This window comes from Ochlerotatus camptorhynchus, unplaced genomic scaffold (assembly GCF_037179485.1).
Source record: "Ochlerotatus camptorhynchus isolate MF236.1 unplaced genomic scaffold, CSIRO-AGI_Acam_v1.1 ptg000696l, whole genome shotgun sequence".
In the NCBI taxonomy this organism is placed as follows: domain Eukaryota; kingdom Metazoa; phylum Arthropoda; class Insecta; order Diptera; family Culicidae; genus Ochlerotatus; species Ochlerotatus camptorhynchus.
Genome location: NW_027041172.1, coordinates 466,082 through 573,684, shown reverse-complemented (window position 1 = coordinate 573,684; position 107,603 = coordinate 466,082). Strand labels below are relative to the sequence as shown.

General features: G+C 39.5%; 5 protein-coding genes across 5 annotated transcripts; 2 read left to right on the top strand and 3 right to left on the bottom strand.

Moving 5' to 3' along the window:
* The first annotated feature begins 17,180 nt into the window (after window positions 1–17,180).
* On the top strand, window positions 17,181–77,298 carry LOC135714693 (C2 domain-containing protein 5). Its single transcript, XM_065238079.1, has 15 exons — window positions 17,181–17,406; window positions 18,315–18,430; window positions 18,488–18,585; window positions 18,638–18,724; window positions 18,785–18,945; window positions 19,005–19,189; window positions 44,103–44,305; window positions 50,102–50,260; window positions 50,490–50,658; window positions 58,778–59,182; window positions 59,690–59,747; window positions 61,065–61,618; window positions 61,688–62,201; window positions 76,810–77,082; window positions 77,149–77,298. Exons 1-15 carry the CDS (start codon window positions 17,230–17,232, stop codon window positions 77,209–77,211), a joined length of 3,222 nt encoding a protein of 1,073 aa, XP_065094151.1. The 5' UTR covers window positions 17,181–17,229; the 3' UTR covers window positions 77,212–77,298.
* Window positions 77,299–81,008: 3,710 nt separating this feature from the next.
* Window positions 81,009–81,372, bottom strand: LOC135714702 (histone H4). Its single transcript, XM_065238093.1, has one exon. It carries the CDS (start codon window positions 81,370–81,372, stop codon window positions 81,061–81,063), a length of 312 nt encoding a protein of 103 aa, XP_065094165.1. The 3' UTR covers window positions 81,009–81,060.
* An 8-nt stretch (window positions 81,373–81,380) lies between these two features.
* On the top strand, window positions 81,381–82,009 carry LOC135714690 (histone H3-like). The gene is made up of 2 exons (XM_065238076.1): window positions 81,381–81,475; window positions 81,580–82,009. The coding sequence occupies exons 1-2, from the start codon at window positions 81,381–81,383 to the stop codon at window positions 82,007–82,009; spliced, it is 525 nt and encodes a 174-aa protein (XP_065094148.1).
* A 10,893-nt stretch (window positions 82,010–92,902) lies between these two features.
* LOC135714689 (uncharacterized) lies at window positions 92,903–99,298 on the bottom strand. The gene is made up of 3 exons (XM_065238075.1): window positions 98,529–99,298; window positions 98,408–98,475; window positions 92,903–98,331 (listed from the first exon to the last, which is right to left on the bottom strand). The coding sequence occupies exons 1-3, from the start codon at window positions 99,296–99,298 to the stop codon at window positions 92,903–92,905; spliced, it is 6,267 nt and encodes a 2,088-aa protein (XP_065094147.1).
* Window positions 99,299–102,454: 3,156 nt separating this feature from the next.
* On the bottom strand, window positions 102,455–106,487 carry Ms (Myosuppressin). Its single transcript, XM_065238074.1, is given in 4 exon segments — window positions 102,455–102,651; window positions 103,902–104,097; window positions 104,099–104,117; window positions 106,195–106,487. Coding segments are annotated over 4 exon segments (606 nt in total). The 3' UTR covers window positions 102,455–102,553.
* Window positions 106,488–107,603: the final 1,116 nt, after the last annotated feature.

The window sequence follows — 107,603 nt, the reverse complement described above, 5'->3', positions numbered from 1 at the left end:
CAAGCTGATGTATGGAATAATGATGTAATAGCAAAAAGCAGATACAATATTACATCAATGGATGTAATTTTGTTCGCAAAATCGATGTACATCGTACAACGTGGTACAACGTTAAACCACAGACAAACAGACGTAACTCTTTGAAAAAGTTTTTCATGAAAACATAGTATCTCAAAACATAGGACCTCAGTAGCGACATCTTTTAGGCTTCTCGTGGAAAACAAGCTTGCTCGGTAACTCGCAAACAATATTGCATAAAAGTTCTATAGAATGGATAGAAACGACAAAGCTGCGGCGAGTAGTTCGCGGAACTGATAATATTCAAATCAACCGTTAAATGCGTGAACGAAGATACACAATGAAGAGTTACGTCTGTTTGTCTGTGGTTAAACGCTGTCCAGACTGGAGAGTTATAGCAACAATCAATATAAATCATGGTTGGCGTAGTGCCCACCACAGTGTACTCAACAGATGGCGGTAATGTTTTAGCGACGATGTTGTACAGTGAGAAATATTCAATGTGTTATGTCTGTTTGTCTATGGATTAAGCACCGACTAACCGACATGAAACTTAAACTTAACTCTTGATCGAGAATCCATAATGGTGGATTCAAATATGCAGCGATCCCATGTGTCAAAACCATAGAAATTTGTTATCTAGATAAACATAATTTGCTCGGAATAGATTAGACACGAACCAACTCATACATTTCGTACACACAAACAACGAAAATTGTATTAATAAAAGAAAGGCATTTTCAAATTAAAAGTTTCCCAAAATTAGCAGTTTCAACCTCGGTTTCAACAGCAAAAATATTGAAAATAAAAGTTAGCTTTTTAAATTGAAAGTTTTTCTTTTACTTTTGACTCGTGGTTCTAAAAGTACAAATTATTATGGCCTTCAGCGATGTTTTTACCGAGGTTTTTACTGGCTGCACTGACGTCTCATATGCCGCCTTTTCTGCTAATCTAGCCGCAAATCAGAAGTTACAAAAAGAGTCATGATTCTTTTGTGGGATACCAGAAACTGAACTGTTGCTACGTAGAGACACACTTGGAATTGGCATTCCAAATCGAATTCCAAATGGTAAATACATTATTTTCATTGTTATTGTTGTTGAATTTTTAGATTCTTTTTTATATCATACTATGAAATCAACCTGCACGACGACAAGACAGTTTTCGGTATCGACCGTATCAAATTCCTTTCGGAGAAGGATCTTTTATTTATTTATTTATTTATTTATTTATTTGTCGTCAATCAGTGTAGACCGTTTTACAATTGTTGTCTTAAGTGCTATTTTTACAATTTTGTCTTTGTTTATAGTTTTTTATAATATGTCTTAAGAAAAAGTTAAAACATTACTTCTAGTTGACGTTATGCGACGAATTAAAATATTGCTTTAATTTAGTTTTTGTCATTGTAAAGTCAATGTTATCGCAGTGCTTATTATATGTATCCATCATTTGGTTCAAGGGTCCAAATTTGGCATAATTCGTACGATGACGATTTGTAGCAAATATATTTCTGTTTCGTAAATGCCTAGATGGTGTATATAAATTTAAGGATGACAATAGTTCTATTGAATCAATTCGATGTGATACGATATCGTTTACGAAAGAAATCATAGCAAATTCACGACGTTCTTTTAATGTTTGGATATTTATGAGCATACACCGAGCTGTGTAAGATGGCAGAGGAAATACAGTCCAACCTAACTTGCAGTTGTCCCACAGCTGTCTACAGCAGCAGTCGATTTTTTATTTCGTTGTGAACCACACGATAGCCTGTTTTCGAGACTCGCTATTATATAGTTGCTCTTTGTTCGTTGCTAGCAGTTCGGTGCCTTTTGTTGCTACGGTGCAAGATGTGTGAAGTAAAAAACACCATCAAGTTTAGCTTCAGCCATTGTGATGCCAAACCAAACATCGGAGAGATAGTAAATTTCGCCAAAGCACTCGACGCGGATCCGGCTGAAATGGAAGCTGTTTATCGCATTGGTGAGGAAAGGGGAGTCTTCATGAAGTTCAAATCAGAGGAAGCGATGCTCCATGCTCTGACATTCAATTCGGAGGATTTAATCTTCCATTATGCGAATGGAACGACGGCAAAGGTACGCATGTCGCATGCTGGTGAATTCATTCAGTATGTGCGTGTGTATGACTTGCCACCAGAGGTACCCGACAACGAGCTGGATAAAGTGCTGGGGAAATATGGGAAAATTAAACGCATCATCCGGGAGAAATTTCCAACTGATCTGTGTTTTGAGGTATATACAGGGATACGCGGTGTATATATGGATGTGAAGAAGGAAATCCCCACGTCATTACATTTCTTCAATCGCAAAGGAAATATTTTTTATGATGGCAACAAAGACAAATGTTTTCTGTGCAAGGCGGACGGACACCGGAAGCTTTCCTGTCCCAAGCGGAAGGCTCGGAAGGAACCGGAGAAGCAACTGAAGGAAAAAGGAAAGCAAAGCGAAAGAAAACAAAACAGCAGCAGTACGTATGCTGGTGTAGTGGTGGAAGGTGCGTCGTTTGTCATTAGCGACCAGGAAACGGATACGGGGTTGGAGATGTTGAATGCAGATAACGAAATGGACGTGACTACCCCGACGACCGACGAGAGTAGCGGAGAGCATGCAACGGGAAACGATGTCCAGAAACAGCAGCAGCGATCACGATTCGGGTTCAATGAAAATGAGGAACAAATTCGGGAAAGAAAGAAGTTGCGTGCACGGGAGAAGATCGCTCTGTCGCCGCTTCGATCGCCACCCAGAAAAATCATATGATAAAATATATTTGTACATATTTTTTTTTGTATTTTGAGTACCATAATTGGTATTCTATGTTACTCGGCTCCGTTAAGTTATTTTTATAACATTTGAGCCTGCCAAATAAACGCAATGAAAAAAAAAAAAAAAACCTAACTTGCGGAGTGCATACAATAGAAACTGCTTTTGAACGGACTCTATTCTTTCTTCGTGTGTGATTGAAAAAGGTGACCAAACTATGCTGCAATATTCTAATATCGATCTTACATAAGCAATGTACAATGTTTTTATCGTATACGGATCGTGAAAGTTATAGCAGAAACGTTTTATGAAACCAAGCATGTTGTTAGCTCTGTTAATAATTGTGTTATAATGATCGGTGAAAGTAAGTTTTGAGTCCAAAATAACACCTAGATCCCTGACTCTATCACATTTTTCTACGATCTGGTTTCCTAAAGTGACTGTTATATCAGGTAGCTTTTGTTTTCTACTAATGGTAATGGAGTTACATTTTTTTATATTTAATTGTAGCAGGCTTTTTTGACACCAAGTATGGAATATTTGAATTTCCTCTTTGAATGTGATGATGTCTTTGGCATCTTTTATTTCCAAAAAAAGTTTAATGTCGTCAGCATATATTAAAACTTTCAATTTCTTAATAATGAAAGATATGTCATTGACGAAGAGAATAAATAAAAGTGGTCCTAAATGGGAGCCTTGAGGAACTCCTGAAGTGACATCAACGGGATTTGATATCTTTCCTTTGTATTTTACTATTTGATGACGGTCAGTTAAATATGATTCAAGCCACTTGAGGAGTGCGTAATGAATTCCCATTTTTTGAAGTTTAAAAAGAAGCATGGGTATGTCAATTCGATCAAACGCTTTGCTGAAATCTGTATACAACCACCCCTATTCTGTATTTCGTTTCGAACGAAATTCTCATACAAAAAAATATTTTTTTGGAAGGAGAATTTCGTTCGAAACGAAATACAGAATAGGGGTGAACACTTCTACATGGTTTCCGTTATCCATTGCATTCAAGGAATAATTAATTAATTCGAGCAAATTCGTAGTTGTTGAACGGCCTTTAAAGAAGCCATGTTGCATAGTAGTTATTCTGTTTTTAATTTGAAGAAAGAGTTTTTCATTTACAATCGCCTCGAAAAGTTTCGGAATGCAAGAGATAATAGCTATACCACGATAATTACGTATGTCGAATTTTTTACCCGATTTAAAGATAGGCACTAAAAACGAGTTTTTCCATATTTTAGGGAAGTTTCCGGATTCCAGTGACATATTGAAAATCCAAAATAATGGAGCAGTAAGTTCAATTGCTAAAGTTTTCATAAAAACTGGCGGAACACCGTCAGGGCCAGGACCTTTAGATGCATCTAAATTGTTTAAACCCTTTAAGATATCATGAACCTTGATTTGACTTACGCTGATGTCACTTGAAAATTCTGGATATGATTCAAAATAGTATATATAGTATATATTTCTTGGAAGAAATTTGCAAACAAATTGCATATATCATCCGAGTTCTCACCTATCCTATCGTCCAAATGCATCTTTGAGGGAAAATTATCAGATTTTAATTTGGTTTTCACATAATTGAAGAAGTTTCTAGGACAAGATTTTATTTCAAGTTCAGTTTTTAAATTATACTCCTCAAATGCCATATTCACGGCCAAATTTAACTGATCGCAAATGTCTAAATAGTATGCCAAAGTTTCTTCACTATTATATTTTTTATAAAATTTGTGCGCTTTTTGCTTTCGATTTTTTAAATTTTTCAGTTCCCTGTTGTACCAAACTGGATGTTTTGCATGACTCTGACGTCTCCTTCTTTTAGTTGGCACTTCTTCAAGAATTATTTCAAGCAACACATTGTAGAATACGTCAACTGCACATTCAACATTTCCTGCAGTTCTTAATATTGCTTGCCAATCGACAATGTTCAATCTATTTCTAATGTTATCATAATTTGCTGAATTGTAATCAAAGATTTCATCAAATTCGCAGTCGTTGGTTCTTTCATTTATGTGAACGAATAGAGAATACTCTATTGCTGTGTGAAACATTTCATTTCTCCATATGGGACTTAACGATTCAGTCACACAGAAATCTTCATAAGTATTTGTTAATAAAAGGTCTAAATAACAATTTTGTTGATTTTTCACATGGTTAATTTGATAGAGTCCTAAATTTGCAATTTTGTCAAAAATGAAATGGAGTGTTTCATTTTCCCCAACGACTGGAAGTAAGATGCTTTCATTGTCCATATCAGAAATAAAGTCAACATTGCGTTGGTTAAAGTCCCCATATATATGAACTTTTGCTTCAGGGGGTAAACTAGACAAAATTTCTTCCGCTTTTCCAAAAAACTTATCATACGTGTCCTTATGAGCATTGTTCGGAGGAAAGTATACCGAAGCAAAGACATGTGTTTCGTCTGCTACTTGCGCTTTTACCCATACATGTTCGAATTCTTTAAATTTAGTAGCCATAATAATTTCTGAATTCAATTGGGTCGAAATCGCTATTAATACTCCACCTCCCGATTTTTTTCCAGACCATTGAAAATTGCGGTCGTCTCTATAAACGTTATAATTGTTACCAAAAACTTCTTCACTTCTCACACTATCATCCCAACTTGTTTCATTAGCCATTATGACAGAGTAAGTAGAACTTAATATATTTTTGTTAATTTCATTCATTTTACCGGCGCTTCTCATGCGGTTAACATTTTGGCAATATACCAAAATTTCTGTACTGGTCTGAAGGTTAGGTGAAGAAGTTGATGGTAACCATAAAACTATTATCAAAATTATTTACCCCTGATCCATGTTCCGAATTTGTTTCGTTCTGCAAAGTGTCGTGATCTTCGTTATTTTCTTCCTCTATGGAGTGTGTCAGTTTTGTAGAAAAAACGAGTGCCTCTCCTTGATGTAGAGAAGTCGTCAAGTCCTGGATAATGTCGGGGTCTGCCGGATCATTGTCTTCCTCCAAGGGGTGCGTCAATTTCGTACAAAACACGAATTCCTGCATACACACGCCTCGCATGATGCAGTTGCAGCCATCCCGTTATGCAAGTGCGCTGGAACGGTACGTGGGTATACATCGCACGCTGGGTAGGGGTTTAAGATTTCCCCTCGTTGGAATTGCATCGTGGGTCGATAGTCAAGCTCTACCGAGAGCCCTACAGCATAATAACGAGAATCCGTCACCAGTTGGTACATTCTGATGTTGCGGCATAGGATTTTATACGTCTGTAGCACTCAGTGCTGGATTCATCGGATTACGAATTGTAAAACAATACAAAGCTTGCCTTCCCTAATAAAAAATAACCATAAACGAACGATAACCCAAATCATTGAACTATTCCACAAATGGTTTGGATGATACCCAGAACACGTCGTTAAGCAAACTAACCATACAATTTTTATTAGGGTTGTCAGTGTCCGGATTATGCGTTCCTCGTATCGACCTTCACTTGCCGGAAAATTTATCTGTGTCGCTCCGTGAATCTCGTTGCAAAACGCTTAATTAGTTGTAAAGAAAATTAGTAATAAAAAAATATATATTTTGATTTTTTGACGTTGGATAACGTCTTTCGGCAACATACGGGGGTACAAAATTGAAAACAGTCATTTTGGATGCGTTACGAAAAATTAAAAGATTTTGAACGATAATAACTCAACCGTCTCTCGATAGATTTACGAGATAATGGCATCAATCGATTTTCAAAACTATTGATTTCATTCTGCAAACTATTGAAAAATGGTTAAAAGTAAACCATTGTCTAAAGATGGTGAAAATCGATTGATTTTTTTATATTCTTATACACTCAGGTCTTTTTTTACACGGGGGATACGTACCGTGTAAAAAAAAACCTACGAGATTTTAATTTTTCGCATGCTTAAATGTTTTTAAAAAATCGGATTTTGATGTCATTTGTAATTAAATCATGATATGGTCCATATAGACATATTTTAAAAATTTCTGTATTTACACCAAAAATTGTGATTTTTTTTAAGTATGCCATTCAATTACCTATAGCTTGAAACGGATAATGTGGTTGGAAGCAAGTCGATAGGTTGTATCGTTGTCGAGAAATCGTTAAAAACGTATCGTGTAAATCGTGGAAAACCGTGTAAAAAAACCGTGTAAAAAAAACCGCGTAAAAAAAAACCGTGTAAAAAAAGACTTCAGTGTACTTTCTCCAACCGAGACATCAGATGCGAGTATCTGACACCTCTGATATTTTATGTTCTACTATATAAGCGTCCAACAAGGTCGCCCGTTCCATCATCATTATTCGCAGCCAGCAGTTCAGTCGATTGAATTCTCTCTAGTTTCGTTCGCTCGTTCGCAAGTCGAATTAGCTCCGCGTTGTGTAGTGACGCTCTCGCTGACCCAGCCATGGGTAAGAAATCGCGCGGTAACGCGAGTGCCGGTTTACCGGGAAAACAGACTCTCCCAGGAGACGGCGCGACCACCGAGTCAGCCCAGAAGAAGCAGAAGAAAACCCCATTGCCCGTCCCGACAGGCGTTGTGGACCCGCAGCCGGGGCCTCCCGGAACTAAACGACCCAGACCTGAAGACAGCAGCGCCACCGCATCGGCAGCAAAAAAGCTGCTGAGCAACAATCCGTTCTCCGCCCTGCAGAACGGAGCCCAGCCGCAGTCGGACCCTGAGACGGTGCCGAAAAAAGTTAAGTTGCCACCCTTCTATGTGAAGGGCTTCCCTCCCGGGCTATGAGAGCAGCTGGATTTCTACATTAAGCAGGGCCTTCGCTGCACCATTCAACGGTGCACGGAAGGCTACAAACTGATGGTCCCGGCCGAAAAACACTTCGACACAGTCCAGGCCCTCTTGGACAGGATGAAGCTGGAGTACTTCTCCCACGACATCGAGGCCACCAAGCCGCTGAAAGTGGTACTGCGCGGGCTCCACGACATGGACACCACCACCTTAATGGACGAGATTAAGGCAAACGGGCTCAAGCCGGTCGAAGTCCACAAGATGACCCGCAGCAAGGCCATCAAGTATCGTGACCAGCTCTACCTGGTCCATCTGGAGAAGAACTCCACAACCGTGAAGGATCTCCAGACGACACGCACACTGTTCCACATCGTAGTGAAGTGGGAGCGGTATAAGCCGACCCACCGTGGCGTCACTCAGTGCTCGAACTGCCTATTGTTCGGGCACGGCACCAGGAATTGCCGCATGGCCAGCCGCTGCATCAAATGCGGCAAAAACCACAAGATTGACAACTGCGACAGCATCGAGGAAGCCGCTCCCACATGCGCCAACTGCGGTGCCGCCCACAATGCCACGAATAAGGCCTGTCCGAAGCGGGCCGAATACGCCAAGATCCGGAAGAAGGCCTCGTCCAACAGCCAGCCCGGTCGCAAGAAGGTTCCAGAAAACAACGCGCAGAACTTTCCTCCGTTATCCAATCACGGCCAATTCCAGTGTTGCCGCCGCTCCCGCTCAACCAACAGTTGGCTGCTGCCCAGTTGGCTGCCGCTGCAGTACCCGGTCAAGCCTCCAGGCCATCGATGGATCCCCCTGCTCCGGGATTGGCCGGTACAACCGGCAATACAGACGATTCTCCGCTGTCAACGGATGAGATCGTCACACTGTTGGCCCAGGCCATCATCATCAAGCGCACCTGCGCAACAAGAACACAACAGCTCCAAGCTATCATCTCCTTCGTCACTAATTATGGACCGTGAAACCATAAAGATCGCCAACTGGAACACTCGCTCCGTAGGGGCGAAAAACATTGAGCTTGCAGACTTCCTCCGCAAGCACGACATCGACGTGGGCCTTCTCAAGACCAGTGACAGCTTCTGGCTGCCCGACCACAGCATTGTCTGGCTTGATCGCACCAGCTCCAGGGGGGGCGGTGTCGCGGTCATCATCAAGAAAGGCATCAAGTACTGCACCCTACCCCACTACCGCACTTCCATCATCGAGGCCGTCGGCGTTGAGGTGGAAACATCGACCGGAAACGTCCGGTTCATCGCCGCCTACTGCCCCCGGCAATGTACCGTTAGCAATGGTACAGCACAGCAGTTCAAGAACGACCTTGCCATCATAACCCGCACCAATGCCCGCTTCGTAATCGGAGGGGACCTGAACGCCCGGCACGAGGCCTGGCGGAACTACCAGCAGAACCAGAACGGCCGCCTGCTATTCGACCATTCCCAGCATGGTCTCTATTCCATCTGGTTTCCGGACGAACCAACCTTCACATCACCGACGGGCAACCCATCGACGCTGGACCTGTTCTTGGCAAACACCGGATTAGCCAAGCCGGTTGCCGTCAACGACCTGAGTTCGAACCACCAACCGGTGCTGACCGAGCTGGGCTGCAACGTGGCCCCTGCACCGTGCCAGCAGAAGGACTACCATCGAGTCAACTGGGTCCAGTTTCGAAGCGTGGTCGACCGCCACATCGACGACAACCCACCGCTCGACACAGTGGAGGACATCGATCGGGCCCTGGAGGGTCTCCATCAAGCCATATCCGTGGCTGACGAAGAGTGCGTTCGACGAGTTCCTGTGAGGGGTAAGTTTCAAGCAATTGATTCCCACACCAAACTCTTGATTCGGCTCAGAAATGTTCGTAGACGCCAGTTTCAGCGGACTGGGGATCTGCAGCGTAAATACGAAATGGTCGATCTGAATCGGCAGATCGCTTACAGAATGGTCTCAATCTGGAACGAGAGTTTCGGGCGGCTCGTTCAGAACCTGGACGACCGTTCCAGACCATTCTGGAAGATTGCCAAGGTGCTGAAGTCTCACCCCAAGCCCATTCCACCACTTAGAGTCAATGACGAACGGCTTATCACCAACGAAGAGAAGGTCAATGCGATTGGGGAACACATTGCCCAGTCGCATTTGCTTGGCTCTACAATCCCAAGTCCACTCGAGAACCAGGTTGCGCAGTGCGTCCAGACGTTAGATACCTCCCCTTGTGCCGTCCCTCCAGAAGAACGGATTACAGAGGAACAAATTTGCTCAGCGCTGAAATATAATAAAAACATGAAGGCTCCCGGGTTTGACGGAATATTCAACCTAGCGTTGAAAAATCTCAGCCCGAGGGTCCACTCGCTGCTGGCTGCCATCCTCAACAGATGCTTGGAGCTGCACTACTTTCCAAGCATCTGGAAGGTGGCAACAAGCATCCCGATCCGCAAACCTGGGAAAGACCGAGGGGGACGACTCTATCTACGATGCAGAAAATATTTTGTTTTGCTGTGGCTAGCTGCGCGCACGCTGAGTAGACAGAAAGAAGATTGATGACGATTCTGAAGATTTCCTGCAAAAAGATGATACACGATGCAAGTAGATGCGCCAAATGAAAGAAGATTTTTCGAAGATTGATTCGCTAGTGTGAGATTTGTTGAGCATCTAATCTTGAAATTTAGATGTGTCGCCCCCCTCGGGAAAGACCCTTCACTACCGTCAAGCTACAGACCGATTAGCCTGCTCTCAGCGCTGAGCAAGCTGTTCGCAATTTAAAATCGTTAGTTTCGTATTGATTGTTGCTTTTACTGTAGGGCTTTACTACCCACCACTGTGTATTCAACAGAAGGCGGTAATGTTTTAGTGACGATGTTTTAAGTGAGAAATATTCAATGTGTTATGTTTGTTTGTCTGTGGCGCAAGTATCTTAAGTCGTTTTCGTTTTTGCGGTGTAGCACTGGTGCACACTCCAAAAATTTATCACATATCTAATGGATGAAAATCATGTGAATTTCACATAGCTTTCATGTGATCACATAGCTGAAAATCTCACCACAAATCACATGAATATTATGAGGCCAATGAAATTCATATGAAAAATCATATAAAATTAACATGATCGCATAAATGTTATGTGAAATTCAGATGAATTCCATTAATTTTGTTTATGGATGAAAATCATTTGCGATTCCAATGGAAGCTACATGAAAACTATTTTCGGTGTAGTGTAAGCAGGAATAAGCGCGAGTCTTTGACAGCTCAACATCATTTGTTTGTAAACAAAGGTGCATCCTATAGACGAGTGCACGGATGGATTTGAGTTCACTCACTCGACAAAAAGTGACACAACAGCGGGGCCCTGTTTACTAAAAAATGAACACATATATGTTCATTCCTAGTAAACAGGGCCCCGCTGTTGTGTCACTTTTTGTCGAGTGAGTGAACTCAAATCCATCCGTGCACTCGTCTATATCTACACTCAAAAAATTCCACACGCCATCATCATGTGTCTCACACTTAATTTTGCGCTTATTGTGAAACACATCCATTTCATGTTTGAATCTTATGCTATGAACCATGCCTGAACACTATAGTGGTATTTTTATTTTATTTTATTAATCCAGCGGTATTTTTATTTTATTTTTTTGGTGAATAAGTCAGTGAATTCATCAAAAAAGTTCCATACAAAGGGTGTACACACAGAGTTCAGATTACCAAAGTCGGTAAAATCTTACTGGGTTTTTAAACAGCTGAGTTTTCAGTAATCAATCCAGTAGTTTTTACTTTTACTGAAAACTCCGTAAATTGCAGAATCTCTGAACTGTCAAAAATTACCGTTTAACTCAGTAAAATAATTGCTGACTTTTTCAGTAATTTATTTGTTTGCATTTTTTTGCTTAATTTTTCGGTATTTTTATTTTATTTTTTTGGTGAATAAGTCAGTGAATTCATCAAAAAAGTTCCATACAAAGGGAGGATGAAAATTTATGTTTTTATTAGGGGACTGAGTTTCAAGTTTAACGCTTCACCATGGTGATTCAGCCGGTTGGTTGGTGGCTCTCTCGGTGTGCCGGATTGCATGTCCATGCATGGAGCTAAAAGGCAATGTTAGTGAGTGTTTTTCCTTCAAAATTATTGAAACATCTGGAAGTCGATGCGGGAGTGCATAAACTGCGCAATTCGGTGGTAGTTTCTGCACTCCTGCGTTGGCTTCCAGATGTTTCACTTATTTTCACAAAGGTTTTCTATTATAACACAGCGAATTCCGGGGTCAAGTGCGCGAAGTGATACGGAGCAGGATGATGCAAACAAGTTCACTTACTGGAGAGATCAGCAATTTTGAATTTCATTTGATGATCATTCAGTAAATCATAATGAATACTGAAAACTCGGTACTCTATTTTACTGAGCTGTAGTCATTCCCCGTAATTCTGTTATTTTACGGAAAATTCAGTACTTGCCATTACCGTATTCAGTAGTTAGTCGCAAAAGCTACTGAACATCAGTAGTTTCATTGAGAATAGCTGTATGTTCGGTATTTTTTGTGATTTACAGTTCGAAAACTGTAAAAAAAATTACCGAACAGGAAAGCCATGATTAAGTGTGTATATGGATTTGAATTGTGACACACTTGGATTATATGGGCCTCATATGGTGATATCAATAGCTTTGCACACCATAGTTCAATATTCTACAATATTCTACTTTATCGACTTCTACTTTACCGACTCTAAAAATGAATCGACAAATATATAAACAAAACTGCCAGAGGCCACCCTAATAAACGGGTACCATATACAAACGATATCATAGATGGTACGACCATACCACATAAAGTTGGGATGATAACCTGAATTGGTGGTTAGGCGCTTCTTATGGTTATTGTTTATCCGGGAGAGCTTTCACATATCTTTTTAATGGGTCTGATTTTGGATTCGATCATGAACTGTTGGGGTGTGCTGCTGCCAGAGTCTTCGTTCGATCTCACTGTGCCACGGTTGTTCTAATATATGAGGCGGGTTAATAGGAAAAAGTCACAACTCTTGTTTTCGTTGTTTACCTTTCTGAGCAAGCAATTCACATCGTATTCGAATGCAAAACACTTTAAATCCATCTGTTTTGAACAGTAGCGTGATTCAATGTGCAATACACTTGAATAGATAGTGAAAAAATTTCAACATTTCAAAGTTTGAAACACTATAAATTAACGTGTATAACACATTGAACCAAGGTGAAATACACTTAAAGTAAATGTGATTCTGCATTTAAAAAATCAAGTGTTTACACGGTTAGAAAAAATAGCCAAAATTGAGTTCCTTTCACTCATCACGTGGCTTCCGTGGGGCTAGGTAAAATTAAGTTAAAGAAGAAAACTCAATTTTGAATAATCCTGATCATGAATCCACGTTGACCAAGTTGACAAAAAAATAATAAGACGGAGCAGACTGGAACCGAACCATGGACGTGGAGATTACGGGGCCCGTGTGTTGACCACTTGTCTATCAACGCTTGTGAAAATGAAATGGTTAAAGGCGCATAAGAGCAACCTCAATGAAAATAAACTTATATTTGAGTTCGTTTATTATTACTCAATAGTTGAGTAAATTTTAACCAACGCCGCTTTTCTGATTCACTCAACGGCGGACCTCAAATGATAGAACCCAACGTAGAGTTTTTTTAAACTTAATTTTGAGTATTTTTTTCTTTCCGTGTAAACACTTCGATCAAACGTGTGAAATTTTTTGAGTGTACACCCTAAAATATTTCGGTGTACGGCAGTGTATACCAATGACATTTATATAAGGTCTGGGCCAACAGGCAGCTTGCTGGTGTTAGAAGCAAAAATGTTGTAAACATTGCTGATCATCTGCGAACAGATAGATATACGTCACTGCCAACATACTGAGAACAGATAGATATACGTCACTGCCAACAGCTGTTTCGTGTAAAAAGATAAACATTGCAATATAATACGAACACCACTAACCATTTGCACATTTCACTAACACCAATAAGCCCAGACCTTATATAAACGTCATTGAGTGTATACACCGGTGTAGCTACACCGCAAAAACGAAAACGACAAGGCTCTGAACCATTTGGTGGATTATTTTAACTTTTGGTTAAAATTTGACAGATGGAAAGTTATCGATTAACCCTGCTATCCGAGCGTGGTTATTTCTGACAGACAAAAAGTTAAATTTTGACAACCGTGGCTGAGTTCTGCTCGAAAACCGATCGATCGGTAACACAGGGATTTTCGAACAGAAGAAATAACTTTCGAAATGTCACTTTTAACCACGAGTTAAATTTAACTCGGCAAATGGTTCACAGCCTAAGGCTGTGGTCCATTTGGTGAATTTTCACTTAAATTTTACACTTCGAAACTAAATTATAATGTTCGAAAATCCCTCTGTTGTTGATCGGCCAATTTTCGAGAAGGTGTGTGTCAAAATTGATTCCTTGTCTGCTGGAATAGATCAGTGCACGGTCCCTAACCTCACTTTTTGCTCCCTATCATTTTGCTTCTGAGTAAAAGAGATAGCAACGAATGGGAGCCAAAACAAACCACCCAAAACTGTCAAAACTTACGGGTGAGAGAAGAGTGCGGCAAATCTTCGTGAACTGATCAATAGCAGGTTAATTTGGAAATTTTCCATCTGTCAAGTTTAAGTGAAAATTCGCCAAATGGAACACAGCCTAAAGCCTGGTACGCAGCTGAAAAGTAATGACGTTTTTATGTGCTACCGGATAGGACACGGAATGCAAAAGAAATTACTTTTCCTCAGCATTTCTTGACCCAGTACGCAGTTCAAAAGAAATCGGTAAAGGAAAGATCGATTACATTAGTATCGTGATCGACATGAAGGTGGCGCATTCTGAATGCAATTTCACTTTCCTTGCGGAATAATGGTCTGATCAATTATTCCGTTAGGTAATGTTGGCGTTTATTGCAAAACTGATGTTTTGGATGCATTTAAACAACATAAACACTAATAAGTGTTGATTTTACAATTTGACGACATCTCCCTATAATCTCAAAATTTAGCAGACTATACACAGCAAAAAAAAATGTAATATCGATCAACGTAATTCAAGCTGATGTATGAAATAATGATGTAATAACAAAAAGCAGATACAATATTACATCAATGGATGTAATTTTGTTCGCAAAATCGATGTACATCGTACAATGTGATATTACACAACCGATGGATTGACCTGGTTGCAGCAGTTTCGATGTAATATTCAACAACTTTTTTTGCTGTGTAGCTGTCAAATTTTCTTTTGGGAAAAATCCTCAAAAATTACTTTTCCGTTTTCTTTTCAGCTGCGTACCAGGCTTAAAGCCTGGTACGCAGCTGAAAAGTAATGAAGTTTTTACGTGCTACGGGATAGGACACGGAATGCTAAAGAAATTTCTTTTCCTTAGCATTTCTTGACCAAGTACGCAGTTCAAAAGAAATCGGTAAAGGAAAGATCGATTACATTAGTATCGTGATCGATATGAAGGTGGCGCATTCTGAATGCAATTTCATTTTCCTTGCGGAATAATGGTCTGACCAATTATTCCGTTAGGTAATTTTAACGTTTGTTGTAAAAATGATGTTTTGGATGCATTTTAACAACATAAAAATTGATAATTGTTGATTTTAAAATTAGACGACACCTACCTATGATCTCAAAATTTAGCAAAAGACACCTCCCTATAGCTGTCAAATTTACTTTTGGGAATATTCCTCAAAAATTACTTTTCCGTTTTCTTTTCAGCTGCGTACCAGGCTTAAAGCCTGGTACGCAGCTGAAAAGTAATGACGTTTTTACGTGCTACGGGATAGGACACGGAATGCTAAAGAAATTTCTTTTCCTTAGCATTTCTTGACCCAGTACGCAGTTCAAAAGAAATCGGTAAAGGAAAGATCGATTACATTAGTATCGTGATCGATATGAAGGTGGCGCATTCTGAATGCAATTTCATTTTCCTTGCGGAATAATGGTCTGACCAATTATTCCGTTAGGTAATTTTAACTTTTGTTGTAAAAATGATGTTTTGGATGCATTTTAACAACATAAAAATTGATAATTGTTGATTTTAAAATTAGACGACACCTACCTATGAACTCAAAATTTAGCAAAAGACACCTCCCTATAGCTGTCAAATTTACTTTTGGGAATATTCCTCAAAATTACTTTTCCGTTTTCTTTTCAGCTGCGTACCAGGCTTAAAGCCTGGTACGCAGCTGAAAAGTAATGACGTTTTTACGTGCTACGGGATAGGACACGGAATGCTAAAGAAATTTCTTTTCCTTAGCATTTCTTGACCCAGTACGCAGTTCAAAAGAAATCGGTAAAGGAAAGATCGATTACATTAGTATCGTGATCGATATGAAGGTGGCGCATTCTGAATGCAATTTCATTTTCCTTGCGGAATAATGGTCTGACCAATTATTCCGTTAGGTAATTTTAACTTTTGTTGTAAAAATGATGTTTTGGATGCATTTTAACAACATAAAAATTGATAATTGTTGATTTTAAAATTAGACGACACCTACCTATGAACTCAAAATTTAGCAAAAGACACCTCCCTATAGCTGTCAAATTTACTTTTGGGAATATTCCTCAAAATTACTTTTCCGTTTTCTTTTCAGCTGCGTACCAGGCTTAAGCCTGGTACGCAGCTGAAAAGAAAACGGAAAAGTAATTTTTGAGGATTTTTCCCAAAAGAAAATTTGACAGCTATAGTCTGCTAAATTTTGAGATTATAGGGAGATGTGGTCAAATTGTAAAATCAACACTTATTAGTGTTTATGTTGTTTAAATGCATCCAAAACATCAGTTTTGCAATAAACGCCAACATTACCTAACGGAATAATTGATCAGACCATTATTCCGCAAGGAAAGTGAAATTGCATTCAGAATGCGCCACCTTCATGTCGATCACGATACTAATGTAATCGATCTTTCCTTTAACGATTTCTTTTGAACTGCGTACTGGGTCAAGAAATGCTGAGGAAAAGTAATTTCTTTTGCATTCCGTGTCCTATCCGGTAGCACATGAAAACGTCATTACTTTTCAGCTGCGTACCAGGCTTTAAGTGGCTCAGTTTTTAGTTTCCTCATCGAAGTGTAGGTGGCTACAGATTTATCCAAAACAAGACGCATGCTAGCTAAAGCCCTACAGTAAAAGTATGGACGTCTGTCAAAAGTTGTTCCAATCGAACCGTCAAAATGCACCCACTAATAGAATTCCACACATTTTTATTGGCGAATTTCCATGTAAAATTCCACATGATTTTCATGTGACCACACATAAATAGAATCCACATAGAAGCACATATGAAATTTATGAGTCAAATGAATAGTATTTGTGGTTAAACATGGCTTTTATGTGTACACATATTAAGTATATGCCCGACACATAGATATTATTTGTTGATCACATTGCAAAAATTCATGTGTGGGACACATAAAAACAATCTTTGAAATTTTATCAGTGCCGCTTTGCTCGATTGGAACAGCTTTTTCAGTTTTGTGGTGACAGTCGTCCATACTTTTACTGTAGGGCTTTAATGCTAGCTTGTCAGATTTGATTGTTACGAAAATCAAAACAAAATAATAATAATCGATTCCAAAGGCAAAAACATTTTGGCACTGGACAGTATTTATTGTGAATTAAAATTGTAAAACAATGCCAGGAAAAGTTAAAGTTAAAATTCTTGCGGGGCGGAATTTACCTGTGATGGACAGAAGCAGTGATACCACTGATGCATTTGTAGAAATAAAATTTGGATCAATCACCCATAAAACGGATGTTTGTAGGAAAAGTCTAAACCCTGTATGGAATTCTGATTGGTACCGATTTGAGGTGAGCAAAATTAGTCTGAATTTCCTTATATTATATATCAAGATATCACAGGTCATGCATGGAATCTGCTCGCAATTTTTTGGTCATTGGTAGTCCGTTCTCGCTAAAACAAAAAAAGTTATAATGATTATGTTAAATCAGGGATAGACAATCAAAACATATTCCATCTCATTCGATCTTTTTGGTGGATATGGCGAGGAAATGTGCAGATTTGATGTATGAGCTCGGTGATTTGATATTGCATGAATCTTTTTTTTTTTCAATCAATCATTGATAGCACATAATCCTTGAATAAAATAAAAGCAAACAAATAAACATAATAATTCCATGTGGCATTTTCCATTCCTAGGAATAAGCCTTGGAATATTTGAAACATCAAAGGTGTTTGTGTATCATGAATAAGGGATGTTATTGTTTTCGTTTTAACCTGCATACGAGCAGATGTTAGAACGAATGAATTGAATTGGAATGGAAACGCATCATCACCGAAAACTTTGATAAGAGCACCGACATGGATTTGTTTCATTTCATCGTTGAAATTAGTGATCTAAATGGATAAAGTTTGTGTTCGGCTGCAGCAGTGTATCGTATTGTTCATACTGCTTTGATGAGAGCCTCGGTTTTTTCTTTTAATTTTACGTGGAGCTTAGTGGTGAGGCGTATATTAGGTAGGAGTATATTAGGTATATCTGGGAATATTTCAGCAGGATAGCTGTTGTTTCAAATTCCTTATAAACGAAAAATATTAAGAATGGTTATATACAGAAATTGATATGGATCAAGTAGTCTACTAAGACTGAATTGATGTAATTTTTAATACGTATTAACTGTGTTTATTTTGCAAGGAAATTTGCAAAAAAATAAATAACCTAATGACGTGTAATTCTTGTTTTGGTGTGGATTTTCAGGTTGATGATGCTGATCTTCAGGATGAGCCATTGCAGATTCGTCTCATGGATTATGATACTTATTCAGCAAATGATGCAATTGGAAAAGTTTACATCAACTTAAGTCCTCTGTTATAGTAAGACCCCTAAAGATAAGGGAAAGCTCGAGCATTGTTTATCACGTTTAATTTCAGTTCATTCACTCTAGATAAACCAACACAAAGTAATACAGGTAAAGGCTCCGTTATGTCCGGATGGATTCCAGTCTATGATACAATGAATGGAGTTCGAGGTAAATAGAATTTTGTTATTTATGTATGGTGATTAATTTTATACTCTTGTAGGTGAAGTGAACATAATTGTTAAAGTTGATTTGTTTACTGATTTTAATAAATTTCGGCAAAGTTCCTGCGGGGTACGCTTTTTTCACTGTAAGTGGCATCATAAGAAGGTTAGCCTTGTTTATAGTAATCGTGGATTTTTGTCTGTAGCATCTATTATTCCTCATGGTTACAATGCACAAGTCATACACGGTTTTGTGGAAGAGTTGGTCGTTAACGATGATCCAGAGTACCAATGGATAGATAAAATACGTACACCTAGGGCGTCAAATGAAGCAAGACAGATAGTTTTCATGAAACTGTCAGGACAAGTATGTAGTAGTTAGTATGTATGATCATACTTTATCCATTACTTAATTTCACCATATAGGTTCAGAGGAAAATTGGATTGAAAGCTATTGAACTTGGAGCTAACGCTGTCATAGGATATACACAATGTTTTGACTTGGAGGGAGATGTTGGTGTTGTAGCTCGAGGTATTGGTACAGCCGTTACATTGATAAAAATTCATGAGAATTTTGCTCATCAGGTAGTCGACAACACACTTGTGGAAGAGTAAGTATGTCTGTTTTATTCTTTCTATTATTATTAGTGATTAAAGCTAGCGATGTAACAGAAAGTTTGTCAAACTTGAAGCAAATGCGGCGTTTGTCAGTATAATGTCATTTTCAATTTCACCTACACCAGAGTCGATGTTAATAAGAGTCCCGCCAGGAGAAAACCTTGCAATCAAGTAGAACGGTTTGTGATATTGCATCAGTGTTAGTGGCTACCACATTTGTTGCTTTAATATCGAATGACTTTGATGCGGGAGTGAAAAACATCTTGTCGGTAACGAAGCTTTTGGGAGATAACAACATCTATAAGACCTGAATTAATTTCAACCAACTTCTTGCTATCACTAATGCACTAAATTAAACATTATTATCATTATTTAAAATTATATCTGCTCTGGGAAAATAATGTTTATTTACTTTTATCATTCGGTATGCCACTTAACAGTTCGATTGGTACTTCAATATTGAATTTTCAAATAGCCGTATCTGCTTTTGTAAACAAGGTTTCATGTTAGATTGTGTGGGTGAAAATAAGAGTTTCGAAATGTTCTGGCTGAAACTTGTAACATCGTTTCTTATCTGCACTATACATCGATGTGGTTTTGGGACGAAAGGTCGAAAGGACAAAAGGTCGAGGAAATGGATACCCTCGAAGAGCACCATGATCAAACCACCAGCAAGAACATTGGAGCCTATCCAAAAGTGAAATCTCTACCACAGCCCCCTTCTCCTTCATCGCCGCCTTGTCCTTCTATGCCCCCTACTCCACTCGTTCCCCCGAAAATCTCAGCGAACCCGGGCCACAAGTCTTACAATGATGACTCGAAAGGTCCGTGAGTTGTTTTTTTTCCGACCCAAACAAAAACCTTTGAATATTTCTCGGATTTCGAAGGATCTGACAAAACATTTTTCGGCCGTAGCCGATATCTTTAAGGTGACGTCGAACAAACTGCGCGTTACCGTCGATGACCTGAAACAGGCAAACCGGATTGTTGCCTGTGAGCTTTTTTCGATCGAATATCGAGTCTACGTCCCCAGTTGTGACGTAGAAATTGAAGGAGTGGTCTCCGAAGCGAGTCTGACTTGTGAGGATTTTCTACAAGTCGAATCTTTCGGCATTTTCAAAACCGTGCCCTCCCGAAAGTCAAGATACTGGACTGCATTCAACTGCAGTCAGTGTGGCTCATTGGCACAAACAAAAAGTATACCCTCTCAGATTCGTTTCGTGTGAACTTTTCAGGATCGGCATTACCTGATTACGTCACAATTGGGAAGGTTCGACTACCTGTACGCTTGTTTGTACCGAGGGTAATGAATTGCTTGAAATGCAAACAACTAGGTCACACCAAGGACTTTTGTTCCAACAAACCGCGGTGCGATCAATGTGGGGAGGAGCATACGGAGGGTCCTTGTCATGCTACCCCAAAATGCGTTTACTGTAGGGATGCTCCGCATGATCTAAGCGATTGCCCGAAGTACAAACAGCAGGGAGAAAAACTAAAGCGGTCTTTGGAAGCTCGCCCTAAGCACTCGTTAGCAGAAATTTTGAAAACGACCGCTACATCTTCCCAAACCACCCCAAAAAGCAACAACACATTCCTCCTCCTGCCAGATGATGATCAGGGCTCTGACTCAGAGGTTGGTGAGAGTAGTCCTTTTGTCTTTAACGGCAACACGAGGAAGCGGTCCAAAACAAACGTCACTCAAAAAATCTCGTAAGGCCTCTCGTACGGACTCTCAACCTACCTTGACAAATTTAAGAGGTAGCGGAAATGTAGCAAAACCCCCACCACCGGGATTTAAATTTTGTAATTTTAACAAAGACTTCCCGCCACTTCCGGGATCATCTAAAATCGCAGATATCCCAGTTTTCAGCCAAAAAAAAACAGCTGAATAACCATCAAAAACATGCCATGTTCACGTTTTCTGGAATTGTGGAGAGCATCTTCAATATATTTAACGTCTCCGACTCGACGAGGAACATTATTAATTTAGTGCTTCCAATTGTGAAAACTCTTTTGAAGCAACTAGCATCTAGGTGGTCCTTCCTTGCATCGATCATATCTTTTGATGGAAAATATTTCGAATGATGTCGGGGATTAGATCTCTCTTCGTCAATGGAACTGTAGAAGTCTTATACCGAAACTTGACGCATTCAATTTTTTAGTTCACAACTCACTTTGTGATGCATTTGCTCTTTGTGAAACATGACTTTCTTCAGACACCGATCTCCCTTTCCACGATTTTAACATTATTCGCCTCGATCGAGCAGATTCGTATGGAGGGGTGCTTCTAGGGATTAATAAGCTCCATTCCTTTTATAGAATCAATCTGCCTTCCGTGACAGGCATTGAAGTTGTCGCGTGTCAGGTAAATATTCGAGGTAAAAGCCTCAGTATTGCTTCAGTATATCTTCCTCCGAGAACCGCGATTTCTCGCCAAGGTCTCTCAGATATCTGCTCAGTTTTATCTGAGCTTCGGTTGATCTTAGGAGATTTTAACTCTCACGGTACAGGCTGGGGGGAACTGTACGGCGACAACCGCTCAACCTTGATATACAACATGTGCTACATCATCAAAATGACAATTCTGAACACCGGCCAAACCTCCAGCAAGAGTGAGCAGATCAGACCTCTCACTTTGTTCGAGTTTACTATCGTTGGATTGCTCGTGGAAAGTGTTTCAAGATCCCTACGGTAGTGACCACTTGCCAATTAAAATTTCTATTACCAATGGTTCATCCTCCACCCGCTCGGTTGACATCGCGTACGACCTCACGAAAAACATCGACTGGCAAAAATTTGCGTTTAAACGCTTTCGCAAACACGGTAAGGTTGGGGATTTCGAGCGGTACACCGACCTCGAGAAAACTTTTAAGGGCTTGATTAAAGCCAAAAACGCGGCTACTGGCGTCGGTTCGTTTATGGTTTGTCACGAGAAACTTTCATGAGAACACTCTGGAATGTCGGCAGGAGAATGCGAAACGCTTCATCACCGGTCAACGAAGACAAGAAGTACTCAGACAGTTGGATATTCAGCTTCGCGCGGAAAGTTTGCCTGGATTCGGTGTCGGTTCAAACCAACGTTCGTGATCGTCCGTCGGGTGGTAACGAAATAAATTCTATGTTTTCGATGGTGGAATTCTCACTTGCTATCCTCTCTTGTAACAACTTAGCTCCAGGAATGGGTAGAATCAAGTTCAACTTGCTTAAAAATCTCTCAGACGTCGCGAAGAGACGGTTGTTGAACTTATTCAATCAATTTCTGGAGCACAACATTGTTGATGATGATGATGATGATGATGATGATTATGATGATGATGATGATGATGATGATGATGGTCCCACCTCTTACCCCCAAAGGTTTGAGCTGGACGATTTATCTTTAAGATAATTAAATATGACATTTTAACCAGGTTAGCAAACAAAATCGAACTGGTTTCAGTTACAGATATAAATTCCCTCTAGAGTTTACAGTTGCTTCACAGCGATATAAATGTGGAAAAGCTCAGGCGCCTTTTTGTCCACCTAAAATATTCATAAGTATTACAAGCGATCAAAAGTTAATGATCAATCAACAAAGCATCCTGTTACACTAGCAACTCCGCAATCTGATGCTATCATAATTTTCAGCCGTACACACAAAATCACGGCCTCCCTGTTCGGTAATTTTTTACTGGGTTTTTGAACAGCTGAAAAAGTCAGTAAACTTAAAAAAATTGTAAAAAATTGTATAAAAGTGATTTTTTCTTGAAATTTATACAGACTCTGTTCTTATTACATTTATTTGATGATAAAAATAAAATATGTTAAAATTGTTCGTTGCATTACGTGTGACCGTTATTTTCAGTTTACTGACTTTTTCAGCTGTTTGAAAACCCAGTAAAAAATTACTGACCCAGTAAAATAATCTCTGTGTGTAATACGCGCGCGAGGCTCAAACCTATGTAGACTACTTTTTTTATTAATCTACTATTAAATCAAATATTCAAAATCCATCATCACCATCGTGGCGAACAGAAATAGTTTTTGCAGTGCTACAATAATTATTAAAAAAATCGTTAAGACAGCTATCCATATAAAATAATCCGTAAGAGATAACTTCGTCAAGATACATAATTTGTCAATTCATAAAAAAAACACTGGATAACTGTTCAAAAGACAGTTTTAACGTGTGAAATGCAGTGTCTTTTAAATTCTGTAAGTGTTGCTGAACGTTTGATATGTCTAGGCATCGAATTGAAAACATGTATTCCTTTATAATATAATGAATTTTGTGAAGCACAAGTCAAGAAATGTGGTGTTCTTATTTCAACCGTGTTTCTAGTATTATATCTATGAAAGTCACTTTTTCTTTCAATTCGATCACACAAATATCGAGGCAGCAAACCGTTAACTACTTTAAAAATGAAAACCATAGTCAAATATTCAATTCTGTGCTTCACCGACAGGTGTAAGGCGTCTAGCATCAAAGTTGAGGAAGTGAAACTATTACATCTCAAAATCAAACGCATTATTTTATTCTGCAAGCGCTGTAATCTCGATATTTGTATTGCTTGGGCCAGAAATAAAATGGAAGGGCAAAAGTCTAGATGAGGAGAGATGATTGATTTGTATAGCTGTATTTTACTGGCAATAGTTAAATCGTTTTTCAGTCGACATAGAATTCCATACTTCTTGGCAATTTTCTTGATGGCATTGAACTTAAGTGTGTCATCAATAATCACGCCAAGATATTTAATCTCCCGAACGCGATCAATAGTCTCATCATCAATTACAACACAGACGTTCTCATTTACTATATTCCGCGAAATTACCATAAATTTAGTTTTACTTGTATTCAATTTCAACTGCTTATACTTCAACCATCTACTTAGAGAACGCAAATCTTCATTCAAGTGTAAAACGGCATCATCTAAATATTTAGCTGCAATGAATAACACAGTATCATTTTGTTTTCTTTGGTTTGTTTTCCGTTGATCTTGTTTTCCGTGCTGAGCACCAAAGCTACCGACGCCAGGAAGGCAGCTACCACACCTGGACCCTACCTATCGACCCATCAACTCATGAACCGGGGACCAACGGCTTTACTTCCCTTCCGAAGGAAGGCGTGATCAGAGATGTTATGCCTCAGAACATTCCGGTGGCGCCGACTGGGATTGAACCCAGGCCTGCTGGGGTGAGAGGAAAACACAGTATCATCTGCAAAAATATTAATGTCGCAAAATCGTAAAACACGTTTTTAATATACATAATAAATAACAGGGGCCCTAATACACTTCCCTGGGGCACTCCAAGGTTATTCCCCACGGTACTGGAAACAGAATCATTAAAAATAGTCCGTTCAATTCTGTCAGACCAATAGCTTTCAAACCATTTATATGCAGTACTCGTAATTCCAAAACGCTTGATTTATCTTAAAAATAAGGGCCTAGAAATTGTTTCAAAAGTGCGTTTAAGATCCAAAAAAACAGCAACAATCGTATCTTTACACTCCAAGTTATTTTTCCACTTTGCTAATACCAAATTCAACGCGGTTTTACAAGAATTTTATGTGATGAACTAGCCTACGGCTAAAAATCACAAAAATAAAGAAAAAAAAAAAAAAAAAAATACAAGAATGAAATCAAAGTATTTCTTTTAAGTATTTAGGTGTCTGGTTCGATTCCAAATGCACATGGGGAAAACATATTGCGTATCTGAAACAAAAATGCCAGCAAAAAATTAATTTTCTTCGTAAAATTACCGGAACTTGGTGGGGAGCCCACCCGGAAGATCTGATTAGGTTGTACCGAACAACCATCCTCTCGGTTTTAGAGTACGGTACCTTCTGCTTTCAATCCGCGGCAAAAACACATATCCTGAAGCTGCAACCGTTGCCTCCGAATCGCGCTTGGCTGTATGCACTCGACGCATACGATGAGCCTCGAAGTACTCGCGGATGTTCTCCCACTGACAGATCGTTTCGCGGAACTGTCCTTCCGGTTTCTTATCTGTTGTGAAGTAATGAACCCATTGATAATAGAAAACTTTGAGAAGCTACTCGACAGAAATCCTCAAACAAGATTCATGAGTCTCTATTACGAGTACATGGCGCTGAAGGTTGGTCCTTCTTCATTAATCTCCAATCGTGATTGCTTTCAAGCCTTCTATAGTTCCTCTGTAAATTTTAATCTGACCATGATGCAAGAAATCCATGGAATACCAGATCACCATCGGTGGATGGTTGTTCCGTCAATTTTTGCAATCAAGTACCACCATGTAACTTTTTTTTTTTTTATTAATTACTTTATTTGTACAGGCTCAATCGAATAAACTTTACAGAGCCGAATTATCATTTTCGTTATACATTATTGATGTCTTATATTATATATAAGTTAAAGGAGCTGGACCGGATACTCGCGGTTGTCTCGAGGTTAGTGGAGATTTACAATTTTTTTGGATGGGAAAAGGGAGAGGGAGGTTTGAAATGTGGTTTTCGATACAAATATTTAATTAATCCTAAAACATGAACTAATTTCTATTCATCTTGAAAACAAACATTAAAAAAAACTACACGCACAATACACAAACTAAACACAAGGTTAATAAAACTTACAATCTAAGGTTAGTATTCTTAAAGTAAACATATATGAGTTTCATAAACTCCAGATCACGTCTAGCCAAAATATCCCGAACTGGAACATTAGGTTGTCTACCTCGAGCCCGAAGGGAATCGCACAGCTCAGATCTGACTCCACGATGCTCAGCACAAGACCAAAGGATGTGATCGGCGTCTTGGTAACCTTGTCCACATTCACAGAGATTGCTGTCTCCCAGCCCAACACGGAACAAGTGAGCGTTTAACGAATAGTGATTGGACATGAGGCGAGACATCATACGAATGAAGTCTCGACCCACATCCAACCCCTTGAACCAAGGACTCTTCGACACCTTAGGGATGATCAAATATAGCCATCGTCCCAAACTCCCTTCACTCCACTTATTCTGCCAGCTGACGAGTGACTGTTGACGATAAATGAAGAAAAATTCGTTGTAGGCGATTTGTCGATCGTAAATATCGCCTTCCATAGCGCCCACCTTAGCAAGTGAGTCCGCCATCTCATTGCCCGGAATCGAGCAATGAGATGGGACCCATGCAAAGGTGATGACAAAAGATCTTAAAAATAAAGCACTTAAAAGCTCTCGTATTTTCATGAGAAAATACGAGGAGTGCTTTACCGGCCTCATGGATCGAATAGCCTCGACAGAACTGAGACTATCCGTAAAAATAAAATAGTGATCTGGTGCAAGTGAGGCGATCGTTTCTAGCGTATAGTGTATTGCCGCCAGTTCAGCAACATATACGGAACAAGGAGTTTGAAGCATTCGAGAGGCGCTATGAAATTCGTTAAAAATACCAAAACCAGCGGACGACTCTATTAGTGATCCATCTGTGAAGAACGATCTTGCGGAATCAACTTGGCCAAACTTTGCAGCGTAAATTGACGGAACAATCATGGAACGATAATGTTCTGGGATCCCACGAATCTCCCGCGTCATAGATAAATCAAAACTAACTGAATTGCCGAAGTCAGAGAAGCATACACGATGAGGATTATGCTGTGAAGGGCTGACATCCTGTGTTATGTACACGTAGTACAATGTCATAAAACGAGTTTGGGGGTTTAGCTCAAGAAGCTTCTCAAAGTTTGCAATCACCAGTGGGTTCATAATTTCACAACGGGTGAGGAGCCTGAGGGATAATTCCGAAAACCGATCAGATAGTGGCAACATGCCCGCTAACACTTCGAGACTCATCGTATGAGTCGAGTGCATGCATCCTAACGCGATACGAAGACAGCGATACTGGATCCGTTCCAGTTTGATGATGTGCGTTTTAGCCGCCGACTGGAAGCAAAAACTACCGTACTCTAAAACCGATAAAATCGTTGTCCGGTACAACGTCAGAAGATCTTGTGGATGGGCTCCCCACCACGTTCCGGTAATTGATCGAAGGAAATTGATCCTTAGTTGGCATTTTCGTCTCAGATACTCAATGTGGGATCTCCAGGTGCATTTGGAATCGAACCAGACCCCGAGATATTTAAAAGACATGGAATGAGTGATCGGTTTACCCAAAAGTTGAAGCTTCGGTTGTGCTGGGCTATGCTTCCTAGAAAAAACGACCAACTCAGTTTTCTCCGTGGAGAATTCGATACCTAGCTGAATAGCCCAAGTAGACAAATTGTCCAAGGTATCCTGTAAGGGTCCTTGCAGGTCAACCTCTTTTGGCCCTGTGATAGACACTACGCCGTCATCTGCAAGTTGTCTCAACGTGCAATTGTCACTAAGACAGACATCAATTTCTCTAACGTAGAAATTGTACAAAAGGGGGCTTAAACATGAGCCTTGGGGGAGACCCATGTAGCTAAATCGAAAAGCTGTAGAGTTTCCATGAGAAAAGCTCATATGTTTCTCTGACAGCAAATTGTACAAAAAGTTATTAATTAATGGAGAAAGGCCACATGCGTGGAGTTTGTCTGAAAGGACCTCAACCGATACTGAATCAAAAGCCCCCTTAATATCCAAGAACACAGAAGCCATTTGCTCTTTTTTAGCAAAAGCCAACTGAATTTCGGTGGAAAGCAACGCGAGACAGTCGTTCGTTCCCTTGCCCCTACGGAAACCAAATTGAGTATCTGAGAGTAGGTGGTTCGTCTCAACCCATTTGTCCAAGCGAAAAAGGATCATTTTCTCCAACAATTTTCGAATGCACGATAACATCGCGATGGGACGATACGAGTTATGATCTGAAGCCGGTTTTCCAGGCTTTTTAATGGCTATAACTCTCACTTGTCTCCAATCATCCGGAACAATATTGAGCTCTAGGAACTGACAAAACAAGTTCAACATGCGCCTCTTAGCGACGTCTGGGAGGTTCTTCAACAAGTTGAACTTGATTCTATCAGCCCCCGGAGCCGAATTGCCACACGAAAGGAGCGCGAGTGAGAGCTCCAGCATTGAAAAAGGCTGGCTGATCTCGTCTACCGAATTCGTCGTTTCGCGAGGAATCATCCGTGCCGGCACGGAATCAGGACATACTTTTCGTGCGAACTTAAGAATCCAACGATCTGAGTACTCCTCGCTCTCGTTGTTTGAAGACCGGTTACGCATCCTTCGCGCCGCATTCCACAGCGTATTCATCGACGTTTCGCGCGATAATCCGTCCACGAATTGCCGCCAGTATCCGCGTTTCTTGGCTTTGATGAGGCTTTTGAGTTCGCGTTCAAGAGTCGAGTACGCTTCGAAATACACGGGTGTTCCACGTTTCCGGAAAAGCTTAAACGCGTCGGACTTTTTACGATAAACCTCTGTGCATTGGTGGTCCCACCAAGGGGAAGGAGGTTTCCTACGCAAAGACGTTCCAGGAACCGACCGAGTTTGAGCTCGAAGCGCGCTGTCCAAGATCAGATTGGAGAGGAAGTTATATTCCTCCAACGGTGGAAGCCCTTCTACCGACGACACGGCTTCCTCTATCGCGGTCTTGAACGTTGTCCAATCGATATTACGGGTGAGGTCGTACGCGACGTTAACGGATTCCGACGGATTGAACCCACTGGCAATCGAAATTTTGATCGGCAAGTGATCACTACCGTGGGGATCTTGGATCACATTCCACGTGCAATCCAACGATAATGAGTTAGAGCAAAGTGTGAGGTCTAATTTATTGGGCCGTGATATATTCAGTGGAAATAAGTATCCGAGGAACTACTGTAGTTAATAAAATACTTTATTAGTTAAAGATTAGCAACAACAATGCTCTCACTTGAATGGTGCTTTTACGAATGTAGAAAAACAAGGTAGGCGGTGCTGTCGGTGTAGGTAGAAAGTTTCATTCTTGACAGCACAGCTCTGATGGTAAGAGCATCTCGATCGTTGCTCCTACCAATACTCCTCCTCAACGATCTCCGCCGGTCAATCCCAGCATAGCAGAGAACTTCCGAAGCTTCACCTGTCCAAGCGCCTTGGTAAGTATATCCGCAGCCATTTCTTCGGTTGAGCAATACAACAGTTCCAGTACCTTTGCATCGCACAACTCCTTGACGAAACACTGCCGAGTCTCAATGTGTCTCGATCGCTTGGTCGTCCGTTCCGAAACAATGAACTTAATGCAGCTCTGGTTGTCTTCCCACAGCGTCACTGGCTTGAAGGACGGTTCACCGAAGTCGTCGAACAAATTCAGAAGCCAAACAGCCTCTTGGCTCGCCTCACTCAACGCCACGTATTCCGATTCCATCGAAGACAATGTGACGAAATTCTGCAGACGGCTTGTCCACGAAATGGCTCCACCTGCTAACATGAAAACGATGCCAGTCGTCGACTTTCGAGTTTTCAAGTCACCCGCCCAGTCCGCATCTGAGTATCCAATCAACTTGCCGTCAGGATCTCCGTACTTCAACTGCCACTTCTTTGTACTTTTCAGGTAGCGAACTACCCGTTTAGCCGCTATCCAATCGGCTTCCGTCGGGGCACACACGCATCTCCCCAAAATGGACACACTAGCAGCGATGTCCGGTCTCGCGCAGACTGCGATGTACAACAGTGTCCCGACTAGACTCCGATATTGCGTGTTTGTTTCGAGTGGAGGACTGTCCTCCCTGGTTTTGACGAATCCATCCTCCATCGGGGTTTTCGCACTCTTGGCGTCACCGAGGCCGAATCTCTCAGCAACTCGGTCTATGTAGCTTTCCAGCGAAATGCCGTACTTACCATCTTCCTTCTTGATTTCCATCCCCAGGAAATAGTTCACATCTCCTAGGTTGGTCATCTCGAACTCCTTACTCAGGGCCGCATAGATCTTTTCGATCTCCGTCTCGCTTTCGCAGCCGATCAAAATATCGTCGACGTAGACAAGCAAGTATACGCGCTTTCCGTTTACAACCTTCGTGTAAAGACACGGATCAGCCTGGCTTTGCTTGAAATTCAAGACTTCGAGAACGGCGTGCAGACGGTGATTCCAGCAACGAGCCGACTGTTTCAGCCCGTAAATACTCCTTTTCAACTTGCACACTTGCTTCTCCTTACCTTTAATCTCAAAACCGGTTGGTTGCCGCATGTATATCTCCTCTTCCAGTCTTCCGTATAGATACGCAGTCTTCACATCAAAATGCTTAAGTACCAAGCTCCGTTTGGTCCCGATCGCTAGAAGCGTCCGCAAAGTGGTCTGTTTTATAACAGGTGCGAAGACCTCGTCATAGTCTTGACCATACTTTTGACAAAAACCTTGGGCGACCAAACGAGCCTTATACTTAATAGCTTCTCCAGCAGCATTTCGTTTTATCTTGTAAACCCACTTGCACCCTACTGGCTTTCGCCCAGCAGGGGGGTTTACCAACTCCCACGTTTCGTTGTCTTCGTGAGATCGCAGCTCGTCAGTCATGGCTTTTCTCCACTCAGCACTCTTCCCACAGCTCAAAGCTTCCTGAAGCGTTCTCGGCTCCATCTCCTCCTCTGGGGGAAGCGTGCCTGCCACGAAAATCTCTTCTATCAGGCGACGTGGTGCTACGCCCTTCGATGACCTCAAAGACCGCCTAGCGATTTCATCCAACGGGAAACCATGGAACGATGAATCACCATTAGACGCGATCGTATACTGCGAACTGTCCAACTCTTCTGGATCCGCTTCCTCTTCACTATCACTACTTTCAACAGCTTCGGGTATAGTAACCTCTTCGATCTTCTTCCCTTCAAGCGATATAATAACCTCTTCACTCACTTTTTCAGGAAACAGAAACGGTTCTTCTTCGGGAACTTCCTGCCGGCACCCGTGGGGCACCTCTTCTTCACGCACTTCCACAAACTTCGCATCACGGCTGATCAGAATCGTATCGTTCTCGAGATTCAAGAAACGGTATGCCTTGCGACCCTCTGCGTATCCAACGAAAACCAACCTCACTGCTTTCGGATCCAGCTTTCTTCGCTTCTCCTTTGGCACATGTACGTATGCCTCCGAACCAAAAATACGCAAATGAACATACGACGGCTTCTTGCCGTGCCACAGTTCATACGGTGTCTTCTCAATGACAGACGACGGAAGACGATTCTGCAAGTAGTTTGCCGTGTTCAACGCTTCACCCCAGTACTTCTTCTCCAATCCTGCCTCCAGAAGCAAACACCGGACCATTTCGACCTCATACCGGTTCTTCCTTTCCGCTTTGCCGTTCTGCTGCGGCGAATAGGGTGCCGTTTGCTGCAGAATGATGCCTTTCTCAGCAAGAAACTTCTTGAACGACGTGCTTGAATATTCTCCTCCTCCATCCGTGCGGATCACCCGAGGAAAACGTCCGAACTGGTTCTTCATCATACTGCAATATTCGCGCACTTTCGAATCCACTTCTGACTTCATCTTCAACAGGTACACTACAGTATAACCGCTGAAATCATCCACCATAGTAACGTAGAATCGGTTGCCGCTGGGTGTGGCAACTTCCATCGGACCACCAACGTCCGAGTGCACCAGATCTCCAACCGCTGATGACTTGCTCTGGGACTGCTTCGGAAACGAAATCCGACACATCTTCCCTTTCAAGCAAACTCCACATACGCAATCTACAGTACACTTCTGCAATTTCAGGCCGAAACCCAAATCGTGTCGCACTATCTTCGTAATAGCTTCCGGATCACGATGACCCAGCCTACGATGCCACAAATGCTCACACAATTCAGGATGCTTCACAGTGGTCGCCAATGCTTGCTCTGGAAACTGCTTCAACCGATATAACCCTCCATTCCTCTCGCCTACCAGTACTGCTTCCTTGTTATGCAGGACTCGACAACCAGACTTCTCGAATACGACACTGTATCCAAGATCGCAAATCTTACCTACGGACAGTAAATTACCTGCGAGGGAAGGCACATGGTACACATCGTTGAGCGTGACGTTCATCCGGATTCCACTTCCAGTTAGCGACACAACTTTTCCGGTTCCAGAACCACCGGACCTGATGCGTGTACCATCGGCCAAACAGATCTCAACACTTTTACTACGGTCCACATTGTTCAACATGTTAACGTCACTCGTCATGTGCGACGTCGCTCCGGAATCCAAATACCACTTTCCAGCATCACACGGAGTCGCAACCACCAGACACATTTCCATCACACCACTAGAAACTTCTGCCGCTATGTTCGCTTTTCCAGCATCGTTCTTCTCCTTTTGCGACTTTTCCTTCGCAAGCTTCGGACAATCGCGCCGAAAATGTCCGGGTTGGTGACAATGATGGCAAATGACTTCTTTCTTCTTCTTTTCGAATTTGCTTTTACCACTCACTATCTTCAGAGCCTTTTCCCTGCTCTCCACACCATCACCACACACTTGTCGACGACGCCATTCTTCACGCAATTTGCTCTTCACGAACTCGACAGTCACTTCCACCTCTGGTCGGCTCTCAATCACGTTGATGAGGCTACCGTATGACATCGGAAGGCTTGAGAGAATCAACGCCATGAACACTCTGTCCTTTAGTCCTTCTCTCATTACTTCCAACTGGTTGTGCAACGTTGTCATGTCATTCAGATGCTCCAACAGATTGCCCTCTTCAGACAACCGCATCGAACACAACTTCCGCAGTACGTGCAAAGTTGAAGAAAGAGACGACTCCTCATGAATTTTCTTCAATGAGTCCCACATCTCCTTCGCCGTCGTCTTCCTGATGATGTGCACCAGTTGCGAATCTTCCACAGCCAGCCCGATCATGGCACGAGCCTTTCCATCCTTTTGGATCCATTCGGCCGTCGGTTCAGCAGGCTTGGCTACAATCACAACAGAGGTCAGCTCCTCCTTCACCAAGAAGAGCTCCATTTTGAACTTCCACACCGCGAAATTATTGTCATTCAACCTTTCGAACGATACTTTTACGTCCGCCATTTTGTTTCACACACGAACACAACGCCACTACCGAACCGAAAAAAAAATGTCCTTGAGCTCCAAACGCGATTTCACCGGAAATGTTCTTGTCCTACAGCTTCCACGATACTGCTGGGCCCATAACCTATTGGGCCGTGATATATTCAGTGGAAATAAGTATCCGAGGAACTACTGTAGTTAATAAAATACTTTATTAGTTAAAGATTAGCAACAACAATGCTCTCACTTGAATGGTGCTTTTACGAATGTAGAAAAACAAGGTAGGCGGTGCTGTCGGTGTAGGTAGAAAGTTTCATTCTTGACAGCACAGCTCTGATGGTAAGAGCATCTCGATCGTTGCTCCTACCAATATAATTTACTTCCATTCGAGGATGGTCCAGCCAAACGTGTTACTTCTCCATTGTTAAGTATTGTCATATTGAAGTTATCACAGAGGTCATATATAAAAGTAGAACGGTTGTCATCATACAGTTCCCCCTAGCCTGTACCGTGGGAATTGAAATCTCCCATGATCAACCGTGGAGCAGGAAGTACCGAACATATATCTGAAAGTTGTTTTCGATTAACAACGGCTCTAGGAGGAATATAAACAGAAGCAATACAAAGGCTCTTACCTTTAAAAATAGCCTGACATGCGATAACTTCAATACCTGGAAATTGTGGAAGATTCACTCTATAGAAGGAATGGCACTTTTTGATCCCCAAAAGTACCCCTCCTCCACGCGAATCCTCACGATCCAGTCGAATAATGTTAAAATCATAAAAAGGAAGATCAATATCTGAAGAGAGCCAAGTTTCACAAAGAGCAAATGCATCACAATCATTATTGTGAACTAAAAACTTAAAAGAGTCTAATTTAGGAATAAGACTTCGACAATTCCACTGTAGAATAGTGATCAAATCCCCGACCTCGTTTGGAAAATTATCCATCGAAGGAAATGATTGCTGCAAGGAGGGGCCATTTCAATGTCAATTGCTTTAAGAGGGTCTTCACAGTAGGAAGCATTGCCAGAACAATGCTTTTCAGAGGATCAGAAATATTCAGGTACTTGAGGATATCGTCCACAATTTTATCAAATGAGAACAACCCAGATGAAGAAGGGGCTTCTGTTCTTAAAAATGGGACATCAGGGGTTTTGGATGTCCCCGGGAGAGGTGGAAAATCCTGGGTATAGTCAGTTCTTCTGAATCCAGGAGGAGTAGAAACTTCCTTTTTTCCACCACTCCTTGATTTGAGCAAGCTGATTTGAGGTTCTTCATTCTCAACTTTCCGCGAACGGATGCGTTTTCGTTTCCGTGCTGAAAAAAGGAAAGAAGTTCCCTCCTCAGCCAAGTCAGAGTCAGTCTCGTCATCTGACAAAAGAGAAAAGGGATTTTTGTCGTTGGTCAATGGCGTGGCCGTCTTAAGCATTTCTGCAAAAGACTGCCGGGAACGTTCCTTAAGTGAGCGTTGTAATTTCTCCCCGCGTTGTTTGTACACCGGGCATGACGAGATACCATGAGGAGTTCCCTTACAGTACACGCATTTTGGTGCAGTGACTGTGCAGGCGCCATCCTCGTGCTTCTCCCCGCATTTGGAACAGCGTGCCTTGCTGCCACAGTGGGACGCCGTATGTCCCAACTGCTTACAGTTTTGGCAGTTCATGACCCGGGGAACGAACAAGCGCACAGGTAGTCGAAGTTTTCCCAGCTCGATGTAGTGAGGAAGGGCTGAACCAGAAAAGGTCACACGGAACGAGTCTGTGGGGGTAAAACTCTTTTTACCCTCGCTGACAGATACTGAGCCCAGTTTTTGGACATCCAGTATCTTCACCGGGGGAAGCAAACGGTTCTTGAAACGGCCAACCGCCTGCTTCTCCAAGATCTCGGGGGTCAGACTCGCTTCGGTGACCACACCTTCGATCTCCACATCACGAGCTGGGATGTAAACTCTATACTCGAGCGTGAAGAGCTGGGAGGCAGCAATCTCGTTAGCCTGCTTCAGGTTAGAGACGGAGACACGAAGTTTATTGTGCCTAACCTTCGTGATTTCAGTCACGGCCGAGTATCGCTTCGTCAGATCATTCGTAATTTGCATTACATTCAAAGGTTTGTTTCTGGGCTGAAAGTAGACAACCCATGGGCCAGTCGAGTCATCTGGATAGGCTCGCGATCGGGGGTTTATCTGAGCCTGTCCTTTGCCAGACTGAGACGATGAACCAGGGATGACATCATCTTTCTTCTGAGATGACGTACGTTTTCGACCCTTCTTGCCATCGCGTGGCAAAGTGGTGTCATCTTCCGACAAAACGTCCATTTCGTCTTGCGACAAAATGTCCATTTTGCCGTACTAGTGGGAGCGAAAAACGCTCTACCACTGAAACGATAATCACTCGGACACAATACACAAAAAAAAACTACAAACACAGAACACAAACTTAAAATTTAACAGATGGGCGAAAGAGAGAAACAAGAACAAAAACTTATCTGATACTCCTATACTACTACCACCGAGCGTTTAAACAGCAGCAGCGGAGCGACGCGCAGCGTGGATGATCTTCGATCAGCGTGTGCGGGCGGTCTTCGTTGGTGTGTGCTTGTATGAGGGTCGGCACTCAGCTGAACACACGATGATAGATGAGCGGTGTAAATGCGGAGGCTGACGATGTAAATGCGGAGGCATCGAATGCTGACACTCGATGACGATGATCCGTGTGCAGGTATGCGTTACCACGCACCGATGGTGCGCAAAATGGTTGGCGAATTGGCAATCGCCAAAACAATTTTCCTTCCGATGATGCCGAAAACACACTTTCTTCTCAGAAAAAAACTCACTTTTAGTTAATTGTTTAACTGGGAACTATGTCAGGAAACACTAAGCGAGAAAAACTGATAATTTAAATCAAGTGAATATCGAGAAAACTTCCAAAATAGCGGAGCGCGAACTAAGTCGACCGTACTTCTTGCTAGGACGCAGTGGAGTGACCACCATGTAACTAACGATAAAAGATTTTTCACAGATGGGTCAACCATAAATGCTTCCACTGGATTTGGTGTATTTAATCAATTTCATAGCGCCTCCTATAAACTGCAAAAACCATGCTCCGTATACGTTGCGGAACCCGCAGCCATATTTTAGGCAGTAGAGCCAATTGCCTCACTACCTTCTGACCATTATTTCATTTTTGCGGATAGCTCATTGGAGACTATTCGTTCAATGAGGCCGATGAAGCACTCTTCGTATTTCCTGCCTAAAATACGATCTAAACTGAGTGCTTTATCCAACTGCTCCTGTACTATCACCTTAGCTTGGGTCCCATCTCATTGCTCAATTCTGGGTAATGAAAAAGCGGACTCGTTGGCGACAAATCGCCTTCAACGATTTTTTCTCCATTGCTCGTCAGCAAGTCCTCATCAGTTGGCAACAACATGTTGAGAAACAAACTGCGGTGATATTATCACCATCTTCTTGTGGAGTAAACAATAACAATTTACCATTCAACTGATAGATCGGTACTGACACATCGGATGACAATTGTTAGTGTAAACATGAGAGATGCGAGCCGTAACTGTTATTCGCATATGGTATTGTATGCAATATTGAATGGAGAAGCTTTAGTGGTCAGCTAGAAGCTTTGCCTCTTGCATACAAACTTGCTAGTAGTATTTGAATGTGTGCTATCTCATATATAGGCAATAGGGAGATAGGGAGTGTGAGAATGTGAAGCAGAAATGAACTATGTAAATAAAGAACTATCGATATTGTACCATGTCTTCGTAAGATAACCTGACGTATTGAGTTTCAATAAAATCAACCTTAAAACCAAAAGTATTCTCGAAGTGTTTATTGCAATTCTTTTGAATCACAACACAACAGTGTGATGATGGTGAATTGGGAAGATGGTTACATTCAGTTCTCCCACAGGTGTCGAACAAACCATGGTTCAAAGGGTTGGACATGAGCCGTGACTTTATACGCGTTATATCAAGGCTTATGTCCAATCACTGCTCGTTAGACTCGCACTTCTATCGAATCAGGGTCTCAGGCAGCAATTTATGTGCGTGTGGCAGTGGTTATCACGATATCGAGCATGTTGTTTGGTCATGTACCTTACACCGTGTTGCCAGATCTGAGTTATCCACATCCCTCAGGGCCCGAGGAAAACAACCCGCGATACCCGTTAGAGATGTTTTGGCGAGCCTAGATCTCGACTATTTGAATTTAATTTATGTGTTTTTAAAACGGATAGAACTGAGGATTTAGTAGTTAGTGTCATCTTGTGTTCTCCCAAGTTGTTAGCTGCCCATCGGTGTACCCCGTATTTGTCTTTTTCATCAGAGTGTCGCTTAGTTCGAGATCAAGAGCACATTGCTCTCCAAACCTTAGTTAGGTTTAAGTAATTTTGTAATGTAAATAATTAATATCGGCTCCGCAAAGCTAAAGCAAATGAGCATGGAAAAATAAACGCATTATAAAAAAAAGGTTAAGAATGTTTTTTTTATTTAATTCTGAGACTTTGAAAACTTTTTGATACCTCAAACTTGATCATACTTTCAACAATCAAGGCTTAGAATTAAAAGAAAAAATTTAAACTTGTAGAAATTTTAAAGATCCTGGAACTAAGAGAAATTTACCCAAGCGGGACAGGCAAGATTCTATTACATTTTTGTAAAAATAATATACGGCATTTTTAATGTATTACCGCATAAACAGATTCTATGATGTGGTTGTCGGAATATTTTTTAAATTATTTTGTAATTTTTATGTTAGTCAAATTTTTGAATAAAATTTGATAACCCTAATGCACTGCCCTCCCCATGGCTACTTTTTGCACCTTGACGTTGGTGGGAGGGCTTAATCTCTTGTCATAATGGAGCGTTGGAGATGGTGGGTTTATAGCCGGCATCTCTATAGCTCATGACGTGGCAGTGTGCCGTCATAGACGGGCGTTATGAATTAGTGAGCCTTCCGTCTCTGATGAAACATTTGGCTTGAGAGAACCAAAGTTCTAGCCGCTAGTGACAGTATCACACCTGTATATATTTTATTCGATAACCATGTCGCAGCACGTTTATGTAAAGGCACTTACTTTGGGCTTGGGTGCGGTACTAGCGGGATAGGCCGCAAGCGAAGACATTATATCAAGAAGACTGGCCAGAATCCAAGCGACAGATACAGTAGCGCTGCGCTTGAGTGAAGGTTGAAACAACGCATAGAACCCAGCGGGCCTGGGTTCTATCCCCTTCGGTGCCGCCCGGATGTTCTGAGGCATAACATCTCTGATCACGGGAAGTATAGCAGTTGGTCCCCGGTTCATGAGTTAGTTGATGGGTCGATAGGTAGGGTCCAGGTGTAGAAGCTGCCTCCCTGGCGTCGCACAGTGGGAAAAAATCGACATAAAATGAGCAAAATTCATTATCTCAGATCAGCGCTGATTTAACCTTTGCAAATATAATCATTCTTATGGAAGAAAAAGTCACAGGTATCCAGTTGAAATAGCTTTGTCATGTGCAGAATAGAGCAAGTTGGGGTTTTTGGAGCATTTTACTCAATTTTTTAAAAAATTGTATAAATGGCTTAAAAAATTCCTCATTTTGGTTAATATACGTTCTGAAATATTGTGTTTCTTGTAGAAAAAAATCTGGAAAATCAATTAAAAATGGTTTAATAGATCACAAGTCTGTGCAGACTATGCATTTTAGTTAATTTCACCCCTATTACCTTATTTTCGATAATTTTTTAAAAGACAGTAGTTAGTGATAAGAAAACCTATCCAATGATAGTCCTTCTTGAAGGAAAACACCTTAAGGTTCCAAAAAATTTCGTTTTAGATTACATAAAAAAGTAAGCTGATGCATAGTGCCATTTTTTCCTAATTCCCCCCTTTTTATGAAGTTAATCAGTAGTGTTACGTAGTACGTGTTAGTGCCTGTCATACTATACCCTCGTGTACTGTATTACTATAAAAATGACTGAGGAATCGAATGATGATGGTTTCATCTTGAGAAAATTTCATTTTGCCCTATTTCCCCCTTTTACTGAAGAAATAAGTCATGATATGCCCCGTAACGTGGGTAGATCATCTTATCGTGGTACGTTACGGGATGTAAGATCTACCACCGATTCCTAGTCCTGACTACTTCTAACTAGGGGAACAGGATTTTTCAGTAATCCAAGGAACACATCTTAGTCCTTGTTACTTTTTATGCCTTGTTGATAGTGACAAGACTCGGCTTTGTCTACCGAGGATGATCTTGAAACAAGGAAAAAAAATGAGTTAGTTAGTCTTCATATATGTGATTCCAAATCTTCTATTCGTTGTTCCCTAGTTTGATGTGGTTAAGACTAGGGTTCTGATGCATGGTCATTATCGGTGTCATTCCTTAATTTTGTTGCTAAGGAATCCAATTTTGACTGACAAAGGAGCGCGCCTTTGGAGGGTGTTTCAACACTCCGAAGGGTATAAATAGCGGGACCTTTCAATTAGAGTCGAATCCTTGCGATAAATGCAAGAGTGGCAACTGTAAAAAAAAATCGAATACTTCATCATTTCTCAATAGTGATGGAGTAATACGACATGCCCTAAACTAAGGACACGGGATATACTACAATAGATCAATTTACTGTTCGCAGTAGTGTTAAGTCCCGAACAGAGGCTTAAATCAGCGCTGATCAGAGATAATGAATTTTGCTCCTTTTATTTCGATTTTTTCCCACTGTGCGTCGGTAGCATTGGTGCTCAGCACGGAAAACAAGATCGACGAAAAACAAATCAAGGAAAAAAACAAACCTTTGTTCGAAGTATTTACCTTTGAGCGGCATATGACTCGGCATATGCTCCTGAAATCTCATACTGGTAGAGGCTTATGCCCTTTTTACATTATGCTGGTGAGCTTTTTTGCTAGCAGCTGGCTCATTAGCGCTAGTGCAGTAGAATAAGTGCAAACACCCCATTAGTAATGCGCAATTCGATAGAGCTTACCAAACGTGTTCTGGGCTTATGTTCACCCAACCGGGGATGTAAGATTCGCTTACAATTATGTGGGATTCATCATCAGAGGATGTTAGTGGATACCGCATGAACCGAGGATGCGATATACCTAGCTGCGGTCCAATGCAAGAAAATTGGAGACCAAAAATGTGGAGTGTATTAGTGAGTGAAATTAATTATGTCGAAAAAAAATAAAATAGGAAGAATGATACGAATCACGAACTTTGCGATTATCAGACCTGTGCTTTCTCCACTGCTCTCTTCATGCTTCTGAATATGGATAGCCTAAAAGCAAACATGAAGCGCTCATTTCCTCTCATACTCGACTTCGTCTGCTTTTTCTGCTGGAGAGATTCGAGATTCAAGGCAAGTGTGTGCGTAGTTCTACAATCTTATACATAAAAAGCTTACTGGTATAGTCGAAAGCGTAGATAGAACACGAAATAAAAAAGACAAAAAACCATTACATCGCCTGCAAGGTCAACTTCTAACATTCGCTGCGATGTTCATGAACAGAGGATGATAGGAAGTGGAACTAACATTCATTGTAATAAATTTTTGGTTTGCGTGTAGTTTTTGTAATCTAGTCCAAATCTTCAGGATCAATTTAGATCAAAATTAGAATTGGAAATTTAATTTAGAAAGGATCAAAATCAATTTAGGACGCGAAATCTTAAATATCTATAGGTAGTAGTAGAATGTTTAGGGAGAAAATCAAAATTAATCAACTTGCCAACATAGGCTATCACATTTATTTTGGTGGCACTCTGCTAATTAGCTGTTTTATATTATACTGTTTCGCGCGGAGTTTGGAACTTGCTCGGTTTACGGAACTCACTTAGTTTAGATATTTTATACTTCAACAGATTTACTGATTCAATCGGAGTACTACGCGGACGTGTCATTTGGCTCGTTAATACGTTTATTCTATTTTGTCAAGTGCATTTTTAACTTTTCGCGACTGTCGGATTTAACGTGGTCTACGGGATTCACAATTCAATACTAATTCAATCGGATTACTACGCGGATATATCTTTTGCCTCGATGTCAATACGTACTCACGTCACAGCATTTTTTTTCCAAAACTAGCTTGAAACAATAAACTGGAACCAGTGTTCAAACTGCCAACACAGGCTAGTCCTTCTATAGTTTTGTCGAAAGATAGAAGCAAAATTTACTCACATGGGTCAGGTTTTGAAAAATAAGCTGTCACGCAGCTCCAGCTTGATACCATAAAAAAGTATCCAAGTTACCACAAAATAACTTAAATGTGGGTTCAGAATAAGACAATGTCACTCGTATATGCTATGGTTAGTTGGGTATTCAGATGAAATTATTACTTTAAAAAACTTATCCTGGTTGCGTCTCTTTTTCGTTTGCATGTACACTTTTTGATATTACTAACCATATCAAATCTATGATGCACCGAGCGTTCATTCCGGGTGGTGAGCGAGCCTGAAGCTGGTCTGAAAAATATAATAATCGCCAATAATTATGGCGTCTCATGTCAGAAATTAGAAGAAAAAACTAATATTGAAATTCTTAGCTAAAGTAAACTATATTTTTTTTAATATCAGAAAGAAGAATTCATCTCACATAGGAGCGAGAAAATAATGAGCAGCTTTTATAGGATGGAAAATTAATGTGATGGCATATTTTATTCGTGATGCCAAAAATCACAAAACCTGTACTGCCTGTAATCCCATATCAGTCCCATATGTAAAAAGTAGTCATTGAGAAAATGGCAGTTGAAGTTACGAAGTGTAATGCCCATGAAAATATTTGAAAAATCATAGTAATTTAATTGATATTTTTTCAAGTTAAAATCAGTTGCAATCAGTGGCGTTTCCTTAACCTGTACACCAACTCTCAAAACATAAACAATTATCAAAATATTACTTGCAATGGATAGATATCGAGTAAACAAGAAGATTAAGTGTATTTTTCAACCGATTCGAGTATGAATATGGCATTAAATTAGGTTTTGAAAGTTGGTGCACAGGTAAAAAGTGAGGTTACGGGACGCCACTGGTTGCAATGAAGCCAGCATGATTTGTTATATCAGCGAAAAATATATTTTTTACAAAAGAGAACTGTAAATTAACTTCTAGACGATTGAATTTCAGGATGGGACTGGCTTGACGTTTTTTTTCACATTTTTCATGATCAAAGTCCGTAGTTTTATCGCATAATATGAAAGTAGTTGCCAATTGATAGTGGATAGCGTTGTTATCTCAAAATTGACGAAAATTCATGTGGGACTGATAGGCAGTGTAAAACTTGAAAGAACTTCTCATGTTTGAAAAAAAGAAATAATACTAAAAATCATTGCATTTCAATTGTGTGCCAAACTTGAATCCTTCAAATTTGTATTAAATTTCTTCTCTTCCGGAAAATACAAAAATCGTCTCTCAAATTCAGGTTTTCCAATTCCGAATACTCTGAAAAAATATCTAAGTATTGAACATTTTAAAACCTATACAGTCTTTAACAGTGTCTAAGTGACTAAGTGGGAATGACGCTGAAGAAGACTGCACATTGTAGTCGAAGTACGTATCTGTCATGGATACAAAATGCTAAGTGGAATTAAATAACATTTTTTCTGCTATTATGAGTATTCCACTAACAATCCAATTTCATAACTGTGTAAGGAAGCTCGTCAAAATTTATTTAAGTTTGGGTGAGCCAAACCAAATCATTCGGGATGACCATTCGGCCTAGTGACTATTCGACCTAATGGCCATTCGGTCTAATAACTTTCAGTCTAATGGTCAGACACGGGATAAATTCTATGGTCAAGATCACTACCTAAGGACAATATTCTCAAAATGAAATAATTTATCTATCATTTTAAGGTATAAACAAATGCGACATTTCAGCTGGTTCCTAATCGATATCAATCACATTCGAAAATAACGAAAATAATGCATGTGTGTTGACTTGTTTGCATAGATATTTTGCTTTTTTCAAAGAAGAAAATTGTTCTCGAAGAAAAGCCAAAAGAGAAAGAATGGAACATTTTGTAATTCTTCAGTTAATTATGAACTATGGACGAGTGCACGGATGGATTTGTGTTCACTCACTCGAAAAAAAGTGGCACAAGTTGCGGAAAATGTTTACTAATCATGAACACTAAATGTTCATGAATAACGATCATTAACACTAATTATTAGTAAACATTGCCCGCAGCTTGTGCCACTTTTTCTCGCGTGAGTGAACTCAAATCCATCCGTGCACTCGTCTATTTCTATCGTCCATTATGCTTTATCATTATACCAACCAATATATGCATTATGCTTTGCGTTCATGTCCAACAATGAAAAAGCAATCAAAATTCTGAATAGGCTCTAACGTTGAGAGAAATAGTGCTCATCTAGTTGATGTGTCCCGTCTAAACCAAACTCCTTGAATTATCCCTGAAAGATCTTAGATATTTGAAGCCAATGACGTATCATGGTTGATTGAGGATTTTGAACTTTTTATTAAAATTGATCTGTATTTAAAAAATTCGTCACCTTCAACGTGTGCTCCCAATAGGAATGGACGTAGATGCGAAGAATCAATAACGTTCATCGGGGATTTCAACATCCAGACGGGTAGAAACGATCCACTATCCTGAGCATACGCAGTGGTACATTGGGCCAACGTGCCCTGCCAGATTCCAATCCAATGCTTGCTAGCAGATTTTATTTCTGCCCTTTTGTAATGAGCGGCCGACCCATTATGTTATCATCCACCAAGCAGAAGCTACAAGAATTACGGACAACAAAATTTGCGTCGTTCGCTTGGAATTTGCACATTAAGGCAATTACCACGGCGAGCTAGGTGGGTGGACCAAGTGTAAATCAATCAGTTGGCGAAGATTTGTTGACGAGTATTGATCAATTGTTTATAACACCATAAACAGCAAAGAACGGATATTTCTCCCATTAACTGTGCTTCCTTATAACTGCATTTCATTTTTAGATTTATTGCCCTGGTAACGATTTATGCCATACTTATTAATGCATGTCAATTATTTATACGTTTTAGGACTGAACAAACTAACAATCCCGTGCCAATAATTAATGGAGCAAAACCCAATCGAGAATCTACGGATTCTGCTGGTAATCGTATATCCCAAAGCCCTGCAAAAGCTGGAACTCCTGGCTCTGCTATAGTGATTATAAAGGATCATAACTCGAGCGCAATACATCGACGATCATCTGATTCTGATTTGAGTATCACTCCTAAAGGTATGCTAAAAGTAAGCATTATTTACTTATAGGGTAGTCTATATCCCAAGTAACAATTTTGGTTATAGAACATACCAAGTTGTTTGTCTTATGTTGGAAAAGTTTAGGGGCTGTTCATAAACTATGTCTAGTTTTTGAGAGGTTTTAGACTCCCTCCTCCTGTGTAGACAATCGTTACAACCGTTGACACTCGCCACCACCTCCTTTCTAAAGTGTCTGCGTAGCTTATGAACGGCTCCTACAATATAACTTGAAAACACATTTTCGTTCTTAGGCAAGGAGAGTCACGTGTTATGTACCAATCAACTCTGTATTCGATGAACTGAGGAACCCTAGGGGATGAGTACTGCAGACAGATAGATTTCAATAGGACTTTAGTGGGAATGTCATTGATGAAACTGCACATTGTAGTTGAAATACGTATGTTTTCATGGTTACAAAATACTAAGGAGATTAAAATGGAAAATTATCACATTTTTTGCTCTTGGGAGTATTCCACTAATATCCCAGTTCAAAACTGTTATATAACTATAAACTATAATATGATATAAATTGAGATTGAAATAAAATTAGTCACTTTTCTTTATTGTCTAATCTTTATTATTGACATAATTACAGAGCAGACATTTAAACTATAAAGAAAAATGACCAAAAATCTACATAAATTAACATCATCGAAATTATTTGGCAAATTTCGATATGGAATATTATTTCGCGTAACCGCGAGAACCACTGATCAGGAATATATTAATATACATCCATTTTTGTAAACACATAAAATAATTCCCTCACAAATTGCATTGAGTATCTAAAAAAGCATTTTCATTGATCATCATTCGTTCAATTTTCATTCACCACATCGCTAATGAAACTTCATTATCCAAACAAACAGTTTCAATTCCTATTCGAATGAGTGTGTTCTTCATTTCTTTCGTAAGGCTTTGTGTGGAGAGGGACGTCGGTAAAGACGGAAACAGTAGGAAAGATGGACACTTAAGTTGAAAGTGACCTAGTGAGTAAGTGAAAATATCAAAAATGGTAATCTCTGAGACATAATTTCAGATTAGAAAAAAGCTCTCGTCGTTTTGTACGAATTAATAAAAGGAAATCATCGACAAGAGCTTTTTGCAATCTGAGGTGATGTCTCAGAGACATCTTTTAGAATAAATTTGAAGTATTAAATTAATTCTAAAATAATGTTTTGATTTGAAGCATTTAGGTGAAAGTGATCTAGCCCTTAATATTAACTAAATCAAATGGATTGTTTATGTTACATCTTTCCTGCTACGTCCGTCTTTACTGACTTTCCCCCATACGTACTCATACTTTCACTCTCAGGATCACAAAAAAGTAAGCCTGAATACGAATCTAGATGAACATTTCAATATGCCCTATCTGCAATGATCAATTCGCTTAATCGATTTTCTTTAACTGCCCAAGTATTCAATAAGCGCGTTATTGAAATTGGAACTTAACAAATCACACAGAATTCATATGGTGTTGTTATGAGCAATTCAGATGACTTTTGTTATTACAATAATAAAAATATATGTGCGTAAATAAAAACTTTTATCGCTTTTTTCTATTTTTTGTGACTGCTGTTAGCATGAATGAACGTACGGATAGAAGAGCTACTAAAAATTATAAGTTACCCTACTAAATTTGCTATGGTTTTTTTGCTTAACGACGTTTTCAGAGTATCATCCAAACCATTTGTGGAATAGTTCCATCATTTGGGTTATCGTTCGGGTATGGTATTTTTAATTAGGGTAGTGTTTGCTTTGAATGATTAATCCAGTAGAAACGCTTTTTTTGTTGCATATGAGCATTTCTAGTTCAAAACGGCTTGATCACCTGATCACACCTTCCTTAGGAAGGGAAGTAAAGCCGATAGTGCCCGGTTTATGAGTTGATTGGTCAATAGGTAGGGTCTAGGTCCAGGTGTGGCACCTTGGCGTCAGTAGCATTGGTACTCAGTACGGAAAACAAATCACGGAAAAAAGCCAGTAAGCAAAATAATTGTACATTTGCAGCGTTAAATCTCATAAAGGTATCTTATTATCATAAACTGACCGTTGAAATGTGAAAAAAATAAAGAGATGAAAAATGCTTTTGGAACATGTGAAATTGTGAATTTAAGATACCAGGTGGGGCATAATGAACAAGCCACGTTGTACAAATTGATTGTTTCGTGTATACTTTTGAAAGGTTAAAACTTTGTCCAACAGTTTACGAGGTATCAGGGGATTGAGAGGTAGAATACATTCCGGAAACCCTTGAGCCAGATTTTGCCAGCCAGTTGACTCTCGACGTTGAACGGGTGCTGTATTTTATTCCGAACCACCATCTGAAAAGCCAAGCTGCGGATGTCTCGAACAGTTATTCCGTAACAGAACACTTCCAGCTTTAGGATATGCGACACCAGTTCGTTCTCCTCAGCGTTCGAAAAAACAGTAGCAAATGATCCGATATGTTTTTTTTCTTAATTCACCGAAATAACGTAGCGTGCTATAAGAGTTGCACGTGGAACACAATACTCACGAGCCGTTTGATTCACGGATTCCCCACGGTTTACTGCTTCCACTGCAAGTTTCATGTTGTCCTTTGACCAATTTTGCAGAACTGAACTCTTCTTGTAATAGCGGACCATATTACCGACCAAACCACTGCTAAACTGCCGCATTTCGCATGTCGGTCTCATAGTCGTTTTTGTCAAAACTGAGTTTTTCAATGCAAGTGGTAACTAATTACCCATATTTTCATAATAATGGATGAACTCATCAACTTTGTTCTGAAAAAGTTTGGAAAGACAGTCACATTGGTTGTCCCATCACATAAGAAACAATGGTACGAAGCAAACTTAAAACGCGATTTTCTCGGCTTGCTGATTTTCGCTATGGGACGGACATGCGAAGAGCGGCAGTAAATAAGTGAAGTTACCGAGAAGGTTACTTTTTTCTCTACTCACTCTACCCATCCAACGATTGCTCACTATGTCCCGCCTTTTGTAAATAATGGTAGTTTTATATCAAATTAAATACATATTATGTGTAATATGATGCAAACAGTCTGCATATGCTTTGAAATCATGTTTAAGCTAAATAAATACCTACGACGCGGTATTCTGAGTTCTTCTTAAAACCTTATTTAGGATCAACTGATTTTTATATTGCGCAGTCAAGATATGCCCAACTTACACATTTTACGACATTTTTCAAAATTCAAATGCGTTTTGTACAATAATTCTCTAGAAATTAATTGCAGTGAAGGTATTGGGGCTTATTACGGATGTCACTTCAGGGTGAAAACTTGTCACTTGTCGTCACGGTGAAGTGAATCCCATTTGATTTGTACGGCAATCACGGCTCTTATTCCGAATATCACTTCCTTATCACCGTGTAGTGACACCCGTAATAAAGTCCATTGAATTAATTTATTTTATTTTCTATTTTGAAAAAAATAGAAATTTATGGATAAAATACTGTTAAAATTTCCTTGTCGAATTAATAGTTGACCTAGAATCGCATATCAGTCCCGTATGACTTTTCGACGATTTTGAGATACGTGCACTAATAAGCCTAATTTTTATTATTCTTGATCTAAATAGTATACAATCGAGTTGTTTGTTCTGAAATAACAGGGAAAAACGATGAGGTCTGTTTGTACCATCTTAAAAGTAATCGCATATCAGTCCCATTATGTATGACAAATGTAAGAATCGTGAATGGAAGACAGACTTGCTTCAATATCTGTTAATGTATGATACAACCCCGCATAGTGTCACAGGTAAAGCTCCCTCCGTGTTACTGCAAAGCAGGTTAATCCGTTCCAAGATTCCGTCAATAAGCGACATAGAAACAGCACCGGCAGTGAGTTCCGGTGTTCAAGAGAGAGACATTATTCTGAAATACAGAGGAAAAGAAAGAGAAGATTTAAAGCGTCACGCACAGCTATCAAATATTTAAAAAGGAGACCGTGTCCTGTTGCAAAATCTCGTCTCAACCGGAAAACTTACTCCAACTTTTGGAAGAAAGGAATATAACGTCATAGAAAAGAATGGAAACCGAGTGAAGATTCAAGATCCTGCGTCGAGCAGTGTTCTAGAAAGGAACACCGCTCAAGAAAATCTCCAGTTCTTGTACTATTTCTAAAACACCATCGAACTCTGAAGACAATGTCATAAATCCTAATAAACATGCGGAACCATTGCAGCCAGCTCGTCCTTATTGCGCAACCAAAGGCATTTAGCAAGTATTTTTAGTATGGATTCTTATTTCCGTGCTGTTTAATACATACTATTGAATGAAAGCAAAGTTTTTTTGCTTTATTATAGAGACTTTCAGCCTTTAGCTGGTTCGTCTCTTGGGAAAACAAAGTAAAAAATAATAATGGCATATTAAAGCGATGAAAAAAAAAATTAGCCGTCCTGTTTTCCATGGGCTCAGGTAACTTCCTTCCTCTACCAATGGCAAAATAGTTTTCAGCAATGCAGCTTTTCTGTCCAGGTCAATTCCTCTGGGTTGACTTCTCTTTATCAAATGTTCCTCAAGGTCGAAGTGCTCCACTGAAACCACTTTTTCCTGCTTGGCTGTTAATATCTTACAGCTTTCCAAATCGTCACCGTTCACAAAGCTGCTATAATATAGATTAAATCAGCCTTTCTTGACGACAACTCTTCTTATGTTCTCGATATATGGTCGAGGGCTCAGCTGGTTTAGCACGTACTGGGAAAACGTTAGGGAAGAAATGCTGTGGAAGCATGTCCAAAACCTCAACTTTTTTTTCGCGCCTTCAACCACAGCTGTAAAGTCTGGGTATGTCACCGGTGGGTTTCGTCTCATTGCACCTTCAACTGCGGCGTGGAAGCTGCTGCCATGAAGGTGTGTCCTGATACAATTTTTTTAGAACCATCTCAACATTTTTGGAATTTATATGAAGGATGAGGTGAAGGAAAATATTCCAATTTTTGTTTTGGGGCGCACAGTTTTCCAGCCTCAAAACAAGCATTTCCACACTAAATCTGGTGATAATCGTATGAAAACACCCAGCTAGATCGTTAGATGATCGGCCGCTCACAGCTTCATTCCACACACATGCCAGAACAGGAATTGTCTGCGTGTACTTCCCGACAGGGGCGAATGTTTCATTAAACGCTATTAGCGTTTGTGAGAGCACAACTGTCTTCAATCCATCAAGGCAGCTGAATGACCTATTGAAAGGGGAAACAATGGTTAGCGTAAATTCACAATCACAACCATCTATAATTATTCATTAGAAATACCTTTTGCAAATCAACCGCCACTACAACATGCCCAGATTTGACGACATCACCATCCTCACGGTACTCCTCACGGGATGCTTTGGCTAGCTGAAGATGTTCACTGTCTTACTTACATGTGGCACTATAGGCGTTTGATGGTGGAGCCTTGGTCGTATGTCCGGAAGTTTTCTGATGTTGAAGTGCCGAAACACATGTTTCGCATTGCTCGATACCCCGTGGGGGTATCTAAAACATCTAAAAAATGTCTACTTGACATGTGGACAGCCCCTTAAGGTATTGAATATCTTAATATCTTATCAATGAAATAGTATCTTTAGTTCCGTACATTTTGCCAAATGGTTTCTAGAGTGAGAAAGGCCCCAAAAAAAGTATCGTGATGAATATCAATGATCGTGATTTATATTTCAAAAATATTCACGACCCCTAGCTTTCATCATCCCAAATTGTTCTACTAGATTAAATTTCAAAAAAAAAATCAGCTAAATTTGTTACTTAATTATTGTATCCATTCTCAGGTAGCTCTCTGACGTCTAATGATCGTTACTTTGGAGTTGGATCAAGAGTTCAACCAAACAGTATTTTGATAAAAACGCTTAACCATGATGCGCTAGAATTACTTGAATATCCCTTCCTTACTGTCACCAGAGTGCCACCAGGATTTGTATTGCATTTAGGTAACCTTTATATATAATGAACTACGAGATCTAATCTAGGCCTATTACTAATCTAGAAAGTTGCAGCCACTTGTCTCAAATTGTATATGCTAAGATTAAGCTATCCATTCAATTCCGAATGGGTAGAAAATCCATACAGCAGAAACTCTAATGCTAGAAATATAATCATAGGCCAAGGTTAGATCTTATAACATATAATACATATTTTAATAATTATTATTTATAACAGGTGCTACAGTTTCTGCTCGATCAGTGAAGTTATTAGCTCGAGTTCCTAATCCAGACGATCCGGAAACACGTGATATGTGGTGGAATGAGCTTCGTATGGAAATTCGCTCGCATGCTCGTGCTATTGGTTGCAATATGGTTTTAGGGTATACGGAAACAACCACAATTTCGTAAGTATTGGACAAACTTTAATAAACTATTTTATTGTAGATGACTATAATTTAATTTTACACAATTCTAGAATTGTTTTACATTTCACTGTACAACATGACTTTCAAGGACAATAAAATATAACCATATTTGGCTTTCTTGTGGTCTCCTAGTGAGGCCTCCCTTAGCTCAGTCCACAGCAAAATACAAATTTTAATATTACATCAAAGGAATGCACTTCAATCATGTCGAAATCTCATGTAATTTTTATGGCCACAAAAATAAACAAATGCAGTAAAATCAGCGTAATGTCAGTTCATGCACTGTATTAATGATAATTTTGTCCTTTTTGGCACGTAATATCACACCATATTTTCATAACGATTGCAGTGCATCCACTTTGATGAGATATCAAAATTAATTGTTTGCTGTGTCGTTAAAAGCGCAGTAATAAGGCAAGACCATGTCGTAGGCGACTGGGTCCGATTCTCGATCCACATAGCCAACCAAAATGCATGTATATTCAAAGTTGTTTCTGTTATATACAAACATAGGGGAATTTACGTATTCTCGGCAACCTAAGCAGCGAGCTTCTTTCTACAGCCTTTTTCTCTATGGAACGCACACATATGCAGTATTGGTTTGTTTACAATCTTTTGCTGCCAGCTGCTCTAACAATTTCAGTCGAAAGAATTGTCAAAAACTGTTTTGAAACGCTTTTACAAAGCTCCAATCTTCTCTAGTGAGAGCGAGTATTGTCGGCAACCAGTTTTTCTTCGGCAACCGTTCCATTTGAACTGCATGTAAAACTGCTGTTCTATTATCGGCAACTCGAAATCAGCTACAATTTGTAGTGCGTGTGTTTCATTTCAAGAAACCCCTGCTAGATTGCTTTTTCTCAGTGGTAAAAATATAGTCAAATTGAAGCTGAAAGCATAAAGAATCGTTTGCATGCATTCAGCGAAGTGTTTTCGTAAGAAAATCCAGTGGAAATAGTGTTTCAATTTGGGTTGCCGAAAATAGTCTGGCATGCCGAAGCCGTCATTTCCCCTATATACAAACAAACAAATCGTATAGAAGGCAAAAAAATGATTATGTGTACATAAGTGGAAGCCATATGCGTGCACATTTTAATTTATTTTTAAACGAGTTGATTCAATATCATATACGATTTAATCTGTAATAACACATTTCTTATGATGTAGGGTAGAATGTAGTTCGTCGTAATCGCCAATTTCCGTTCTATCGAGCAGAAATCATCAATAATATGTTTTTTTAATTTTATTTATTTGTCGTCAATCAGTGTAGACCGTTTTACAATTGTAGTCTTAAGTGCTATTTTTACAATTTTTTCTTTGTTTATATTTTTTTATAATATGTCTTAAGAACAAGTTAAAACATTACTTCTAGTTGACGTTATGCGAGGAATTAAAATATTGCTTTAATTTGGATTTTGTCATTGTAAATTCAATGTTATCGCAGTGCTTATTATATGTATCCATCATTTGGTTCAAGGGTCCAAATTTGGCATAATTCTTTTGATGACGATTTGTAGCAAATATATTTCTATTTCGTAAATGCCTAGATGGTGTATATACATTTAAGGATGACAATAGTTCTATTGAATCAATGCGATGTGATACAATATCGTTTACGAAATAAATCATAGCAAATTCACGACGCTCTTTTAATGTTTGGATATTTATGAGCATACACCGAGCTGTGTAAGATGGCCGAGGAAATACAGTCCAACCTAACTTGCGGAGTGCATACAATAGAAACTGCTTTTGAACGGACTCTATTCTTTCTTCGTGTGTGATTGAAAAAGGAGACCAAACTATGCTGCAATATTCTAATATCGACCTTACATAAGCAATGTACAATGTTTTTATCGTATACGGATCGTGAAAGTTATAGCAGAAACGTTTTAAGAAACCAAGCATGTTGTTAGCTCTGTTAATAATTGTGTTATAATGATCGGTATAAGTAAGTTTTGAGTCCAACATAACACCTAGATCCCTGACTCTATCACACTTTTCTACGATTTGGTTTCCTAAAGTGATTGTTGTATTGGGTAGGATTCGTTTTCTACTAATGGTAATTGAGTTACATTTGTTTATATTTAATTGTAGCTTTTATTTTTTGACACCAAGTATGGAATATCTGTATTTCCTCTTTGAATGTGATGATGTCTTTGGCATCTTTTATTTCCATAAAAAGTTTAATGTCGTCAGCATGTATTAAAACTTTGAATTTCTTAATAATGAAAGATATGTCATTGACGAAGAGAATAAATAAAAGTGGTCCTAAATGGGAGCCTTGAGGAACTCCTGAAGTGACATCAACGGGATTTGATGTCTTTCCTTTGTATTTTACTATTTGATGGCGGTCAGTTAAATATGATTCATAATTTGCTGAATTGTAATCAAAGATTTCATCAAATTCGCAGTCGTTGGTTCTTTCATTTATGTGAACGAATAAAGAATATTCTATTGCTGTGTGAAACATTTCATTTCTCCATATGGGACTTAACGATTCAGTCACACAGAAATCTTCATAAGTATTTGTTTATAAAAGGTTTAAATAACAATTTTGTTGATTTTTCACATGGTTAATTTGATTGAGTCCTAAATTTGCAATTTTGTCAAAAATGAAATGGAGTGTTTCATTTTCCCCAACGACTGGAAGTAAGATGCTTTCATTGTCCATATCAGAAATAAAGTCAACGTTGAGTTGGTTAAAGTCCCCATGTATATGAACTTGTACGTAAACTAGACAAAATTTCTTCCGCTTTTCCAAAAAAAAACTTATCATACGTGTCCTTATGAGCATTGTTCGGAGGAAAGTATACCGAAGCAAAGACATGTGTTTCGTCTGCTACTTGCGCTTTTACCCATACATATTCGAATTCTTTAAATTTAGTAGCCATAATGATTTCTGAATTGGGTCGAAGTCGCTATTAATACTCCACCTCACGATTTTTTTCCAGACCAATGAAAATTGCGGTCGTCTCTATAAACGTTATAATTGTTACCAAAACCTTTTTCATCTCTCACACTATCATCCCAACTTGTTTCATTAGCCATTATGGCAGAGTAATTAGAACTTAATAAATTTTTGTTAACTTCATTCATTTTACCGGCGCTTCTCATGCGGTTAACATTTTGGCAATATACCAAAATTTCTGTAGTGGTCTGAAGATTAGGTGAAGAAGTTGATGGTAACCTGTCATTCATAAAACTATTATCAAAATTATTTACCCCTGATCCATGTTCCGAATTTGTTTCGTTCTGTAAAGTGTCGTGATCTTCGTTATTTTCTTCCTCTATGGAGCGTGTCAGTTTTGTAGAAAACACGAGTGCCTCTCCTTGATAATGTCGGGGTCAGGGATGCGTCAATTTCGTACATGATGCAGTTGCAGCCATCCCGTTATGCAAGTGCGCTGGAACGGTACGTGAGTATACGTCGCACGCCGGGTTGGGGGTTAAGATTTCCCCTCATTGGAATTGCATTGTGGGTCGATAGTTAGCCTGCGGCGGCCTGGAAAACCGATCTTTCGCTGCCGCAAGAAGCTCTCGATCAGGTGGCAGTAGGTTGTTTCTATTCTGACTAACACTTCTGTGGAAACTGTTACGCTTAGTGTTGTTGTTTCGACGATTGTTAGGCCGGCGCCGGTGGTGTCGTGGTAAGCGTGACTGCTTTCTAACACCCCGATGGGTCTGGGTTCAATCCCAGCCGAGCTCGGTGGGATTTTTCTGAGGCATAAAAATCTCTGGTCACGTCTTTCTTCGGAAGGGAAGTAAAGCCGTTGGTCCCGGCCCATGTGTGTTGTTGTGAATGGGTGCGATATTCTACGCAGGTGTGGAAGCTGCCTTCCTTGCACATTCGGTTGCCGTCAATGGATGGCAATCGATGTCCGTCGGTGATTGGCACTAGATTGCGGAACAGAGACAGACGTTAAATAAAGGAAAAGAAGAAGAAGAAGACGATTGTTAGATATGCTATTGTTGTTGTTGTTGCCAAAATTGTTGTTGTTGTTGTGGTTGTTGTTATTTTTGCTGTTGTTGTTGTTGTGGTTGTGGTTGTTGTTGTTGCTGTTGTTGTTGTTGTTGTTGTTGTTGTTGTTGTTGTTGTTGTTGTTGTTGTTGTTGTTGTTGTTATTATTGTTGTTGTTGTTGTTGTGGTTGTTGTTATTGTGGTTTTTGTTGTTGTTGTTGAGCAAGTTTTGTTTCCTTCGCCTTCTAGCCTTTCTAGCTATTTTTTTGCTGTATCAAACGGCGTAATTTTCCGGCATCGTACTCGGTCCAGTCTGCCTTCCATACCTTCCTGGTACCAAGTAGACGCCACCCTGAGTCATCGTTGTTATTTAATTCCACCTCCAAGCTGGGGCATGAGTCAGATGGCGATTGCAAAGGTGCAGCGCTCCGTGTTGAGGCTATATTTGCTGACAGTGACTTCAGCTCGTCAAGAATATCGAGTTCCAGCACAGAGTTAGAGCTCATGGTACAACTTGCCGCAATGTCGAGCGACAGCTGGTTCAGTTGATTTATTTCATTACTGATATTTCGGAGCTCGGTGGATATATCTGACGTCACAGTTCTCAATGACGTAGACACACTGTCTTTCGTTGCCATCATTGCTGTATCGAAAAGCGATGTAGTGTGATTTTTGATGGCAACGACACTGCCAGCTAAGGTGCTGTTTCTGTTAATTGCAGACAGTTCATTTTTTATGCCTACCAGCAGTACCTCCAGGCCTTCGACAGCTTCGTGAACAATTCTAGGATTTTCTTGCTGCATCGCGAAACGATGTGTCACTTCTGTGTTGGCATGCAGTTACTCCGTTAGAAGTTTTTGTTGAGCCGCTAATTGATTGAATTCTAACTTTGCTTGCAGATGCTCTTGTCATGAGTCGCAGCATGGTAGAAGATAAGAATTAAAATCCCCTACTTTTTTATTGTCCTTCCTGCGTAGTGAATTCCTCTGCACGGTCACTCCTACGCAGGCTGCATGAAATGTGCGTATACAGCCGATGCATTTCCACATCAGCGAATCAACGGAAGAGTCAAATGAACAAATTTCACAATTCATATTGAAATGAACGGAACCAACAGTTATCGCTCGAAATTACTACAGCGAGAACGAAACGTGTGCAAAAAAAAAAGCACAGAACGCACGTCTAGGAACGATTAAAAAACGCGTCCAAACCGATTGACGATCGATCGACTATTCCACCACCCATACAATACCCCGTACACAAATCAATAATACGTTTGTTTCGATGCGTTAGCTCATAAGCTACAACAGAAAGCCTATACGACCCGAGCAGGAAAAAAATAACTTATTGATAGCGCTTATGTTTTGCATGAAGGTGCTTGGTTTGCAAACAAATAACAATCTAAGACTTCATTTACCCCTTGACTTTAATAGGTAAAATAGTGTCGAATCCGTTATTTCCTCTACCAGTTGTTGCCCCTTAACAATTCGAAATTTCTTGAGCATAATTATCAGCTTCCGTAAAATATTTAACTAGATATCCCACACGATGCAGCAAAAATGGAGCTGCATTTTCATGCAGCTGATCAGAAACGAAAGTGGAATTTGGGGTGATTTGAACAGTTGACTTTTTTAACGGTGAAATCATCAATATTCTGTAAAAGTTAAGATTTAATGGGTAGAAGATGATGATGATGAATGATGATGAATGTCCCACCTCTTGGTTTGAACTGGACGATTTATCTTTAAGATTATTAAATATGATATTTTAACCAGGTTGGCAAACAAAATCGAACTGGTTACAGTTACAGATATAAATTCCCTCTAGAGTTTACAGTTGCTTCACAGCGATATAAATAAGAAAAAACTTAGGCGTCCACCTCTTAGTTCGCCTTTTTGTCCACCTAAAATATTCATAAGTATTACAAGCGATCAAGAGTTAATGAACAATCAACAAAGCATCCTATTACACTAGCAACCCCACAATCTGATGCTATCATAATTTTCAGAGTGTCAGGAATGCTCACGAACCCCCAACATTTGCCAGAAAACTTGCAACACAAGGTATCTTCCAAATAAGCTTCAAAAGTTGCATTTTTTTATCAAATGTTAAATTCAGTCCTCTATATCCGTAATACGTGCGCGAGGCTCAAACCTTTATAGACTTCTTTTTTTTTAAATTTACTACTATTACATCAAATATTAAAAATCCATCATCACCATCGTGGCGAACAAAATAGTTTTTTCAGTGCTACAATAATTATTAAAAAGTCATTATAACAGCTATCCATACAAAATAATCCGTTAAAAATAACCGTTCAAAAGACAGTTTTAACGTGTGAAATGCAATGTACATCGACCTGTGCAATTGACTCTCACATAAACCTTTGTTACAAATTCAGGTGCTAACAAAAAGTGCATAGGCGTAGCCAGATGGAAGTAGGGGGGGGGGGGGCTAAACTCAGCAACACAAAGGCTTTCGGTGAAATGGCGTTAGGAGAAATGGTATTCGGCCAAATTTTCCATACTAAATTTTTTTTCACCCCTCCCTAGCTTGAAACCTGGCTACGCCGTTGAAAAACTGCACATGTTTATCACTGACAATTGACATGATCTCCCTTGAAGATGATCTTTAACTTGAGTGAGTGGCAAAAGCTGTACTACACGGTTTTCTTTCTTTTCGACCAGGCATAAGATCAGCAATATGTATGGATATAACTTATTTGGTTCGCCATGAAATTGGCTGAAATCTGACAGATAAGGTAAACGCACCTCCACTATAGGTTAGTGCAATGTGTTCCTATAGTGGCTTATGCAGTCTCTATAACCCACTATAGGAACACATTGCACTATCGTACCTCCACTATAGGTACGTTTAGCCTAGTATACAAATGTACAGTTACGGTTTTTGAAAACTGGAATAGATGGGCCTAGTGGTTTCGATTTTATTCCGGGTTTAAAAGAGGGGTCCGAAGCACCAGTCGTCTAGAACAAGATGTTACTGTGCCACCACAACAGGCATCTATGAATAGTACTGATTAAAACCAACAATATGGTTATAAATTCTTAATGTTCATCGGAAGACCCAGAACAACATTATAATTGATTGTCTCGTATATTTGATCAAAGAATGCCTTGATTTTTCTGTGCAACAATATGAAATGTACCCAAGCAGTGATTTTTGAAATAAATATGATCTTGTCAAAGACTTTGAATGGTCTCCGGATGAAGATTCGAAACATCAGTATAATTAAATACCTTGAATATTTTATCATGAGAAAGAGTCACGGGGTAAAAATCGTCTCAACTGCTTAACCGAATAAGTGATCTGTAGTTAAGATTTTTTTTTTTTATTAATTAAAAAAAAATGCGATTTTTATCCATCAACATGGTCCATTAACAATCTATTGCCCAAGCTTGCCTTTTGGCGGGGTAAATTAAAAAAAAAAAAAAACTGGCGCTAAAATAAATGTCTAACAAATAGTTGGAAAATACGCTTTTTATTTCCATTTACATGAACATTTGGATTTGGATCGGTTACAAAATCATTATGTGAAGATATGTTGAAAAAACATGTTTCATGATCTTCAATAAAAACAAATATTTCATTGAAAAAAATGCTCTTCAAAAAGAAAATTACATCGCAATGAGGCTGAAGGCTGAACAGTCAATGAGGCTAGTTTCAGCAGTTTGGCTGAAATTGGTTCAATCGTTCGTGAGAAAATTGGAAAATAATATAAATGTTTTTTTTAACACAAACTACTTTAGACAAGCTAAATTGATCTAGACCAAAATAATTTACAACCTATTTTCATATTGCCTTAGTCAAGAAAGCAAAAAAGAATAAAAAATAAAAATTGACAGTAGAGGTTTAATTGAATTTGTGACAAAAGCATGGATTTTTATACTAAGTTTCCAGACCACTTTGGTGCTTCCGAAAAAGCAATCTAAATACATCAACCAATGGACAGATTCACATATAATTCAGAAATTAATTGTTGTCTTCTCTGAATGTTGTTTTGAGAAATTTTGGCAGCATTTGTTTAAGTAAGGAGGGTCAGATCTCACTATAGGTGGACATTCTGGTTTTTATTTCATTCTTCGCGACTTTGCCAGTCTAATTACAGTATCTATTATTTTACAGGGAAGACGTTTGTGTGTTGTCTGCTATTGGAACAGCAACAGTCATAAATCTACAACAAGGTGATTCAAATGATAGCGTTATCAGACTACACGGATCGTCTATAAATAAGGAAATCATGACATCATCTATGGAAGGGCAGGACTTTGATAAGGATTTGAATACTGCAGCAGAATTAAGCTCCACCATGAAATGTTCCGATGTTTCTGATAATCAGAAAAGCATTGAAGGAGAAGCTATGGAAGTCAATTTACAACCTGAGACTCGGACGGTTAAAGATACATCCGAATTGGCAAATAAAACTACTTCATCACAACCAACAGCTAGTCACTGCGGAATATGCCATATTCCATACTCTCAAACTTCCATCCCGTTTAGAGTTAGTATGATGAAGTGTGAAATTTGCAGGTAATATCTATATTTAAGTACGACTGAACATGTTTTCCATCTATGCTCATAAATATTACATTTGACAAACAATTTCTCAATTATTTCATTCATCATCAACTTTTCCTATACTGTATTTTCTCTGCAACTTTGCCGCGACGTCATTTCGATTATAAGTGACGTTTTCATGCAACAATTTTTTTAAATAAAATTCGTGCGTTCGTATTTTGAAAAAAAAAAAGAAAACAAACCTGAATTTCAGCCCATTCACGCAAATCGCTCGCAACTGCTCTCTTCTCTCCTGATGAGTTTACGTAATGTTTTAATTACCCCTTAGAGTTTACATTGAAAATCCTAAAATGAACAGTTCACTCGGTTAGCAAACAGTATAAAACTAACAGTAAAAAGTAGAAAACTAAGGAAACAGTGGTGAACAGCAGTCAATAGATTTTTAAAATAAATAGCTATTTACAGTCCATCTAACACTTATCATATTTACCTTTTTTGCTCTTTAATAAAAATATAAAGAAATGGATACGTACCTGATGTGCTGCTGTGTACCATAGAAATTCCTGAAGGACTACAGGTGAGCATTTTTGACGTTTCTGTTCGCCGGTGTTGATCTTTATGTTTGCTTAGCCACATTTGCCATAGGTAAATGATATTACGTTAGTTACTATTGATGCCGTAGGTGGTGGATTCAATTCCAAGTCCTGTCAAGACATTTCTCGATTACTGTATACCCAAAAAGATGATGTTGTTAGTTTGCGTTCGAGTGCTATGAGTTTCGACCAGAGGTGGTAACAAGAATTTTTTCATAAAAATATTAGGGGAACTAGGGGCAAGAAGGTCACCCTAACGATAGCGCGTTTTAATATGCGATTCCGTGAATATTTAAAGGAGTTCGTGTACCGAATTGTAAGTTTGAAACCTTGTCTCCATGTATCATCATTGAAATTAAAATTAAACCCCATCAAACAATGTTAATGATTTTTTCAAAATGTCATGTCGTACCTGGTCTAAAAAATGCTGCGGGGTAAGAAGGCCACTCTTATGGGGCAAAAATACCATTATGTCTAAAATGAAGTGAAACTGATAAATTTTCATTTCTATACAACAAATTACTATTCTTAGGTATGACAGCAACTGCTTTTATTGTTTATTCCACTAAAATATTGACTTAACGATACTTTTTTTTTTATTCAAAACATATAAACTATGTGCGTCAAAGAATTCAAATGGAAACTATTTTTGATGCTATTTTATACAGTTCCCAAATTTCACGAAAACAATGTATATTGGAAATATAAATGCACAATTGTGCTAATTTCTGAACATTTTTGTACAATTGAATACATAAATGTAGGGGTGGCACCCTTCTCTGCAGCAAAAACTAAAATACATTTAGAACATCGCACATTAAGTATATTGCTAGATGTGGGTCATGCAAGCGTTAAAACAAATCGTATGAAAAATGGATTCCGTGCATCGTGACCTTAAAAACTCTTAATTAACATCTGTGGAAGTATACAAAAATACTAAGTTAAGATATAGGATTCCAGATAGGATGTAAAAGCCAAAAATTTGAAGTAGAGATTCAATTGATGTTGCTATGGTTAGATTTGCAGGGTTACATATCAGGGTTTTATCAGATGTTTAGGGTTACATAGCACAAATATACTCTTTGCCCCAGCGTAGATAAATCCAACCCGAAAGATTTCCTCAACTTATCACTCACGGTGAAGTGATTCCCATTTGATTTACACGGCAATCACTTCACCGTGAGTGACAACTGGTCACTTCACTTTATTTTCACCGTGAAGTGACACCCGTAATAAGGGCCATAGTCATAACTGGTACACCAGCCCTATAATAATATTTACGAATGTTTTGCTTGTCGTAGGTTGACGGACGTGGAATACTAATACAGGCGCATGCTTGCAGATCAAAGCGTGATCTGAAAGGGGAATCAAATGCTAAGGAGATGTCAGATGCGCTACCATTTCTTGAAATAGAGTTACATAAATTGTTAATCAATAAACTAAAAATGAAAGGCATGAATGCCATTTTCGGTTTAAAAACATCAGTAGCAGTTGGAGAACGAATGATGGCGCTTGTAGCTACTGGCACTGCTGTCTATCTTTCCGCTTTACCACAACCTGCCGTTCCAAAGATTGTGGCAGGAAATTCATGGGCAGATTCTGACAAGCTGTTGGAACTACAAAAGTCGATTCAGGAAACAGTTGAGAGAAACCGAGAATTCTGTCAGCTAAAGCACCTTAACGAAGTATTCATAAACAATAAATCCATAGCTCAACCTGATGATTCAGATGATTCCGAAGAAGAGATGATGGACCTTGATCTCACCCACGGCAATAAAGAAACCTGTATGTTAGAAGTGGATGATATTCATGACCTAGAAATCATATCCCTTCTTATGGAACCTTGTCCTCCTGAGTAAGTTCGGCTGTACAATGCTACAAAGAAAGTAAATCACTCACTGTATTTTTATCTGTATTCTTTCAGTGGATTCGATGTCGTGAATACGCAAGTGGTACCTGGATTACAGGATGTGGAAGTAGTGCGAAACCTACAGATGTTTACCCAGGTTTGGCGAGCAAAGCTTCCTACCAATCAACCAAATATAAGCTTTTCAAAACACTACCAGCGATTATTACAAGCTATATATTTTAAACTACGAGCAATGATACCTTGTGCAATATGCGATCTTCGTTTTAAACTGGATCTACCAGAGAATGACGAAATACAATTATTAGTAACTGGGATGGCTTTAGGATTGGGAGAGCCATTCAAACACAATACGTTAAAATCAAAACATCTAGCAAATTCAGCCACTAGAGAGCAATTGAAACGTTATGATGATGATTTAATATTCAACTTGGATGATGATAACATTTGTCCAACAAATAATCCTCCACAAAGTACGGTGACATCACATTTCGTGCAATCTAATTCTGTGAAATACAGACGAAGATCTCCTTGCCGCGGACGATTTGGATCAGGACGACTTGTCAGGCATGTAAGTATGACAGAATAACTCACAAACGACATATTCTCTGTGTGATTAAAGAGAAATTTCCTAATTTCGGTGTATTTCTAAAGTAGGCTTTTAGACTTTTTAAACGTTTCCTAGAACATTAACTTAACAACAACCAGGCTTACACACTAACTTTAAATTGCTGGAGTCGGTAAATTTTACTATGTTTTTTTTTTAATCGCGGGACTCCCAGTATTTAGTTTATCAGTGTCAGGTTTGTTTGGTGATGTTTTGTTGTCATTGCAATACTTTAAAATTCAGTTATTTAATTTATTTTAATTGTGTTTAATTATGATACTTCCAAAATGTATATATTAAATATTATAGAAAAAAAAAAACCTGATCTTATCCACCAATGGTGAGATCTGACCCTTCTTACTTATTTAAATTCCAACAAAATTGGTAATGTCCGCATTTAGGGAAGATAAGTGATTTGGTGTGTTGTAAAGTATGTACACAACCAAAATTGATCATGGTTAACATCGTTTAAAAAAAAGATGCAGCAAGTCCATCCAAAACTACCTTCCCTATCCTATATTGATGGATATCATGTTTACAAAATATAGCCAGCATTTAATTTTTTTTTTACAAAAAGAAGTCGATTGGATTTTGTATAAAAGCTTTTTTTTTCACTTTTTGACACTGTTTTAATTAACATAATGGACTATACTTCGTAACTAAAATAACCAGTTGCGCCGGTGGTGCAGTGGTAAGCGTGATTGCCTCTCACCCCAAAAGGCCTGTGTTCAATCCTAGTCGGCGCCGCCGGGATTTTCTGTATATGAATGTATGTAAGGTAGCCACCATCCCTTCGAAGATCTTATCTTGTATGCGGCTCCACTTAATAGCAAGATCAAATTGAGTTACCGGTCCGAATTTACAATAACGCTGTATGAAGGGCCAAAAAACGGGCGGACCCGTAAGCAATAGTCACTTATGCGAAACACGCGGGAAAATGAGAGTCTCCTTCCAACGATACGATGCAACAAAACGAATAACACAATTCGCAATAGCTTCCCACAGGATGGTTTGTTAAGAAGGGTGCGTCAATCTCCCTGCAATTGTTGGAGTAGAATTCACACCACCACGATCGAATCCTTAGGACAAAGAAAATGACGATGTTTATTCTTTACTAGACTCCGGCTGTCAATCATACCATCGCACAGTGGTGCAAAAGGCCAAATGCATGAACTTTTTTCATTAGCATCTTTCACAGAGGTTTTTTTTTCAATAGGGTGTCTTCAGAAGAGTTTTTATAAACGAAAAGACCCATTGAATGAAGTTACGTTTTAGTTCGGAACTTATTATATTACTATTATTTGTTTTAGATGACTATAATGTACTAATGTACTATAATGACTAATAATACACAACTTTACTGAAGACAAAAAGGTTCTATCTGCAAAACAGAAAATGTTAGAGGCAATATCAGCTTAAAATTAGGCTATGCATCAACAAACTTCAAATAGGCAAAAAGGGACAGACGGCTCCTCAATATGATGAAACTATAGTGAAAATACTATCATTTCATCTAGTAGTCATCTGTATCCCATTGTACCCACAGGCCCCAGATAAAATTATATAATTTAGATATTTCATTCCATTGATTTATTTATTTTATTTATTTTCATTACCCTGATAAAGAATTTTCGTTGAATTAATTATAAGTAATTTGTGTTAACTGAGATTTCGGTTTAAATTATGGATTACTTAATAAAGTCAGTTGAAATAATGACAGAACTCCTAAATGCTAGTTAAGTGTGTAGGTACTAAGCTGAGGCATGCGCGCAGCAATCCTTTTTATTAACTAGGGTTAAGATCTAATTTCCGTCATACTCGCACATCTCGCACTTTACCTCTCTTTTTTGAAAGGATTCGTACAAAAATTGAAATCTTCTACTAAAGATGACATCTAAATTTATTTACTTTTCCTTTTTATTACCTTTCATTTATTTAACAAGGCTCAAATAAGAATGCTATGCGGAGCCTAAATCAATTTTACTTTTTACAATGTTTCTTATTTACCTTTCCTTCTGTACCGTTAGATTTGATGAAGAGTCACAATTTGTAATTTTGATTAAAATCTAACACAGCCTTTTGATTACAAATTCATTATACGGGTTCCACATTGATGGAGGCCGAAAAAAATAAATTCTTTAGAAGTGCTTGTTTTGTTTTCGAGAAGAGTGAACGTAAATATTCAAACTATGCGGTCTTTTTAAACTGATTCGTTCATGTTTAAATAATTGACATATTTGATGTATTCTGCTCGTTATGACGAGGCTCTTATGAAGAAGTTGTTCTCTACCCTATAGGTTTATGTAACAATTTAAAAGTTTCGGAGGCAATGGGTGGATGGAATAATGATGGGGCAATTATCTCAGTCCCCATCGTGCTCTCTTGCCGTGCGGATCTATTTGCTTTTTGCTGAAGGAAGTGTTACTACTACCTAAAGCTACAACACATTTAAACAGCACTTTTCAGTGCTCAACCTGTAAAATTTCTACCTTGTTCAACTCTTATTTCTCTGCGATCCTTGTTTGGACCCTACCCGAGGTAATCTTTCTTGATTTGGATCCTTCGATCCTTCAGATTCTTTTAGTAATCTGCTTGGAAGTCGATTTGGATAAAAATTTACTGCCGCCATGGCGCCTAAACGCAAAAGAAAGGGGCAAACTCTTGATTCCCCTTCTGATGAAATTAATTTGAGTAATCAATTTGATTTGCTCACGGATGATGAGAATGATCCATCATCCAAGAAAAAATTCTAGTAAACTTTCCCGGCTTAATGCCAAGAAGGAAAAGATTCCCCCTATTGTGATAACCACTTCCGATTTCCATGCTCTTCGCATGGAATTTTTGAACTTCGTGAAAGTTAAGTTTTCACTGCAAATTGGACGTCGGGGTGAATACCGTGTGTTGGCTGAAACCTTGGACGGATTTAAATGTCTTCTCAAGTATCTTACTGAGAAGCAGCACAATTTTTTTTACTTACGACACCAAAACTGAACGTGTGTTCAAGGTTGTCATGAAAGGACTGCTCAGTGGTGAATCCCTGGATCAGATCAAAGATGCACTGGCAAAATTACTTGGAGTTGTGCCACTCCAAGTAATCAAAATGAAAATGAAATCCCGTCCTGGCGATTCGCGCAACGGGATTTCTAATGATTTTTATTTAGTTCACTTCAAGTCTAGTGAACTAAACAACCTAAGGCCTTAGAAAAAGCTAGCCTTATGCTCGATGTCCGAGTGAAGTGGGAACACTTCAGGAAGATTGAAGGAAATTTCCAAAACCTCACCCAGTGCCGTAAGTGCCAGGGATGGGGTCACGGAACTAAAAATTGCTACATGCCAGCTAAATGCATGAATTGTGGTGATTCCTCTCACGCAAAGGACGACTGTCCTGTGAAGGAAGATCCTAAGAAATTTAGGAAACAGGTAGGAAACGCTCCACGTTACACGGAGCTACAAATTACTCTGCTGTTAACAACGGTCATCGAGGAACAAATTCTACATTTGTACCCGCTGCTAACAATGTTCAGCGAGTTAATGGAGCTACCTATGCCGCTATTGCACCGGGTAGAAATGAAAATACTAACCAACGTAATTCTAACGGAAATTTTGACAATTTTGACTTAGTAAGCATTATTGCCCCTAAAATGGAATTTTACAGAAATCATTAATAGACATGATTTCTGATATGCTTAAATTTAACTCCATGTTTGATGAGCATGAGCATGAGCATGATTGACCGCCCACGGTCGCTACTCTGTTATTGCCAGACCAGCTGTAATTACACAGAGAACCAATAGACGATGTTTGGGACTAGCAATCATCCTCAATGTGTAAAAACTGGTGATCTCAAACTAGGCAATACCAGCGCCGGCCGCGCCCGAACACAGGTCAAGAAAGGAAGGGGTAGGAATGTGTTGACGTGACAGTCGCTTTGATGGAAGCCGAGAACACCTCTGCACTTCCACGAGGAATCATTAGAATATTGGGTAATAGGGTTGGGTTTGCAGCATGGTTCGTTTTGGTAAACGATAAGCTGAATTGATGTCCTAACAATCATATAACGCGAAGGAGCTTGGGATTGAACCCATGGTCTTCTGCTCAGTAAGCAAAAACGTTTGCCACTAGGCAGACGAGCTCCTTTTTAATCATCGAGTTGCTGTTATTACCATGTAGTCATGTTAACAAATAAAACGATTGACGAATCTTGAATGTGGATGGGCTTGAGATTAGACTCATGATGTTCTGCTCAGTAAGCAAAACCGGTTGTGCTAAGGCCACCGAGCCCCTTATATCACATTATAGCGTTACTCAAGTTTTTATAACTATTCAGACCCGGCACCGACGACAACGAAAAGTTTTACAAAATTCTCGATAAACAAGCGATCTAACCATACATTTTTAATATGAAAGGATCTGGGACCGCGTTTTTCTGCTCAGTAAGCAAGCCACTGCAACCGACGATCTTTGAAATCCTTAAACTAAAAGCTACGAAAGAGGCCTTTATTAAGATCCATTTTCACGCGACGTTAAGGTTCTACAAAGGGTAAGTAATTTTGTGTTCTTCTTCTTTTTTAAATATCATAAAATCATCATCATTAGTTTACACATACATTCATATATTATGAATACGAAAATTTAAAACATGTATTTCGTGGGTAAAACACGAAAATTTCCTGGGGAAAACACAATCACTGTATTTACTTACTTGTGTTCTTCGAAGTATAGCACAATTAAACGCAATCGAATACACGAAACTCAAAACAACTGCTTCACAAAACTCTTGGTGAACAAAATTCATCACAAAGAAAACCATTTCTACTTTACTGCTTTGCTAGCAATCGTGAAAGTATCATTGAAACAGCGGTGCCAGATGTATTGCCTCTAGCAATGAATTTAAGTTTATTTAAACAATTAATTGCGAAGTCTGCCTTATTAACATAGATGAGTGGATGTATTTAATGGTGGATAAATATCAAAAACTGATTAAATAAAACATAAATGACCATTTTAAACATTTTACCGGTCCAATTGAAAAAGTCACAGAAGATTGAATTCAACACTAACAGGGTTGATGGCAGCAGTGCACGTAGCCTGTTATACACTTTTCCGCTCAGGGGTGTAAACAAACTTGCATACAGCGCAGTCTGGCAGTGCTTATGTTTTGTCTGCTACATTCTTATCCACTAGATAGTGTGACATCACATTTGCTGTTGTATTGAAATGAAGGAAGAAAAGAGATGGTTAAGTTTTCCTCACCATACCAGTTGATATTTATGAAAAATGGGCAGTTTTGGCGTGGGAACATGCAGTAAACAAAATAATGACCCTTTGTAGAACCTTAAATGTTTCGATTTTCTCTTTACGCATGGTTCAGGTAATCATAACAAGCTATGACCGACGTGACGATTGTTTAAGACCTAGTTGAACAAGCTATTCAAATGAAATTACGTTCTAGAATTTTACTTGGCATGTAATGAACAACAGAAATACGCGATAATTCATATTTTCAGCGGTTGGTGGTTAATTTTAAATATACTAACGGTACTGCCTACGACTACGACGGCGTCTACGACAGCGACTACGACGGCGTCTACGACAACGATAACAGCGAATTTTGTAACTTACTATTTGTCTAGGATAAACACCTTTGCTCGGCACCTCCACTGGTTCTTCATGTCCGCTATCTGTCACTGTTTGCAAAATATCTAATAGCAATTACCTTCCAATACCAATACTTCCTGTATTGCCATGGTCATTTGGGAGGAGGGTCGCATCTAATGCTTCCCTAAGAACCGTTCACGGCCACCAGCTACTGCCCGTCCAGTCTTGGGCGTATCCAGCGAGGCATCCTTCAGATTACTTACAATCTCCGACACTCAATGCAAATCGCAGGCACACTTACGCTAGTTACAAAAAAAAACACACCCGTGCAAAGAAACGGATCAAATAAACGTCACTCTCGCGAAAGCACCCCCGTCGTCGTCAAATGGCAACAAAAAAGGAATCGGTGGGCAATTTTGTGATACGGATTTCCAAAATTAACCGGGAATGCACGAATTTCACCACACCCAACTACGTTCAATCAACAACCACACGTTCAGAAGCACTTTTGGTACACTTTCGTTCGAATTTTTTTCAAAATAGTTGCGAGTGAACCAACATCATCACCGCGTAAATAAACTAAAATTAAAATTATCGCTCGCGATGTCCTCTAATCAAAATTTACCTATGCAATCCTTATATCTTACTCCATGTTTGATGCTATTCAAACTGGAGTAAAATTTGCAAACAATATTGTCATGACTTTAAAATTCAGTAATGGATTTTAAAGCATTACATATTTTAAATTGGAATGCTCGATCTCTTAAAGATAATGAAGACGAACTATTTAACTTTTTGAGAGTTCATAACGTGCATATTGCCGTTATAACTGAAACGTTCCTTAAACCTGACCATAAGGTTAAGAAGGACGCAAATTATTTCATTTATAGTGGTGGCGTTGCCATCATTGTTCATAGACGAATCAAACATAGAATTCTTTCTTCATTTGAAACCAAAGTTTTTGAAACCTTGGGAGTTTCTGTTGAAACAAAATTTGATCAACTTACGTTTATAGCTGCCTATTTGCCATTCCAATGCGTAGGCCAGCAAAAGAAACTTCCCCGTCATAGGTCTAAATTCTTCATTATTGGTGATTTTAATGCAAATGCTCAAAGCAATTCCAATGGTAATATTCTGTTTGATGATTGTTCTGCAGGTTATTACACTATTCAATATCCAAACAGCCCAACATGATTTTCTTATGCAAGAAATCCCTCAACTATTGATTTGGTCTTAACTGATTCATGTCAACTTTGTAGCCAATTGGTTACTCATGCTGACTTCGGATCTGATCGGTTAAAATGCGTGGTTAAATTCGGTTCAATTATAATAGACGACGATCTTCAGCTCTTGATCCGTCTTAAAAATGTCCTTAGGAGACAATATCAAAGAACACGCGATCCTACCATGAAAGTTATCTGGCGGGATTTGCAAAAACAAATTAAAAAGCGATTCTCTGCCCTGAGGGACAACACTTAAAAAAAATGTTTCTAAATTAGATCCGAGTTCCAAACTCAAAAGTCTATTCCAGCGCTTAAAGAAGATGGTAAAATTTTGATCACAAATTTGCAAAAAGCTCAGAAACTTGCTAAGCAATTCGAGAGTTCCCATAATTTCAGTTTGAGTCTTACTAGTCCTATTGAGAATCAGGTTGCTCGGGATTATCTGAATATTTTCTCTCGGGAAAATATTTTTGATGATTCCTGGGGGACTGATTTGGACGAAGTAAGGTCTATAACTAACAAATTTCATAATATGAAAGCTCCAGGTGATGATGGAATTTTCTATATCCTCATCAAAAAAACTCCCAGAGATTACCTTGTCTTTCTTGGTAAAATTATTTCTACTAGCTACTTTTTGAAAAGATAATTTTAAATAGAATGATGCTTCACATCAATACGAACTCAATTTTTGCAGATGAGCAGTTTGGATTTTGCCATGGGCATTCAACTACTTATCAACTCTTAAGAGTTACCAATTTAATTCGTTCAAACAAATCTGAAGGCTACTCAACTGGAGTTGCTCTTCTAGACATAGAAAAAGCAATCGACAGTGTTTGGCATGAAGGTTTGATTGCTAAATTGAAAAAAAAAAAAAAATAATTTTCTACTTTATATTATGAAATAATCAAAATTATTTAACTGACAGAACTCTGCAGGTAAATTATCAAAATTCCAAATCTAATCGACTACCTGTTAGAGCAGGAGTTCCTCAGGGTAGCATTCTTGGGCCTATATTGTATAACATTTTCACTTCGGACCTCCCTGATTTGCCTCAGGGTTGCCACAAATCTTTGTTCGCTGATGACACACGCATTTCCGCTAGATGAAGAAGTCTTCGTGTTATTTGCAGCAGACTGCAGAAAAGTAGATATTTTCTCTTCTTATTTACAAAAATGGAAGATTTCTCCCAACGCTTCCAAAACTCAACTTATAATATTTCCACATAAGCCTAGAGCTTCGTTTTTGAAACCTAGTAGTAGTCACATAGTCACTATGAACGGAGTTCCAATTTCCTGGTCAAACCAAGTGAAATATCTTGGATTAATACTTGACCAAAAATTAACTTTTAAAGATCACATTGAGGGCATTCAAGCCAAATGTAACAAATATATAAAATGTTTGTATCCTCTTATAAACAGGAAATCCAAACTTTGCCCGACGAACAAACTTCTAATATTTAAACAAGTTTTTAGACCGGCCATGCTGTGCCAATATGGTCTTGTTGTTGCACTACCAGGAAAAAAGAACTACAAAGGATTCAGAACAAAGTTCTGAAGATGATTTTGAAGATGCCTCCCTGGTACAGTACTACCGAAGTACATAGAATTTCGAATTTTCAGACTTTAGAACAAATGTCCAACAAAATTATTAATAATTTCTGGCAAAAATTGTTGCAATACTCAATTGCAACGATTAATTCCCTTTATACTTAGGGGAATTTACGTATTCTCGGCAACCTAAGCAGCACACATATGCAGTATTGGTTTGTTGACAATCTTTTGCTGCCAGCTGCTCTAACAATTTCAGTCGAAAGAATTGTCAAAAACTGTTTTGAAACGCTTTTACAAAGCTCCAATCTTCTCTAGTGAGAGCGAGTATTGTCGGCAACCAGTTTTTCTTCGGCAACCGTTCCATTTGAACTGCATGTAAATCTGCTGTTCTATTATCGGCAACTCGAAATCAGCTACAATTTGTAGTGCGTGTGTTTCATTTCAAGAAAACCTTGCTAGATTGCTTTTTCTCAGTGGTAAAAATATAGTCAAATTGAAGCTGAAAGCATAAAGAATCGTTTGCATGCATTCAGCGAAGTGTTTTCGTAAGAAAATTCAGTGAAAATAGTGTTTCAATTTGGGTTGCCGAAAATAGTCTGGCATGCCGAAGCCGTCATTTCCCCTCGATAAGATTTAGTTTTAAGATTTCAATTGTCATACTGGCAGGCAGGTTAAAAAAAACCTGTTTAAAATACTGAATTGCCAAGGCAGGAACAATGTAATAACAGTTAGATATATATCATAACAATTAAGGCTGGTAAGTTACTGTAGTAACTGGAGCACCTAGGTTAAAATGAAATGCAATTTATGTTGAATTTGGAACAAATAAAGAGTTGAAAATGTAGCTTATGCCCTGTTCAGACTACAGAGTTATAATATGTTATAATAATTATCGACAAGAAAAATGTCATCAAGATAGCCTGAAAACATGTTATAAGATTATCTTGATGAGTAGGGGAAATGACTCTAACGTTGGCCTATGGATCTAAGATTGGGCCCATCGCTAAAAATCTGCTATTTATCAATTTTATCTAGATAAACGCGTCATTGGAACGGTACTAATCGATTTGCTTGGGACCAATAGGCTAGTCAAGTAGTAAGCCAATTTTAAATCGTTAGTTTCCAACCGGTGTTACTAGTCTTAGATGCTTATACCAACCGGCGAAAACTATCATGCCGCGATAGAATGGCGTCATGTGCAGGCAATGGGGATTAATAAACTTCCCCTCTCTGATGAACCACTGCATGAGAAAACCAAAGATCTAGTCTAGCAGTGATAGTATCACACTTGTTACTCCTTTGATTGAGAGCCGCGTCGTAGTACGCTTACGTATAGGCACTGACGTTGGGTGCAATACTGGCGGGTTTTGCAGCAAATCACTCTTATTTTTTTTTACGCAGATAGATTTATTTGGGTTTGCAAGGGAATTATACTATTGAAATATTTCAGAAAGTGCCCAACAGTGCTCCTTCTATTAGCGTGACAAGCTTCCATTGTTGTTTTCATTGAAATATTAACACCATTGTTGTACATGATATTGTAACTAATCTTATAAGTGCTTCATTTTGATTTGGGATAAATGTTTTAACTATGGCTCGGGATTTTCACTGTGGCGTGCTTTTATTGTTACATACCCATACGTATTTTTGTGATGCGACATAGTGAAAACGTGTGAGCATAGTTGGAGCATATACCCTATATAATTTAAAAATCAGCTAGGAAACTAACTTCAAAGTGAAGAATTTTAGTCACTTGAAGGTGTCACCTGGGTCGAACTAAGATATAATAAATATAAGTCAAAGTCAAAAGTAAATGAAACACGTTTAATTTTGGATTACAAACACAAGTGCAGGTACTTAATAAAGCATGGGTCATGATTGATTAGGAATGAACTTAGATAAGAAAATTCAGAAAGTCTAATAACATTAAGTAGATTAATAAAAGAATTAGGATGCGGAGGGTCTGCTTAGAGAGGCAACTAACCTTTAAATTTGTAGAATAAATCTTCCAATTTTATCTTTAACATAAAAAAACGCAAGCAGACCAATATGAGTTTATTGTACTGGATTACTATATTATTGTCTCAATTCGTGAGATCTTTTATGTATGCCCTTGCGCTGAACTGGCCGGCTTGACGTGCTCAGTAAAGGTGCCTACTTGTAGAGACCTGAAGCTAAGTGCTAGTTCCACAGTGACAATATCACATCATTAAGTTTTCCCAAATTGTGGTACTAACCTTTCATTTCGATGACTGTATGATTGCCGAAATGATACGGAAATAGGTTAGTGATGTGATATTGTTTATACAAGCTGAGCAGTGCGTGGGGTCCTAGGTGACATTGATCGAGTCTCTTTATCGATTTGCTCCTTTGTTAATAACTTTGCTACAAAACCGTTTCTTTTCGTGTTTTCTATTTAATGCGCTAGATAATAGCTGCACATATCGAACTGTGTGCTGCAAATGGCTGAAAATGTCTTTTCATGGCCGTGGGGATGCAGCGAGGGGATGGATGAAGAGAGTCTGTCTGTGTCGCTTTGGGACCTTATGCAGTGTTCAACTTGTATTATTTTCTTTGTTTTATTGCTAATATTACGGTTTTCTCTTTTTGTCGTTTTCTATGTCACATTACAAACCATATCAAATGTATTACGGACCGAGCACTCTTTCGGATGCTGACCGGGTTGGTTGTGCACGAGGACCGATTTTAATCCCCCCAGTTTTGAAGACATTCCGGAGCGAAGACCCATTATCTTGTGTCAGAGGGATTATGGAACTGGCATGTCCAGAAACACAATACAACAAGAGAAGGAAGTAGGATTGAAGGTAAACAAGGGATGGGAACATCGAAAACTGTAAATATACTCCGATCTATTCTAGTACTCTTGTATAAAACCTATTGTAAACCGGCTAGATTGTAGTCGTCGTCGCCGGGACGCATAGTCATGTGAGGATTGCTAGATCCGTGATCACTCATGATAAAGCACACAAGGTTCTCAACATTAAATACGTTGCACGGGGTTGATTAGATGTAAATTGCTTTGAAACATCAGCTATAAACCCAAAGCTCTTTCGTTCTCCGGTTGATTGAATGGATGACGGAGTTTGACGTCTCACTCCTTCAGACGTTTAGGCGGCGGGAGCGCGAGAGGGATGACGAGTGAACCCGTCATATTTATATCTCATTGATAGGTAAATCACAGTTTAAAACTCACTAATAATGCTAATAATCTCTTTCAATCTCTTTTAATTTCTTTTTTATCGACGGTGTGATGTATTCGATGTGCTATGTGACGGGAGCGCAAACAAAACGAGGCCATTGTTCAACGATACGATAATAACTTATGCGCTTTTCACATAAAACCTTCCCAACCCTTTTCCTTTCTACAATCCCTGAGCAGCTGGTTCACCATAAGTGTACCTCGCAGAACTTTTTAAACCCCCATGGGTAAAGAAGCTGTGTTGCTCACTCCTCTCCCCTTCCCTGGTGTATAATGGATGGTATGAATATTCACATCAGTGACATGGCCCCTGACCTCCTTGTACATCATAAAATGAAAATGAAATGAAAATATATATATTTATCATATTATTCCTTTATGACACTGACACTTAACTGACTCACAATCTAATCATGATGTATTTTACAGATTTAATTCATTAATGATTAACATCAAGATAATTGAAAGGAATATTCCAATATATCAGTTTCATCTGATAGCTTTTACTTCAACAGACTATAGAAACTATAATGATGAAACATTGAACCGACATGGATTTGAAATTAACGATCCTATGTGTGAAGCTTTATGCATCTGAATTGAAAACGTTGATTGCAGCAATCTATAATGGTTCACACATAGGATTGAGGCGTATATTTTTTGAGTGTGGAAAGATTCACCTACCTGATGATGGTGTTTGTGGGGATTTTATTTTAACTATCGGACAAATTGGGTCGAACGGTCTTCGATTTCAATGAAACAAATTTCGCATAAAAGTTTTTACCATTAAAGAAAATTCTAAAGAAAAGCTATAGAAATGCATCATGGATTTTTATCAAAATAATGTTTTCATGCTATTTTCAAATAACAGACTGTAGTGGACGATGGTAAAGAGAGATGAAAAAACCGATTTGTACCTTCCTTAAAAGTTGTCCTAGCTCGCTATTCTAATATCTATATGCAATCTTCACACTGCCGTACTCTAACGGAACTATCAACTCTATGCTTTTATCTACTCCATCTATCGTATAAAAATTACCACTACAGTCTGTTATTTGAAATTAGCATCTTCAACTATGTAAATCGTTGACTTCACGTAGAAGTAATACTAAAACATATAGTCAAAGTAATGTTTTCATGTTTGGAAATTTATAAGTTTTTTTTTGTGAAATTTCAAGATGGTATCTCAAACCGTTTTTGAGATATGCCCGAAAAACTAATGATTGTTAATATATGCATGAACTCTACCTATGGGCGAAGTTTTATAGAAATTGAAGACCCTTGGCCCAAACCTGTTTGGTAATTTTAAAAATCCCATGTGTGAGTTAGTAGTCGTCGATTGAAGTGATTATTTACAAAAGCAGATACGTCGATTTGAATAGTTACGCTTGATCACAATTTCTGATCAGAAATGTTATTACTAGGACATCGTTGCTTGCTATTTTCAGAATTCACACAAGCGTTGTGCTTGCTCTTATTATGAGAAAAACTAAAATACATACATTCGTGACGGTCTTTGGCGACAGTGTCGTATGACAGAGCCTTTCATATGACATTTTAGTTTGGTGCTGTTATTTGATAGCTTGTTTTGCAAGTGTCGCAAGCAAAGGTAGTCGATTATTACAGCAAATGTGTCGACTAAGGTGACCGCTTACAAGACTGGTTGCAATATTACACTTTGAATCATGTCCTCTTATTATATATAACATGTTATAACTCATCATTAGCATTATGTTATGTTCAGACAATGGATTTATAACATTTTATAATAATTATCGATAAGACTCATATGTTATAAAGGTAGGCTTATAACATGCTGTAACTCTGTAGTTTGAACATAGCATTAGGGGAAAAAAATCAAATGTTTTGTTCAGACTATCACGAAACGGTTTGCCTTCTACAGTCGACGACAGACTGGAGTTATAACATGTGGATGTGTTTTTTTTTTGTAAAAACAATTAGTATAATATGTTGTAACTCTGCAATATGAACAAGGCATTAAACGTTGCATTGTAACATGTTACATTACTCCCCAGTATGAACAATGCAAGTTACGACCGAAGACTTTTGAAGAGTTAAAAAAAACTAATGTGCTCCGTTCGGAGTTGTTGAAACTAGAACTGATTTATTTCCACCTCAAATTATATTTCGATCACACGATCGAACCTACAAATCTACTTACCCTAGCATGGACTCTGTAGTTAGCAACAACGAAACCTAGATGCTGACTCCTGCATAAAATGTGTCCGCTGGTCGGTGCACTGAGTCGCAGCATTCTTAAATGCTGCTGTACCGTGCCTTGGTGGCAACTTGCATTATTCCCATTTTCGAAAAAAATAGATTTTCCATACAAAATCTCAGAACACACTTAGGTTTGGAGGCCAAATCTCGATATCTTTGGCAACACCGAGCAGCTCGACAAAATGTTTTACTAAGATATCAACAAAAATATGTTTGGTTGACGCTGAAAATATGTGACCTTGAGCGCTGATTTTTATACATGAAGGTGCATCATATTCCAGAGCATCGTTTTGCAAAAGATAAATACTCTAAAACTTCATTCACCCCCTGACTATAATAGGTAAATAAATGTCGAAACCCACATTTCCTACTGATTTTCGCTTTAACTCTACCCGAAACTTAACTGCTCATAAAATATTTAAAGATGCTTCAATTTTGAAGACAATCACACACATTAAATATCCCTAATGTGTTAGGGGATGTTCATAAACTACAAATTACATGGGGGGGGGGGGGGTGTTGACAAATATCTATGGTCCATACAAATTTCCAAAAAATGTATTGACGAGCGTCTACGCGGCGGGGGGGGGGGGGTGTTAATATTCAAAAACCAATTAAAATCGGTCTACGTAGATTATGAACAGCCCCTTATGATATGCGGCCGTTTGTCATAGATTCGAAACCTAAACGAACTAGTACCTAATAATAATTATATGTATCCTTTACTATTATCTTCCAAGATGCCTCTAAAGGAACGTTACGGAGTTGACATTACACCTCTCAGCTATGTACCAGGAGGAAGAGTGGAGAAGTACTTGGGAAATTTGGATTTTTTCTTCATTAGAGAATGTACTGCCGTGAAAGAAAATGGTGGCCTGAGTGGATTCGTACACAGCTTCATAACTGAAGTATTAGCTGTAGTAAGAGCTCATGTAACAGCGCTTGGTGGCAACGCAATGGTATCATTTTACATTACAGAACTTGTGTTAGTTGATAATATGCACAAAAATCAGGTAAATCAAGTGATGTAATCTTCCAAGTTCAAATAACGTTACTTTTCCACCTTATTTTCATTTTAGGGTCAATGTTTGATGAGTGCTGGTGGTGACGTAGTATTTGTTTCTTATTACAGAGATGATTGAAATCACCTAATTAGAATGTTTAGTATGACAGACAATGTAGTAAATCTAGGATAGGGCAATATCACAGAATGGCGAATAAAACACCCACGTAGTGGAATAAATTCTTTATTTTGGTAGTTGAGTAACAACTGTCTTAAGTAGTAGTGATGCCATATTTCAAACACGGCCGTGCACGTGCTTAAAAAAGACGAGTGCAAACGCATCCAAAAACTGGTCTAGTAATGATGCATATTGTTACAGAAGACTATCGTTGAAAGATATTGTTGCGGTACGTTAGAAGCGATAGGTTCTTATTGACCTCCATACACAACAATAGGAACCTAAAGCTTCTAACGTACTGTAACAATAGGAGGATTTCCCTTACTCCCTGCTGTGAATAAAGTTTCCTTACTACTAAGATGTTCGTCACCCTTTATACATCACGAATTCAATTTTTATATGTGTATTTTTTGCATAGTAATCTTAATTTTCTGCAACCAATGGGATTTTGTGGTCTATAATTCATTTCATTTCGAAAACTATATAATTTTCAGATAAAAACGTTAAAAAACGAAATAAAAATAAAAATAAAAATTACCCTTTTTGTTTTTTTTTTATAATAGACAAGCCTTGTGTCTCAATGGAATTTCTCTACTTCATGTTTGGCAGCAAATAGGGTGGGTGAGCCAGTAGCTGAGAGACTAAAGGCAATTGATGTATTAAAAATAAATATACGATGTACAGTACATACAATGTTTATACTAAAATGCCATACAATTTTAGAAAACTCGTCCTCCATGAATAGGAATACTGTTTGAGTAGTTGTGGTAGTTGCTACCTTTGGTTCCTTTATAATAGTGGAATGCATTGGTTTCTTATATATTCCACTATTATAGGAACACTACCGCAACTGTAGGTGCAATTGAGTGAAAATCTTAAGGAAAGTAATTGATTTCTGTCATTATTGGACTAATTTCAAGTTTGAAATATGCAAATATGTTTTATTTTAGGAGAGCTACCGATCAAAAATTATGTTAACCGGGTTTTCCTCAATATTCCGGTACAACTCCCATACCACAACTATAGGTACACCACTATTACTGAAACAACTACTCTATACACTCAAAGATAAATTAAATAAAAAAAAAGCTTAAAAAGTAAGCAGATTCCTGCCTCACCTTATTGAGTCCTAGCTATGATTACTTCGGCAGTAGTCATGCATGATTAAAATCGAAACAATCTTTCCAGTATTAAATTTTATTCTTTTTCAATACTGATAAATAATCAAAAAAGATTAAAATTAAATCTAAAATTATTAAAATAGAATCAAAAATGATTAAAATTTATTCAAAAAAAGATAATCTACAATCTAATCATAGCCGGCGCCGGTGGTGTAGTGGTAAACGTGACTGCTTTCTAACACCCCGATGGGTCTGGGTTCAATCCCAGCCGAGGTTGGTGGGATTTTTCTGAGGCATAAAAATCTCTGGTCACGTCTTCCTTCGGAAGGGAAGTAAAGCCGTTGGTCCCGGCCCATGTGTGTTGAATGGGTGCGATATCCTACGCAGGTGTGGAAGCTGCCTTCCTGCACATTCGATTGCCGTCAATGGATGGCAATCGATGTCCGTCGGTGATTGGCACTAGATTGCGGAACAGAGACCGACGTTAAATAAAGGAAAAAGAAACAATCTAATCAACCATGATTAAACTGGGATTAATATCAGATGCTTATTTTTTAGAAAGAGAGTATTAATGTTTAATCATTCGATATGATTAAACTAAGTTTAATGTGAAATTGATTAAATTTCAAGCAAAATGGGAACAGTTTAATTTATCAGTGTATAGATTTATTTTGAAATTTGTCCATTAAGTAGGCTCTGAACCATTTGGTGGATTTTTTAACTTTTGGTTAAAATTTGACCGATGAAAAGTTATCGATTAACCCTGCTATCCGAGCGTGGTTACTTCTGACAGACAAGAAGTTAAATTTTGACAACCTTGGCTAAGTTCTTCTCGAAAACCGGTCAATCGACAGCACAGGGATTTTCGAACATTGAAAATAACTTGCGAAATGTCACTTTTAACCACGAGTTAAATTTAACCCGGCAAATGGTTCACAGCCTTAGTAGAAACTGGTTTCAGATTGTGGCTTTGAAAATCTTCGACATAAAGATTCTTCTTATTATTTGCTTTGCCACTCTTACACGAGCAAACGCCTACTCACATTAAGGTGTTCGCTGTGAGATCCTTATTCTCGTATATCAGCTTCCTCGGAACGTACCACATTGAAACTGTTACTTCACGTTTGCTGTACTGCAGCACACATAAAGTAGCAATTTCAGGTGAAATGGAGCAATAATTTTCGAGATTTGTGTAATTGAAAATTCGAAGTGGAAGTGGATTTGTGGATTTTACAAGGAATCACCTTAACTGTTCTGTGAAGCATTTCCACAGATAGGTATCAGATATAATTTTAGAGCTTTCAGTTAGATCGATGCATACATTTGTTGTATATTGGGTAGCAAGCACCAGGGACGTTTTCTCCGTTTGTCCATTCGACCTTTTGTTTATTCGACCAATTGTGCAATCGGCCATGTGTCCATTCGACGATTTGTTTATTAAACCTTTTGTTCATACGTCCTAAAATCTTCACTCATTGCCAAAAATTCTCAATATGAACCATACCGGAGTCTTACATTGGTCAAACTATGCAGAACAACCTTGTGGAAGACTTCAGCTACAAAAAGTTTTAACTTTGACCTCGGGACGAGGCTCGGTAGCTTAGTGGTTACAATTTCTACTTACTGAAGAGAAGGTCGTGAGAGTTCAAGCCCAGGTCCGTCCTTTCCTTGCTTTTGTTACTTTGTCTTATTCTATCCCCACTAGATTTAAATGAAAAACAGTCTGCTGCTTTACTGGTCGCAAAACCTTACCACAGATAATCCTTATCTAAAACTAGTTCGACCTACTAGCACAACTACCCTTCCCGTGGCAATTGTGCAGATGGAGAGGTAAACTCGGTCACTAATAACAACCCAAAGACCGTAAGGACGTGGCCGGCATCGATCTATAAAAAGAAATAATCATTGAACTTGTACATTGAAGATGAAAATCTAAATCCAAGCTCTATCTATGTGGTTCTCTGTGCAATTTCACTAATTCTGATCAGTAAGTATGTTGTGCATAGTTGTAGGTTTAGACAAGATCTGATATTTGGCGCATATAAATTTAGCAATCGATCATCCATTGTCCCAGGCAGAGCTGTTAATTTTCATGTCATTCGATTGAAGATAAACCAATACAACCATTCAATCAATTCTGCGCAACGAATTTTCTCATGCCTATAATTTGAAGAGCTACTTTCTCAAAAGAACCTTATCGTCACTGTCAATTGAGTTACTCACTATCAATTGATAAACGGCAGTGGATTATGTAAAAAAGTTGGAAGGGTTGTATACTAGATACGACCGCAAGGTTGGCGTTGGATAACGTCTGTTATGTGTTGTACTTAATTGTGTATATTATATTTTAGGAATATTCCTTAATAACTCTTTTGCGATATCTTTCCCCAAAGCGCGTTCGGACAACTCAGGCCTTTTCATTAATTTCTTCTCTCGATTCCGGAAGTGCACGACGTATCTGGAACTACCACACCAAAATGTATGCAGAATATTGTCGGTACTGGATAAGTAGCGGTAACCAGCAGGACCTACGTTGATTTAAGCTTAACACCCGCAGATTGATGAACGCTCCATCACATCACTTCAACCTTTCACATTCTGGCAAGGAAGTCAATTCTAAAACACCTTTTAAATTTATATGGTGGCCCTGAAAAGGGCCGGTTTTTTGTTCTGAGTCGATGATACTAAATTAACCCCCGAATCCGTACAGAGTACGTCCCTGCCGCTTCAGAGCGTAAACGACATCCATGGCGGTGACAGTCTTCCTCTTCGCATGTTCGGTGTAAGTAACGGCGTCACGAATAACGTTTTCCAGAAATACCTTCAGCACTCCTCTAGTTTCTTCGTAAATGAGACCGGAAATTCTCTTAACTCCACCACGACGAGCCAAACGACGGATTGCAGGTTTAGTGATGCCCTGGATGTTGTCACGTAACACTTTTCGGTGACGCTTGGCTCCTCCTTTGCCAAGTCCTTTTCCACCCTTGCCGCGTCCAGTCATTATCTAGCATGATAATTGTAACGTCGATGAAGGTTGAAACGAAAGTGAACAAAAATTCCAAATTTTGGCTGTTTTATACCTACTCGAGGGTTAAATTCTTTTCGTTAGTTGTTGTGTTCTTGTTCTTTCATCGTTTCTGATTGGTTGAACACAGAAAACGCATGTTATAAAACAGAATGGAAGTGATTTTTATTTTTTATTCCACAGTGTGAATACACATCACAACCAACAAAATGGCTCAGCGACCGCTCGCAAGTTCACTGGAGGAAAGGCTCCTCGCAAGCAGTTGGCAACGAAGGCCGCTCGCAAGACCGCTCCAGCCAGCGGAGGAGTAAAGAAGCCCCATCGCTACCGGCCAGGCACCGTCGCCTTGCGTGAGATCCGTCGCTATCAAAAATCAACCGAACTGCTGATCCGAAAGTTGCCTTTCCAACGTCTGGTCCGTGAAATTGCCCAGGACTTCAAAACCGATCTGCGCTTCCAGAGCTCAGCTGTTATGGCTCTGCAGGAAGCTAGCGAGGCCTATCTGGTCGGTCTGTTCGAGGATACCAATCTGTGTGCCATCCACGCCAAGCGCGTCACTATCATGCCGAAGGACATCCAGCTGGCTCGTCGTATTCGTGGAGAACGCGCTTAATTACCCCGTCTAAATCTTAACGAAACCGGCCCTTTTCAGGGCCACCACAATAATTCAAAAGAGTTGAAGTGACCTTTAAAATTTAAAATCGTTCGTTCCGTTCTTGTCTAGATTAAGTAACGAAGTAGAACGTATGCGGGGGTTTGTTTTCGAGATTTTGAAAACAAACACAGCCGGGTCCGGTATATGATTTGGAAATGAATTTCACTTTATTTTCATATCAAAGTGAAAAGGTCTTTGCCCAATCCACTAGAAAATAACATATGGTACTTTCTAAGTAAATTTTATTATGTTTTCAAGATCCTCGTTGCTAAGAATTTTAAAATTATTTTTCGAGGTAAAATATGGCTCTGCGAAAATTCAACTTTAGAAAATTAATCGTTAAACTCTTTCTTGATAATGTTGTGGCCCTGAAAAGGGCCATTTTTCCAACGCGCTCGGCGTAGTTGCCCTTGCGGAGTAGACGGTGAATACGACCGACTGAGAACTGCAGCAGCTGGGCATTCCATGACGGCGGCCCAGTATACCGGAGCACTGGCACCAACGCACTCGGCGTAGTTGCCCTTTCGCCCCCAGGCTCTGCTGCCGCTGCTCTGCTTCCGCTGCTCTGGTACTGCTGCTCTGCTGCTCTGCTGCTCTGCTGCTCTGCTGCTCTGCTGCTCTGCTGCTGGGTCGACGATCGGATAGACAATGATGGAACGGGCGACCTTGTTGGACGCATTATATAGTAGAACAGAAAATATCAGAGGTGTCAGAAAAGTTGTCGACTTGATGTTAGGTCAATTTAAAGTCAGTGGCAATGACCCTAGAAAGGGTTCTGGAAGCCCCGGAGGAAGTGTACAATCTCCAATTTCAACAAAAGCTGGTCATGCGGTAAATCAAAATTTTTAGAACTTCATAGACATGTCATTGGGGGCCATTTCAATTCAACAGAGTAATGGTTACCTCAAGTTGACATACTGAAATTTTCAAAAATTTGTAGACGATTTATCAGACACCCTTCCATTTGATAATAGTGGAAATGGTCATGGCCTTGGAGCAGGTTCGGAGGCGCCGGGGGAAGTGACCAATCTCTAAATTCAACAATACCTAGTCAGTGCTACATATCGTATTTAAATTATCAGAATTTTATGCACATGCCATATCAATTGAGCAGAATAATAATGGCCACCCAATGTCCTTGGAAAGGTTTCAGAAGCCCTGCAGGAGGTGCCCAATCTCTGGTTTCTACAAAAACTAGTCTACCAAAATTTTGAAATGATGTAGACAATTCATCAGACCCCCTTCCAATCGAGAATTGTAAAATTGCCCACCCAATGTCCATGGAACAGGTTCCGGGGCACTTCCTCTGGGCTTCCGGAACCGGTTCCAAGGAAATTGGGTGGCCATTGCCTTTTGGCTGAATTGAAATGGTCTATAATGAATTGTTTCTTAAATTCAGACACGCGACATGACTAGCTTTTGGTGAATTTAGAGACCATTTCCTCAGGGGCTGTCAAGATTGTTGTTACAGGGGCCTTGTGTAGTCATTGTAACTCTGCCCAATTGACAGGGTGTCTAATGAATTGTCAATAATGCGATACTATATGTTTCAAAAACGAAACCATTGCAAATTCACGACGCGCTTTCAATGTTTGAATGTTGATGAGCATGCAGCGTGCTTCATAAGATGGAAGAGAAAATCTTGTCCAATCTAAGTTACGAAGAGCAAATAATAAGAATTGCTTTTGTACTGATTCTAATCGTTCCTCACGCATGAATGAAAAAGGTGACCAAACTATGCTGCAATATTCAAGTATTGATCTTGAGTGTTCACTCGGCTGTCGACAGAAGCAGACCACTCTCAATGTGTGTCACGCGATCGTCTGTTTACTCGGCAGCAACCATTGTGTGGTCCTCCTCATACTCATTGTTCTTCATCAGCAGTTCTTTAAGTCGAACCGTTTCGTGATGAATGTGTGAGTGCTGACCACGTTTTGCGTTCATTGCTACAATGGAAGCGCTCTGGCCCTCGTTGGCGCATCCGCCATACAAGTAAACCACTGGAAGCGGCTCCCGTTCTGGTAGAGGAGGCTTATTGGATAGCGGAAGATAAAATGTTTATTGTGTTGTACCTTTTGACTATAGTTTTAAGATGTATTGTAAAGTGAACAAGAATACTCGGCTCTGTAACGTTAATTCGGTCGAGCTTTATCAAATAAATTAATAATAATAAAAAAGTTTTGATCTTACATATCAAATGTACAGTGATTTTATTGTATACGGTCATGAAAGTTGTAACTGAATCGTTTGATAATGCCAAGCATGTTATTTGCTTTGTTGATAATTGTTTTAAATGCTAGTTTTAAATCAACTATAACTCCTAAATCCCTAACTTGTTGGCGTGTTTACGCCAGCGCGCTGCTACTGTAATCAGACAGCAGCTCAGTTTCGACTATTGCGCATGGCATCGAGATGCGCAATAGGCGTGACAGATATTCACCACGATGACAGGTTAGGTACTCAGGTATTGGTGAGTAGAATAGAGGAATGATTTGGCAGAAGAGATTATTCAGTACAAACATGGGAGAGTGAGAGAGGAATTGGACTGATAACAGGATTGATAGGAGAATGGGTAAACAAAATAATCTAGACAAAAAAAAGTAGAAAGCAAGTGAAAGAACGCAGGTTGCTGAAAGTAATTACTAAATTTACTACTGAAACATTATCCTAAATATCTAAATTCCTTAACGCTTTTTTCTAAAATTATCATGGCTTAATGATAAAATCAAGTGAAATTTACTTAATCTAATATGTTTTTGGACAGGAAAGCATATGATAAATGGATTGCATATTTCCAACCTAAAACTAATATTCTTAAACCTACATTGTTTCAGGTAATTGAATCCTGCTGAACTTATACAAATATTTATAACTATATTATAGTACGGTGAATTAGTACGGTAAAGAAGAGGTATTGACATACCATCAGGCAAACGAAACACATAGTACGGGACTAGACGTAAGCTTGTGCATGAAAACATGTTAAAAAACAGCATAACACACAGAAGCGAATGATCGAGTTTTTGGTTTAACTGCTAGATAACTGTTAAAATGAAGCATATTCTTTTAATAATAATCTTCCGGATAGTAAATCAACCCCAGTACCGGTCGTTTTATTCCCGGGATTATTATTGCGGAATTTTCCGAAAAGTTGGCAATTTGTCAACATCTAACTCGTTCACACTTTTCTTCTGCCTTGATATATCACTTTTGACCAAGGGGCTGCTAAGCCAGCATTTTTCGGTTTGCCGCTATTTTTCAGTCACACACTTACAACCAACGCAAAACAAACAAATGCGGTGTAAGCAACAGCTGTTAAATATGCAATACAGCCGCAAAGTTTGTATGTGTTGTTTGTTATGGGCCATAAATTTATAGACCAGTTAAGAATGTACTGTCAAATTTGTGAAATCCCATAGTGGAAACATTTGATGTCAGTCCCGTTCTTTTGACGAATCGTCTCTTCGACTCACTATCCCATGTCAAGGAGAACAGGTCTGGCGATGTGAATTTCTCTCGTCTCTTTAATTCTGTTACTGTTCTCATGCAATAGCGAGTGTGACGTCAAACACGCTGTTCCATTTCCATTAGACGTCGACGAAACCCTTGACATGGATCACTGCCTATTGCTTTTTCACTTTATAGATGATTTGAACTATTTACCCCCATGGAAAAACCCAGGTAAGCTTTTTAAGGCATTAAATAACAGTCTTTTCCAACCTTTGTTCAGCCTTCTAGTTTTTGCATTTCGGGATTCGAACCGGCAGTCGCTGATTCACAGGCATCAATCATACCTACTGGACCACTAAAACATATGTGTGGCAAAAGGTATGATCATTAACTTGAAACACGTCAAATTTAAGTTGAATAACAGCAACCGTAAGAGTATTATAAAGCAATGCAGAATTGTAAACAACAACTGGAGACAGTAAAACATTCCTATCATTTTCAAGTGTAGGTTTCCAATCGTCATGTGGAAGCTGTTTTAGTGCCATAATTGAGTTATATTTTTGGTATTCTGTCTGAAAATTCAGTACAATATAGCAGTCAAAACACAGATATACAAATGTTAATGCTTTCGACGTCGTCGCAGCCCACTTCTACCTGGAGCTATTCCTAACAAGCTAGCTCCTATACCTTGTATCTACTGCTGCCGCTGCTTGGGATTAGAAAGGTAGGCAGTGAATTTAGAAGAACTAAAATGCCGGAAATGCAACGACCACAGTTAACAAATCAGGGTATCAAAATATTTGTAGTGCATTGCTGATTTGTGGAGTAGTGTTAAGCCATGTTAAGCTTAAATAAGGCTTATTCAATCTTTAGATCAGCTAACTTATTGAGGTTGAATTATGGGGATACAATTAGCTTCACATACTACTAATCAACTATATAAAGGGTGATACGGTCAAAATTTGGTCAAGGGAAAACGCGTGTAAATCGGTGAAATCGTTTATTTAAAAAATCAAATTAAATTTCTTTTTCAAGTTCAATTAGTATAAAATTCAGGAAAAATATTCAGTTAGGCTTCCGCTTTTCCAAATCCGAATTGCCGGGCCTTACGCTTGACCCCTGCCATCAGATTTTGTACAGCCACCTTGTCCACCTTCTTCGCCGCAGAAAGCCAGTTTGCCTTGAACTGCTGCTCGCCCTTAGCAGTTTTTTAGGTCTTCTTTAGGTTCCGCTTGACAATAGCCCAGTATTTCTCAATTGGGCGGAGCTCTGGCGTGTTGGGAGGGTTCTTGTCCTTGGGAACCACCTGCACGTTGTTGACGAAACAATTATACGTACTATAGTATTATAGTATGCTACGATATTTTAGTTCAAAATCTACCAAACGCAGTCAGTAAGAACACGTGATATGTATTTTTATACTCATTATTCTCGAAAACTAAAGAAGCACTCCGATAGAATCAACTTTTTTCTCCATTCGATAGGCTGAACTGCAGCACCGTTGAATTGCAATGCTTGAGGCCAAAATTCGTACCCGTATGTCGAGTTTACTGTCAACAAGGGGTGTTACATTTTCAACAACAACTCAACAATTCGTTACTCTTTATCAAATCTAGGTAGCAGTACGTATGGAAAGGTGAATACATTTATTAGCTACCCATAGTAGAAACATTCAATTAAAAACAATCCATTTGAAAAAGAGGGATAAAGTGCGGAATACCAAAAATTTGCTCTAAACCCTATTAGCATTGCGTCAGGTGACAGGCATAACGATTGTTTCCAGTTAGTTCAAGGAACTTCCCTTTTTTTATTCCAAATTGTCGAATTCTCGGGAAATTACAACTTAGCCATTTTTGACCAAATGAGCTGTCTGTGCATTTTGGAAGTGAACAAATGTTTCAAATTGCATTGATGTTAAAATGCTGTGATTTTAATCGAATTAGACTAATTGCAATTTGCGCATGTTTTAAGATCTCACAAATTAAAAATAAAAAAATATGATGATGAAACGTCACGGTTAATAGGATCGGGTGAAGCAAGAGTGCCACCCCCTATAATTTTGAAAATAAACATGCTTTTAGTGCTAATTCACCCATGAAACTATGAATGGTGTACCTATGCAGCATTATATAAAGTTCTGTCCAAATTGCAAAAAAAAAAAACATTTTGTGCTGATGTGTCAAAAATCGAAATAACTTATAATAATTGGACATCATAAAATAAGGATTTTTTAATTTCCAAATATGTATTGTTTTCTACAATTCCTGCATTGAGGCATCACTAATAATGAATAATTGAAACACCAATAACAAAGAATATATAAATATTCCCTATAATTAGTCAAAAATAATTTTCTTAAAAATGTACCTCACACGGGACAAGAGTGTCACCCCTATATTTATGAATAAAATTACACATAAATGTAAATTACACACAAATGTAATGTAGTTCATTTGTTATGCATCGAATAATATTGTAAAATTCAATAGTTAAATTGAATAAACAATAACAGCTGTTGCTAGCATGATAAATAATCAAAAAGCTATGTTTATAAATAAGCATTCATCAATTTCATTCAATTTAAGACGCATGGCCCTTTTGTCCCATAGGGGTTGGCACTCTTGCCCATTGAAATTTCAAAAAAGATTTGAGATGACATTTCGAAAAAATCGTAAAAAACTTTTGACGAGATATAATTTGCATTACATTGCAATAATATAAATTTGCAATATGGTTTACAAGCTCCTATAAATATCCAGTATTTGGCATATATAGAACTTACAATTGTTAAGGTGGCACTCTGGCCCCACCCGACCATACATATGTTCATGATTATCGATGTTAGCGGATCCTTACGGATACGTTATATAATTGAAGAAATGTAAACTGTGCGACCGTGACCGTGCATATTCATTGTTCGTTTTGTAAAAAAATACTAATGAGCGCAAGAAATGCCACGATTCATGCCGCCGCATAAAAGTGGTATCGGCGTGACTTCGATGATGCCGCCGCCGCCGACCATTTTTGAATCGGCGCAAACCTCTAAGGGCGCCCCTTAGCTCAGTCGGTACAGGCGCAGCTACAAAGCAAGACCATGCTGAAGGAGGCTGGGTTCGATTCCCGGTCCGGTCTAGGAATTTTTCGTCAATCTTGTTTTCCGTGCTGAGCACCAATGCTACCGACGCCAGCAAGGCAGCTTCCACACCTGGACCCTACCTATCGACCCATCAACTCATGAACCGGGGACCAACAGCTTTACTTCCCTTCCGAAGGAAGGCGTGATCAGAGATGTTATGCCTCAGAACATCCCGGGGGCACCGACTGGGATTGAACCCAGGCCTGCTGGGGTGACAGATAATCACGGTTACCACTACACCACCGGTGCAGCTAATGCAGGTGTAAGATGATCAAAAAATCACGTTGCAAAATTGACGATTTCTGCGGCCTTTAGTCAATAAAGGAGCATTTTTAAATTTCATTACATTTCAGGTGAAGGGGTTTACGACTCAGGACATAACATGTAAGTTAATATAGAATTAATTTTTATAAATACGGGATAAGTGATATTTCTGAAGCAGTAAAACCACATTTAGACTAAAGTCTTTTTATGGGACATAAAATAAAAAATCCGTGTGAAAAAAAATAACTTTTTTGAAAAAAAACGTCGCATAAAACCACGTTTTTCCAAAAATCTTCACTATCGAAAAGAATAACTTTATTGCTCACCATCTTGAAGGTATTGACTTCCTGATCAACTTTACTGAAGAGGGTAAGTTTCTAAATAGCTCGTTAAGGATGTCCGCTCAACTTATCCGAAGTGCTGAAATTTGTTTATTTTACTAAGTCTTTTCCTATAGAATTAGGCTCTTTAACTGCATTATTTCAAACATCGTCGTAAAAAACCGTGTAAAAAAGACTTCAGTGTAATGATGAAATTTTTTTGTAACCTCATGTGAAAAGGGGCTTTGTGATGCTCTCGATGGGAAAGCGAAGATAATTGTTGAGTGAAGACGCTAGTTCTAATAGAACTTCGACAACCCAGGCAACCAGTAAACTCTTCTTCTTCATATTCATATTCTTCTTATTCTTATTCTTCTTCTTCTTCTTCTTCTTCTAGGATTTTTACGCTTCTGTTGCGAACATTTTGCCGGCTCTTAACTTAGTGTTCTAGATGCACTTCCATAGATATTAATTGAGAATTTTTGATGCCAACATCAATGAATGAATTTGTATATTGTGTGACAAGCACAATGATACTCAAAGCTCAGGGAAGTCGAGAAAATTTCTAGTCGAGATTTGACGATTTTTCTGATTTCTTATCAATTGGGAGAACAAATAAAATACCAACCAACTTATTTAAAATAAATAAAATTGCGATACGTTCATTTATGAATGTTTCTTTATTACATTACAATCATTTTTTTCCATGTAGGGTTAATCACATCTTCATATAAATGATAAATAGTATATTCAAACTTACAAATTGAAATTCCGATAAAAATACTCAATACCGGATTCAGGGGAGTGACCTTAAGTGGACCCTAAACGGTTGCTTTTATTGACAATAATCGTATTGTCAATACATTCTATATTGACTTCAATACATCGGTATTGACAATATTTCCGTATTCACATCATCAATATCATTGACAATAATTCCCCTTCGCGTCAATATATTGATACGTGTGGGGTTCGCTTCAGACAATTTCCGAATGATATCAATTTAATGATGCCCATTCAATGTTGAATATTATTGATGTGTTCCATAACGGAACTCAATTGTTGAACCCGAGGTACCTGGAACATATCCCAGTGGTTAATGTGGTCCTGGCTACTAAATGAGGCCGATAACGGTTTTGATTTTGAATTATCTTTGTATTTAATGAGTCACACGTGGCTCTAGTCAGAATCCAGGAAGCATCGGGAATGTGTCCGGATGTGGTCAATGTGGTCCTGAACCCGAGTCTGGACCCTCAATATGATCACCAATGATTTTGATTTTGAATACTCATGTAAATTTGCTGTGTCGCCAACCAACTTCCCAGGAGTATTCGGAATGCTTGTTAGGTGGAACAAATTCTAAGAAAAATAGTATTATTGAATTAGTAGAGTATTATTGACCGATTGGTGAAGTAATCGTGAAGTTTAGTTGACATTTTTTCGTTTTCATGTTTGCATTTTTGAAACATTTATTGTTCAGGATACTTCCCGTAAAAAAAATCCAATAAAAATACAATGATTTTCATTGTCATTGTAACCATGATATTTAATGTCAAAACATTGGACATTTTTGTCCATTACCATAAAATCACAACGAAATTCATGGTTCACAACAATGAAAATCATAGTATTTGAGAAATTAACAGTAAAATAGGGGGGTTGTTAAGCATCTTAACAATGAAAAAGTGATTTTTCTCGCACAAAGTTGATCTCATTACACTAATTTTCGTTGTTTGAGCATTGTAAAACTTACATACATTTCAACGTGAATCTAAAAATCCGAAAGGACATTATCTGGCCGGAAGCAGAATCGATATGGTGATGGCTTATTTTCTCTATGATCATGATTTTATGCAATTTATAAAAAAAAAAACCGGATCTCTAGGTCTACTTTCAGGAATTGACCATATTCCCGGTGATTCCGGATATCCAGATGACTGTTTTCTGGTCACTCGGTAGCAGAATCGATATGGTAATACCGACAATCAATACGAAACTATCAATTTGAAATTGGCTCACTACTTGACTAGCGTATTGGTCTCAAGCAAACGATTAACGTATCCCATTCTAGTCGGAATTCTAGTACTACACTATGTTTGTTTTGGTTTTCTATGAAAGTTTGACAGATAAAATGAGGGGTTAGTAGATTATCATATGTTTCGAGTGGTGAATCGATTAGCTAGAGACCGAATATAGTACCAGAGCTGAGCCAAAAAGTTGAGCAAGTTTCTTTGGAACCTTCTAGTCTTAGAGTTACCTCTATGGTAATACCATAGAGGTAACTCTAAGACCACTGGGTCCCGAAGAAAATCATTATTATTTTTGGCTCACTCAGTACCAGAACAACGGTCCCAAGCAGTCCCAAGCTATTTCACTCACCCCTGCATGTTCTGCATGAATCCACACACCCCTGATGTTATCTGTCAAACTTTCATAGCGAATCAAAACAAACATAGTGTAGTAATAGAATTTCAACTAGAATAGGGTACGTTAATCGTTTGCTTGGGACCAATAGGCTACTAAAGTGGTGAGCCAATTTAAAATCGTTAGTTTCGTATTGATTGTTGGTAATACCTCTATGCTCATGATTGTATACAATTTAGACAAAATGGTGGATCTCTAGGTCTACTTTTAGGAATTGACTATTTTCCGTAGATTCCGGACATCCAAAAAACTGTTTTCTTGCCACTTACTAGAAGAATTGATATGGCGATGACACATTTGCTCTATGCTCATGATTGCATGCAATTTAGAAAAATTCGCGGATCTCTAGGTCAATTAAAAACAAAAGTTTTCCCTTAATTTCTTCCCGCACCAAAACTTTCAAATTTGAGTAAAAAAAATTGCTTGAAAGGCATATTCGATGATATTATGTTGGTAAATTACCAACAACTGACTGTAAAACATATCTGGTAACTCTCTATATGCAATTAGATTAACATCTAAAGTCCATCCTTTTTTTCCATATTCTGCCCAAAAGATACTTTCTGCCCCGCCCCATTCATAATTGTTGCGGGGATAGATTTTCCACAATCTTTAATAGCAAACCAGGCTTTCGTGGTGGTAAGCTTTAAGCTAGAATAAACTTTTATTAGTATGTAGCTAGGATACTTTCTTACATTAAACTTACAATTGTTGGTGAACCTTTGAACATTGGGATCTTATCACGAATCAATGGGCGATAAGTTGTGGAAAGCACTGTAGTAAATTATGGTCCTATAGGTTAGGTGTACAATTCAATAATTTCAACGTACTTACGCTTTAATTTACCGTTTACTAATATGTTTAAGCAACTTCTAATTTCGCCAAGTAGGTTTAAGCTATGTAGAATTTATCCTATCTTTAGAAATAGTTAGTATTAGATTATGAATTCATCCTCATCATTTTACGTAATGCATGTGTTACCTTTATGTGCGAACAAATAGCATGATCTCGCACGGATATATTACAAATAACCAGGATAATCACTTAACCTACTGATAGCTGGCGTAACTTTATTTGCGTAATCTACTTTTAAGCTTATTTGTATAATTTTCACCGTTAGATATAACTGTAATTACTAGATTAAGCTAATTCACGTATCATTGTTTATCATTGACCATTGTTCTGAACTCCAATGTCGTTTTCTATCTCTCTTTCCCTCTTTGTTCATGGTTGATCGGCCACTGTGGGGATCGTAGCTCATCCGACCACAGTTGAATTGCGACGGGGGGTCTCGTCGTGACATTCCGCCACCCGTAAACCCTGGTGATGCTCCTGATGCACTGGATCTCCTTGATCAGGTTTACTACTCTCCGAAACGTCGAGAACCGCTAGTTTCACTGCTGGTCGTCGCAGTACTCCAGATGCTGTCCGGACTAAGGCCTGACGGACTCGTCCATCCCGTCCAGGAATAACTTCTTCCACTCGTCCTCGAGTCCACTGGTCCCTCACCGTTCCACTCACTACCAACACCAGATCACCGATTGCTATGTCCCGAACTTCTTCGAACCATTTTCCTCTTCGTGTTATCACTGGCAGATACTCCTTCACCCATCTTGACCAGAACTCGTTGGTGATGGCCTGTGCTAGCTTCCAACTGCTACGCAGGACCGCCGGGCTATTAATAGGTTCGTCCGGCCGGATCTTGTCACCATTGGAAGATCCCAGCAGAAAGTGGTTAGGCGTTAGAGCTTCTTGGTCTGCCGATTCGAGTGGGATGTAGGTGAGCGGTCGCGTGTTGATCATCGCTTCGGTTTCTACGAGAATCGTTTCCAGGACTTCATCACTTGGTCTGCGAGGAGCGTCAGCTACGGCTCCCATTGCCACTTTCACCGATCGAACTAGACGCTCCCACGCTCCACCCATATGTGGAGCCGCTGGTGGAATGAATCTCCATTGAGTATTCGCATTCGTGAACGTAGTAGCTAGAGCGTTGTTCCTTGCCTGTACTTCTTCCCTTTTTAGCTCTCTGCTAGCGCCTTGAAAACATGTTCCGTTGTCCGAGTAGAACTCAGCAGGGGAACCACGACGTGCGATGAAACGGCGCACTGCCATGATGCACGATTCCGTCGATAAACTGTGCACGACCTCCAAGTGCACGGCACGAATAGTGAGGCAGGTAAATAGGGCTACCCATCTTTTCACCTGGCTTCTACCTACTTTCACCATTACAGGTCCGAAGTAATCCAATCCGACGTAGGTAAATGGTCGGACGAACGGTTGTAGCCTGGCTTTCGGAAGCGGTGACATTGCGGGAGGACTGGGCATGGCTTTTCTCAGTCGACAAATCATGCAGGTCTTCGACACCTTCGCGATCAAAGCACGAAGCTTGGCGATTTCGAAACGTTGACGCATTTCGTTGGTTACGGTCTCTCGGTTGGCGTGGCGGAAACGGCGGTGGTACCAGTCTGTAAGAAGAAACGTAATTAGGTGTTGCCTGGGAAGGATGGCGGGGTACTTAGCTTCGGTCGGTGCAAAGGATGCGACACCGATTCGACCACGCATCCGAAGTATTCCACGCTCGTCGAGATATGGCCAGTTCTTGTAGATCGAACTTGACTTGGCAACACGGTCGTGTCGCGCTTCGGGAGACCCTTGTGACCCAGAAAGAATGGTGATTTCTTCTGGGAAGGCTTCAGCTTGGGCTACCTTCCATAGTGCTTCTTCTGAACGTTTTAATTCGTGCTGATCGAAGACGCCCAGTTCCAGCTTGGATCCACATCTTTTACGGCGCAGGTTGTTGATGAATCGGAACACGAAAGCCATTGTTCGCTGTAGCGTCGTCCACCGGCTGAATCTGGATACGTCAATTAACTGAGGAGCTGTGTAATGAGTGTGACTTGATCGAAGTTCTTCTTTAGTTGGACTGGCCTGGGATGGTTGAGGCCAGCATTCCTCAGGTTGGTGAAGAAACGCCGGACCACAGAACCATGGATTAGTTGGTAGGAAGTTGGGGCCATTCTTCCATTTGGTAGCGAGGTCGGCAGTGTTCATTTCAGAGGGGACCCATCGCCACTCGCGTGCATCAGTTGCTGTGAGAATTTCACCGATGCGAACGGCAACGAATTTGTTGTAACGACGGTGGTCTGATCGAATCCAGGCTAGTACTGTACTGGAGTCACTCCAAAAAACTCGTCGACTTATGGGATAGGTGTGATAACCTTGGATAGCCTCAAGAAGGTTGATTCCAAGGACAGCAGCCTTCAATTCTAGACGAGGGATTGAAAGAACCTTGAGAGGTGCAACCTTCGTCTTTGCGCTAATGAAGGCCACCTGTATGCCGGATTGAGTTGGAAGCCGGTAGTACGCTACACAAGCGTAGGCAGAATCACTGGCATCGACGAATACATGGAGCTCTAGCTGATCGAAATTGTCCGGAAATGGCGTTTGAAAGTAGCACCGTGGAATTCGCAAGGTATCCAGCTGGGGAAAATAACCAATCCAATGTCGCCAACGATCGTACAGTTCCTCGTTCACCGCTTCATCCCAATCGATTCCTGTTGCCCAGATGTTCTGCATCAGCACCTTTCCATGCACTAGGAAGTACGATACAAAACCCATTGGATCAAATAAACTCATGACGACTTTCAGTACTTCGCGTTTTGTTGGGATGTGGGCTTCGTTGAGGATTGATTGCAAGTCATTTCGCATTGCAAAGGTATAGGTGAAGACGTCTTCTTTGGGAATCCACCTCATGCCGAGCACGGATTCAGTTGTTTCCGCCCGTATAAGAGAGAGATCCTTCGAGACTTCTGCATCCGCTACTCCGATTCCCCTCAGCACTTCTTCTTCATTGGATAGGAAATTTCGTATTTCGAATCCACCTTTTGAATGGACAAGCTTCACTTCGTTTACCACTTCGATCGCTTCGTGGATCGACCTGAAGCTGTCCAAGTAGTCGTCCACGTAGTGATGGTCCTTGATGGCGGAAGCTGCACGGGGATACTGCTGAGCGAATTCTTCAGCGTTCAAGTTCTTCACGAACTGTGCTGAAGCTGGAGAACAAGTGGACCCAAACATAGTAACGTTGATGACGTAGATTTGCAATGGTTGATCAGGACTGTTGCGGAATACAAACATCTGCGCTTTGCGATCCTTAGATTGTAGCTTGATTTGCAGAAACATCTCCCTGATATCTCCGGATGCAGCAACCGGAAACAAGCGAAAACCACTCAAGACCTTAGGCAGAGAAGTGAGGAGGTCCGGGCCTTTCAAAAGGTGTGAGTTGAACGAAGTCCCATCGACTTTCGCAGCAGCATCCCAAATGAGCCGGATCTTTCCTGGTTTTTTCGGGCTGATGACTACACCTAGCGGAAGGAACCAAGTGTTTCGCGAGTCTATTTCAGCAATTTCTGTTGCACTGGCCTTGTGGATGTATCCTTTACACTCGAATTCCGTTATCTGCTCCTGAACTCGCTGCATCAATGATGGTTCTTTCTGCAGCTTCTTTTCCAAGGACTTCATTCGACGGATGGCCATGGGATAGGTATCCGGGAACTCTCGTGCGTCGACTTTCCACAGTAAACCCGTTTCAAATCCGCATGATGTACGCCGTGTGGTCTCGTCGAGCAATCTTCTTGCTCTCCTGTTATCCTCAGATTCTAGTTTTTCTGAGGTAGTGGATACTCCACAGTTTTCCATCGTGAAGAAATCTCTCAGTTGTTCGTTCAGCATGTAGTCCGCATCGGGCGCAGCAGCAGTGTGGAAGTTGACTGAAGCCCTTGGTGCTGATTGCTTTGATGAACACCCATATATTCCCCAGCCGAGACGACACTTAGCGGCTATTGGATCCTGGGGACCTCCCTCGCGTAGTTTCAGTGGAACTCCAAGTCGAAGATTGTCTAGTCCGATCAGTAATTTTGGTTGGACTAGATCGTGATCCTCTAGTGGCAGGCCTTTGAGGTAAGGAAATCGTTGACTCATGTCACGGTAGTTCAGGCGTTGAGAAGGTAGAACCAGACAGCTCACTGTACGTGCCTGGCAAAGATCGTAACGAGCACTACTGTTTTTCCCCGCTATCTCAAAGTTGATTTGCTGAGACCGCGGCTCCTTGCGTGTCATGTTTCCTGTCCACTGTAGGGTGAGTGGTTTCGTAGGGCCCACAACGCCAAGGTCCTTCGCAACGTTTTCCTCCAGAAGAGTGATTTGTGAGCCTTCGTCGATGAACGCGAAAATAGTTATGCTTTTCTCCTTTCCGTATAAAACTACCGGTAGAATCCGGAATAGTGGTTGATGTTCGTTAGATGAGAGTTGATTCGACGAAATGTTCACGGAATGCGATGACGAGGCGGGATTGGAATTGGAGTGGAGGAGTGTGTGATGTTTCAAACGGCACCCTTCTATTCCACATCCTTTCCATGACTTACACGGCCATTTTCCGTGGTTGTTCAAGCACGTCCTGCACAAGCCTTTGTCCGTTACTAGTTTCCATCGTTCCTCCATACCTAGCTGCTTGAATTTTACACATTCGGCTATCTTATGGCCTTCATGACTACAGGAACAGCATGTTCGAGCTGATTTGCGTGGATTTCCGGTTGCACTGAGCTGCTTGAATCCGGCAGAATTACCGGAAGAGTGGGTTTGAACCATTGCCCTCTCCTTTGACCGCTGCTTCTCATTTCTCGGGATTTTCTGATACCCAGGAAGCTCGAAACTCACTTCGCTGGCCGCCTTTACCAATCTTTCCATGAACTCCCCAAACGTCAGAACAGTTACTCGAAGTCGTTGGTTCTTAAATGCAGCCCAATCCATCCTCATTGGTCCTGGCAACTTCTCTACCAGTTCCTGCATGAGCATCGGGTTCGAAAGATGGTCTACTTGCTGCGCTGCTTGGAGATGATCAACAAAGTTTTGAACTGCCAGTCCAAATTCGAGGATCGATTCGGGCCGGTCATGTCTAGGGCCTGGTGTCCTGCGGATAGTTTCGAGCAGGGACCTGATGAGTAGTTCCGGGCGTCCATAAAGTGTTCGTAGAGTGTTCATTACTTGTGGCACGCTGGCTGGCAGCAGAAGTCTGCTTCGTACTGCATCTCGAGCATGTCCAACGAGACACCGTTGTAGACGAACGAGGTTTTCAGCATTGGAGTATCCACAACTAATCGTAGACTGTTCAAAACTGCTGATGAACATCGGCCAGTCCACGGGGTTTCCGTTGAAAGTGGGTAAATCCTTTCCGACCACTTGTCGGGCAGCTATTTGCTGAGAACTAAGAGCACCTGGTGGATCACGTGGCATCGGAGGATCTCGTGGTATCGGAGGATCACATGGTATCGGAGGATCACGTGGTATCGGCGGGTTGATCAAAGTCCGTGGATAACGTACCAACGGTGGACCACGTGGAAAAGGAGGATTTCTAACTCTCGGTGGACTTTGCTGTCGTGGGGTCCGATTGTAAACCTCTCCATTGTAACTGATTCCATGGTTAGGGCTCGGATAATCCCGATGTTCATCTTCTCTCGAATGGTGATGAAACATTGGAGATGTATGTTGAGGAACAACTGGTTCGGAGACCACCGGAGAACTATGTCGTAAGGGGGTGTTCCATGGACTGCGACGCGGTGACGATGTCATGGAAACTGAATTATCATCGTGTTGAGTGCGTTGATCACAGACCGGCGAGTGATACGGATCTGGTACGATAGGAGGCCATTTTTCTCAAGGAATAGGTTCCGAGGTTGATATGTATCGACGAAAAGGTTCTCTAACGATGAGTGATGGTATCTCTAGAGGTGGGATTGTGGTTTTCCGAGGTGATGTTCCTGTACATGAGTGAGCTGGTTGAGATATAGATGAAAGGGTACCACGACAAGTGGGTACATTCACTGACATCGAAGAGACTCCTTCGGGCAGTAGCTCTTCTGGGGCCGGAGGGACCATTCTGGAATTGTTTCCATCTTGTGGTTCCAATTCCTTCCCACCAGTCTTCCCATAAGGTTGATTAACATTCAACCATTCCGTAACTTTTTCTCGTGAGGTTGCTATGGAAGTCACTACACTACCACGTTCCGAAATCTGCAACATGATCTCCGTCCTCTTCTCCAAAGACTCTCTGCGGATAAGCTGCTGTTTCAGCAAATGTGCTTTGTCTACTTCCAGCTTTAGCTGACGCAAACGTAGCTCCTCGTCCAGCAACTTCCGCTTCTCCTCCAACTGGCGTTGTGCTTCTTCGAGCTCGCGTTGTCGGAGTTCTTCTTCCTCCTTGAGCTCTTGTTCCTTTAGTTTAGCCTCTTCCTCTGCCAGTTCTAACTGCTTCTGTACAGCCGACGACCTAGTACTGTTGCTCCGGATAGCCGATTGCGCTTTACTTCCTCTGTCTGAAGAAACTTTTACCTCTGACGTCTTGGATGGCCTCCCTTCAGACGTTTTAGTGGACTGGTTACCTCTTGAACGTGGCCGCAGTATTCGGAGGGACGCTGCATTTTCCTCCTGGCACTGCTTACAAATGTATGGACGTCTTTGCACGGCTTGAGTCACGCCGGCACAAATAAAGTGCTCCCATTGACGGCACTGATCACATGCAACCATATGCGTATCTGCCCAATTTGGACGATCGCATGATTTGCATTGATACGTCGATTGGTTGTGATGTCCTTCCATTCCGACAACCCACGTACAACAATTCTTAAAGAATGTTGCGGGGATAGATTTTCCACAATCTTTAATAGCAAACCAGGCTTTCGTGGTGGTAAGCTTTAAGCTAGAATAAACTTTTATTAGTATGTAGCTAGGATACTTTCTTACATTAAACTTACAATTGTTGGTGAACCTTTGAACATTGGGATCTTATCACGAATCAATGGGCGATAAGTTGTGGAAAGCACTGTAGTAAATTATGGTCCTATAGGTTAGGTGTACAATTCAATAATTTCAACGTACTTACGCTTTAATTTACCGTTTACTAATATGTTTAAGCAACTTCTAATTTCGCCAAGTAGGTTTAAGCTATGTAGAATTTATCCTATCTTTAGAAATAGTTAGTATTAGATTATGAATTCATCCTCATCATTTTACGTAATGCATGTGTTACCTTTATGTGCGAACAAATAGCATGATCTCGCACGGATATATTACAAATAACCAGGATAATCACTTAACCTACTGATAGCTGGCGTAACTTTATTTGCGTAATCTACTTTTAAGCTTATTTGTATAATTTTCACCGTTAGATATAACTGTAATTACTAGATTAAGCTAATTCACGTATCATTGTTTATCATTGACCATTGTTCTGAACTCCAATGTCGTTTTCTATCTCTCTTTCCCTCTTTGTTCATGGTTGATCGGCCACTGTGGGGATCGTAGCTCATCCGACCACAGTTGAATTGCGACGGGGGGTCTCGTCGTGACAATAATAATAAGCGCGTCAATTTCTATTATACGCTCTTCGTAAATTAGGTTGGACTTCATTTCCTCTTCCATCATATGAAGGACGCTGCATGCTTATAAACATACAAACATTAAAAGAGCGTCGTGAAAATGCAATGGTTTCATTTGTAAATGATATCGTTTCGCAGCGAATTGACTCAACAGAACTTTTATCAAAATTAAATTTCCATGCACCCACTCGGCAACTCCGAAATCGAAATTTATTTGCCATAAAACATCATCGCACAAATTATGCAAAATATGGGCCATTAAACCGCATGATGGCCTCTTACAATAAACACTGCGAAACCATGGACTTTACAATGTCTCAGCATAAACTAAAGCAATATTTTTATTCCATAAGAAATAACAACTCATAAAAGAAAAGACAAGAAAGCTGACACTACTTTTTTATATAAATATATATTTAAGAAAACAAAACTGTATTAGTTGTACTAGTCTACGTTGGTTGACGAAATAAATAAATAAGTATGCCCTCCTACAATAAAATCGCTGAGTAGAGACTGTATAATAGTGCACATGAATCACTTTTCTCGACTAGTTACTTCAGCTTTGTAAAGGAGCAGAGTAAAAGCTATAAAACTGCACGCGTCTAAAAATAAACCTAGCTGACTGTAAAAATGCTTCCAAAGTAGCGCTAACACAGTTTATTAGCTGGTTGTTTAGTTGTTGAAAAAACACTTTTGATGTTTATGTCATTCAGCAAGCGTAACATATTAACTTTATTAGCTTTGTTTTGCAGCTAAAAGTGAAAAGTTGATTAGCATGTGTATAAAAGTGACATTAGCATTTATTGGCTGTTATCATTCAGTGCTATTGACGCGAACCAAGAAAACACTTAAAGTACACTCAAGACAAACTCCCACTTTATTCGTTTTTGTTAACACTCATTTCCTTCTCACTCCACGGACGGTCTAAATTCTGACGTCTCCCACTTCCTAAATTGACTACTCTTACCTTGTGCTAGCACTACTCCTCGTTTTGTCTTCGGGACCCCTTTACCTGCCACTGCCGTCGTCGTCGTTCCTCTCCTTCCTCTGGTACCGCGTCACCTTCTTGGGCCAGGGGTGGACGCATCTACCTGTCCTGTACGCCCCTCGAGTATGGTGACGGACTCGAGGCTTCAACGAACCACAAGGGTAAGTTGGCTTGCCTGGTTTGGTGGCGCACACTGTAGCTGTGGGATCAGGTCACGAACTGTGATTCGGACACACTACCAGCGATTGGCGTGGTCGACTTCGGTTGCTTACTTTTGCTTTAACCTGGGCCTAGATTAAATTCCTGTCAGCTTGATTGATTTCCTTAATGAGGCTCCTCCACCATGAACCTCTGAGCATCTGCTACGATCTCCTGCCGGGTTCCAATCCTTGCTTGCAAATATCTTTCCCACCCCTTCCTAGTGTGTGGTCGACCCTCACCATTTACGTTCTCGAATTTCTGTTGATATCAGCTTCTCAGGGTTGTTGATATCCAAGAATTGGTTTTGCTGATGTTGATGGTAAAATTTTCCGCAGAGGAGCGTTTGGATAGGTTTTTGAGCTTTTTCTGCATATCAGAGCACCGTTGTTCTAATAGAATCAGCCAAATTGAAGTCGTAGATATGCTCCATAGCAATAGGCTGCCAGATCAGCCCACGGTACACGGATAATTGCAACTACCATGATCTCTTCGATTATGATGAGGAACAGTAGTGATAGTATACATCCTTGGATCGGACAAGGCTCCATCATACAGGACTCTGCGCATGAATGCCCCGTATTGCACTTCGCTGATTCTGACTATTTCATCTGCGCCTCAGGGCGTCAAACAGATTCTCGTGCTTGAGTTGGTCGAAAGCTTTTTCTTCGTCAATGAATACCAAATACAGGTACTCTTGGAATTTTTTAACCTGCTCCCAAAGATAAACTGTAACGCGTAAATGTGTGCTTGTAAATGACGCAATCGTCGCTACCAAAGTAACAATTTTGAATTTATGAGGGTTCTGTAGATCATGATTTAGACTTGTAGAGTGCTTTAAAAGCTCATTAAAACTTTACGTAAGATGGTGAAATATTAGGAAACAATTATCAGTTATTCGTTTGTAAATGTGATCATTTATTCAAATTTGGCTTTCATAGCATCTCTTGGGAATGGAATTACATATTTACAGTAATTTTATATCCTAAAACGAAATCACATTAGGGGCCTGTTGTTACCTTCCATGAATTTATTTCTCAAAAATATACATCACAAAGCGCTGAAATCGTGTCATCAATCCAAACAAATTTCATTGAAAAAAAAAATACATATATATATATATATATAAATATATATATATATATATATATATATATATATATATATATATATATTCCTATATTCCTATATTCCTCAACAACATCAACCTTTTTGATCGAATGTAATCAGACTGCATTGAACCGTAACACAATTAATCAACCAATCGTAATGATAAAATGTGAGTGGAAATTAGCGTCTCCGTCCAAAACGTAAAAACACGTGGTCCACGTCAGTACGTTTGCCATTGCTGCTTGGTGCCAATAAATCCTCGCCCTGATACAGGAGTGCTGTAAAAATGAAAAAAAAATTTAATAAAGAGAGATGTTGTGTTCAATAATTGGAATATGAACTCAATATTGTCTCGGTGATTGATTTCACAAAAATGCCAAAAGCAATTCAGCACTGCACGGTGGTCCAGGATGGAAATTTACCTGGAAAGTAGTCTTCGTACTTTTGATTTAAGCCTTAGGCGTTTGGTGTCTTGCAAATTATGCAAAGTTTCATGGAATTTGGAAAGGGTCGAGTCTGAAATGCGTTGGTCATGAAATGCTAGTTTTAGGCAAATCCCTCAAGAAGGACAACTTGCTCAAGCAAACCAACAGCATCACACAGGAAAGTTCGTCCTATCCGGGGAAAATGCAGGCTATCCTGGATAGATAGTATTTTACGAGACATTTACGGAACAAGTCAGTGCTCAGAGTACGACGTGAAACTTGAACTTGATCCCATAATATGATATATGCTATACATTGTGTGTAAGCAGTACCGTAATCTGGGGGCAAAATAAATGTAGGTATTAAAAAAATCTGTATTCAACGAAATTACCTATAACATATTTAAATCAGTAGCTGTGATGTCTCTATCGTTCTGCATGATTACTTCTCATATTGAGTGTTTTTTTAGGACAATTTTGAAACATAAAATTTAAAAATATCGATATGGGGTGAATTTTATTAAACCCTCAAATGACTTATGAGTACAATTCAAGTATTTTTTTATAATAAATTTGGGTTTGGAAAATTTAAAAAAAAAACTGAAAATGCACAGTTGCACATAAGCAATTTCTTTAAAATAACTGTAAATTTCACAAAACCATTGATTTCTCAATATTAATAGTTTTAAATCATTTTATTAAATGATTCAAATTCATTAAAACTTTATTTTAATGTTAAAATACCATTTTATAGTTAATGACAAAAACCATTGCAACTCTATGAGCACAAAAAGACGTAACTTTTCAATCTGGATCATCGTGCATGCATTTAACGATTGATTTGAAAATTCAATGGTATTGAATACTTCTGAACATCAGTTAAATAAAATTGGATTGTATGCAGTAAAATATACTTTAGTGTTAGGAGAAAACTCGTCGAAGCAATTATTGGAGTCTCTTGATGAAATGCTATTAAAGTTTTTCTTGATATCTATCACCAAAATATGTCTACGTGAGAACTAAAAACGCAACCCATAATGAACAATTTCACCCCGGTGATCAATTTTTCCCCGGATACGGTGCTAGTTTTTCAATTGTACATACCTGCTGCTTCTTTCCTAATGTATGCATTGAGTGCTTCAGCAAATTGGTTAGAATTTTCCAGGGCAGTGCAGACTTTCCTTATCCGTTGGGGCATCTCGTCTATTAATTCATTTTCACATATTGGAGGAACAGCAGTAGTTGCTTGGCATGTAGTTAATGTGATGTTGAGGATTAAAACAGCACAGAATAGTATGCATCATCGATTCCGTTCGCAACCTATAAGTAAAAGAGGAAATGGAAAAAGAATTGAAAATTTTCCCATTCGAATGACTTTTTATCTTATTTTCTTGATGGGTTTTACATTTTTATCACATTTTATTTATTTCGTCAACCAACGTAGACTAGTACAAACACATAAACGGTTTTTTGTTCTTAAATATAAAATAAATTCTTTGAAAGAAAAAACAAAAAGTACAATTTTGTCTTAAATAAAAATTAAGCAGTGTCTGCTTCCCTATTTTTCATCTTGTGTGTTATAATTCCGTATGGAGTTAAAATATTGTCTAAGTTCATGCCGAGACATTGTAAAGTGATTGGTTTCAAAGTATTGATTGTTAGAAGCCATCATGCGATTTAATGGCCCATATTTTGAATAAGTTGTGCGATGATGGTTTATGGCAAATAAATCTCGATTTCTGAGTTGCCGAGTATGCGCATGGAAATTTAAATTTGATAAAAGTTCTGCTGAGTCAATGCGCTGCGAAACGATATCGTTTACCATTGCATATTCACGGCGCTCTTTTAATGTTTGTATGCAGCGTAAGCGGCACCGGTGGTGTAGTGGTAAGTGTGATTACCTCTCACTCCAGCAGGCCTGTGTTCAATCCCAGTCGGCGCCACCGGGATGTTCTGAGGCATAACATCTTTAATCACGTCTTCCTTCGGAAGGGAAGAAAAGCCGTTGGTCCCCGGTTCATAAGTTGATGGGTCGATAGGTAGGGTCCAGGTGTGGGAGCTGCCTCGCTGGCGTCGGTAGCATTGGTGCTCAGCACGGAAAACAAGATCGACGGAAAACAAATTAAGGAAAAAAAGCTTGCAGCGTGCTTCATATTGTGGGAGAGGATGAAGTCCAACCTAATTTACGAAGGACGTATAGTATAAATTGTACTGATTCTAATCTTTCTTCGTGCGTGATTGTAAAAGGAGACTATAAAATGCTTCAATATTCCAGAATTGACATCACATTTCTTAAAATTAAAATCATTAAACGACCTAAAAGAGGAAAATTCTACCCAAAATGTCCTCGCCATCAGCGAAGCAGATGAATTGGCTGGATTTATTGAAGGTCATGCTCCGCATGAAACCGCGCTTATTTCTTAACACCCTCTAGCGCAATGTTGAAATGCCATTCCCTTGTCGAAGTCCTTTGTGAGTTTCCAACGAGTCCGATGAAGCATCCGATATCTTCACACAGCACTCACCATCCATCGTAGTCATGATCAGTATGATCAGTTTCCTGGGAAAACCGATCTCGTCCATAATCTTCCATAGCTCTTGAAGGGCAATTGTATCGTAAGCGGCCTGTTGTCGATCGCCCATCCACAAAACTGGCTGGATAACTTCCCACGATAGATGGCGAAAGATGACATGGGAAAGCACTTTGTAGTTTGAGTTGAGAATAGTGATCGCTCGGTTGTTCTCACATTCTAACTTGTCACTCTTTTTGTATATTGGGTATATTACTCTATCATGCCATTACTCCGGTAGCTGTTGTGCATGCGAGATCGTGACTATCAGTCGGTGCAGACAAGTAGCCAACGCCGTCAGAGCATAGTTATTGGGTACCCTTGAGGCTTCTATTACATACGTTTTGGGAATTGGCGATCTCTCCCAAGTAACAAATTTGGTTGTATCACTGTCTTGTCGTACTTTATTCATGCTTTAAAACTTCGATAAAATGTGAAATGCTCATTGGGCATATGCATACATATATAAGTTAAAACAAGATGACACCTGGCATAAGATCTTCCATCATAGTAGGTCACCCATCCGAACAAAAGATCATTCCCACAACTTTACACAATATTTATTACTGGATGTAAGAACTCAGCACTCACCAACTATCTACTCGGAGATCAAACATAGAGCACCCGGTCGACTCAGGCGACAAGAGCAAGCTCCGGTACAGCTAGGGTCGGCTAGCTACTGGGTAATCACAGGGTTTCGTGATACAAAAACGGAGAACTTTAATTTATCTTTAAATGCGTTTATTCGTCACTTTCTGTATTAAGTGCGTGTTGTTGTGTTCATAATTTCGTGTAATATGGTCGAGTAGCCTAATCTCGATGCTTACTGTAGCGGTACATACCGCTGCTGCCGTTGACGGTGAATCAGGATGGTTGACAAAGCGACTCCTGTCCTACTGTGTGGTCGGAACTCTCGCCGGATTGGCGAAGCGAGCGGATGACGGGCCAGCGGACATACATGGACGGTGAAATAAAAGGCGTCGTCCTTCGTTGGCACGATCCGTGGCAAGGCTACCTTGGTCAAGTCGAGAAGGGAAAACTCCTTTGCGATTATAGCCTTTGTTTGGCCAGATAATGTGTTTGGTCCTTGACAATTAGGATCGGAAACTGTTTCCACCATTTCGCGAGACGGTCGTGTGTTGACGGATGACCTTTTTAAGGTCCAACACAACTAATACGTTATTAAATTACGGTTTTAGGGTGGGGTAATTAATTACCTGAACAATAATTATCCTTTACGCACACACTAGCTTCTGCTAGTGAGAGGGGAAATGCGTCTTAGCACACGGATGCCTGATATTAAAAGATGCTGGTTTTGGACAATGGCCGTTCTTTTTACAAATTTCCCTCGTCCCGTCATTCTAGTTTAGCCATATTGTATTTTGGTCTCTGCGTATGCTTCTATGGTGGACATAACGTATCGGCACAACATTTTCACAACGAGCGCTATCAACCGGTGGAAACTAACGATTTTAAATTGGCTCTCTTTGACAGATTTTGACAGATAAAATGAGGGGTTCGTGGATTTTCCTATGTTTCGAGGGGTACATCGATTAGCTTGGGACCGATTGGGATAGCTGAGCTGAGCCAAAAAGTTGAGCACGTTTCTTGGGGATCTTCTGGTCTTAGAGTTACCTCTAGGGCCCTATCACTTCTGTGGTATAATGCTGTTCTTGCTCAAGAAACGTGAAAGTTCTGAATGTCTTACAACATAAACGATAAAAACCTATGAACTTGTGTGAGAATATGACCAGTTACCTGTACAGCAGATCGCATAGGAAAGCAGATTAACAACCAAATTCCATACGAAGGAAGTCAAATCTAGTTACATGAAACATTCCCACACACATCAGTGGACACGTTTTTCCATGAACTCTACTTCTTCTTCTTCTTCTTTCCTTTATTTAACCCGTTTCGCAATCTAGTGCCAATCACCGACGGACATCGATTGCCCTCCATTGACGGCAATCGAATGTGCAGGATATCGCACCCATTCAAACACATGGGCCGGGACCAACGGGTTTACTTCCCTTGCGAAGGAAGACGTGATCAGAGATTTTGATGCCTCAGAAAAATCCCACCGACCTCGGCTGGGATTGAACCCAGACCCATTAGGTCGCTTACGACTACACCAGCCTAATGAACTCTAGCAACGGCGCCAGCCTAATGAACTCTAGCAACAGTCATCGACAGTTTTCTGGTGTACCTTTTTTTGCGGATTTTTTAGCTATAGTCA

Coding starts and splice junctions, on each gene's coding strand:
- LOC135714693 (XM_065238079.1), top strand. CDS start 17,230: ATGCCAGGAAAAGTTAAAGTTAAAATTCTTGCGGGGCGGAATTTACCT. Junction 18,586..18,637: donor TACAATGAATGGAGTTCGAG/GTAAATAGAATT, acceptor ATACTCTTGTAG/GTGAAGTGAACATAATTGTT. Junction 77,083..77,148: donor ATAATATGCACAAAAATCAG/GTAAATCAAGTG, acceptor TTTTCATTTTAG/GGTCAATGTTTGATGAGTGC.
- LOC135714702 (XM_065238093.1), bottom strand. CDS start 81,372: ATGACTGGACGCGGCAAGGGTGGAAAAGGACTTGGCAAAGGAGGAGCC.
- LOC135714690 (XM_065238076.1), top strand. CDS start 81,381: ATGATAATTGTAACGTCGATGAAGGTTGAAACGAAAGTGAACAAAAAT. Junction 81,476..81,579: donor TCGAGGGTTAAATTCTTTTC/GTTAGTTGTTGT, acceptor TTTATTCCACAG/TGTGAATACACATCACAACC.
- LOC135714689 (XM_065238075.1), bottom strand. CDS start 99,298: ATGGAAGGACATCACAACCAATCGACGTATCAATGCAAATCATGCGAT. Junction 98,476..98,528: donor CCCGAAGGAGTCTCTTCGAT/GTCAGTGAATGT, acceptor TATCTCAACCAG/CTCACTCATGTACAGGAACA. Junction 98,332..98,407: donor TAGAGATACCATCACTCATC/GTTAGAGAACCT, acceptor CTATCGTACCAG/ATCCGTATCACTCGCCGGTC.